Below are 140577 nucleotides of genomic sequence, written 5' to 3'. Positions count from 1 at the left end.
TCTCCCACTGGGCTGGGTTTTTCCCTTCCCATGCTAATTAGTCCCTACTTCTAGGAGGTTTAGGTACCTTTCTTCCCTGGCAGGGATTTCTTAACACAGCTACCGAGGCTTTGGGAGTCTTCTTTGTCTTCTACTTTCTGAGGGAAACACACCCTCTGATCCATAAATGCCACAATCCAGATGCCCAACTTCACCAAGACATCCTTTTCACCTAAAAACACTCACTCTCAACTCTTAGATCTTTTAAAGTTTTACCCCCGCAAAATTCCCCTGCTTTTCCACCGCTGAATTCCTCCGTCCTGATTCCAAGAATTTCTTGAATACCACGGGGCTTTTCTCAAGATTTACCCCCACAACCTTCCCTACGTGCCCACTGCTCACCACCTCATTTTTCCCTCAATGTCTTCGTTCTCCACCCCAGAGAGTTTGTCAAGTGTTGCCTCCAAGATGTTCCCCCTCTGTCCACTACTGAGTTCCCCATTTTGCCTTCAAAATATTCCTTCTGTCCCCTCCAGACTGCATCCACTTTTACCCCCAACATTTTACTTCCTCTACAATATTGATTAAACCTTTTCCACCCCAAAAATGTGCATTCCCTCCCTTAAACAGCACCTCAGCTTTTCCCTCAAAAATGCCCCAGAGAGAAACTCCGATTCAGCCCCCAAACTCCCATTTTCCTACACAAACAGTTCTTGTGGCCCCTCTCAATTCCCCCAGGCTTTCAGCTAAAGGAATAACTGGAAGCCTATTCCCTCATCTCTGCCCTCCTTTTGCTTTCCTGGAAAACCTTGCCATCCCACACTTTCTCCAAGAGATCTGCTGCCAGTACTGCAAGGTCTGCTCTGTCAGAGAGCCTGGGGGGTTTACAGCACTTGTTCCTCGCCATCTTCACCCTTTCATCAGGTTTCCCCTGGAACGGTGTTGTGGGAGAAGCTTGGAATTACCAGAAATGGATCAGGTTCACATTTTTTCCCCACCAGTTTTCATCTGGTTTGAAATTCCTGGAATGACCCTCAAATGTGCCCTAGAACAGTGCTGTGAAAGGATCAGTCAGAAGAACAGCCTGAAAGCAGAAAACCACCTCCAGCAGCAGCCGGAATGATCCCATTTCTGTTCTTACCTGCTCCTGCCAGAGCTCCCAACGGCCCTTCCCATTCCAAAACAAGAGCCATGCAAGACATTCCTGCTGTCCGTGAGGGTGAGGTGCCAGTTCTGGATGTTCTTTGCTGTGGAATCGGACAACAAACAGAGCGTAAAGGATCTTGGTGGCTCTTCCAAGCCAAACCACCCCGTGATTCCTTGCGTGGATCAGCACCTGTCCCAACTCCATTCCAGAAACCTCCTCCCACTAACCCAGAACTTTCCTTTTTCCGCTCAACATCAGGGATTTGCTGCCGAGTGCCCCGGGCAGGGGACGCCTCAGCCTTCCCTGGGACGCCTCAGCATTCCAGCATTTTTATTCCAGGCATTAAAAGGATGCTCATTTCTCTTCCAGCATTGTTTTCATCCCAGACCCCCCTCGTCAGCTGTTTAATCCTCTGGCACTGGATTTGGACAAAAGAAGGGACGCACCTGGACTGCGGGAAATCACGGAGAGAAACCCCTCCAAAACCTGACAGAGAAAAACAACGGGAGATGCAGGAAGACATATCCCTCATTTGCACATCTGGAATGCTTTTCTAAAGACTTCTCCGCATCTGGATGCTCTTTGCTCTTGGCTTTCTTTACAGGAATGCATTTGCTGCTAAACACATCTCAGGCCCTTGTTTGATCAGGATAAGGCGGGATGGAGATGAAGACTCACACAGGGAATAGCCAGGGAGATTCCCAGATCTCTGAACTCCTTCACAAGGCAGGAGATCCATTTGGCCCAGGAACCGAACCCTCCCGAGGAATTGTCGGATGCCATCTCCACATTTCACAGCTGATCCTTGTGCTCAAAGGATCCCCCTTTCTTCCCTCCAGCCAATTCCAAGCCTCGCTGCCCCCAGCCGGGAACAGTCCCCAGGCCGATCCCTGCAGTCTTCCCTGCCAGGATCCTGCTCAGGAATCCATGGGCTACGAATGTAACAATTAATTCTTCCCACCCCTGCCCAGTTCTAATTCCAAAGGATTTGGTGGCTGCCTTACCCGGCTGGAGCCTGCTTCCAACTCTGTTCTTGCTGCTTCTGCTGCTTTCCATTTCCCAGGAATTCCACCAACGGAGCGACAGCATTTTCCACCTCCTCCTCCAGGATTCCCTCTGTCGCGTTCGGGTGCTGGAAGGATATCAAAACCAGGGCCTCACTATCAGGAATTATATCCCCGGATTTGTTCCTTTCCAAATGTCACCTCTTCCCAACAAAGCACTGGCCATCCAAGGAATTCTAGAGAGCCATGTGCTGACCACTGCTTACTCCTCTGGAATGTCAGAGCTTGGAAAAAAAGGGCAGTTGAGGCTTTTCCTGGTGCTGCCCATCAAGTGTATTTTACCTAAGAGCCCCTGCCCATGCCTTTGCCTGTATCCACCAAAAATCCACCCGTTCATTCCCCAGCTGCTGCCTCCCTCTTTTCCTGGATCCAACAGAATTTTAACAGGTGAATATTCCCCTCTGGAAGAGCACCTTTCATTCCAAACCTAGGAACAAACAAACGAATCACTTTCCTTCGACCTTCCTTATTAGGATTCCACTGAGAGCAGTGGATGGAAAATGATCCTCTCCTGGTCCCTGCTGGATTCCAGGAGCAGGGATCCTTTCCCTCTTTCCCCCCACCCCCTGCGGTGCCCTCCTCCCCTTCCCGCCCCACCCCGCACCCTTTTCAGCCTTTCTTCCACAGCTTTTGCCTCCGGACCTCAGATCCTTTTGGTCTCCAGGAGCTCCCAGCAGCCCCACAGCCTTTCCTCTCCCATCCTGATCCTTTCTCCAGGAATGGAGCTCTGCATTGCAATTCCCTTCTCTTTTCTCCGACAATTCCCACCAACCCAGACCTAAAGCTGACACAAGGAACGCTCGGTGCCCACAAATCCAAATCCAGACCTGGCCATCCCTAAACCAGCAACTCCCGGACAATTTGCGTTCATTCCAACCTAACACTGAGGACCCACCTAATCCTTCAAAATTCCCAAGAAATATCCCGTTGCCTTCAGCTCCCAGGGGATTCTGCTTCGTGCTCACACGGATTTGGGACTTCCCTGAAAAACCCGTGCAGGGCACGCTGGAATCCCCGATCCCGTGAATCCGGGGAGTGTGAAAAGCTCGGTCCAGCCTGGGCCCCCAGAAATTTTTGCCAAATATCCCCCAAGTCCTCGGGAAAACAGAACTCTCTGGTACTGCATTTTTGGCGTTGTAAAGCCTGGAATTACTTTATTCCTAGTGCTGGGCTCTGGATATGGCCGAGAAAATCCCGGCCTCCGCACAGACCCAGATTCCAAACTTTTTGAAACGTTTTAGCAAACCGAGAAATTCCCCTTCCCTGCTTCTTCTTAAGGGCATCCTTCTCTTCCCTTACCCGGCCTGCTCTCTCCCACTGGGCTGGGTTTTTCCCTTCCCATGCTAATTAGTCCCTACTTCTAGGAGGTTTAGGTACCTTTCTTCCCTGGCAGGGATTTCTTAACACAGCTACCGAGGCTTTGGGAGTCTTCTTTGTCTTCTACTTTCTGAGGGAAACACACCCTCTGATCCATAAATGCCACAATCCAGATGCCCAACTTCAACAAGACATCCTTTTCACCTAAAAACACTCACTCTCAACTCTTAGATCTTTTAAAGTTTTACCCCCGCAAAATTCCCCTGCTTTTCCACCGCTGAATTCCTCCGTCCTGATTCCAAGAATTTCTTGAATACCACGGGGCTTTTCTCAAGATTTACCCCCACAACCTTCCCTACGTGCCCACTGCTCACCACCTCATTTTTCCCTCAATGTCTTCGTTCTCCACCCCAGAGAGTTTGTCAAGTGTTGCCTCCAAAATGTTCCCCCTCTGTCCACTACTGAGTTCCCCATTTTGCCTTCAAAATATTCATTCTGTCCCCTCCAGATTGCATCCACTTTTACCCCCAACATTTTACTTCCTCTACAATATTGATTAAACCTTTTCCACCCCAAAAATGTGCATTCCCTCCCTTAAACAGCACCTCAGCTTTTCCCTCAAAAATTCCCCAGAGAGAAACTCCGATTCAGCCCCCAAACTCCCATTTTCCTACACAAACAGTTCTTGTGGCCCCTCTCAATTCCCCCAGGCTTTCAGCTAAAGGAATAACTGGAAGCCTATTCCCTCATCTCTGCCCTCCTTTTGCTTTCCCGGAAAACCTTGCCATCCCACACTTTCTCCAAGAGATCTGCTGGGAGTACGGCAAGGTCTGCTCTGTCTGAGTGCCAGGGGGGTTTACAGCACTTGCTCCTCTGCATCTTCACCCTTTCATCAGGTTTCCCCTGGAACGGTGTTGTGGGAGAAGCTTGGAATTACCAGAAATGGATCAGGTTCACATTTTTTCCCCACCAGTTTTCATCTGGTTTGAAATTCCTGGAATGACCCTCAAATGTGCCCTAGAACAGTGCTGTGAAAGGATCAGTCAGAAGAACAGCCTGAAAGCAGAAAACCACCTCCAGCAGCAGCCGGAATGATCCCATTTCTGTTCTTACCTGCTCCTGCCAGAGCTCCCAACGGCCCTTCCCATTCCAAGAGCTATGCAAGACATTCCTGCTGTCCGTGAGGGTGAGGTGCCAGTTCTGGATGTTCTTTGCTGCGGAATCGGACAACAAACAGAGCGTAAATGATCTTGGTGGCTCTTCCAAGCCAAACCACCCCGTGATTCCTTGCGTGGATCAGCACCTGTCCCAACTCCATTCCAGAAACCTCCTCCCACTAACCCAGAACTTTCCTTTTTCCGCTCAACATCAGGGATTTGCTGCCGAGTGCCCCGGGCAGGGGACGCCTCAGCCTTCCCTGGGACGCCTCAGCATTCCAGCATTTTTATTCCAGGCATTAAAAGGATGCTCATTTCTCTTCCAGCATTGTTTTCATCCCAGACCCCCCTCGTCAGCTGTTTAATCCTCTGGCACTGGATTTGGACAGAAGAAGGGACGCACCTGGACTGCGGGAAATCACGGAGAGAAACCCCTCCAAAACCTGACAGAGAAAAACAACGGGAGATGCAGGAAGACATATCCCTCATTTGCACGTCTGGAATGCTTTTCTAAAGACTTCTCCGCATCTGGATGCTCTTTGCTCTTGGCTTTCTTTACAGGAATGCATTTGCTGCTGAACACATCTCAGGCCCTTGTTTGATCAGGATAAGGCGGGATGGAGATGAAGACTCACACAGGGAATAGCCAGGGAGATTCCCAGATCTCTGAACTCCTTCACAAGGCAGGAGATCCATTTGGCCCAGGAACCGAACCCTCCCGAGGAATTGTCGGATGCCATCTCCACATTTCACAGCTGATCCTTGTGCTCAAAGGATCCCCCTTTCTTCCCTCCAGCCAATTCCAAGCCTCGCTGCCCCCAGCCGGGAACAGTCCCCAGGCCGATCCCTGCAGTCTTCCCTGCCAGGATCCTGCTCAGGAATCCATGGGCTACGAATGTAACAATTAATTCTTCCCACCCCTGCCCAGTTCTAATTCCAAAGGATTTGGTGGCTGCCTTACCCGGCTGGAGCCTGCTTCCAACTCTGTTCTTGCTGCTTCTGCTGCTTTCCATTTCCCAGGAATTCCACCAACGGAGCGACAGCATTTTCCACCTCCTCCTCCAGGATTCCCTCTGTCGCGTTCGGGTGCTGGAAGGATATCAAAACCAGGGCCTCACTATCAGGAATTATATCCCCGGATTTGTTCCTTTCCAAATGTCACCTCTTCCCAACAAAGCACTGGCCATCCAAGGAATTCTAGAGAGCCATGTGCTGACCGCTGCTTACTCCTCTGGAATGTCAGAGCTTGGAAAAAAAGGGCAGTTGAGGCTTTTCCTGGTGCTGCCCATCAAGTGTATTTTACCTAAGAGCCCCTGCCCATGCCTTTGCCTGTATCCACCAAAAATCCACCCGTTCATTCCCCAGCTGCTGCCTCCCTCTTTTCCTGGATCCAACAGAATTTTAACAGGTGAATATTCCCCTCTGGAAGAGCACCTTTCATTCCAAACCTAGGAACAAACAAATGAATCACTTTCCTTCGACCTTCCTTATTAGGATTCCACTGAGAGCAGTGGATGGAAAATGATCCTCTCCTGGTCCCTGCTGGATTCCAGGAGCAGGGATCCTTTCCCTCTTTCCCCCCACCCCCTGCGGTGCCCTCCTCCCCTTCCCGCCCCACCCCGCACCCTTTTCAGCCTTTCTTCCACAGCTTTTGCCTCCGGACCTCAGATCCTTTTGGTCTCCAGGAGCTCCCAGCAGCCCCACAGCCTTTCCTCTCCCATCCTGATCCTTTCTCCAGGAATGGAGCTCTGCATTGCAATTCCCTTCTCTTTTCTCCGACAATTCCCACCAACCCAGACCTAAAGCTGACACAAGGAACGCTCGGTGCCCACAAATCCAAATCCAGACCTGGCCATCCCTAAACCAGCAACTCCCGGACAATTTGCGTTCATTCCAACCTAACACTGAGGACCCACCTAATCCTTCAAAATTCCCAAGAAATATCCCGTTGCCTTCAGCTCCCAGGGGATTCTGCTTCGTGCTCACACGGATTTGGGACTTCCCTGAAAAACCCGTGCAGGGCACGCTGGAATCCCCGATCCCGTGAATCCGGGGAGTGTGAAAAGCTCGGTCCAGCCTGGGCCCCCAGAAATTTTTGCCAAATATCCCCCAAGTCCTCGGGACAACAGAACTCTCTGGTACTGCATTTTTGGCGTTGTAAAGCCTGGAATTACTTTATTCCTAGTGCTGGGCTCTGGATATGGCCGAGAAAATCCCGGCCTCCGCACAGACCCAGATTCCAAACTTTTTGAAACGTTTTAGCAAACCGAGAAATTCCCCTTCCCTGCTTCTTCTTAAGGGCATCCTTCTCTTCCCTTACCCGGCCTGCTCTCTCCCACTGGGCTGGGTTTTTCCCTTCCCATGCTAATTAGTCCCTACTTCTAGGAGGTTTAGGTACCTTTCTTCCCTGGCAGGGATTTCTTAACACAGCTACCGAGGCTTTGGGAGTCTTCTTTGTCTTCTACTTTCTGAGGGAAACACACCCTCTGATCCATAAATGCCACAATCCAGATGCCCAACTTCACCAAGACATCCTTTTCACCTAAAAACACTCACTCTCAACTCTTAGATCTTTTAAAGTTTTACCCCCGCAAAATTCCCCTGCTTTTCCACCGCTGAATTCCTCCGTCCTGATTCCAAGAATTTCTTGAATACCACGGGGCTTTTCTCAAGATTTACCCCCACAACCTTCCCTACGTGCCCACTGCTCACCACCTCATTTTTCCCTCAATGTCTTCGTTCTCCACCCCAGAGAGTTTGTCAAGTGTTGCCTCCAAGATGTTCCCCCTCTGTCCACTACTGAGTTCCCCATTTTGCCTTCAAAATATTCCTTCTGTCCCCTCCAGACTGCATCCACTTTTACCCCCAACATTTTACTTCCTCTACAATATTGATTAAACCTTTTCCACCCCAAAAATGTGCATTCCCTCCCTTAAACAGCACCTCAGCTTTTCCCTCAAAAATGCCCCAGAGAGAAACTCCGATTCAGCCCCCAAACTCCCATTTTCCTACACAAACAGTTCTTGTGGCCCCTCTCAATTCCCCCAGGCTTTCAGCTAAAGGAATAACTGGAAGCCTATTCCCTCATCTCTGCCCTCCTTTTGCTTTCCTGGAAAACCTTGCCATCCCACACTTTCTCCAAGAGATCTGCTGCCAGTACTGCAAGGTCTGCTCTGTCAGAGAGCCTGGGGGGTTTACAGCACTTGTTCCTCGCCATCTTCACCCTTTCATCAGGTTTCCCCTGGAACGGTGTTGTGGGAGAAGCTTGGAATTACCAGAAATGGATCAGGTTCACATTTTTTCCCCACCAGTTTTCATCTGGTTTGAAATTCCTGGAATGACCCTCAAATGTGCCCTAGAACAGTGCTGTGAAAGGATCAGTCAGAAGAACAGCCTGAAAGCAGAAAACCACCTCCAGCAGCAGCCGGAATGATCCCATTTCTGTTCTTACCTGCTCCTGCCAGAGCTCCCAACGGCCCTTCCCATTCCAAAACAAGAGCCATGCAAGACATTCCTGCTGTCCGTGAGGGTGAGGTGCCAGTTCTGGATGTTCTTTGCTGTGGAATCGGACAACAAACAGAGCGTAAAGGATCTTGGTGGCTCTTCCAAGCCAAACCACCCCGTGATTCCTTGCGTGGATCAGCACCTGTCCCAACTCCATTCCAGAAACCTCCTCCCACTAACCCAGAACTTTCCTTTTTCCGCTCAACATCAGGGATTTGCTGCCGAGTGCCCCGGGCAGGGGACGCCTCAGCCTTCCCTGGGACGCCTCAGCATTCCAGCATTTTTATTCCAGGCATTAAAAGGATGCTCATTTCTCTTCCAGCATTGTTTTCATCCCAGACCCCCCTCGTCAGCTGTTTAATCCTCTGGCACTGGATTTGGACAGAAGAAGGGACGCACCTGGACTGCGGGAAATCACGGAGAGAAACCCCTCCAAAACCTGACAGAGAAAAACAACGGGAGATGCAGGAAGACATATCCCTCATTTGCACGTCTGGAATGCTTTTCTAAAGACTTCTCCGCATCTGGATGCTCTTTGCTCTTGGCTTTCTTTACAGGAATGCATTTGCTGCTAAACACATCTCAGGCCCTTGTTTGATCAGGATAAGGCGGGATGGAGATGAAGACTCACACAGGGAATAGCCAGGGAGATTCCCAGATCTCTGAACTCCTTCACAAGGCAGGAGATCCATTTGGCCCAGGAACCGAACCCTCCCGAGGAATTGTCGGATGCCATCTCCACATTTCACAGCTGATCCTTGTGCTCAAAGGATCCCCCTTTCTTCCCTCCAGCCAATTCCAAGCCTCGCTGCCCCCAGCCGGGAACAGTCCCCAGGCCGATCCCTGCAGTCTTCCCTGCCAGGATCCTGCTCAGGAATCCATGGGCTACGAATGTAACAATTAATTCTTCCCACCCCTGCCCAGTTCTAATTCCAAAGGATTTGGTGGCTGCCTTACCCGGCTGGAGCCTGCTTCCAACTCTGTTCTTGCTGCTTCTGCTGCTTTCCATTTCCCAGGAATTCCACCAACGGAGCGACAGCATTTTCCACCTCCTCCTCCAGGATTCCCTCTGTCGCGTTCGGGTGCTGGAAGGATATCAAAACCAGGGCCTCACTATCAGGAATTATATCCCCGGATTTGTTCCTTTCCAAATGTCACCTCTTCCCAACAAAGCACTGGCCATCCAAGGAATTCTAGAGAGCCATGTGCTGACCGCTGCTTACTCCTCTGGAATGTCAGAGCTTGGAAAAAAAGGGCAGTTGAGGCTTTTCCTGGTGCTGCCCATCAAGTGTATTTTACCTAAGAGCCCCTGCCCATGCCTTTGCCTGTATCCACCAAAAATCCACCCGTTCATTCCCCAGCTGCTGCCTCCCTCTTTTCCTGGATCCAACAGAATTTTAACAGGTGAATATTCCCCTCTGGAAGAGCACCTTTCATTCCAAACCTAGGAACAAACAAATGAATCACTTTCCTTCGACCTTCCTTATTAGGATTCCACTGAGAGCAGTGGATGGAAAATGATCCTCTCCTGGTCCCTGCTGGATTCCAGGAGCAGGGATCCTTTCCCTCTTTCCCCCCACCCCCTGCGGTGCCCTCCTCCCCTTCCCGCCCCACCCCGCACCCTTTTCAGCCTTTCTTCCACAGCTTTTGCCTCCGGACCTCAGATCCTTTTGGTCTCCAGGAGCTCCCAGCAGCCCCACAGCCTTTCCTCTCCCATCCTGATCCTTTCTCCAGGAATGGAGCTCTGCATTGCAATTCCCTTCTCTTTTCTCCGACAATTCCCACCAACCCAGACCTAAAGCTGACACAAGGAACGCTCGGTGCCCACAAATCCAAATCCAGACCTGGCCATCCCTAAACCAGCAACTCCCGGACAATTTGCGTTCATTCCAACCTAACACTGAGGACCCACCTAATCCTTCAAAATTCCCAAGAAATATCCCGTTGCCTTCAGCTCCCAGGGGATTCTGCTTCGTGCTCACACGGATTTGGGACTTCCCTGAAAAACCCGTGCAGGGCACGCTGGAATCCCCGATCCCGTGAATCCGGGGAGTGTGAAAAGCTCGGTCCAGCCTGGGCCCCCAGAAATTTTTGCCAAATATCCCCCAAGTCCTCGGGACAACAGAACTCTCTGGTACTGCATTTTTGGCGTTGTAAAGCCTGGAATTACTTTATTCCTAGTGCTGGGCTCTGGATATGGCCGAGAAAATCCCGGCCTCCGCACAGACCCAGATTCCAAACTTTTTGAAACGTTTTAGCAAACCGAGAAATTCCCCTTCCCTGCTTCTTCTTAAGGGCATCCTTCTCTTCCCTTACCCGGCCTGCTCTCTCCCACTGGGCTGGGTTTTTCCCTTCCCATGCTAATTAGTCCCTACTTCTAGGAGGTTTAGGTACCTTTCTTCCCTGGCAGGGATTTCTTAACACAGCTACCGAGGCTTTGGGAGTCTTCTTTGTCTTCTACTTTCTGGAAACACACCCTCTGATCCATAAATGCCACAATCCAGATGCCCAACTTCACCAAGACATCCTTTTCACCTAAAAACACTCACTCTCAACTCTTAGATCTTTTAAAGTTTTACCCCCGCAAAATTCCCCTGCTTTTCCACCGCTGAATTCCTCCGTCCTGATTCCAAGAATTTCTTGAATACCACGGGGCTTTTCTCAAGATTTACCCCCACAACCTTCCCTACGTGCCCACTGCTCACCACCTCATTTTTCCCTCAATGTCTTCGTTCTCCACCCCAGAGAGTTTGTCAAGTGTTGCCTCCAAAATGTTCCCCCTCTGTCCACTACTGAGTTCCCCATTTTGCCTTCAAAATATTCCTTCTGTCCCCTCCAGACTGCATCCACTTTTACCCCCAACATTTTACTTCCTCTACAATATTGATTAAACCTTTTCCACCCCAAAAATGTGCATTCCCTCCCTTAAACAGCACCTCAGCTTTTCCCTCAAAAATGCCCCAGAGAGAAACTCCGATTCAGCCCCCAAACTCCCATTTTCCTACACAAACAGTTCTTGTGGCCCCTCTCAATTCCCCCAGGCTTTCAGCTAAAGGAATAACTGGAAGCCTATTCCCTCATCTCTGCCCTCCTTTTGCTTTCCTGGAAAACCTTGCCATCCCACACTTTCTCCAAGAGATCTGCTGGGAGTACGGCAAGGTCTGCTCTGTCTGAGTGCCAGGGGGGTTTACAGCACTTGCTCCTCTGCATCTTCACCCTTTCATCAGCTTTCCCCTGGAACGGTGTTGTGGGAGAAGCTTGGAATTACCAGAAATGGATCAGGTTCACATTTTTTCCCCACCAGTTTTCATCTGGTTTGAAATTCCTGGAATTACCCTCAAATGTGCCCTAGAACAGTGCTGTGAAAGGATCAGTCAGAAGAACAGCCTGAAAGCAGAAAACCACCTCCAGCAGCAGCCGGAATGATCCCATTTCTGTTCTTACCTGCTCCTGCCAGAGCTCCCAACGGCCCTTCCCATTCCAAGAGCTATGCAAGACATTCCTGCTGTCCGTGAGGGTGAGGTGCCAGTTCTGGATGTTCTTTGCTGCGGAATCGGACAACAAACAGAGCGTAAATGATCTTGGTGGCTCTTCCAAGCCAAACCACCCCGTGATTCCTTGCGTGGATCAGCACCTGTCCCAACTCCATTCCAGAAACCTCCTCCCACTAACCCAGAACTTTCCTTTTTCCGCTCAACATCAGGGATTTGCTGCCGAGTGCCCCGGGCAGGGGACGCCTCAGCCTTCCCTGGGACGCCTCAGCCTTCCCTGGGACGCCTCAGCATTCCCTGGGACGCCTCAGCATTCCCTGGGATACCTCAGCATTCCCTGGGGTGCCTCAGCATTCCCCGGGCTGCTGTTCCACGCCGATCCCGTGTCCAGCGCCGTTCCGGGCTGCAGTGCCGGGCTCTCCCCACAAGGCGGCAGCACCGGGAGCGAGCAGCCCCGGCCGGTCCCGCTGTCTCGGGGCAGCTGCGCCTTTAACCCGCCCGGAGCCGGCGGGGCCGTGAACACAGCGGGCAAAAACCCCACCGATCCCCTTTATTTCACCTCCACGGGCACAGGATCGCAGCATTCCCTGGGCTGGAAGGGACCCACAGGGAGCATCGAGTCCACATCCTGGCCCTGCACCCCAAGAATCCCACCCTGTGCCCGAGAGCCTTGTCCAGACCCAAACTCTGCCCCCAAGATCCTGAAAACACAGTGGGACTGGGAGAAGGATGACAATGGAAGATTTTTTATATAGATCTCCTTGTACGATCGTTATATAATATCATTAGATCGCCCAGGAACCCATCCCTGTACCTGGACAGCCAGAAGTGCACAAAATCCCAGCCCCTCCCAAGATGCAGCTCCTCACACCAAACCTTGGGAGAATCCCTGGTGCTTCCAACACTGCTGCAATCCCACCTGGAGCTGAGCTTACAGGGTGCTCTGCCTAATCCACATCCAAGCCTGGATAGCCCAAAGCCTGCAAGAAAAGAGGAGGCAAAGTGAAAAGGAGAGAGGGGGAAAAAACCAGAGTTTTAGGTTTTTCCCGTGTTTGCAACAGGATTGAAGGGCAGGATGGAGAGGTTTCGTGGAAAAGAAGTACCAAAGGCTGCTTCATTCCCAGCAATTAGCGCTGCTCAGGTTGAATCCAAGAGGACCAATCCACCAGGTTTAAACAGGAGCGGCCGACAGGATGGGTTATGACACAGATCTGTGAAGCTGGAGCCTTCTTCCTTCTCCCGGGCTCTCCCAGAAATTCTCCGTGTCCGGACGCGCTCCCGCTCTCCCTGCTGGGGAGGACGGACTTGGATAGCCCGGGTGACTGGTGAGCCTAAAACAATAAGTGATGCAGTGATCCAAGTGTTTTTCACAAGGAAATGACATATTCTCTGGACCTGGGATAACCCATATCCCATGGCCTTCTCCAGGAAGAGTCCCAGCTGGATATGGTCTCCCAGACAGGATTCCATAGGGGCTCACCTTTTGCTTGGAGCTCGGCTGAATTCCTCAGCAATGCCAGGGAATGTGGACATTGGAGGCTTTGAGCAGATTGGGCTCATTTGCCTTTTTAGGTTTTGTTACCATCTCTCAGACTTCCCACTGGATTGTGGTCTCCAAGGAACATGTAAATCCCATTGGATTCCTGCTCTTTGGATATTTTTTGTACCATTCCTGTACAAAACGAGGCCCCCTGTTCAGATGCTTTTCCCCACCGTTCCCCAGCAGTTTTATCTGCCAGTCCATTCCCTGCGCTGGTTGGGCTCTTCCCAGATCTCTGAGCTCCTTCACAAGGCAGGAGATCCATTTGGCCCAGGAACCGAACCCTCCCGAGGAATTGTCTGATGCCATCTCCACATTTCACAGCTGATCCTTGTGCTCAAAGGATCCCCCTTTCTTCCCTCCAGCCAATTCCAAGCCTCGCTGCCCCCAGCTGGGAACAGTCCCCAGGCTGATCCCTGCAGTTTTCCCTGCCGGGATCCTGCTCAGGAATCCATGGGCTACAAATTGAAGAATTAATTCTTCCCACCCCTGCCCAGTTCTAATTCCAAAGGATTTGGTGTCTGCCTTACCCGGCTGGAGCCTGCTTCCAACTCTGTTCTTGCTGCTTCTGCTGCTTTCCATTTCCCAGGAATTCCACCAACGGAGCGACAGCGTTTTCCACCTCCTCCTCCAGGATTTCCTCTGTTGCGTTCGGGTGCTGGAAGGATATCAAAACCAGGGCCTCACTATCAGGAATTATATCCCCGGATTTGTTCCTTTCCAAATGTCACCTCTTCCCAACAAAGCACTGGCCATCCAAGGAATATAGAGAGCCATGTGCTGACCACTGCTTACTCCTCTGGAATGTCAGAGCTTGGAAAAGTGGGCAGCTGGATCTTTTCCTGGGGGTGCTGCCCATGAAGTGTATTTTACCTAAGAGCCCCTGCCCATGCCTTTGTCTGTATCCACCAAAAATCCACCCGTTCATTCCCCAGCTGGTCCTCCCTCTTTTCCTGGATCCAACAGAATTTTAACAGGTGAATATTCCCCTCTGGAAGAGCACCTTTCATTCCAAACCTAAGAACAAACAAATAATTCCCTTGGACCTTCCTTATTAGAATTCCACTGAGAACGGTGGATGCAAAATGATCCTCTCCTGGCCCCTGCTGGATTCCTGGAGCAGGGATTCTTTCCCTCTTCCCCCCCCCCACCCCCCCTGCCCCCCCGCGGTGACCACCCTGCCCTGCCCCCTTTTCAGGCTTTGTTCCACAGCTCGTCTCCAACTCTTGCATCCTTTCCCTCACTCCAGGAGCTCCCAGCAGTTCCACACCCTCTTTTCTCCCATCCTGATCCTTTCTCCAAGAACAGAGCTCTGCATTGCAATTCCCTTCGCTTTTCTCCGACAATTCCCACCAATCCAGACCTAAAGCTGACACAAGGAACACTCGGTGCCCACAAATGCAAATCCAGACCTGGCCATGCCTAAACCAGCAAGTCTGAACACACAATCCTGCACCATCTGCATTAATTCAAACCTAACAATTAGGACACACTGAAGACTTCAACATTCCCAAGAAACACTCTGTTGCCTTCAACTCCCTGGGGTTTTTGCTTTGAACTCATACGGATTAGGGGATCAAGGGATTTCCCTGAAAAAAACCTGTGTGGTGCATGCTGGAATCCCCGATCCCGTGAATCCAGGGAGTGTTAAAAGCTTAAGTCCAACCTGGCCCACCATAAATTTTTGCCAACTATCCCCCAAATGATCAGGTTAACAGAACCCTGCTCTGGTGCTGCGTTTTTAGTATTGGAAAGCCAGGAATTACTTTATTCCCAGAGCGAGGCTCTGGATATGGGCTTGGGGAGAACAAGACCTTACCAACTTACAGAGCCAGGGGATGACGTTTGGGAACAATCCTGGGCTGCCTGGCAGCAGTTCATTGTACCTCTTGTCACCCACGAACACCTTCACCCACTCCTCCAGGAGCCCGGGCCAGCGGCTCTGCTTCTCTTGGAGCAGGAGGCATTCCCCTGCCCACGGCAGGGACCTGCAAACCATTCCGGAGTCAGCTCCGAGCCAGGGACGGGGCAACACCCCGTCCCACGGCTCCAGCGGCTCGGGCCCTCGGTAATTCCGGATCTGAGCCTCGTAATCCCTGCAGGGAAGAGGCCGGCTCAGGCCGGGATCGGGGAGGGTGGGAAGCGCCAGGGGTGGGCGGAGGCTCTGCCACCCCCACGGCCGCGGCATCCGCACAGCTCCGGGGGACGGGGCCCGCCCCGATGCCGCTCCCCGTCCCGTTATGCCGTTCCCCCGCTCCCCATCCCGTTCTCCCGCTCCTCGCTCACCGCCCGGGCCCGTCCATGCCCGCCTGTCCCCCGCCGACCGCGCCTGCCCACTCAAACTGGCCACGGCAGCCGCGCCACGCCTCCCCATTGGCCAGCCCTCGGCCCGCCCCGCCTTCCTATTGGCCGCTGGCCCCGTCAATCACGCGGGAAACCCCGCCGCCCGCAGGCACCGCTCCCACGGCGGCCGCTACACGGCGGCCCGGGCGCATTCCCAGGGGAAAAGGAGAGTTGTTATCAACACTCGAACCTCCCAAGCGTTGTTATTGCTCAGAGAGCTGCGCCGGCACTGAGCTACTCCCATGCGCCTGCACGGCTTTGGGGAGGGGCAAGACCACGTCCCACTCCTGCCTGGAGAAATTTCAACGCCCTAAAAAGTCATTTCCCTTCTCTCTCTCTGACCCAGGGCCAAAGCAGCTGTGCAGAACAACCCGGGGGATTTATGGGAGGGTGATTCTCTCAGGAAAGACCCCAGACCCTGAGGAAACAAACCCACCCCAAATTTCCAGCTGAAAACACGCTGCTTCCTGAACGGCAGCGCACAAAACTCTCTATAGCCAGACAGGAGACGACAGACCGGAAAAAGCCAAAAGATGTGCTCTGCTTGCATACACTCTCTGACTGGTAATTCCAAAGGAAATTCCCCACAGATCGTAAGCAGTCGCCTACAATTTGTCCTCTGCATTCATGACTGCCTTGGCTTTCTGTAGAAGTGTGTCAAACATCCACGCAGGCGTCAGGGCCTGGGCTGGCTCGTTTATGGCTCTTCCTGACAGGCCCAGGCCAAACCCAAGCACCCCCCTCACTGCTCCAGCCCCACTTTCAGGGAAATATTGACACGGCTTAGAAATACTCTCCTTCCCTGCAACTCACTCCCTCCCTGCGCATCCCCGGAGAGGATTTACTCCGTCCTTTGTTCCCGACAGCACCTCTCCAGCGCAAATCCCACTTCACACAGACACTGACTAAGCAGACCTAAGGCAGTGGTTCCAATCCCCAGCTGCAATCCCCAACTCCCTGTCTCCTGCACAGCTCGTCCAAGCACTCCCAGCAATCTCACCTCAGCCCAGACACTCTCTGTCCGCAGAGGGAAACACAACCCGATGGCACGCAGCTCTGGCACCACATTCCCTCTTCCCTTCTCCCTTTTTCCAGCACACCAGGCTGCTGGAAACGGCATTCCCTAGGCAGTTCATCCCAACACAGAGAAGAGGAGCCTGTGACTTATCCAAACCATGGGCAGGACAAGGGGGGCCCTAGCTGGCTTTGGCTGCTCTAATAGCAAAGCTCTTGGGACGACTTCAGTGGTTTTTCCTGTCTTGAAAGAGTGCAGAAAAGCAAAGTTAATCCCACTGTGGACTCCAAGACTCCTGCATTTCCTATTTCTCCTATGATTGCTCACCATGAAATTTTATCCATGGAAAAAAAGCATGAAGAATAACACCATATCAAATAAAAAGTGCCCTTTTCCAGCATTTTTATACCAGGCATTAAAAAGATGCCCATTTCTCTTCCAGCATTGCTTCCCTCATTTTAGCAGAACCGTTTTCATCCCAGACCCCACTCATCAGCTGTTCAATCCTCTGGCACTGGATTTGGACAAAAGAAGGGACGCACCTGGATCGCAGGAAATCACAGAGAGAAACCCCTCCAAAACCTGACAGAGAAAAACAACAGGAGATGCAGGAAGACACATCCCTCATTTGCACATCCGGAGTGCTTTTCTAAAGACTTCTCTGCATCTGGATGCTCTTTGCACTTGGCAGCAAACTGCTTCCACTGCTTCCCACTCCAGCAAGGGGAACATCCCTGGAATTTCATGTCCAGTGTCTCTGCCTAAAGCAGCCCCACGGCAACACGAAGCTTCCCTCGGGCATTTCGTTTCTTTATCCCAAATATTCTCCCCACTCAGCCACAATCTAGAAAGAACAAAAGGGAAAAGAAGGAAGACCAATTAATTCTGACATAAGGAGTCTTGACTATCCTGACACACTGCCAGGTGAAAAAACATCCCTGCCACTCTAACAAATCCCCCTGATACTGTCTCCATTCTGTATCAATTATTTAAATGTTGTATTAAGGAGCGTAAGGACACAATGCTTGGAATTCTCAAAACGGCTCCGCCTGGCTACTCCAAGCACTTTCCCACCCGGGGAGCTGAGCTGTCCCACATTTAAACGCCACGTTTGATCCAAATCCCATAGAAATCTGATATTGTTTGGCTCCTGAGCTTTCCCAAAAGCTGTCCAGTCAAGCCTGGAAACCCTCACTGAAGCTTTGCCATGTCACATCGGAATTTACCCTTGGGAAAACCCCACTCTGAGCACTTGGGTTTCAAGAGGTTGCACCCAATGTTACAGACACAGAATTCCTGTGGGGTTTGGCATTTCCTGCACCTCCAAACACGTGAAAAGAATGAAGTGCAGAGTCCCGAGGCTCCATTATTGCCATTCTCCTCACATCCCTTTCCTCAGCTGCACATGGCTTTGTGCCTCCTCTGAAGGGCTGGAAAGGAATTTGGGAACCCCCCTCAGCTTCTTTGGTTTTCAGCTTTTTCTCTGAGCCGGCCCAAAAGGCAAACAGGAAAAAAAAACCCCAAAAGCGCACAAAATCCCAGCCCCTCCCAAGATGCAGCTCCTCACACCAAACCTTGGGAGAATCCCTGGTGCTTCCAACACCGCTGCAATCCCACCTGGAGCTGAGCTTACAGGGTGCTCTGCCTAATCCACATCCAAGCCTGGATAGCCCAAAGCCTGCAAGAAAAGAGGAGGCAAAGTGAAGGGGAGAGGGGGGGAAAAACGGAATTTTAGGTTTTTCCCGTGTTTACAACAGGATTGAAGGGCAGGATGGAGAGGTTTTGTGGAAAAGAAGTACCAAAGGCTGCTTCATTCCCAGCAATTAGCGCTGCTCAGGTTGAATCCAAGAGGCCCAATCCACCAGGTTTAAACAGGAGCGGCCGACAGGATGGGTTATGACACAGATCTGTGAAGCTGGAGCCTTCTTCCTTCTCCCGGGCTCTCCCAGAAATTCTCCATGTCCGGACGCGCTCCCGCTCTCCCCGCTGGGGAGGACGGACTTGGATAGCCCGGGTGACTGGTGAGCCTAAAACAATAAGTGATGCAGTGATCCAAGTGTTTTTCCCCAGGAAATGACATATTCTCTGGACCTGGGATAACCCATATCCCATGGCCTTCTCCAGGAAGAGTCCCAGCTGGATATGGTCTCCCAGAAAGGATTCCATAGGGGCTCACCTTTTGCTTGGAGCTCGGCTGAATTCCTCAGCAATGCCAGGGAATGTGGCCATTGGAGGCTTTGAGCAGATTAGGCTCATTTGCCTTTTTAGGTTTTGTTACCATCTCTCAGACTTCCCACTGGATTGTGGCCTCCAAGGAACATGTAAATCCCATTGGATTCCTGCTCTTTGGATATTTTTGTACCATTCCTGTACAAAACGAGGCCCCCTGTTCGGATGCTTTTCCCCACCGTTCCCCAGCAGTTTTATCTGCCAGTGCATTCCCTGTGTTGGTTGGGCTCTTCCCAGATCTCTGAGCTCCTTCACAAGGCAGGAGATCCATTTGGCCCAGGAACCGAACCCTCCCGAGGAATTGTCTGATGCCATCTCCACATTTCACAGCTGATCCTTGTGCTCAAAGGATCCCTCTTTCTTCCCTTCAGCCAATTCCAAGCCTCGCTGCCCCCAGCCGGGAACAGTCCTCAGGCCGATCCCTGCAGTCTTCCCTGCCAGGATCCTGCTCAGGAATCCATGGGAATGTAAGAATTAATTCTTCCCACCCCTGCCCAGTTCTAATTCCAAAGGATTTGGTGGCTGCCTTACCCGGCTGGAGCCTGCTTCCAACTCTGCTCTTGCTGCTTCTGCTGCTTTCCATTTCCCAGGAATTCCACCAACGGAGCGACAGCGTTTTCCACCTCCTCCTCCAGCATTCCCTCTGTTGCGTTCGGGTGCTGGAAGGATATCAAAACCAGGGCCTCACTATCAGGAATTATATCCCCGGATTTGTTCCTTTCCAAATGTCACCTCTTCCCAATAAAGCACTGGCCATCCAAGGAATTCTAGAGAGCGATGTGCTGACCACTGCTTACTCCTCTGGAATGTCAGAGCTTGGAAAAAAAGGGCAGTTGAGGCTTTTCCTGGTGCTGCCCATCAAGTGTATTTTACCTAAGTGCCCCTGCCCATGCCTTTGCCTGTATCCACCAAAAATCCACCCGTTCATTCCCCAGCTGCTGCCTCCCTCTTTTCCTGGATCCAACAGAATTTTAACAGGTGAATATTCCCCTCTGGAAGAGCACCTTTCATCCCAAACCTAAGAACAAACAAATCATTCCCTTGGACCTTCCTTATTAGAATTCCACTGAGAACGGTGGATGCAAAATGATCCTCTCCTGGCCCCCGCTGGATTCCCGGAGCAGGGATCCTTTCCCTCTTTCCCCCCACCCCCTGCGGTGCCCTCCTCCCCCTCCTGCCCCACCCCGCACCCTTTTCAGCCTTTGTTCCACAGCTTTTGCCTCCGGACCTCAGATCCTTTTGGTCTCCAGGAGCTCCCAGCAGCCCCACAGCCTTTCTTCTCCCATCCTGATCCTTTCTCCAGGAATGGAGCTCTGCATTGCAATTCCCTTCTCTTTTCTCCGACAATTCCCACCAACCCAGACCTAAAGCTGACACAAGGAACGCTCGGTGCCCACAAATCCAAATCCAGACCTGGCCATCCCTAAACCAGCAACTCCCGGACAATTTGCGTTCATTCCAACCTAACACTGAGGACCCACCTAATCCTTCAAAATTCCCAAGAAATATCCCGTTGCCTTCAGCTCCCAGGGGATTCTGCTTCGTGCTCACACGGATTTGGGACTTCCCTGAAAAACCCGTGCAGGGCACGCTGGAATCCCCGATCCCGTGAATCCGGGGAGTGTGAAAAGCTCGGTCCAGCCTGGGCCCCCAGAAATTTTTGCCAAATATCCCCCAAGTCCTCGGGACAACAGAACTCTCTGGTATGGCATTTTTGGCGTTGTAAAGCCTGGAATTACTTTATTCCTAGTGCTGGGCTCTGCATACAGCCGAGAAAATCCCGGCCTCCGCACAGACCCAGATTCCAAACTTTTTGATACATTTGAGCAAACCGAGAAATTCCCCTTCCCTGCTTCTTCTTAAGGGCATCCTTCTCTTCCCTTACCCGGCCTGCTCTCTCCCACTGGGCTGGGTTTTTCCCTTCCCATGCTAATTAGTCCCTACTTCTAGGAGCTTTAGGTACCTTTCTTCCCTGGCAGGGATTTCTTAACACAGCTACCGAGGCTTTGGGAGTCTTCTTTATCTTCTACTTTCTGGAAACACACCCTCTGATCCATAAATGCCACAATCCAGATGCCCAACTTCACCAAGACATCCTTTTCACCTAAAAACACTCACTCTCAACTCTTAGATCTTTTAAAGTTTTACCCCCGCAAAATTCCCCTGCTTTTCCACCGCTGAATTCCTCCGTCCTGATTCCAAGAATTTCTTGAATACCACGGGGCTTTTCTCAAGATTTACCCCCACAACCTTCCCTACGTGCCCACTGCTCACCACCTCATTTTTCCCTCAATGTCTTCGTTCTCCACCCCAGAGAGTTTGTCAAGTGTTGCCTCCAAGATGTTCCCCCTCTGTCCACTACTGAGTTCCCCATTTTGCCTTCAAAATATTCCTTCTGTCCCCTCCAGATTGCATCCACTTTTACCCCCAACATTTTACTTCCTCTACAATATTGATTAAACCTTTTCCACCCCAAAAATGTGCATTCCCTCCCTTAAACAGCACCTCAGCTTTTCCCTCAAAAATGCCCCAGAGAGAAACTCGGATTCAGCCCCCAAACTCCCATTTTCCTACACAAACAGTTCTTGTGGCCCCTCTCAATTCCCCCAGGCTTTCAGCTAAAGGAATAACTGGAAGCCTATTCCCTCATCTCTGCCCTCCTTTTGCTTTCCTGGAAAACCTTGCCATCCCACACTTTCTCCAAGAGATCTGCTGCCAGTACTGCAAGGTCTGCTCTGTCAGAGTGCCAGGGGGGTTTACAGCACTTGCTCCTCTGCATCTTCACCCTTTCATCAGCTTTCCCCTGGAACGGTGTTGTGCGAGAAGCTTGGAATTACCAGAAATGGATCGGGTTCACATTTTTTCCCCACCAGTTTTCATCTGGTTTGAAATTCCTGGAATGACCCTCAAATGTGCCCTAGAACAGTGCTGTGAAAGGATCAGTCAGAAGAACAGCCTGAAAGCAGAAAACCACCTCCAGCAGCAGCCGGAATGATCCCATTTCTGTTCTTACCTGGTCCTGCCAGAGCTCCCAACGGCCCTTCCCATTCCAAAACAAGAGCCATGCAAGACATTCCTGCTGTCCGTGAGGGTGAGGTGCCAGTTCTGGATGTTCTTTGCTGTGGAATCGGACAACAAACAGAGCGTAAATGATCTTGGTAGCTCTTCCAAGCCAAACCACCCCGTGATTCCTTGCGTGGATCAGCACCTGTCCCAACTCCATTCCAGAAACCTCCTCCCACTAACCCAGAACTTTCCTTTTTCCGCTCAACATCAGGGATTTGCTGCCGAGTGCCCCGGGCAGGGGACGCCTCAGCATTCCCTGGGACGCCTCAGCCTTCCCTGGGACACCTCAGCCTTCCCTGGGACGCCTCAGCATTCCCTGGGACGCCTCAGCATTCCCTGGGGGTGCCTCAGCATTCCCTGGGGGTGCCTCAGCATTCCCTGGGCTGCTGTTCCACGCCGATCCCGTGTCCAGCGCCGTTCCGGGCTGCAGTGCCGGGCTCTCCCCACAAGGCGGCAGCACCGGGAGCGAGCAGCCCCGGCCGGTCCCGCTGTCTCGGGGCAGCTGCGCCTTTAACCCGCCCGGAGCCGGCGGGGCCGTGAACACAGCGGGCAAAAACCCCACCGATCCCCTTTCTTTCACCCCCAGAGGCACAGGATCGCAGCATTCCCTGGGCTGGAAGGGACCCGCAGGGAGCATCGAGTCCACATCCTCGTCCTGCACCCCAAGAATCCCACCCTGTGCCCGAGAGCCTTGTCCAGACCCAAACTCTGCCCCCAGGATCCTGAAAACACAGCGGGGCTGGGAGAAGGGTAACAAGGGAGGATTTTTTACATAGTTCTCCTCGTACGATCGTTATATAATCTTATTAGATAGTCCAGCAACCCATCCCTGGGCCGGGACCCCCACCCCTGTCCCGGGACACCCATCCTTGGGCCGGAATACCGATCCCCCGCGGCCCCCACCGTCCGCTCGGGACTGTCCCCGTTCCCCGCTCACCTCCGAGCCCGCAGCACCCGCCCCGGTGCCCCCGGCCCGGCAGCGCTGCTCCCCGGACTCCCCGCCATTGCCGCGTCGGGCGAAGAAGGGCGGAAATTACCGGGACCACACCAATGTGGCGATGCGACCTTCTCAAGATGGCGGCGGTGGAGGACCCCGCTCCGTCTATTCGGCTGCCTGAATGCTCCCGCCTACCCCAGGCGCCGCTGACCCCACAGTCGGTGTCCGCATAGCGGGAAACGCCTCAGAAAATTGCGTGCAAGCGCTGGGCTGGCGTTGGTGTCGGCGTCGCGTTCAGGCAGCCGAATAGACGCAGCTAGAGGGGGCCTTCCCTGCCACCATCTTGAGAAGGTCAGAAAATAGCGTAAACGACCGCCATCTTTAGTGTGGCGATGACCTAATTTCCGGTTTTGCCGCCATCTTGGGTGCTGGCAGAAGCCACTTCCGGTCGAGCCGCCATCTTTAGTGTGGTACGCACAAGGCCCCCCCCCCCCCCTCACAAGAGCTTCTGTCTATTCAGCTGCCTGAATCCAGCCCGGACTCCGACGCCGGCCCCGCGCTTTCCGCGCGATTTTCCGCCGTGGTCCCCGGTGCGAGGACACGGGTGGTGGGGTCACCGTCGCCGGAGGCGGGCGACGGTCCCGCGACCGGCGGCAGGCATCGGCAGGGACACCTCTCTTAGGGGCCTATTGCGTCCGCCATCTTGAGTGTGGCGGAAGTGTCATCCACCCTCTGCAAGGTCCTGGCAGGTTCGAATAAAAACGCCACTTACGCCGTCCCGAAAGCGCCAAACTGCGCCTTCCTTTCCGAGCCGCCCCCTTGAGAGCGGCACGCGGGCGGCTCTATTCCGACCGTGCTCGCCCGGTGCTCCCCGCCCCGGCTCGCGCTGCGACCGCGCCTCTGCTGCCCGGCAAAACCGGCCCCGCCGGGCCTCCCCCCGCGCTGTCATTCGTCGCGGTCACCGCCCCGCACGGCGCCCGCTCCTTTGCAGCGCTCTGGCCCCGCTCATGCACGCCCGTGTCCCTTGGCGCTCCGAACCGTCCTTCGCCCCTCCCCTCCGCTGCCAGACGCGGCCCCGCTCGCTCCTTGCCACGCTCGGCAGCCACCGAGGCCGCCGCCCTCTCGGCTCCCCCGGCCCCGGGCGGCAGCAGCGCCGGGGCGCCGTGCCGGGGCCGGCAGTGCCGCGCTCTCGCCACCAGGCGGCAGCAGCGCCGCCCAGCTCAGCCCGGGGCAGGGCCGCGCTGCGGGGCACGGACAGAGCAGAGGCAAAAGCCGGCTCAGGGCGCTCTGCAGCTCCTGCAGCCCGAGCCTCTCGGCTCCTGGCGCCAGGCACTCGCTTCTTCCCTTCCTACAGAAAAACGCCGGCTCGTTATTCTCAAAACTTGCTCATCTCTAGTCCCAGCTTCTTATATTCCTATATGCAACAGAGTAGAGAGAGGGCTGGCTTATTTCAAAATGAATCTACATCTAAATTTGTCTATAGATGTAAAAACAAAGAACTTGACAGGTTTGGGGATTCCACACTGTCATACACACATCCCTCCCGGTGGATTTTCTGGCAGTTTTGGGCCCCTCTGGGGGAGGGCACCCAGCAATGGCCCCCCTCATTCCCCACTCACCTGCTCCTCCACTGCATCGTGGCTCTCCCAGGGACATTGGGGTGCCCCAAGTGACATTCAGAGCCCCCGAGTCTCCACCCCCGCCCCCAGCCTTTTTTCCTCACCTCCAAAGAATGCACAAAATGAGACAAACTGCCCTGGACAGCAGAACGGCACTTTAATAAAGCCATTTCCATGCATACATCCCCCAAAAAGGGGCTTGGCTGGAAACACAGGGAAGGTGCAGCAGAGGGATGGGGAAAGAGAGGGATGGGCAGCAGGACAGGGGGCTCTCAAGAGAAGGGCACCATGAGGGAGAGGGACCGAGCAGCCGATGCAGACAGGGACAGGCAAAAGGACAGTGAGAGGGACAAAGAAATACAGTCACACTGCAGCACAAAGGAAAAAGGAGAGCAAGAAAGAAGGAAAGAGAAAGATGCGGGCGGCGAGGGAGACAGAGACAGAACAGGGAGAGGGATTGAGCAGAATTTATTCAATAAAGGTCAGTATGGATTTCTTAAAAGAACACCAGGACATCCCTATCACGGAACTCTGCTGTCTGCTTCAACTTCACAGCTGTAAGGGAACATTTCTCCCCCCTCTCCTCTCTGCGGTGTTTATTAAATAAAGAGTGAGTATTTATTTCTTAAAAGAAAAACAAGAGAGAGGAGGCAGTGAAAGGCAATGGCATGGGGAGCACACAGGACAAGAAAGCAACACAAAAGACACACTGGACAGAGAGAAGAAAAGAGCTGCAAAGTTGGATGCAAGAGTGAAAGAAAATCGGGAACAAACGCCAGGACTTTCATTAGAGAGTGTGGCTGACGAAAGTGCCAGTAAAGCACCGGCTCGAACAGAACCTGCTGCTGGCACGGCTCGGCCTGGCACTCACTAATTAACATCTGTCTCTCGGCAGGGCCATGAATCCCCTGCTGGAACAGGAGGGGAAAGCCGAGGGGATAATGCGCACCGGGGTTGGTGCCGCTCAGCCCTAATCCCAGCCCGTGGCGCCAGTGAACGCACCCCGATCTCCGAACCTTCTCTCAGGGAAATCTCATCTTTACCCCTTCTCTTCCCCTCCCGGTATCTCCGTGTGCCCGGAACAAACACGAGGAGAGGTTTCTCTGTTGCAGGTTCTTTGGAAATCCTACACTGACTTTGAGAATGAGCAAGAGTAGAAGACAACCAGGAAACTTTGCTGCCAACCAACATCAAACCCCTCGCACCGGAGAAGAACGAACAGCTCGTTTTTACGCGTCCAAATTCCTTCAATTTTCAGCATTGTCTGTTTCCCGGCCGGCACTGTGGGAACTGCTGCGCACGGCACCACGAGTAAAACGCTCTCGTGTTCAGAAGGCACAATTGCAGAGAACAGACAGCAAAGCCGTCTCAAGGCAATTTGGGCACACAAAACCCCCCTTTTTGCACCCTGAGCTTTCTGTTAAGCCACACCTGAAATTCCAAGTTTCTCCGTACTCTGCCCCAGTGCTTCTCTCTTCCGTCAGCGCCGTAGGCAGGACTGATTCCATACTCACAAACCCCCCTTGCCACGATCGGCGCTCTCTGCCCACCAAGGACACGGCACCGGGCAGGGACATTTCTCCCACTCCCCAGCAGAGACCTCCTCCCGCCACATCCAGGGAACTGCAGCCACTCAGGGAACACCAACTTTCTCCTGGGCTGGGAAGAGGAACCTGCAGCAATTAAGGCTGCACAGTCTGCAGCAGCGAGAGCTCAGCACATGTCCAGAGAGCCAATTCCAGCACCTAAATTTAAAAAAGAAGAAAAAGTTGATGACTTTTTTTTAAAGTTACTGTAAGTTCTTAAAACCAAACCAGCCTTTGCTCTTGACTTTGGCTCACTGATGCACACACACACACAAGAGGCCAACGGTCACACAGGGCCTGCTTGCAGAATTCCTGATCCAAACCCTCGCCTTTCCTGCCCAGCACTGAGGGAAATCTGACAGAGGATTCATAAAGAGCCCTCGCTGAGAGCAGTCATCGCCCCAGGCCTTCAGGCTTGGCAAGATTCTGTAGTGAACGGACCCAAATTCAATTCCCAAGTCTCAATCTCTGACAAGTCCTGTTGGAAAGACAGCGGACAGTCCATCAGAACACGGAATTAAAAGGCTGCACAAGGAATAACAGAAGCTTTCCCAGGAATAGCCCAAGTTCCTTTTCTCCCTCACCGGTCCGGGGCCGTGAGACCGAACCTTGGGCCCCAGGAGACAGGAGAGGTGTTATCAACACTCGAACCTCCAAAGCGTTGTTATTGCTCAGAGAGCTGCGCCGGCACTGAGCTACTCCCATGCGCCTGCAGGGCTTTGGGGAGGGGCAAGACCACGTCCCACTCCTGCCTGGAGAAATTTCAACGCCCTAAAAAGTCATTTCCCTTCTCTCTCTCTGACCCAGGGCCAAAGCAGCTGTGTAGAACAACCCGGGGGATTTATGGGAGGGTGACTCTCTCAGGAAAGACCCCAGACCCTGAGGAAACAAACCCACCCCAAATTTCCAGCTGAAAACACGCTGCTTCCTGAACGGCAGCGCACAAAACTCTCTATAGCCAGACAGGAGACGACAAACCGGAAAAAGCCAAAAGATGTGCTCTGCTTGCATGCACTCTCTGACTGGTAATTCCAAAGGAAATTCCCCACAGATCGTAAGCAGTCGCCTACAATTTGTCCTCTGCATTCATGACTGCCTTGGCTTTCTGTAGAAGTGTGTCAAACATCCATGCAGGTGTCAGGGCCTGGGCTGGCTCGTTTATGGCTCTTCCTGACAGGCCCAGGCCAAACCCAAGCACCCCCCTCACTGCTCCAGCCCCGCTTTCAGGGAAATACTGACACGGCTTAGAAATACTCTCCTTCCCTGCAACTCACTCCCTCCCTGCGCATCCCCGGAGAGGATTTACTCCGCTCTTTGTTCCCGACAGCACCTCTCCAGCGCAAATCCCACTTCACACAGACATAGACCTAAGGCAATGGTTCCAGCAGCAGCTGCAAGCCCCAACTCCCTGTCTCCTGCACAGCTCATCCAAGCACTCCCAGCAATCTCACCTCGGCCCAGAGACTCTCTGTCTGCAGAGGGAAACACAACCCGATGGCACGCAGCTCTGGCACCACATTCCCTCTTCCCTTCTCCCTTTTTCCAGCACACCAGGCTGCTGGAAACAGCATTCCCTAGGCAGTTCATCCCAACACAGAGAAGAGGAGCCTGTGACTTACCCACACCATGGGCAGGACAAGGGGGGCCCTAGCTGGCAGGGACAGGTTCTTCTAGCACAGAGGTTTCTGAGCCCTAAAAGGAGCCTTACTTTGGCTTCCCTGACTTATTCAGCAGCCTTTTAGAAACACGTGGCAGGGAGGGAAGCTGCTTTTCCTGCCACCATTCAGCTGCCAAAACCAGTAACCCTTCCACAGTGCTGCTGCAGCCTTGCCTGGCCCTGGGGCCATAGAGCAGGAGCCTTGTGGGCATGAACCTGCCCTTGATGCATCCCCTGAGCAAAACCCACTAGTGAAAGGTGGTGAGAGCAACCAGCAGGGGTGGTAAGCAAATCGGTGAGCCCTTAGGAGAGGCCTGTGCCATCAGAAATGTAGAATGGTGTCTTTCAGTCGAAAGGGTCATACAGTGTTCATCTAATCCAGTTGCCTCACCAAACACGCTGACATACAAAATAATAAGCAGAAACCTTATTTCTGGTATTTCCTCACTTCTAAGTCTCAGAACTTGCAACTAAACCTACTCAATCTGTAAATTTGCGTATGTCATTGATTAGATCATTTGTAATCTTTCTCACTGCTGAAGGGTTAACACGGTGTCCTTATATCCTGATGCTTATAAATAATTAAAGACACAGCAGAATTCTTCACTAAAATCTACCATAGTCTTTTCCAGAACTGATTTCTAATCCTTTCCAAGACAGCTGCACAAGTTAATATTAAAAAAAAAGTGCTGAACCATATTTCACAACTTGCCAGCTGCCTGCCAGGGCAGAGGGGTGCATGGTTCTGGCAGGGAGGGCACAGCCTCAGCACCAGCCTGCTTGGAGAACCTCCTCTGCTCAGTGCCAGTGCCTCAAGCAGCAGTGCCTCAGGAAGGAGCATTCCCAGCCCATCCAAAAGGACATAGGCATTTACTGGTCTGGCCACGGGGAGGGGGTGAGTGCTGCAAGGGGGAGGCTCTTGCACAAGTCTGGAGTGGGCAAAGAAGGCACAACTGAGAAGGAATGGCCACCTCAGCCCCTCTCCTTCATTACAGCTCTGCACCTTCCCCTACCTGTAGGTCATAGGGAGAGGTGACAATGGGCACTGAGGGAATCAGTTGGCTGAGCAAGCTGGCGGGCAGAAGGTCCAAGAAGCTGACTTGTAAAAAAAACCAAAACCTAGAAAGGTTAATCGTGATTAACCACATATCAGAAATGCCTTCCTCTCTAATGGTAAAGCCACTGACACACTTTTTCTCCTCTTGCTTTGTCATTTATCTCGTAAATCAACCCATCTGCTTTCAAACCAAACGTGCCAAGTAAATATGAAGATTATTAGGAAGCCTTTTTATTTCCCTAGAGCCAATTAAACAGCTGGAGGTTACATTTTTTTAATATTGCCAAGCTGTTACCAGGCGTAACAAAAGGCAGTTGGCTGCACACACAGCCCCGCAAGGTTTCACCGGGCTGATGCAGCAAAATCAAGGAACTTGTGCCTTGCAACCAGCTGCAAATGCCGGAGACGCACCGCTGATTTTATGGCAGCTGTCACACCAGAAGAGCTGATCCTCCCAGACAGTGGAAGTACACAATTAGGTCACATTAAACATCGAGAAAATGCCACAGCAGTTCCCCATGCCAACTACAAGTGAGTGACACTGGAAAACAGTTCCTAGCTGGCAAGAACCATCCCAGCATCAGTGCATAATTTCTGCTAAAAGTTTACAGATGAAGTCTGAGGGTGCAGAAGCGTGAGCAATCACCCAAACAGAGGGATTCATAACGCTTTCCCACAAGGCAGAGAAGTGAGACAGGCAAGCACCAAAGACTGGTTTATCCCCCCTGGGAAGCCACCGCTACCTCCTGTTCACAGAAACAGAGGGGCTGGCTACAGCATTCCTTCAGGAGGGTTTCCTTTAGGGCCAGAATAACAAGATGAAGCAGTGATGCTCACAGCAGAAGCTTCAGACTTGTGAAGGCTTTTTTTCCACGTACAACACCAAGCTCCTAGCCTTACCACAGGAGCAAAAGTATTTGCAGTGTCCTTACCATTGCACCCACACACTACAAAGTACGTCCTTGGCCAGAGGTGGACTAGCGAGAAAAGCACAGCCCACTCTGCTTACAGAAAGCCTTTTTGCATCCTGTCAGCACCACCTACATTCAGCTTAGTCCAGTCTTGCAAACCTGAAATCAAAGGTAGTTATGAAAGGTAGCTGTTGTCACAGGTAACAGACATTCTGTTGCACAATATTTGGTGCTCGCCACAAATTGCACTGAAACAACTTCTATGCCATTGCCACAACAGTGGTAATTATTTAAAACATGAATAAAAGGGCTCTGTACAGGAGGGCAATGCTGCATGGGGAGAGAACACACCACACCATGTAAACTTCAACACTGTGAGAAGTGTCAGTCTATGTCTTTTTACTCCCATATACTCCCATGTATCTTGAAACTACTTGTGGAGTCTACTGATTACAAAAGCATGGTAATTTTGCCTGTGATCAAAGACATAGCAATGATGCAGCAGCAAGCAGTGCACCTCAGGGAAATGTTACACAGTTTTTGGGATGGTAAGTGGGCAGCACAGCTTTCTCAGCACATGAATTAACACCTCAATTCTTTAAAAGTTTCCATTTTACCAGTTTCTTCACCAGGCTTTTTCAGTAGAAGCACTAGTTGTCACGATCAGCAGTCCTGCTGCAGTATCTCCTCTGCACGCATCCTCACAGAGCATCCCCATGCTTCGCTCCCAAACACAAGAGCAAGGCTATTCTTTACACTTTTAGGTCAGCCCTTTAGCACAGGCCAGGAGCAGCATCTCCTCCCAAAAGCAGCTGTCAGAAAGGCACAGGCAGATATGCATGCAGGAAGTAACCTCCTGAGGTACTGCTGCTGCACTGCCCATGACCAGGGGCTGAGAGCAAAGCCATGCACCAGCACATGCTAAGAAGCAAGCTGAGGGCTTACAGGAAACAACCAACCTCCAAGATATTTTGAATTGTGAAACAATTTAAGCTACAGCCCAGAACAAAGACATCAAAGTTATGACACCCTCCTAAATCAGATTTAGTCTGGTCTGTCATGGCACAAGATTACAATGTCACACTTTCACAGAATGGTTAAAGATTGGAAAGGGACCACTGGAGGTCACCTAGCTCCCAGACATGCAAGGGTCCCCCAAAGCAGGTTGTTGAGGATTGTGTCCAGATACCTTCTGAAAACCTCCAAAGAGGGAGACTCCACAACTTCTCTAGGCAATCTGTTCCAGTGCTTGGTCATCCACACAGTAAAGTTCTTGCTCATGTACATCAGTTTCTGCCCGCTGCCTTTTGTACTATTGTTGGGCAAAACCCAACCAGAGCCTGGCTCCATCCTCTTGGCACTCTCCCTTCAGATACTGATAGACTTTGATGAGGTTCCCCTCTCTGGCGTCTCTTCTTGAGGCTGACCGGGGACAGCACCCTCAGCCTTTCCTCATACATGAGATTCACCTTAATCATCTTTGTTACTCTAAGCTGGACCCTCTCCAGAGGCTCCATGTCTCGCCTGTCCTGAGGAGCCCAGAACTGCACACAGCACTCCAGATGTGGCCTCCCCAGGGCCAAGCGAAGGTGTGGGGTCCGTCCCTCCCGGGGAGGCTCCGGCGGCCTGCGTGAGGGCCGGGCAGGAGCGGGGCGCGCCGGCTGCTCCCTCGCGGGGCCGCGCTGGGCTCGCAGCGCTGCGGCTGCCGGGCCCTCGCTCCCGGCAGGGCCCGGCCTGGGCCCCACCGCCCGTGCGGGAGCACCGGCCGCCAGACCCGCCTCCCGGGACACAGCCCCGCTCCCGCCCGACCCCTGCCCCGCTTACAACACCTCGAGCCATAAGTGACAGCTGGGCTTCGCAGGACCGAGCGCGATGGAAAAAGGGAATCCAGCCGAAATACACGTGGCCTCACACTCCCAAGCTGTAGGGTGGTCTGATGAGAGCAAGAGCTCATCAAGACAGGCCCAGCCTAACCTGGGGGAGACCTGGGACGGAGGAGCTTGAATGTCCCATACCTGGGAAAGCAACAAAAAGCCTTAACCAAAAATTATTTAATTCGTTTATATTCAGCATTAAGTTCTCCTCCCTACCTCCCCATGCCCTCCCCACGACCCCAGCCAGCCTGGGTTTTGTAGAGTAATTTTAGGGCTCCGTGTTTCTGACCAGATCTCATCTACTGTGACATGTGAAAGAGCCCAGTGAGTGGAAGGCTCCAGCCCACAGATAGCCAAGAAAATCTAAGATTTCCTTGCTGCTCATGCAGTTTTCTCAGACTGTTTGTCAAAAGTTATTGGTGGCTATTTTTTAAATGAAAGGAGTAGAGAGAAAATAGCTTTGCAGCATATTGGGCTAGCAGATTGTTCAGACTCTGTACAGGGACAATAAAGCTTTTAGGATCCTTTGATTGACATATATAATGAATGTAGCTGTCAAACTTTTGTGCAGCAATTTTATTTTGTATTGGCAAGCTATTTCACTGGCCAGGGTTTTGCATAAAAGGAATAATTCACATTGTTGTGGTGCTGCTATTTACAGAGCCTAGAGGACAGTGGCATCACTACAATATAAATATTAATATTCAAATTTCTTTTGAAATACATAATTCTGTATGCAACCTATCCTACGTGCACATCTTCACACAGGGAGAAAGGCATTGGTCTGCAGAGAGAAGGGGGCCTGGAGCCGCTGGGGGTTGTTGTTCATTCACTGATTCATTCTGTAGCCTTTGAAAAGCCACTTAGTTACTCTGCACTTTAATGTTTCTCTCTGTGGAGCAGAGAACAAAGCCTCAACACAAACTGCCATCACTGTTACCAGTCAGAGTGGCAGAGGTCACAGAGCCAGCATGGGGTCAAGGGGCTGCTCTGAGCAGCCCTTGTGTGCACAAAGCCCAGGACAGCTGTGCTCTTCTCAAACAGCTGCTTTCTCCTGCCGAAGCAGCGGCAGGATCAGCTTGGGCTACCTAAGACAGCAGTTGCTGCTTGCCCACTACCTTTCTTTGATTATGAACAATAACTTGCCAAGAAATCACTAGCCTCAGAGAAAACAGGCAGAAAGCAAACGAGAGGGCAAAGCAAAACATAAAGGAGAGAGGGGGAAAAAAAAATCCATATAAACAAGGATGACTCTCACACTCTATTTGCTATGCAGTCAAGCCCACAAGTGGGTTGTGTATCTGAAGGTGGAAATACAAAGACATGTCCTGTTCCCTGGGGAAAGGTAAGCAACTTCTCAAATTATCTTTAGAGGCTGTTATTAGCCTTGCACTAGCACTGACATACCCTGTGCCCAAAGCCACAGCATGCACACACTGTATCCATAAAAAGAGATATTCACAGCTCTGCAGCTCATAGAAGTGCTGTGCCCGTGCTCTGGTACCAGTATCATTTAAAACAAAACAAAAAAAAAAGTTTGAGTAGCAAGTGAGCGCATGGAAAGGACTTGAACGGCAAGAATTTGGAAAGAGCATGGGAATCCAGCTTGGGGTGCTGAGGTCAATGGGCACACAATTTTTTAAGAGTGTACCAGGTTTGTTTGTTCAGTCATTCCTATATTCATTTTCAATTCCAGAGACAGGAGCTTCATGTCTAGCCCCAAAATAACAGCATTGTCTGAGACAAAGCCAACTTGGTAAGGGGTACCAGAGCTTTTCCCAGCCCATTTATGTAATAAAGCATTATATACAACTGTTGGAAAACATACCAGTTTAAAAATTTTTTATATATGACTTTGGCCAGGTTTGCTCATCTTTGCCTCAGGGAAAGGGAACTGAAGCTTCTTTCCAGGGCATTGTTTCTCTAGGTGAGGCCTGATGGGTTTAGCATTTCAAAAGACTAGGAGTAGCCCCAATAAGATAAAGCCATTGAGGGAACATCACCAGAACAGATGTCAGCGGCCATCTAAGAACATCTACCCCTGAAGATCTAATTAACATCAGAAGCGAAGAAACACAGATCTAATAGGAGACCAGATACTAGGAACTACACAACTTGAGACCAATGAACACTGACCCAATTCGTTTCTATGAGTTTTGACTGTAAAAAAGATCTGAAAATTCTAGTAAAGGTCATGTGTCATGGAATGATTCTCTCGGCACACCCGGGCTATGTGTGGATGAGATGATTTCTGTGCTACATCCTGGCCAGAGAATAAAGTAGTGCCTTGACTCTCTAACATTAAAAATGTTGCTGGAGGCTTTTTTGTTTTTCCTGCAGTTTCGGTGACACAACCAGGAAGCAGAACAGGAGCTTTATGGCCCTGTTACTTGGGTCCTAAAATACAGAGAAAGAAGACAGGGCAGAGAGCAAAGAAGAAAAACAGAGCTTTGTCCTCATTCACATCATAGCCCTGTAAGGCTTTGACCAAAAGATATAACTGTATAGTGAAACATCTATGGGGGACTCTCTTGTCTGGCACAGAGGGGTTCTGCAGATAGACTTCCAGGGCAGGGAAAGAGTACCAAGTCGGCAACACAAATTACTTCAGGCCAAACTCCAATACATAACTATAGATTCCATAGATACATCCAGCCTTAAGCCCAGAAGCAATACAGGTGGGGAGAACGGAGCCTGGGTGATTTAAACTACGTGTTTAAGCAGTTCAAGGTAACTGGAAGTAGCGCTGGTGCCTCTGGGTTTCTCTGTTCGTTATTTAAGGTGAACATAAAAACACAGAGTGCAGGAGCCCAAGGATGTTCCTCACTGGCTTCAAGCTGGCAGTTTCCTAAAAGCAGCGCTTGTTGCTTTCCTTGGTTTGCCGACCAGCAGTGCCACCTCCCCTCCCTGCTGCCATGGAGCTCAGCCTTCCCCAGTGTTAACAAAATGGCACGTTACTCTACTTGGCCAGATTTTAGCTCTGAGAATTTCATTCTGAACAGTTCAGCATCTGCTTTAGCCAAAACAGTTCCACTATTTCCAGGAATATTATTAAAGGAAAAATAGACTGCTTGGCACATGTTACATAAATTCAGGCAACCTTTTATATGAGGATCTCTAGCTTCAGAAGGGAAATTTTGAAATCTGGCAGAGAGGTGACCTTTGTGGTAGAAATGTGTCTATCCCTATTAAAACCTACCTAACTTTGGCCAGATTATAGAGCAGGGAAATACTGCAGTTAAGGGCGCAGTAAAGAGTTCTGAGAATTGCACTTACTTGCTGTTTCTGCTGTGGGCAAGAGGTCCCTTATCTCCTGCAGAGCTGCAGCTTGTGCTCCCCCACTACCTTGGCCAGTTATGGCTGCACAGGTCCTCCATGGCTGGATGACGAAATTACAGAGCCAAGGGTGAGCAGAGAGACCAGCATTCCATCTGACGTCTACATACATTCCCGTAATTTTCTGATACAGGACAGCCCCATCTGTCACACAGCCCAGGTTCAACGGCAGCATCGCGAGTGCTGCGCAGGCACGAGGGCACTGCAGAAAACAAACTGTGACCAAAAAAGTCAGGGCAATTACAATACATAGATGCACAGCTGGAAGAATTAATGTCAAGCAGACAATGGCATTACAGACGTCCCCTAACAATGAGGGCTTGAATCTGCTGTCTCAGTAAAACTCTCTAAATTAGGTTTGTGTGCAGCATACGGAGAGTTTCTGAAAGAAATATAAATATAGGCCATCATTCTGCAAAGCTTCACAAACCCAAACCCTTGCATTCAGGTGCCATCTCACTGACTTGGCTGCAAAATCAAGGCCATTCACGTTAAAAGCACAGACAAGAACATCTGCTCAAACTGAACTTGTAGAAAAAAGCCCCAGTCCTAGGTAAGGCAGAACACACGTGTTTTAATTTTTAAAGTCACTATGACACAGAGACTTGTTAAGAAATGCACGTGCTTTTAGATGTATAGGGCTGCTGGAAGGAAAGGCTGAAGTTTTTTTACAAATGCCTGTAGCTCATAGGTTAAGACTACCATCAGACCGATATCCTTCAACACTCCAACTTCAATACCAAAATTGTAAGAACCTCCTGCATTCCATTCCCTAGTACGGTAACAAGACAAAGTCCTCACCCACCCTGGATCGTCCAAACAATAGAATACAAGGTTGAAACGAGCCTTGTGGTTTGAGGGGCACCTTCTGCCCAAAAAGCCCAACTGTGCATCCAGATAAAAATGAACACCACAAATAGAGAGTACAAAAACCACGGAACACCGCTTCCAGCAGGCGCCCTCGTCGGTATTTAAAGGCGTGGCTCAGGCAATAGCAACAAAGCCCCGAGGCAAAAAGCCTGGGAGGTCGGGGTTGGGTTTTTTTCCATTCAAGCCACACGTGTTCCCCAGCGCCCATTACCGGGACTCGCTCCGGGCTGGCGCCGTTCCACGGTGCGAGGGGACCGGAGAAGCCACGCGACCCACGGCACCGGCGGCACTCGGTGCCCGGGGGCGGCCCCGCGCCGGGAGAGCCCCGCCCGCCCCCGGCACCTGGACAGCTCATCCTCTGCACCTGACACACTGGGGCACCGGGCTTTCCTTCCTATGGATAACAGGGGAGAACGAGGGGGGGAAAGGATGATGGACAGATGAGGGGGAGAGGGGGAAGAGAGGGGAGTCGGGTTGGGGAGCAGGGAGAAAGGAGGGCTGGGGGGATCGGGGATGCACAGGGGAGCTGGGAGAGAGGGTGGGAGGCACTGGGGAGAGGGTAGGAGGGAGGCTGGGAGAGAAAGGGAGAGTGTGGGGGAGAGAGAAAGAAACTGGGGGGGTCTCTGCTTTCCTACCCCCCCGCAGATCCATCACCTTCATCAGCAGCTTGGGCCAGAAGCGGGGAATGTTGTGTTTGCGGTAGTTGATGTAGTGCTCAAAGGCCAGCAGATACATCTCCTGGCACTTCTCAATCTTCTCGACACAGATCAGCCCCGTCAGGTCTGCGGGAATCAGGGAATCATCAGGGGATTGTGGAATCATGGAATGGTTTGGGTGGGAAGGGACCTTAAAGCTCACTCAGTTCCACCCCCCTGCCATGGCGGGGACACCTTCCACTATTCCAGGGTGCTCCAAGCCCTGTCCAACCTGGCCTTGGACACTTCCAGGGATGGAGCAGCCACAACTTCTCTGGGCAGCCTGTGCCAGGGCCTCAGCACCCTCGCAGGGAGGAATTTCTTCCCAATACCCCATCACAATCTCCCCTTTTCAGTTTAAACCTCTCCTTGTCCTGGCACTCATTGCCCATGGAAGAGTCCCTCTCCCAATCCCACACCTGCAGGGATTCTCCCTCCCACAGGGCTGAGTGTCCCATGCACCCCCTGGGTGTTGGGGTGCCCACCCCACAGACCCACGTCAGCCTGGCAGGGGGCCCCAGGGCACCAAGGGGACCTGTGCTCCTGGGTACCAGGGATTGGGGTGCCCACCTCACGCTCCTGGGACCCCTCCCAGCCTGGCACAGCTGCCTGAAGCTCTGGGAATTGGGGTGCCCACTCCAAACCCCCCCAAAATCCAGGGGGGGCACGGTTTCCCACCCAACACACCCTGAAGATGTTGTGAGGCTCTGGCATCAGGGTGCCCACCCAACACACCCCCAAGACAGTCAGGACTCTGGGCATTAGGGTGCACACCCAGTGCACTTCCACGTGCTGGGGGTTGTGGGCAAGGGGGTGCCAACACAACAATCCCCGTGCACAGCCTCTGGGCATGGGGTGCCCTCCCAATTCCCCCTGAAGCTGCTGGGGATCTCTGGCATCAGGGCGCCCACCCAACACCTCCCCAGGACAGTGAGAACTCTGGGCATTGGGGTGCCCACCCAACACCCAACCCTGATTCCTCTGGCATGGGGTACCCACCCCATTCCCCCACTACTGGTGTGCACGCACACCTGAGGACATGAGCAGCACAGCCTGGAGCAGGGCCACCTCGGTGTCATCCAGGTTGAAGGCAGAGAGGGACTTGCCACGGTGGCATTGGGGAACGTGGTGTGGCCGTGTCACCCCTGGGACCCCCACAGCAGATGGGTCATTGGGGGGGTGTGGTGTGACTGTGTCCCCCGTAATGGACAGTGGGGTTTGGGGGTGCAGTGTGACCGTGTCCCACTCTGGGACCCCCACGGTGGACAGTGGCAGGGGGTGCAGTGTGACCCTGTCCCCCCTCCCTGAGACACCCCGGGGGGTGTGATGTGACCCTGCCCCCCCTCTGGGGCCTCCATGTCACCGGGGAACACTCGTGGCAGGGCCAGTGCAGCAGCCAGAAGAGGAAGCTGCGTGACAGGGCCAGTGACAGGGCCAATGGCAGGGCCGGGGCCACCCGCGGGCACAGCTGTCCCCTTCGGTCACTGCTCACCCCTGAACCCTTTAGGGGTGACCAGCTCAAGGACGCTGGGCAATGTCCCAACCCCCCTCGACTGCCCAAGGACACCGGTGACATCCCAAACCCTGGCACTGCCACCATGTGTGTGCTGAGTGTGTGAGTGCTCAGCAGATCCTGGCTAGGGCTGGGGGCCAGGGTGGGGGACCGAGATGGTGACAGAGTCCCTCCACTGCATCCCCTCACCAGGAATTTCCGCTTCTGCTTCCAGTGGCTGCCCTGGGCATTGGTGCTGCGGTGGGCTTCTGTCACAAGGCGGATCAGCTCCCACTCCTCGGCGCTGGGGCGATGCTGCAGGGACTTGATCATCTCCTCCTTCTGCTGCCACTCCCGGTTCTCCTCGATCAGCTTCCGCTTGGCTACCCGCTTCGAGTCATCCAGCACCACTGCCGGACCCCCAGCATCAGCCAGGATCCCCCCACATCAGCCAGGACCCCCCATCCATGCATCCCACAGCTGCAGCATAGCACCCCATGGTGACCCCCCCCAGCCTCCTCCTGTGGCTGCTCTGGGCATCCCAAATTGCCCCATAGCACCAGGACCCCAACCCACCTCCCAAAAGCCCCCCACTATCATCTGGGATGCCCCCCAGTCAGCTAGGACCCCCCATTCATGCATTCTACCCCACTGCTGCATCACATACCAGCCCGGTCCTGCAGCTGCTCCGGGTACCCCAATGTGCCCCAGGGTGTCGGGACCCCAACCTGCCCCCCAGCCGAGCCCCCCCACGCCCCCCAACTCACGGTCCATGGCCATGCCCACGGAGATGCACTTCTTGAAGCAGCAGAGCTGGCACTAGTTGCGGGTGATCTTGTCGATGACACAGGAGTAGGTGGGGTGCAGGTTCTTCTGGATGGTCCGACGGAAAAATCCCTGGGGAGGGCATGGGGGAGTGACCCAGTGAGCACTGCTGAGCCCCCCTAGCCCCCTGCCCCAAGTCACCTTGCAGCCCTCACAGGCGATGCAGCGGTAGTGGTAGCTGGCGGCCTTGTCCCCGCACACCACGCACTGTTCATCTTTGTCCAGGTAACTAGGGATGTACCCTGCGGGGACCCCCAGGTCAGGGACCCCCAGGGCACCCCAGAGCAGGGACCCCCGCAGCGGGGACTCATGGGGTGCTCCATGACAGGGATTCCCATGACAGGGACCCTCAGGGCACCCCAAGTCAAGGACCCCTGGAACACCCTGTAGCAGGGACCTTCCCACACACCCCACATCAGGGATCCTCCAGGAATCCTGAGTCAGGGACCCCCTTGCATGCCTCACATCAGGGACACCCCACACACCCCATGCCAGGGACCCCCAGTAAGCCCTCCCCTCCCTGTGCCTCAGTTTCCCCTCTGTCTGCACCCACTGTCTGCCCCACCACTACCCCTGCCCTGGCACGGGAAGGGTTAACACTGGGGGTGGGGGGGGGGTGCCTGAGCCCCCCACGCCAATAAAGCCCCCATTATCCCATTATCTGGCCGGGAACCGGCAGCGGGGGGGGTCCCTGTCCCCCTGGCACACAGAGACCCACTGTCCCTGTCATTGTCCGTGGTCCCCCCGCCTGGCAGGCCAGGAACCAGCCCCCCACCAGAGTCCCCCCAGCCTCCCCACCACCGACTGTTCAGGGAAACTGAGGCACAGATTGCCCATGATGCATGGGGCGGTCCCCAGCACCCTGGGCCCCTCATGTCCCTCCCGGGAGCCCACCCTTGTGTTTTGGGGGGGCTGGAATTGGGGATCCCCGAAGGGTGAGAGGGATGGGAAAGGGACCGGATGCCTGGGTCCCCCCTGCATGGAGCACCTGTAACTCAGGGGAGTGTCCCCAGCACCCCAGGACCGCCGCACCCACCCGGGATCCCACAAACCCAGGCGTGGGCACCCCTCGAGCCCACTCTGGCGCTCTGCAGGTGCCGGATGCGGGGGTCCCTGGGTGCTCCCTCCCTCCGGGAGCGGGGCGGGTGCAGGGGATGGGCGGGAGCCGGACGCTTGGGTTCCCCCCTGGCCCCCCATCGGGTCCCGCCGGCGCCGGCTGCTCCCCGCCGGGAATGGGGCAGGGCGGGGGGCAGTGCCCGCAGGGCCCCCCTTATCGCCCACCCCAGGGCGCTGCCGCCCCAATGGCGGCACCCCGACCCACGAGGCGCCGAGGGGGATGTGGGGGACTGGGACCCCAGCAGACCCTGCAGGGATGTGGGGTGCAGGGGGGGACATGGGAGTGGGGTATCCATGGGACTCTGGGGTGCCTGGGGGACATGGGGACCTTGGGGTGTCTGCCAGGGACATGGGGTGTCCACGGGACCCTGGCGTTCCTGGGGTGCTCACAGGGGATAAGGGGTGTCCGTGGGACTCCAGGGGACCCGGTCGAGACATGAGGCGTCCGTGGGACCCTGGGGTACCTGCATGGACACAGGAATCTTGGGGTGACCATGGGGGACAAGGGATGTCCATTGACTTTGGGGGACCCAGGTCATACATGGGGTGGCCAGGGGACCCTGGCAAGGACTTGGGGCCCCCAGGGTGCCTGCCAGGGACATGGGGTGTCCGTGGCACCCTGACTTGCCTGAAGAGACTTGGGGACCCCAAGATGTCCACAAGGAACACGAAGGGTATCCAGGGGTCCCTGGTAAGGACTCGAGGCCCCTACAGTGCTCACACGGAGTGCCTGCAGAACCCGGCGAGCACATGAGGTACTCGGGGGACCCGGGGGTGCCCAGCAGGGCCATGGGGTGCCCGGGGGGGTTCGGGGGGTGCCGTGGGTCCCCGTACCTGACATGCTGCTCTTCACCAAACATTGGCTGCTCTTTCTTTTGCGCTTCCCATCCAGCCACCTACGGGAGGGGGGTGACAGGCTGAGAGGGTGCCCATGGATTCCCGCTGCACCCCCCCAAACTTCCAACAGCTCCCCCAAAACCCCCCTCGAACCCCCTTCTCTGCTGGGAAATGGGCAGCCCCCACCCGGGGGTCCCAGTGCAGCGATGTCACAGGTGGGGTCCAGCCCGGGAGTGCGGGATGGGGGGGGTAGGAGAGGGCCCTGGGGACCCCCCCCACCCAGAACACCCCTGTCGGGACCCCCCCCTCCGGGACACGACACCGCCCTGGGGGGGCTGGGACCGAGCGGGGGAAGGGAAGGGAAGGGAAGGGAAGGGAAGGGAAGGGAAGGGAAGGGAAGGGAAGGGAAGGGAAGGGAAGGGAAGGGAAGGGAAGGGAAGGAAAAGGGTGGGGGAGGGGCTCCTTCCCAGTCAAAGACAAAATGTCCTTTTGGCTGAGCGGAGAAGTGACGTCATCGGGGCTCAGCCAATGGCGGGCGGCGGGGGTCCGCGCGCGCCCGTCCCCGCGGGGGGGGCCCGGGGCCGCGGGGATCGGCACCTGCGGGGGGGGAGCCCCGGGGACCCCGCATCCCCCGGGGCCGCTCCAGCCCAAGGGGACCCCGGGCCGCCACCCCCCACCGGGGGCCCGAAATAGTCCCGGGGGGGGGTGGAGGGTGAGGGGAGGGGGCGGCTGGGAGAGGCACGAGTGGGGGGACACCATGGCGGGGCACGAGTGGGGGCATGTGGGCGTGGGGACACAGGGACACCAGGGGATGGACCTAGCCGGTGACATGTGGGGGGCAGGGGGACACGCAGGACATGGGCACGTGTGGGGATACCCAGAACGTGACATAGGGACACTTGCGGACATGTGGGGTACAGCGGGGCTGGGGGACACCTGGGGTACGGGGATGTACAGGACATGGGGACACCCAGGTTCGGAACATGAGTGGGGACACATGGGGTGGACGGGGATATGGGCACAGGGACAAAAAGGGCACCCAGGACACAGGGACACACGAGGCATGGACATATACACAACCACACAGGGACACATGGGGACACAGGGGGTACCCAGGGCACGGACACATACGTGACCACGCAGGGATGCATGAAGGCACACTGGGCACGACGACGCAAGAGACACAGTGGGCACTGGGACATGGAGACACTTGGGGACACACACGGCATTCGGACACAGAGGGCACAGCCAGGTATGGGCCACACAGGGATGTGCTGGGACACGCCAGGCGTGGTGCCACACGTGTCCGCCGCATGTCCCCGTGCTGGGGTGGGAGCTCACCGGGTGTCCTCTGGCTCCAACAGCGGGTCCAGGGTGCTGGGCTTCTGTTCCATTCACTGCAATTCCATCAAGGAGCGCTCAGCACCGACCGAGGGGGCTCCGGCGCCACGCGGGGGGCCACGGCTGGGGGGCCACGCCGCGCACCCCATGGTGCCCCTCAGTGCTCAGCACCGCGCAGCATCCCGGGCTGGATCCTGCGGGACAGGGGGGTCAGCCCAGACCAGCCGTGGGGGACACAGAGGGGACACCCAGGGAGGGGTGTGAAGCCATAAGGGACCCCCAGGAGCTGTGGCCACCGGGGAGGACTGGGTGTGAGCATGCAAGAAGGGAGGGAAGGAGGAGTATAAGGGCAGGAGAAAGAGGGGGAGCGGGGGCCTCACCTGGGCCACGCCCGGGGAGGCCGGCCCGGCCGCAACCTCCCCAGGCTCTAAGGGAGCAAATGGCGGCAGGGGGCGAATTCCGGGGCTTCAAACACCTCGGCCCCACGCACCTGAGCCGGGCCCGGGACCGCCCCAGAGCCCCGGCCCCGCCCGGCCCCGGGGCCCACCCTGCCCGGCACGGGGGCGGCTCCATCGCTCGGGGCCCCGCCCCTCTCTCCCGGGCCGGGCCCGCCCCGCGCACCGGGGCCGCTCCCGGGACCGGGGCTCCGGGTCCTGCCGGCGGCCACTGCGGGTCCCGGGCGGCGCCGCCTCTTCCCCGGCGGGATTGGGGCTGGCATCGGGACCGGGAGGAGCCGCTCCGGGACGGGCGCTGGGGCCGAGCCCGGCGCTGCCGCTCCTGCTCCGGCCGGCTCTCCGCGGGGAGCCGGGGCTGTGCCAGCGCCCGGGCAGCCCCGGGATCCCGAGCCGGGCCCGACGCGCCGGGCCGGGCTCCGCTCAGCCCTGAGCCCCTCCCGGAGCCCGCCTTGGGCCCCACGACGCGGCCCCGGGCTCTGCCGCCAGCCCCGGACGCGGCGCTGAGTCGCTGCTCCCGAGCTCTGCGTGAGGCCGGGGAGCCCGGCTTCGGGCTGTGCCTAAGGCAGGACTCGGAGCTCAGAGACACAGACTCGCCCTAGCCCGAAAAGCCCGCTTTGAGCATCAAAACACAGCCCTTGTGCTTTAATTCAGGTCCAGCAAAATGCAGCACTTCAGTTTCTCTTTGTGAGCCCAAACACACAGGACTGGCTCTCTTCCTCAAGCCCTGAAAACAGGATTTAGTCACTGTTTCGGAGTCCCAGCACTGGCCGTACCAACCTGCTCTCAGGACTCTGTAGATAGAGAAATGCTGCTAGGAAGGATTTTCTTGCTATTTTCTAAGTCTGTGAGAGACTGCACAAAATCCCAGCCCCTCCCAAGCTGCAGCTCCTCACACCAAACCTCGGGGGAATCCCTGGTGCTTCCAACACTGCTGCAACCCCACCTGGAGCTGAGCTTCCAAGGTGTCTAATCCACATGCAAGCCTGGATAGTCCAAAACCTGCAGGAAAAGAGGAGGCAAAATGAAAAGGAAAGGGGGGGAAAAAACCCAGAGTTTTGGGTTTTCCCCGCGTTTGCAACAGGATTGAAGGGCAGGATAGAGAGGTAAAGAAGTACCAAAGGCTGCAGTATTTCAGGTGATTCAGAAGGGAGAACCCATTAGTTACAATAGCATTAGTAAAGGCAAACATCTCCTATTCCCTCATTTTAAGGGGTTCAGTTGAAGCAAACTCCCCTTTTTCAGCATTTTAAGGGTTTAAATCCACACTTCTACCCATGCCCTGGCATCAAATCTCTCACAAGGGAGCGAGCCCAGTACATATATAACCTAATGCTGCCCAAGAGTCCATTACTTTTCTTGTTCTTATTCATGACACTTATGGCCCTAACTAGAAGCCCCAGCAGGAGCTACACCATTTATACTACTACTATTCTTCTCTTGCCTACTTAGTTGCCTACAGCATACTACCCAGGAATGACTAATGAACAATTACACATGTTAACAAGGAATTACCCAACTCACCTGCCTATGCTGCTGAGACAAGAAGCTTCTTCTCTTACCTGTTATCTACTCTTTTGGCAGGTGTGGCTGTAGTAAAAAAAGAAGGCACCTACAGAGCCCCTTACTCCCCTGGAATTTAAGTCAGAGCAGCCAAACAGCTACAACTCCTCCCAGTGCTTTTATCCCTGATGGTAAAATTGCCTCCTCCCTTTTCCCGGGCATTGTGGGAACGAGAGGCGGGCCTGGCCAGGGGTATATTAACCCCAGTCCTGGGTAAAAGAGGCCTATTTCCTCTGTGGGGTTAGTTGGGGTAAGGGTGTCTTCTTCTTTCTGTGAAGGGGGTCTTTTGGGTTTTCTCAGCTTTTTTTCAGCAGGTACTTTTGGTATCTGAAGTAATAGAGGCTTTGAAGACTCTGTGAAGAAGATAGCATTAAGTGCATGGTTCATGGCAACTTCCTGAAATTCCAGATTGTGTCAGGTATGATACTTCAGTTTTTTCAGCAGATTCATTTTGCTGCAAGAGGAAGCTACCCTGGGTCCAAGATGACATTGGAGATGGAGGCTTCTGATAGGTAAGCTAAGGACTGTAAGTATGAGTGGGAGTGGGAGCAGGGTCCCAGTTAGTAGCTGACTTGTTGGGATTTGGCTTGTATGCCACTCCACGGGTGCATTGATTTTGGTTTTCTTTGTCATAGCTGACTAAGATGCCAACCTGGTGATCACAGTGCCTTTGGAGAGGGCTGAGGTGGACTCCTTTTGCATCCAGTGTGGATTCACATTGTTGGTCACCTAAAAGCTAAGTTGGGGGCCAGGACCTAGAGATGGGATGATAGCAGGGTAGTGGGTTGGAAATTCCTGGGAGAGATGTAAAAATTAGTGTAGGGGAAAGGGATGCTCTCCAAGGGGCTTGTTAGGTAAGCTAAAGGGAGTAGCCCTACTTTTGATTGCAACTGTAGGGTGTGCAGCGCAGAGCAGTTCCAGTGTGTGTTGTCTCGTCCCGTGTGTGTTTTGTGTTTCTGGCATCCCTCGGATCAGATCTCTGTGCCTTTTATCCTTAAGGGGCTTATCATAAGCATTGGCCATCATCTCTAGGTTCTTGAACTTTCGTGCTTCTTGGTAGGATGCCAATGTCACTTGTTCTTTTACCAGTGGGCTTGGCCGCATCTTGGAATCACATCTTGGAAGCATTGAGTCAGATGTCTTTTGAGGCCTTGTTCCCGGCTGTACTGCCATCCATCCTTTCCAGCCGTGAGCTGTAATGTCCTGGGGCTTGTAAGATTGTCAGGAGATGGGAGCATTCTAAATGTGGCATTGTCTCTCACAGCCATCTTGATCACTGTGACTGACAGTTCTTAGAAGAGGTCACTGTTACAGTCTTTTCTTCTGCTCCTTAGAGCCTCCTTCATCCACCATTGCCACACCCTCGGTTGTCTCTTTTGGCGTCGTCTCTTCTTCTTGCCATCGTTCTTCTTGCCGAGAGCTTTTTTTATCATCCTTGTGTCCTACTGTTTGTAGTATAATGTGTTGAGTTTGTGTCTCGCCTGGAATTGCTCTGCCCTGTAGAGTAGTCCTGAGGGGGGGTAGGTGGAGAAGAAAGGAGACTTTAGAGGGAACCTTTTGCTTTGCTTAGCCACCTGAGCCATGCCTCGGACAGAGTGACTGTGGCCAGTCTGTGTGGTGTTCAGTGGAGATGTGGGAGTGGTGCAGTGGTGTCTTGCAGTTTTATAGTAGTTTGTCCTAAGGCCCACTGTTGTGGGATCCTAGGCAGTTTGCTTTGAGGAATGAGAACTTGGGAAAGGCTAAGCTTTCCCTGTCTGTCTGGGTAACTTTGACAAATAATTCTTTTGCAGATGGATAGGATGTAAACCTGATATGAACAGAGGAGGCCAGAGGAGCACAGCAACGAGGTGGGTCGGTGCCTGAAGTCCAAGCTATGGCCTGACTTTGGGCTCTACGTTTACCTCACTGTTGGGACTTTCATTTTGAAGAGGTGAAGTGCTTGAAGCAGCAGGGTATTGGCACCGGGGGGACCATGAGCTGGATGAGTATTGATTCCAGCACAGAACTGGATGTTACTGGAGTTGTTGTATTAGTGATGAAACTATAAGTAGCCTTTGATTTTTTGTGTTTTACAGGTGGTCTGCAGCATTCAAATTGCTACTCCAACATGAGAGACACCCTTCCAGACAGAGGTCACAGTCGAGCACTTTCAGGTGGAACCTGCCTCGGCAATGCAGCACTTTTGGACACTACATCGGTATGTGCCTTTCCATTTTGTTTTGCCCCTTCTCCCTTGGGAAGGTTGGTCATCATTCAGCTTTTCAGGGGTGGTGTTTCATGGTGGTTATGTTGCAGGGCTGTTCTTTGTCCTTATTTTTAGGAAGTAAACCTGGATATCAGCAGTCAAGGTCAAGTGAGTGAGGTAAGCAGTGACCAGTGGACACAACCAGTTATTGCTTGGGTGCCAAATTCTGGGGCAGCTCAAAGCATGCATTGTCTAAGCATCCATTTGTGTGTTTTAGGTGGCCCACTCGTATTATGCCTACAGGGGCTGAACCCCCTCATGGACCAGCTGATGGAGCCAGTTTATCACCCTTGAGCTGCCCCTGTGAGCCTTCCAGAACTATTACAGGACTCTGCGATGAAGCCTGTACCTTTTCTGTTTGAAGGTGCCATCTGGGCAGCCTTTGGCAATGGTTGAGGAGTTGCAGCGACTCGGGGAGGGAGGGAGGAGCGAGGGTCCACTCAAGTTTCAGCAATGCCCCATCACCTTGTCTCCTTTTAACCCAGGTATACCCTGCGCCGGCAGCCTTGGAGTGCGGCCACGGTGTATGAGCCGAGGACCGGGGCGTTCTCAGGAGACGGTGAGTAGTGGAATTGTTGGGTTTTGGCTGATGTGCTGCTGAGTTCAGGCACTGATGTTTGGTTTTCTTTCTTGTAGTAGACTAAGAGAGAACAGCTCACTGAGGGCAGGAACTCCCCAGAGGACGAGGCGGCCTTCTTTTGCACCTGATGAGGATTTGCATCCCTGGATATCCGAGAGCTAAGTCGAGGGCTACACCTCAGGGAGGGGGATGAGAGTGGTGTGCTGGGTCAGGACTTGGTGGGAGGGATTTTTGAATTAGCTTTGGAGATGGGGATGTCCACGAGAGGGCCCCTTAGGCCGTGTAAAGGGAAAGTCTCACTTTTGATCACAATGCTGAGGTGTACAGGGCAGAGCAGTCCCGGTGCGTGTTGTGTCACTTGTCTATTGTGTGTTCTGTGTCTTTTGGGCATCGTGTCACATGTCTTCTGCCTTACCCCTTTGAGGGGCTTATCAGAAATGCTGGGCATCATCCTTAGCGTCTCCTTTGCATTCCTTGGCCCGACGCTGGTACTCTTGAACCTTTGACTTGCAAGCTTGGACATGCATCGGAATCGCATCTCTCTTTAGCAATATCGAGTCAGACACCTTTTACAGTCTTGTTCTGAGCTGTATTGACAGCTGTGCACCACAACGATCCATTATAACAGATTAGGACTTGTGAGAATGCGAGGATAGGTGGAGGATTCCAACCGTATGGTTCTCGGGCATCCATCTTTGCGGTTCTTGGCATAAGTCCTTCTGTTAGGGTCTTTTTCTGCCGGAGTTCTTTGAGCCTCATCGGCCTCATCTAGGTCATCTCATTGGTAATTCTTCTTGCTGAGAGTTTCCTCTCCTTGTTGCATCCCCTTGTTTGTCATCTCCTGTGTCACAGGTGTCTGTGTGTTTGGGCCGGGGCTGCTTTGCCCTGCTACATGGTCTGGGTGTAGGTGTAATAGGATAAGTCCTAGGGACTTGACATTTGTAATGTAGGGATTAGTTGGACTCAAGATGGTATTTCTAGATTGACACAAGATGTCTGGAGCTGGTAAGTTCTCATGCAGTACTTTGACTTTTGTCGTAACCCTCTTTCAGCTGCAGAGGGATTGAACCTGTGACAGAGTGCCCCATACCAGGTGAGGTGGTTCCCACAGGAAGGTCAGTCACCGTTTGTCTTTGCAGGGCAAGTGTAAATGGTGACCGTGTTACAGCTTTGTTCTTCATCTTTATTTGTAGGAAGTAATGCTGAATAGCAGTGGTCAAGGTCGATGGAGCGAGGTGAGCGGTGACTGGTGGACAGAATGAGTTGTTACTGCTTGGGTATCAGTTTCTGGTGCAGCTCTAAGCATCCGTTTTTGTTTGTGCATTTTAGGTGGTCCACTGGGAAGGTGTCCTGGCCCTGGGGATGCTGGAGGCCAGGTGCGTGCAAGCTTAAGGTATGGGTGTGGGTGTGGTGTACTTCAGTTGGAGCGGGGAGGCTGTGGTTTCAGTCTCTCAGCATGTTTTTCTGCTTTGCTTCTCTGCAGGTGCTGCTGCTGCTGCCCTAGGCATGCCAAGGGACAGAGGCGAGCAGGTGAGTTGGCATTTAGGTGGGGCGACTGATAGGTGAGAGGTACGTGGCAGCATGTGAAGCGTGTCCCTTTTTGCTTTGCAGGCATCGTCCGGGCCACCTCCGGAGTCGGATGAAGATTTGAGGTGAGCCTGGGCCAGCGGTGCAGAGGGAGCCCGCGCATTATTCTTCTGGAGGGCGATAGTCACAGTTTGTTTTGTTGTCTTAGGTACCACAAGTAGGTGCAGAGCCTAAGTTTGGAAACGGCCGGTAAGCGATGAGCCTCGGCAGTTATGAGGGAGAGGGGCGTTGTGCAAGGGGTCACTTCTGGGACGTGTCATCACAGTCTGAATTTTGTCATTGTTCTGTCTTTTGCAGCCGCCGAAGTGGACTGTGGGCCATGTATTGACGTCCACGGTGCTGAAGCAATGTTTTCTGTCGAGGATGGATTTCGTCTGCTGGTCTTCAGAGAGCTAAGTGTGGGGACTGTTGGTTGGGAGAAGGCAAACACCTTTGGAATCACAGGAGGCAATTTGAAGTTAGCTGAGAGGAGAGGGCTGTATTGGGCCGGGCCCCTTGGAGGTTAAGGGAGTTTTTCTTCAGCATCACTCGAGCCTTTGCCGGGCCGGGCAGTTCCAACCCATCTCCATGTTCTCGTGAGCTTCGCATCACTGGATTTTGAGTCTTGATGTCATTGTCCGTCTTTTCACCCGAGGAGCCTGCCTTCGGGTCTGGCATGATTGCCATGGTCTAAATTTTGCCTACTCTTCAGTGTAGCCACACTCTTGAGCATAACACGTGGGCATCTTGCATCTTGGCCATTTGTCGGTCGGTCATGTTTTGTGATGTCACTTCAGCCTTTGGCGGCAGAATCCTTCTCTAGGGAACCCTTTGTATCACCTGGCAGTCGTTGCCTCCTTCTCTAGGCCTGCTGCACTTCTTGAGCATCCTCTTACCAGCTTTGGCACTAACTTCTCATAGGGAGTTTACATTTCACTGTCACATACTACTGCCGTAGAGCCTTCTTTCCTTCGGCATCGTGGGCCTCTGGCTCATCTTGCACTAGGAATCTTGGGCCCATCAGGTGAAACTGCTGGGCAGTTTCAATTTGTGTCTATGTGATGTGGTTTGTGTCCGTTGTCTTCAGTGTCACAGGGCTTTGTGATGTCTCAGTTCTTTACAGGCATCGTTCTGGGCCATATCGGCAGCGGGAGTACTTGCATACTTTTCTGGATTGGGCTTATTCTGGCATCTTTATGGTTTTGCTTTTTGAGACCAGAAGTACACAAGATGTTCCTATCCGTCTTCCTTCTCAGTTTTGGTAGTATCTTTTTTCATGTGCCATTCCCTTGGACTTCTATATGCAGTGTACTAGACCCTCCTCACTGCAGTAGTTCCATAGCTTCCGTCGTCTCAAAGCATCCTGGTCTCAAGAATTTATCTTCTGAAGCGTTCTCTCAAGTCTTCGTGTCATCTTTGCTTATATTTGATGCACTGTGTGTCCATGTGCCACTTATGCTTGGAGCTGCCCTGCCCTGGCACATTCAGTCGTGGCTCATTTGAACAGTTTTAAAACTCTCCTCTCTTGTCTGTGGGCTTTTGGGTAGAAAGCTTATGGGCCTGGTGTGGGGATAACTCCTAGCTGTCAGCTACTTGTAGACTGCCTCATGCTGTCTTGCAGGTCCCCGAGGCAGATTTTGATCCCTATGGTCACTGATGTTACCAATTTTCCCAGGGTCTACTGTTCCACATCAAGGAGAAGCAGACGGAAGATGCTTTAACATCTTCTTTGGGGGGGGTGTTTCTAGTAAGGGCTGCAGTCAGAGTGTAAGCTGAAGAAGGGGTGTCTGAGAGTGTGTCTGTCTGTGTGTGTGTTGACTGGCTCTAACCTTATGTGTGTGGTGTTTTTTGCCTTTCAGGTTCTTCAGTTCATTTTAAAATTTTGAATACAAAAAGCCCAGCCGGTCCTGCCCATGCTGTGGGGTTAGTCAGAGGGACACAGGGTTCCTCTTCTCCTCTCTGCTGGGATGAACTGCCTAGGGAATACCATTTCTGACAGCCCAGTCCTACTTGTGTCTTTTGGAAAAGGGCAGAGGTGAAGAGGTAACTGCCAGAGTTCCTTGGGGATGATGGAGTTGTGGTGTTTGGCTGTGCCCGGAGGGGCAGGTTGGGCATTATTTGTGTGTCTGAGGACTGGTTTGGGTGTTGGGGAGCCCAGGGAGCTGAGCTCTCAGTGCATTCCCAGCTCTCCCAGGGGTGGGAGCTGGTGCAGGGCTGGGTGACAGCCTCTGGTTGGGCTCGGGGCAGGCACTGGCCCCGGCACAGACACGGGGTGGTTTGGGGACGCTTGGGGAGCAATGGGAGGAAAATGAGGGATGGTGCTGGGCAGAGCGATCAGCCTGTGCTCGTGTCAGTGCAGCTGTGCAGGGCACTGGGATCTGGGTAAAACTCCAGCTCTCCTGGTGTTCAGGGATGCAAGGTCTGAGGGACTGGATTTACCTGGGGCTTTCCAGGAACAAGGGGAAATGTGGTGCCAGAGCTGTGCCCCATCAGGTTGTGTTTCCCTTTGGGGACAGGGAGTCTCTGGGCTGAGGTGAGATTGCTGTGTGAGTGGCAGGGAACAGGGAGCTCAGAATTGCAGGCACTGATGGAATAATTGTCTTAGGTCTATTTGGTTTGTGTTTGTGAAAACTGGGATTTGGGCTGGAGAGGTGCTCTTGGGAACAATGGATAGAGTACATTTGCTCTATGGATGTGTAAGGAAGGACAGGGAAGGGGAGTATTTATAAATTGTTATCAGTATTTCATGCAAATTTGGGGTGGAGCGTTGATGTAGGTGGGTGGGTTTGGCTTGGGCCTGTCAGGACTAACCACAAAGAATCCAACCAAGCCCCTGACCCCTCAAGGCATCTGTGAAACACTTCCACAGAAACCCAAGTCAGAAATCCAGTGATAATGGAGGTAAAATTATAGGTAATTGCCTATGATCGGTGGGGAATTTCCTTTGGAATTATCAACCAAGGCAGAGCATATCTTTCAGCTCTTTTCCTGGTGTGCAGTTTCCTCTCTGGTTTAACTGAGTTTGTGTGCTCCTGTTAACAAGCAGTGTGTTTTCACCCTGAAATTTGGGGTGATAGTCTTTCTCTAGTGTTTTTCCCACAACTGACTCATCCTTTCCATGAATAGTCCATGTTGTTCTACACAGCTGCTTTGGCCCTGGGTCAGAGAGAGAGAAGGGAAATGACTTTTTAGGGCATTGAAATTTCTCCAGGCAGGAGTGGGACGGTCTTGCCCCTCCCCAAAGCCGTGCAGGCGCATGGGAGTAGCTCAGTGCCGGCGCAGCTCTCTGAGCAGTAACAACGCTTGGGAGGTTCGAGTGTTGATAACAACTCTCTTGTCTCTTGGTAGCAGTCCTAGGTGGAGGAGAGGAAAAAAGGAACTTGTGTTATTCATGGAAAACCTTCTGCTGTTTCTTGTGCAGACTTTTAGATCTTTGTATGATTTACTATCCAGTGTCTGTAGGTCGAGAATGACTTATTTGAGGTAAAAATTGAGATAATCAGTAATGGATAGGTATGGAAAATGTTTGAAGTAAACTTGAGGTGACCTGTAGTGGAGAGCATGAAGATTTTGAAGTAAACTATAGCAATCAGTTGTGCACAGGTAGGGAAACTTCTGGGGGTAAAATACAAGGTCATCTCTAGGTGAGGGAATGAACACTTTTTGAGGTAAACTGAGTGAATCAGTTGTGGGAGTATTAGTAAATTCTGGGGCTGAAACTTGATGTAACCTCCATGGTAGAAAATAAATAAGTGTTTTGAGGTAAAAAGGAAGTCATCAGTGTTGGAGAGGCAGGGAGATTTTGAGAGTAAATTTGAGTCTGTAGTGCAGAGAATGAACATACTGAAGTTAAAGGGAGGTAGTAACTTGTAGACAGGGAAAAAATTTGGGGGTAAAGTCTGAGGTTAATGTCTAGGGGAGACAACATTTTTGAGCTAAACTGAGGCAGTCACTAGGTGACAGGTTGGAAAAGTTTTGGGCGTAGAAATTAAAATGACCTGTTGGGCAGAGAATGGACATACGGAGGTGAAAATCAGGTAATAAGTAGTGGACAAGTAGCAATAATTTTGGAGGTGAAATCTGGGGGGATGTGTGGCAGGGAGAGCGTACATCGTGAGGTAAAGTGAGACAGTACTGGAAAGATAGTGAAATATTTCATAGTAAAACTTGATGAAATCTCCAGGGCAGAAAGAGAATATTTATAGGTCAAAAAGAGTAAATAGTTAGCGGGCAGGTAGGGAAAATACTGGGGGTAAAATCGGAGGTTATCTCTAGGGGAGAGAATGAACATACTGAGGTAAAAATCAGGCAATGAAGAGTGAATGTTAGGGAAAGTTTGGGGGGTAAAACTGGAGATAATCTCCAGAGGTAGTGAATGAATACTTTCTTGTAAAAAAGAAGAAATCAGAAGTGGACAGACAGGGACAGCTCGGAAGGAAAATCTGAAGCAATCCCCAGGGAAGAGAATGAACATCATGAGGTAAACTGAGGCAGTCATTTGCAGAGACACAGTGAAAATTTTGGGGATAGACACTGAGACATTCTTGAGGATATAGAAAATTACTTTTTGGGGTAAAAATGAGGTGATGGGTAGGGCAAAGCTTGTGGGAAAAACTTGAAATAATCTGTAGGGCAGAGCATGAGCATTTTGATGGAAAAATGAGATATTTATTCTCTACTTCCCTTTGGGCTAACTTAATCTCCACCCTTCCATGAGCAATTCCTTGGCTTCTCCTGGAGAAAACCCCATGGCAGAGGCAGTCTGCAAAGGAGCCCAGAGCTGTGCTTGGAGCAGAGAGTGCTGAGAGCTGCGGGTGCCTCTGCTGCCCCAGGCTGGCAATATCCCCATGGAACAGACTGGGCAAATGGGATTAGAGGGAGCACAGTCCCTTCAGGGAAGGGGTTTTCTCCTGTGCACATCAGGCACGGGGCAGGAAGGGAACTTTGGAAATCGGCTGCTTTCCCCCAGAAAGCATCACTCGCATCAAGAGCAAAGGTTGGTTTGGGTGTGAGCACTTGAAATAACTTGGAAAGAGAAGCAATCACCTTTTGCTGCTTCTTTCTTTCTTTCTTTCAGATGCTGGGATTGCCTCTGTGGACATGTGCTGAGCTCTCCCCGCAGGGAACTGTCAGCCCTGAATGCCTGTGCAATAACTGCAGCTGCCCAGGTAGGCACAGGAAACTATTCCACACATTAAATTGCCATGACCTGAGGCACTCCTGGAGAGAGTGTAGAGAGTTACAGCACTGATCCTGCTCCTTGCTTTCCCAGTAGTGCATGAACATGATTTCATCCTGATCCTGATCATTCCAAGGACAATAACCACTGAGGTGCCACTGACGATGCCACTTTTCTGACGGGCCTGGCCCAGAACTGTAGCCCGGCAGCATTCTGGGGGGGCAGTTCAGTTCCCCCTCCATTCCTAGACTCTGGGCCGTTCTAGGAGACATCTGATCCCTTTCCTAGGCTGCCACCACAGCCTAAGCTCCCACCCCCACTGGGCCGTGACGGCATCGGCGCACCCAAAGCCACCCGACGGCTCCGGCCCTGCCCATCAGGCCCGGCCAGGGGAGCTGAAATAAAGCCTGGAAATCTCAAGGGTAAACTGGCAGCACAACCACAACCCTCCCTCACTTGAGAGTAAAGAGGTGTCCCTGTATTTACACACATCCAGGAACAATACTCCTCTAGAGGAATCTTGGATTTACTTTTTTATCAGTTGAACTGGCACAGCTGCCACCTGATGCCATTAAATTCTCCATCCCCACAATCCCTGGTTACCCTTGGCTGTGGGGTTTTGCTGTCCCACAGTTAGGAGGGAGCTCTGGCCAGCCTGATTGCCCAAGAGCATTTGAAATCCTAATCCTCACTTCTTTGACTAATGAATCTCTTAAAAGCCACTCTGCATTGTGCAGAAAAGCGCCTTGGTCCCACTGGGAGCTGCACATCTATAACAGCTGTTCTCGGTTATTCCAAGTGAGTAAAATAATTATTAAGGAAAAGAGGAAACAGTTAAACCAAACAACTTTTGCCTGATGTTTTCATCAGGAATGAGTTGGGAGCTAAGCAGCAAGGCCCTCAGACAGGCACAGTGTCTGATATAAACTATATCTGTGCACACATAAAAAATGTTATATATAAATAGATATCTATGTGCCCTAATATATGACATATTTACATTACGGAGTTATGTAAGTCATAAATATCTGCCCTATCTATAACCACAATTTTTTTATCACAAACTACCTCTAATTTACCCCCCCACACCTGATTCTAGGAATGTAACATTTTTAGGGATCCTAAAATCAAACAGATGCAGGAAAATAAACCATGATTTTATCCCCTTAATTCCAAGATGTTTTCCTGGATGTGTACTGCTGGGTCTGTTTTTCTGTAAGATCTTGTGGCTTATCCCTGAAGTGCACTTGACATTGTCAGGATCATGAAATCCATTTGGAATTTTACTGTCTCTGCAGTATCCAGTGAGGTGAGTTTTTCCAAAATTATTTCTCTCGGACCGAGCACATCTCCTCAAGTTCCTTCTCACTTTTTGCATCGTTGAAATGCAAAATGGGAAAAGATAAATGTGCAGCTCAACTGAAACAAGTAAAAAGCATCATTTCCCTTCTTTCTTGTTTTGTTCTTAGAGCCTGTTGGAGTGCTGGCCTGGATTTGGGAGGAGCCAAGTAGCCTGGAGCAGTGAGGTTTTTCCTGTCAGAAATCCATGCTGGGGATGTTTTCCCTGGCTGTCCCAAGGGGAAGGAACAGCTCTGGAGTTTTTGCAGCCACAGGCTGGGGATGCATCCCCTGAAAACCAGTTCAGGATCGTTCATCTGACTCTGTCCCTGACCTGTGGCTTCCAGGGAGCCTTCTGGTCTTCTGGATATTCCCAGGAGAGGATATTCCACCACCTGACTTTTAAGCCAGGAATTGCAAACCCAGTAAGTCAGTCACATTCTATGGGAGCTGCCCCAATGGTGGGATGGCAGAGGGCACAGCCCACGCTGCTGTTTGGGACATTCCCAGCTGGAACGGGAGCCAGCTGGGCATTTTGGAGCGCTGAGGCCACAAGGGCAGCCTTGAGTGGCATTCCCAGGCAATGCTGAGGCATCCCATGCCTGTGGCACGTGGCAACACATGCCTGATGTGGAGCAGAGAGAGGAAGGGAGAAATTCTGAGTTGATGGGAGGAATGGAATTGGGCTTTCCAGAATGGAATTGGTATAGGTGCTGATGGTATCATGGAATCATGGGGTGGCTTGGAAGGGACACAAAGACCCTCTGGGCTCTGTTTTCCCATCCCATGGCAAAGAACACATCCAAAACTGCCTCCTCACCCTCATGGAATGGCAATGGGTGTTGGGAGCTCTGGCAGGAGCACCTGGAGACCAGGTAAGAATAGCAGTGGGATTGTTTTGGCTGCTGCTGGATGTGGTTTTCTCTTTTCAGGATGTTCCTCTGATCGATGTTTTCACAGTAGCTTGCTAGGCCTCATTTGAGGATAATTCCAAGAATTTGGAAGTAGTTGGAAAAGAGTGAGGACAAAAGGTGAACCTGATCCATTTCTAGTAATTCTGAACTTCTCTTGCAGCACCATTCTGGGGGAAAGCTGGTTAAAGGATAAAGATGCAGAGGAACAAGTGTTGTCAACCCCCCTGCCTCCCTGACAGAGCAAAGCTTTCTGCAATCCCAGTAAATCTCTTGGAGAAACTGTGGGATCACAAGGTTTCCTAGGAAAGGAAAACTAAGGACAGAGATGAGGAAAGAGGCTTCCAATTAATAATGATTTGATGGAGGTAGGAATGATTCTTGTATGTTTGATGCACCCCTTTTTATTCCTGGGATAATTTTAAATGATTTCTTTAAAAACTCATTTTGATTTGGGAATTCAAATTAGAGAGGAAGCGATGCAAAATAAATGCAGGGAGAGATCACAGAATCATCCTGGAATGGCAGAATAGTTTGGGTGGGAAGGGACCTTAAGGATCACCTCATTCCATCCACAGGGTGCTCCAAGCCCCAGCCAGCCTGGCCTCAAACACTTCCAGGGATGGGGCAGCCACGATTTCCCTGGGTTTCCGAGCACAAGAGGAAATTTCCAGCAGGAAGTGAGGGGTTTCCTTTGCTCTGCCTGGCCCTAGCAGGGCTTTGGGAGGCAGAGGGTGTGGGAACAGGAGCTTTGTCCACTGCCTTGGGGGAGTCTCTGATGTCCCAAAACCCAGCCGAGCAAGTGGTTGTGGTTTAACATCCCGTTCAAAGGAGATGCCAGGCCAGGAACGGGAATGGACTGCAGAGCAGGGATGGTGCCCAGCAGAGGGGTGACCGTCCAGGGGGTCCCAGCAGTCCATCCCTGCTGGCCAGGTTTGGGATGAGCAGGTTGGTGACTGTCCCTGTGCTTGCTCTGCAGGATGAGGAAGCCAGGCCTGCTGAGGAGGAAGATGAGGAGGTGTGGGAGGATGGAGACAGCGGCCACCAAAGGCTGCGGAAGGCACAGATCCAGGTAGGAGACGTTGCCTCCCGAGGAGAGGGACTTGTCTGTCCCATTGGAATTTGGGGCATGAGGCCAGTGGAACAAAGGGTTTGATTCCATTTTCTTACTTGGGTTTTCACGTGCCTTAAGAGAGCTTTGTGAAAATGTCATTATCCCTGATTGAATCTCTGAAAAACAGGGATTGAAGCTTTCAGAAGGGGCCCAACCCTGCCTGCACGTATCCAAGTGCAGCTCCAGCTCTTGCTTCCCTCTGGCAGAGGCAGCTTTAGGTGCAATATCCTGATGTTTCTGGGAGTGGGTTTTGGAATAAACCTACACACGGGCTGTCCATGGGTTGCTGCTATGGATTCTGTGAAAGGTGATCAGGAAAAGCAAGTTCAGAGTTACTCAGCAGATCCTCTGATTCCTGCCCATCTCATGGAGCTGGTCAGGGTGAAACTACTACTCCCATGCTTTTTATTTTCTCCTCTTAGTGCTGGTTTTTCCCCAGGTAAGTCAGTGTTGGAGCAGCCTTGTGGGTTTATCTGTAATGAGCAGTGGTTGTGTCTGCACACAGAGATAGCAGATCACAGCTGTAGTGTGCAAACATTGGTGCTTTGTGCCTTAGTGCACACCCACATTTGTCAGCTGGCAGGGCTGATACGATGAGAAAACCTCGTACTCTTCAATAACCTGAGCACAGGCACTTCCTGAGTTGTTACATTTAACCAAAGCTCTGATAAAAAATACTACATTAATTTTTCTAATGGAGACCAGATTCCGCATGATCATAATTTACGTTTTGGGATACTCTTTGATTGACTCTGGTGGGAAGGGAGGTGAATCAGTATCGTGTACTTTAGGGAAAGATCTAGGGGAGAATTGAATTGTACTTCCTTGGAATTCACATCACCCCCCCTTACTCGGAGATGTTGATCTTGAGAACAACAAGCAGAGAACAGCCCAGGAAGGGCCGAACGTGAAAAAACCTCTTTGCTGTGTTCATCATTCTGTCTTAATCTTGGATTGTTTCCACCCTTCTCCTCCACCTGGAAGTCACAAGCATCCTGCAGTGGCAGGTACTCTGGGTTCTTCTGCCAGGAGTAGTCCAAGAACAGCTTTTGCTGGGAACAGCTCTGACCTTGCTGAAATCACTTCTGAAACCTCCCCTGACTCTTGCAGTGCCAGAATTTCATGGTGGCAGAGGTGAGGCAGGGACTGAGCCTGGTTCATTGTCCCCAGAGCTCGGGTAGTTTAGGACAGTCAGGCCAGTAAAGCCCCTGCTCAGGGCTGGGAACGAGATCCTGGCCAGCTTTCCCCTCTCTGCAGTCCTGCTGGGCTATGTCATGCCCTGGGGCCACTCTGCCATTGCTCAAATGGCCAAAATCCACTCATCCAGGAGGGGAAAAGGGAGGGAGGGCACAGGAATTCAGCTTAGGTGGTGAGGCCTGGAAAGTTTCAAGGCAACTAATTGATCTTTGGATTATTCCAGCAGAGCAGAGAACACGGTGCCATGGGCTCTGGCAGGGCTGTGCTCAGCTCTTTGTTCTCTCCCAGGTCCAAAAGTGTGACCAGTTCCAGCAGCAGCAGCGACAGCTCAGCCAGCGACTCCTCCTCTGGCAGCCAGGACTCCTCTACCTCCTCCGAGGACAGTGACAGTGAGGACAGCTCCTCCCCCTCCTCCAGCAGCTCTTCCTCCGACTTCGACTCGCATCCGAGCTCCTCCAGCAGCAGCAGCAGCGACAGCAGCTCTGAGGATGAGCCCCCAAAGAAGAAGAAATAGCTGGGGAGCTGCAGGACTGGTGTGGAGTGGGGGAGAAGCCCCTCCCAGGGGCTGGAGCACACGGCTGCCAAACATTCAATGGTCAACATTTCTACTGCTCACACTTTCCAAGTGTTTTGCCTAGTTGTTCCTAGGACATGGAAGGTATTAAATGGCTTCCTGAGACTTACTGAGAGAGTATTTTTGTGCTGTATCCTTTTATGGAAGATTTTACTTTTTTAGTTCCAAGAAAAATTCTAAAAAAATCTATCATCAGATTCGTTTCTATGAGCTGAAGTCCAGTAACCTGGATGTTTGCATGCTGGAAAGCAAAAGCTTTTTATTGCCGGTTATGCTGCGCATCGTGTGCTGTTCCTCTGTTAATGACACCTTCACCTCCATTGAGAAAATCCTCTCCAACTGGTAAAAGCAGAAGTTTTTCAGCGCTGCTGTGGAGCTGTGGCATTGTTGAAGCTGAATGCACAACGTGTCCCACACAGAGCCTCCCATCTCATTAGCTGGTGGCAAATGGATTCTGTGCTGCTGAGCTTGTGTTCCAATGGCTTTTCCTGATGCTTCCAGGTCCAGTCCTAAGTGCACCATGCAGTTGAGCTGTGTTGGTTTGTTCCTGATCAACGGAGTGCTTGTCCTGCCCGCAGGCTCTGGGCTTTTCACTGCCCTGTGGCCTTGGCTCGTGTATTGCAAGTGTCTGCTGAGACACAGAGTGTTGGTGTTGGGAAGCAGCAGCTCAGTGACTTGGGGCTGCTGCTGCTTTAGGAGTTTCATCTTTGTGCCTTTTTTTTGTCAGTTCGGTGTGCCCCAGTGAGCCAAGGGCTGCCGTGGGTGTTCTGCAGAGCTCCAGCACAATATTGCCACGCAGCAAAAGCAGAGAAATAATAACAGCCACAACTGGGCACTGCTCTCACTGGATGCTCAGTAAAAAAGAGACTCCTTGAAATAAAGGGCTCAAAGCAAAGTGTTTCCCTTTGGCTGTGTGAAATGCAGGATTTCCGAGTGGCAGTCTGCAGAAATTCAGTCATTCTTTCTTTGTGGGAACTGCCCTGGAGAAGGAAGTGAGTGCAAAAGCCCCACAAGCCCTACAAACGCAGATGCAGACAGGCTCCAGCGCAGGGATTGCTGGATGCAGAGTGGGAATTCTTTGTTCTTCTGGTGCATTGAAGCAGTTGCCATTAGGATTTTATTTGGTGATGCAGTCTCCTGAATTTCTTCTTGTCGGAGTGCCCTTTGTGGGGAGGAGGCATCACTTGTGGAAGAATTCTCAAGTATCTTAGTTTAGGTAAAATACAGCAAGTAAAGTATTTTTTTTATAATTTTTATGGAAAAAGTAGTGCGTAGACTTCCTTTGGAATAAACTTAAACTTACTTAAATGTTTGGAAATCCCTATGTTCTGTGTGTGTGTGTGTCTGTGAGCACTCCTGTGTTTTACAGAACACACTGCAGAGTGTAAATAAAACTACCAGAAAGGTGTTTAAGTCTTGTGGACTGAATGTAGCATTTAATGGGAAAGTGAATAAATTATTAACCAGCAGTTGCTAAGTGGATGCTTCCTGCAAATATCCGAAATCTTTGTGGTGGTGTGTGCAGGTTGCAGCTGGCGTTGCCCTGGCATTGCCTCCCAGCGGGGCAGGATTGCGCCCCAGGAAGTTCTCCAGGCGGAAGTCCCTGGGTCTCCGGATTATTTTTTTTAAAAAGTTTAGTTTGTCTTGGCTTTTTCTTTTTTTTTCCTGCCCTTTCTGGTTCCTTTGTCTCTCCATGTTCTTATTTTACAGAGGATCCCCTCCCCAGCCCGGCCAGAGCCGCAGCCGCCTTCACGTGCTGCTGCCTCAGGCGCTGCTCCCGTGCTGGCTCAGGAATGTGATCAAAGCCCGGCTCAGCAGGAATTGTTGCGGGCCTGCTCTGTTTAATCGCTGCCGCTGCGAGCAAAGCTGCCCCTGCTCCTTGAGGGGAGCGCTCGCTGCAGCCCGGGAGGAAAAGAGCCGAGGAGAAGCTGCGCCCTTTGCAGGAGAAGCGCTGGGAGCAGAGGGGAGAGCGGGCAAAGGGAGCGAGAGCAGCGGGGCGGGCGGGGCGGCGTCAGCGGTGATCCCTCCGCGGTTGGGGCCGCATCACAAATAGTCCCTCGGGCGGATCACTCCGCGGTTGGGGACGCATCACCGGTGATTCCTCCGCGGGCAGGATCGCATCACAAATAGTCCCTCCGGCGGATCCCTCCGCGGTGCGCATGCGCACTGATCAGCGGGGAAGCCCCTTGTCGTGTGGTCATTAAGGGAGCCATGGAAACAGTGCTGAGCATGCGCGGTGTTGTGGGAAGGGAAGCGCACGAGCAGCGCTGTACCTGGTTACGTCATGTGGTGTTGAAGGGCGGGGCGGAGCCGGGCAGCGCTGCGCATGCGCACTGGCTTTACCCTCCCGCTCCTGCTGCTCCGTGGGTACCGTCCGGCGGTGCCCGGGAGCGGCTTGGAAGCGCCAGGTTCGGTTCCCGGCTGCGGCAGCGGCGGGCGAGGGTTGTGGTGACAATGGAGGAGGGCGGCTGTTGCTGTGGCTGCAGCGAGGTGGAAAGTGAGCGGAGAACGGCGACGCGGCGTGTGCCGGGAAAAGACCCGACGGGGGGCGGCCCCGGAGCAGAGCCGGGCGGGAGCGGGCGGCGGGGGCTGCGCGGGGTGAAGGCGGTCCCGGCGCGGGCACGGAGCCGGGGAGGAGCTGCGGGGCTGGGGCCGGGGCTTGCGGGCGGCACGGCGGGACCTCCCTGCAGAGCCTTTCCTGGGAAACAAAAGCGGGAGTTTGTCCCAGCTCGGCCCCGTGGCAAAGGGGCAGCGCAACCGAGGGGAGCAGCGCCTGAGCAGTGCGGCAGTTTAGGGGCGCAGGGAAGAGGCGGCTGGTGCTGGAGCGAGAACTTGCAGGTTTCGTACACTTAAATGAACGTGGAAAGCAGGGAGAGAGGTGGTATAAAAGCACTGGGTACTCGGGCAGGTGAGACAGGACTCAGGGGAGGGAGTCGCTTTCCTGAGCTCCTGAAGTTCCACTTGCCTCTCTCACGAGCACTCGTGAGAAGTTTCCCATTTGGAGTTGGGCTCCAAAAGGAAGGAACTTGAAACTGCTTCTTCTGATAAATCCGTAAGTATGGGAGGCCCTACCAAGCCCACGGGTGTAAGCAGCCAATAACTCCCACGAGTATTTTAACCACTAAAAATAGCAACTTTTATTTCTTCTGCACACAGAGGACTTGGCTGTCCTGTGCAGGGTTCACTGATGCTGTAAATTGCAATCCAGGGCATCTTCAGGCTCCTGGTGCTTGGGACTGTGGCGTTTGGTGTGCAGAAAACATCCCAGGCTGTCCAGCTTGGGTGTGGCTGTGCATTTGCACAGTTCCTCAGAGTGGGAAAAGGCCAAGAGAGCGATGGGAAGGTCTTTCTTCCAGGCCTGGGCATTCTCAAGACACCTCAAGGATGGTTTTTAAATGTTTGTTGTCTTTTGTTTCCTAGCCCAGGAGCTGGAGAACGGGTGGAGACAGTGGCAAGCGGGAGTCCCATGTTTACATCTGCCCTTGGATTCCAGTTTCTCCCAGTGGGTCTGTGCTGCCCGAAGTACAAAGGAAGGAGCTGTTGGAGTACCTGTTTGTTCACCTGTTGAGCTTGGAAGAGATGCCGAGTGTGAAATTCCAGGAGTGCTGGCTCCTTGCGAGCTGTTGGTTGCTCAGGAGATGGGGTCGGGGAAAGGGGGGGAGAGTCCGAGCACAGCACAGTGGTAGGAGCTGGGTTTGCATCTCAATCTAAGGCATCTCAAAGCCTGATAACCTGGAAAGAAGACTTTGCTGTGTTAATGCATAATTACATTTTTGTGCCATTTTTTGAAATTAGGGCTGGGATCAACCTGGGGAGGAGGTTGTCTGGCACAATTCCCTGTGCACTGCTTTGCCATGAGGAACGGATGCCTGACCTCTTTGCAGAGAGCTGCTGCTGATGTAGATTTCTCTGTTTCTATAGTGAGTTTATCCCAGTACTTGGCTGCTATAAAGAAGTCTCCTCTTGCTGCAATTTCCCCCTATTACATTTAAGATCAGCTCCAGCTGAGTTAGAATTTAATCCCGACCTTTTCCCCCTTTTTTTTTTTTCCAAGAGGCCTCAGCTATCTCGCTATTTCTTTCCTCTCTCACCCTCCAGGTCCTGTTTTTCAGACTTTTCCTTATAAAACCCTTGATAACCCATTCCCCACTTAAGGCTTTGTTGTAGCCTTGTTTTGCTACCTTCTGGGTGCTGTGGATGAAGGTCTGGCTTTGAGGAGCACGCCCTGCTCCCTTTGCTCAAGGGATTGCAGTTATTCCAATCTCCTGCTGCTGAGGGCTTCCTTAGGCTCTTGCTGAAATGAAAAATGTCCAGGAAGCTTTTCCTTTTTTGAGATTAGACTGGTTGAGATATGACCATGATGGTTAAAAACCCACAGTGCAAAGGAAGGTTTCCCCCTTCTTCCCCCCTACCCCCCACCTGCTCCATGCTCGGTCCTCTCCCTGCACACACAGTTCATTCCTTTGTAATCACAACTGCTAAGGAAACCTTTCTAATCTTGTCAATTGGCAATGCAACTGCTTTTAAATTCTGTTTTAAAATAGGTTTTGAAGTCAGGCTCTGCCCTTGCTATTGATTTGAATTCTTGACTGAGTAAGTTACTGGTGCTTAAGAAGCCCTTTGTTGCTTTAAAGCCTTTCTCCAAGGGTCAGAGAATAACACTGACAGGGAGTGAAGGAGCACTGCCCAGTAGTTGCTTAGAAAGGGAGTGTGTTAAACCAGGTTTCTTTAAAAGCAGTTTTGAGTAAGTGAAATTCAGGCACTTGAATTACTTTGGGAAATGGTCCATTTAGGATAGGTCCACACTGACAGAAGCTGTTTCTCTGAGGTCAGTCCATGCTTTGATCAGTGCAGGGCCTTCCCCTCAAGAAGTGCATGAGCCAAGCCCAGTAAGGTAGAGGAAAAGACACAAGTTCAGCTTAGAAAGCTGCACAGGTGAAATCCCATGGATGTGCCTGGAGCATGGCCCTCCCCAGCAGCTTTTCTTACAGTTAAATTCTTAAAAAAGCTAGAAGCTGATGCTCAGTACTTTGGGATCTGGCTCAAAACTGCAGAGAGGATAAACTCCCTTACTGGAACTCAGGCAGTGGAGTGCCCACAAGCCAGCAGCCAGATTGCTTCTTGTTCAGCTTCATTTCAACGTCGTTTTTTTGTTGTTTTGGTTGGTTGGCTGGTTTTAAAGTATTCTTAGAGATGCTACAAGTGGAAGAAGAGAACAGAAATAGAGTGGAGCGCCACTGGCACATTAACTGATATTTTACTGTTCCTCTTTTTCTTTTAAAAATATATGTAGATAACATGAACTTTTAAACTCTGTGATTTGGGAGAAACACTCTTTTTTCTCCCTCTCTTTGGAAGAGATATGCAAGTCCTGAGCCGTTGGGCCAATGCTTGCTGCATTTTGTTTACGTTTTTACAATCAAACAAGGGGCTGATAAGATTGACAAGGAAGATACAACTCAGGAGCTCACTAGGCAGCAGCCTCCAGACTCTTTGGGTGATGCAGTAGGGTATGAAGACTGTTCTCCAGTGCGAGATTAATCCATAATAACATGCTCACTGACATAAAAGTCACTTCTTATAAGCCACTTCTTATTCCCTGAAGTGCAGGAGCTGAGGTGTTTGACAAAGCCTTGGCAGAATGATGAAGTAGATCCCTGTCAGATTTCCCCTTCTTGTGCTAGTGAGAGCAATCCATCTTCTTTAAGGGTTTTGTTCCTTTGGGATTGTGTGTAGTTTAGAGGGAGAACAGTACCCAGAAGCATTAATTATTTAATCTGCACTGCTTTTTTCCTCAACGTGTGAGGCCTGAGTATTGTGCTGGGAAGCGGGGCCAATAAAATTTCTGGGAGTCAGACTTGGAGCTTGAAAGTTTTAGAATTAACGCTGGAGACTCAGCTCCCTCTATGGTCAGAAGAGGGGGAGACACCTTCCTTCAGGATGTCTCTCCAGGTAATGCTTTTGCAAAGTTTTCTCTCGTAACGGCTCAAGTCCTGCCTCTTCCTGAAATTGTGGTGTAGATCCCACTGGAGGCAGTAAATCTCTCAAATGTATGAGCTTGGGCCTACACACCTGCTAAGGTGTGACTAGAGGTGTGAGAACTTTTGCAAATGAATTTGGAATCATGAGAATCACAGAACCATTGAGGTTGGAAAAGCCCTCTAAGGTCATCGAGTCCAATGTGTGCCCAATCCCTACCTTGTCACCCAGCCCAGAGCACTGAGTGCCATGTCCAGGTGTTCCTCGGACACCTCCAGGAATGGGGGGACTCCAAACCTGCCTGGGCAGCCCCTGCCAAGGCCTGACCACCCTTTCCAGGAAGAAAGTCCTCTTGATGCCCAACCCTGGTGCGGCTTGAGGCCATTTCCTCTTATCCTGTTACTGGTTGCCTGGGAGAAGCAGCCAGTCCTCACCTGGCTACACCCTCCTGTCAGGGAGTTGTAGAGAGCAAGGTCTTCTCTGGGCCTGCTCTTCTTAGGACTGGTATGGAATCACTATTTTGCATTAAAGGACAATAAGCAGATGTTTTGAAAAAATAATTTGAAATGTTTTTGCATTGTCCTGGAAATCTGCCAAGAATTGGAGTTGCTTACCAGGTTAGGTGTTCTTGCCTGCAACTTCCCAGGGCCTGCTGGAGGTGGGATGAGGCTATTGCAGAGGAATTACAAGTACATGGTTTCTCACTCAGGAGACTCTGGGTTTACTATAGCTATGGAACTGGTTTTCCAGACTAGAGGAACCCCTTGAAGGACTGCAGCGGGAGGCAGAGATGGGATTTGGGGTTTGCATCCCCACCTCCTGAGCACACATGGGGTTAAAGGCCCCTTGGCAGAGCTGTAAGGTGTAATGTGGGCAGCAGCTCCTCCTCTCTTTGGGGGCCTAAATTGAAACGCTCAGGAGCCAAATCACCTCTGAGCTGCTCTCTTGTGAGCAGGAGAGGAAGGGACACCTCCAAAGGCCACATAGCTCACTCATAGTCTGAAAAATCCTACTGCTGAATCTGGAACCCCCCCAGGGACGCCTGGGACCCCCCGGGCCCCTCTGTGATCCTCGACAATGCACCCCTCCATCATCAGACCATGCAGTGTCCCCCAGTGTTTTGCCAGTGGGAGCACTGGAAGAGATACTGGGAACGCTGGGAGGGAACTGGGAGGAAACTTCCCACCACTCTCCAACGTGCAGCAGCCCCAAGTGCGACCAGTGAGGAGGAGGAAGTGCTCCCAGTGCCTCGCCCCCCCCTCCCCCCCAAAAAAGGGGGGCGGGGGGGGTTACGAGAAGAAAAAGGATTTTAATTGAGGGGAAAACACTCCATTTCTTTAATTGTGCTTGAACTTAGGAGGATCCCACTTCATCTACTGTTTGGAGGGTCTCAATTGACACAACGTTTTCATGATTTTGTATCTCAGTTGGCTGGGAATCACTGTTTTGCATTATTTTCCTGTCTAATTGGAAGAAGAAAGCCTTTATGGTGCTGTTTGATGGATTTGAATTGAGGGAAACCGCCCCATTTTCATAATCTTAAGGTTAAAACTGAGGGCAAAACACCACCGTCCCTGGTTTTAAAGGGAAGCCCTTTATGTGCCATTATAAGAGTTCCATCGAGGGGGACCCTCATTTGAAGGGACCTTCATAGAGGAAAAACGTGTCCAAAAGCCCCCAAAATGGTGTTTCTTGAGGGAAAGTGAAGAGGAAGCTGCATTTCCCCTCATTTTAGGAGGCTAATTTGAGCAAAAGTCCCCCTTGATTCACTTTTTCTTTGGGTTTAAATTTAGGGGAGACCCTCATGCATCAATTACGGGTCTAAATTGAGAGGGAAGCTCCGTTTTCCCCTTGATTCAAGGCTTTGAAATGGTGACTAAAGGGAGTTTTCCCTTAATTGATTAAGAAATTGAAAAAGAAGCCCGGCATGGACCGGCGGGTCTGGACACATCCCCATTGAGGGGGGGCAGAGCCGCTGCTCGGGGGATCCTTTATCCCCCTCGTACAGCTGCGAGCTGCCGAGGAAAAAGTCCTCGTTCCTAGGCTTAAAGCCCTGCAGGTTTACCTCTCATTCTCTTGCTCTGATTTGTTTGACAATAAATTCAATTTATTCCCCCCAGTCGTGTCTCTTATTCCAGTGACCGGTGAGTGATCTCTCTGTGCCCTTCTCCCGATCCTCGGGCCTTTCCTGATGTGTTCTGTTCCCTGCCCAGGGTGAGGAGGAGAGGGACAGAGCGGTTTTGCTGGCACCTGGCCAGGCCCAGCCCACCCCAATAATCCCTGCGATCATTCACGCCACCATTACCCAGATGCAATTTGGCTGTCTGAAGTGCAGACGCCGACAGACACGGAGCACCGCCGGACGCCTGCTGGCGCTGCGCTGTGTCCTGCTCTGGCTGCAGCCCGCCTGGCGAGACCCCCAGCAGCAGCGGCCCGGGGGCGGCGGGTCGGGCAGCAGCCAATCGGAAGCGTCGCAGCGTGCGGCAGCCAATAGGAGCCCTGGCTACTCCGGCAGCCAATGGAAAGCGCCGTTCCCTGAGGGACCAGGCCCAGCTCGAAGCCCCTCACAGCGGCTTCGTTTTTTGGGACGTTTGTGGAAAGTTCGGAGTTCATTTCTTTTTTCTTTAGCGCACCTTTTCCAGGACAGGAGGGATTCCGGCGCCGCTTCGTGCCGGTAGGGAGCGGGAGAACGCGGCGGCGGGCGGCGGGTGGCGAGGGCCGTCGGCGAGACGGGGCTTGGGCCGCCTGCGGTGTGCGATCTCCCGAGAGCAGCGGGGAGCGGCGGCGGGCGGGGCGCTGTGGGAGCCGGCGCATGTCCCCGAATGAGCCGCCCGGCGCAACGCGCGAGGTGCCAATGAAATAAAATAGAACACGGTAAAGTGAAAAGCATCTTCTGCCAAATAATATATCAACAGACCATCTATCTAAGTGGCACAAGAACATAGTTTCATTGTGCTCTGGATGAATGTCATCTTTGTTATTGCAGAACTAAGTTAAGAATATTAAGTCTAATGATGCAATTTTATTTTTAGTCTATTTGATTTTATAAGTTACTAATCTGAGTCATGTATGCTTATAGTTTTCTCTCTTATTAACAAAGACAATTCAATATCCAGTTCATGATTATAGTATAGTTTTGAACCACTCAATAGTAATTTTTCTTTTGGAATATGTGTGATAATTTCAAGGTGAGACATCTACATAATGCATTGGACACGTATTTGTATATTTGCAGTTAAAGTAACATGCTTTAAATTTGTGTGCATGTATATAAAGTACATATACTTAAGGAAGAGATCATAAAGAGATAAGGTACCTTTCAATCAATTTGAATTGTAGGCGGGGTAATTTTTGTTTCTTCTTGTAGGTGATTAGTTTTAAATCTTTTAAAGCAGTATGTTTGTCTGACAGGCCACTCATGCTATTTTATTGATGTCTAGAAGGGACATCTTTTGCTGGCTTCTGACTCCATAGACAAAATAAAACCTCGAGATCATCTCAAACAAGGATAGATGAGGAAAAGAAAGAAAAACTCTAGCATCAGTGATAGTAAATTAGATATTGAGGCTACGTGGCCTAGGCAACTTACTCATTAAGTTTATAATGAATTTATAAGCTTATGATGACTGGGTTGCTCTAGATTTTCAGCTGTCACAATTTGCAGCATTGCTGTTAGGTTCACTAAAACTGAGCCGTAACTCTTTATTTGAATGTAAAATTCTGAATTTCAAAATGACCTCGGAAACCTAGTGTTGGAAACAGGTTTTAAATTATCCTCCAATTCCATAAAGGTTTTTATTTTACAGAACTAACCAAGAGTTACACGAATACAGTTTATAAAGCGTGTGTTTGCAGATGGGTCACAGTCCTTTCAGCTCTGGACTTCATGATGCCAGGAGAAGTCGGAAACTACACAGTATTTGTGAATGCAAGACTTTGCATTTAGATAGGTTTGAGCTGAACGATCTGAAAAAGCTCCCATAAGCACAGAACTCCTTACTGTCTGTGTGTTTGAGAAGGCTGAAGAGCTCTGTTTATTGCCACAAAGGGCCTGGAATAAATTATGTTTAGTAAATTGGCCCCAGGTTTTCTTGTTTCAGACAGTAGCTTCAGAGCAATCTGTTTTATAGGCTCCACTAAATCTGACCAATTGCAGGGAGGTGACACCTCATTTCAGAGACGTGGCATCCCACATGTGCCAGTCAGGTCCAGCCCCTCTCTCTGTCAGGATGGCCGGGCACCAGCAGTTCAGCTTTCTGTCTTTTGGCATTTAACCTACGGCCTGTTCCCAATTTATGGGCCCCGCAGGGAGGTCCTAGCAGGATGGAGCCAGGCTGCTCAGCCCCTCCTCAGCCTTGTGCCTCCCACCCCTACATGGGGCAAATAAAAGCTTCTTTATTCCATTGGAAATGCCCCTGTTTCAGCGAGGTGTATGCCTGGCTTCCTTCCCTGGTCGGTCTTGCAGGTGATAATGAACACAGTGCGGTGCTATTTCCTAGCTGAAGCCAAGGTGGGAAACCAGCTTTAGCCTCAGCATTTTTCATTTCAGACTCTTTTTCCTCAGTTATTTTGGATCTGTTCATGGTGAGGAGGTTTTACAATGTGTTGGTCCTTAGCTGAAGTATCGAAGAACTGAACAAACCAGTAATTTTTCCTTCTCTGACCAAATTCTTCTTACTTTTGAGGGGAGGAAGGAATGGGGGAGTCAAATTTGCGTTTAGGTTTTATGTTTTATTTCTGCCCGTGGAACTGTTTGCTACTGAGCTGCGTGACCGTGGGTCTTTTCAGCACAGGACACTGATTGACATTGCATGTGTTACAGAGAGGAAGGGCATTTCCTGACGATTAATGGCAAGTTAGTTGGCCTGAAGTTCATTAACCTGAGCTAGACTGTTGGAAGGACTCTGTGTGGAATTGTATTAGAGGATCATCATAAACTAAAAATATATGTGACAATCTGGCCAGATTGCAATGAATCTAAAGACAGGACAGGGTTGGCTCGAGCTCACAGAGCAGCTGCCTCGAGTGTAAACTAACTGCCTTGTGAAAGCAAATGGTTTTTCACAGACATTATTCAAATAAAAGGGGAAAAGGAAAAAAAAACCCAACCAAAAAAAAAGGAAGGTTCCCATTAGCAAAAAAAGCCTACATGAAAAAGTGAGGTTGTGAGCTATGGCCGAAGGCCCGAGTTTGGTACTGATTCTCAATCAATTCAGCAAATGACAGTGCATTGACACAACTGGTTTTTTAGTCAAATTTAGTCCTGATTCTTCACAGTAATTTGCCTCAAGAAAATGAGCCCCATATCCTTTGGTGAGTTCCCTGTTGGCTGAGGCCCAGACCTTCAGGCCATGACTTCTCAACATACTTGCAGTGAGACTGGCTCCCTCTTAATTGCTTCTTTTTGAAGTATGGTTTGTCACTATCATCCTGCTGAAGATGAACAGGGCTGATGTCTCATTTTCACATATTCTTCCCCCTCCTCCCCTCTCCTTCTTTTCCCCTTTTTCACCTCTGAATAAATTTCTTAAAGGCGATTTAACCCTGGGATAGTCTTATCCACTTCCGTCCTTCGTGGTCCACCCTCAAATAGATGTGTTGGCACAGAAGAAGTTAAGGGTGTTCTCTTAGGATCTGATACTGTAATAAAGGGAAGAGAAAGATGAAACAGGCATTTCATGTTTGTCTGTTTTCTCTCCATGTCATTTCATGAACGTGTACTCACGCTTGGCCAAGAGTAGTGCATTCAGACACTGAATATGAGTGTTGAAGAGGGGACTGAGAAGAAAGAAGCTTAGTGTTCTGCAATAGGAATTATGCTTTGGGGATTTTACGGATTGTTTCCCTCTTTTTCACCATCATGCTTTTCTTGCACACTTCCTTGTCTTTTGCTACTGAGCGAAAGTCTGGAGGCTCAGAAAGCCCATCTGAGCAAGATTTCCTGTGTCAGAGAGAACTGAAGGGATTCTGTTTCCATCCTTTCATGCCAGGAAGGATGAACTGCCTGTATCAGGAGGTGCTGAATTGGTTCTGGGTGCTGCTGTAGCTCACAGAATTGCAAGACCTAGTGCTGCAGGAGTTCAAATAACAGACCAGTGGAAAGGCTCAGGGGCCACAAGCTGTGCTGCATCTCTCATGGACTTGCGAGGAACCTCTCCTTTGGTGTCTGTGCAAGTGCTGGCTGCTGTGGGCACTAGGATTGCTCTTTTAATCAGGCAGCTCCAGTACCTTTCAGAAAAGAATTTTCATGGCACATCATGAGCCATTAATCTCTCGACTAACCATAACATTTCCTTACTCCTTGGTTTTCCAGCATTACTCAAACACTGACATTTGTCATTTCACCAGCCATCTCCCTTGACCTCTAGCATCAGGCACTTGCAGGGGGAAGGATCTGGTCTCACAAATATTTTCATACTCTGATCTCTGTGATTTATTAACCGTGAAGTTTTGCCTTCAGAACTCAAGATGCCGTTTCAAATAATTTCACGTGCAAAAGTCGAGTTATTGGGCAAAAGGGATCCTTGATAGCTGGGTACAAAGGACAGCAGGACTGCTGTTGCTGTTTTCTTTTCAACTCCTGTGCTGGCTGTGTGACCTTGAGGAAATAGGTTCATTGCAGCTTTATGGTTCCGTTTTTGCATAGGGAAAATAAGGGCAGTGATAATTGCTTTCGTTTGTAAAACACTTTAAGATTTATGGACTACGAATGATTCTTACTAAGTGAAAAGTGTTGCAAAGCTGGCTTAGTTGCACACTGTGCTAACAAAATCCCATATCAGCCTATTGACCCCAGCCTGAAACACTCATTAAAGTTTATAGGACATTTTGGTGGATGAGTTGAGGCAGTTATTCTGCTGGAAATATCATACTGAAAGCACTTTTAAATCCATCATCCGCTTTGACTTTTTTCTCTATTAAAACTAAACACAACTGCTTGCTCTGTCCAGTTTTCTTAGTTTATTTATGAAAAGTTTTTGATGGATATGGATATGTACTCACTGTTAACTCAGCTTGTACCCCCATGGCATCTGAGACATTACAGTTCATTCTAGTCATAGCATAAACACACAATAGCTGTTGTACTGAGACAAAAAGAGCTATAAAACATATAAGATATCCAATGGACTGGTATTAACTATCAAGTTGCATGGTCACTTTTGAATGTCAGATGTTCTTTTTATGGATACTGCATTAATTTAATTTGTGCTTAAACTTTAGCTAGGCTAGACACTGGTGTCTGAAAAGTTTACATATTTTTCCAATGTCAAAATGTGTAAATTTAGTATTAAGGAAACAAAACATATTTACTTGTACTAGAGGAAAAATACTTTTGTAGCAAAGAAATTAACTGAGGTGCTCCTTAAAGATAGGTCTGGCTTGCTTACAGAATTGTTACTTATGCAGTAAAGCAGATCTGCAGATGTTTTCTTTTTTTCTTCCAGATAAAACTTGGATTGTTTGAAAAGTGGGGAGATACTTCACCATAGTACAAAAGAAGATACAGAAGAGGAGAGCAGAATGAGAGCTTTGCAAGTGCCACGTGCCTGCAGCCCGCTGTCTTTAGTGATGCTGTTCCTTCCAGTCACTGGAATGTCAAAACAAAATATCCCAAGACTGAAGCTTTCCTATAAAGGTAAACTTTTCAGAAGTTTTTCTGATTCTGCCACTTCCGTTTTGATGTGATACTGCCAGCAGTTCTTTTGTATTACTAACCAGGAAATACACAATAGAAGCCTTAAAGATGGATGAATTCTGCCTCGGGGCAGTATTAAAATCTGGGCTTTTTGTTGTGTCGGGGCACATGTTTCTGAAGTATAACTGTCTTTTAAAAGTATTATTTCTGTTTGCTCCAAGAGGATGTTAACAGACTCTACATAAATTAGAGGGGAGTGGTACTTGAAACACTCTGAGGTGCATTGGAGACATTCCTATGTGGCTGGTAGGGATGATGTGAGACATGGAGGACGTTCACACCTTCCTACAGCATCAGAGGAAGTTGAGAGAGCTGACTCAAGTGTTTCAAGGGGACTGACATTTATTTTTGTAATAATTCTTTTTCTATCACTAAGTGGGTATGTTAAACTCTTCATAGGTGGTTTTCTTTCTCCTTGCCTCTTTGGATCACAAAAGCGTGTTTCTCTGCAGAATTTCTTAGTCTTGTGTGTAGTTCTTGTTAAGAATGGTACCGAGGGATTTCAACACAGACATATTTATGTATTAATGGACAAGTTTTTAAAGAAGGTAGATTTCTTTTTGCTTTGAATGTACAGCACACCTGCACAGGCACAGAGGTGTGTCACTGATACTTTCTTCTTTAATGAAAACAAGTGCTCTCCCATTAGTTATGTTTCAGCTGTGTCAGCACCTTGCCCTTATGGGAGCTATTTCTGCTCTGTTTTTCAAACTTATGTCTTCCTATGCATTGCAGAGTTACACTCAGGATGGTGTGATGGGACAGGCTGTAAAGCCTTCATTGGGGCTTATGATATGTTTATCATGAGTTTAACACCCAGAGAAATTTATTGAGTAAGCAGAATGACTTGCTATTTATTTACAAGCTTCTCTTTTGCTAGATTTGCGTGCCACTGGGCATGCTATTCCACTGTGTATATAAATGTGTTTGGATGTGTTTGTGTGAGAGAGACAGAGGAAGCAAGATCAAGGGATCTTGACAACATTTTTATTACTTTGGGAAACAGTTGCACTCACTGAAGCCAATGAATAGAGAAACTGAAAGACCTGACGTGAGTTACGAAAGTTAGCAGTAAAACCCTCCTAACATACAGCCGGCCTTCTCACAGCCAGGCCTTTTGAGATAATTCCCAAAAGCAGCATGTACCACATGGCGACGGCATTTATTGTGGATTTGACACTCACGATTAGTGAATTCCTCTCAACTTCAAAAGCAGATAGCCTTTGGCAAAATCCTGATGGATGCCTTTGGCAGGTAAAGAGGGGGAGAAAGAAAAATTATTGAGGTCAACACAGGGGAAAAAAAATGGCTGAAATCTTAGTTTAAAATAGTGGCAGAGACCTGCTGGGAACAGTTGGGGAAATGCCTGAGCTCGTTTAAAAAGATGATGAGCAGATGATTGATATTTAGGCCCTGACCCAAACTTTTATTAGCAACTTTATAAACCTTTCAGTTTGGCTTGAGGGATACCGTTTCCTGTCCAAACTTATTCACCTATATCCCCGTAGGGGGGGAAAATCAACAACAGATGCAGATGCAAAATAGCACATAAATCTTAATTTTGAGAGCTGTGATGGAACTGAAAAGTCGGAAGAAAGAGAATTACCAGAATTTATTGTGCTTTGTCTTACTTTCTTGGGGGGTTGGAAGGTGTATATTTTTCCACATGGAACAAGAAAAAATTTAATGCTGTTTTTTCACACTTATGTACTGTAAATGATTCCAGTATGGCTTATCATAATCAAACTGTATATTGTGTGTTGACAACAGGATATCACATATACTGAGTATTTAATATAGTTGTGAGAATTAAGTCTACCTTCCTCCCCCCAAATCTTTCAGACAAAACAATTCCAAGGTTTCTGAGAATAAGATGTAGGAGAAATGAACTGTTTTGCCAGTTGTCATAAAATTGTTAGTCATGTCACTGACAAGTCCTGGCATCTCTGTTCTTTGGAATTAATACTTGAACTATCATGAAGAGGAGAATACAGGGCTCTTCTCCTTCTTTATGGAAAACAGATGAGAACTGGCCACGTCAGGCAGTTCCAAAAACCTGGTCACACGTGTCTTTGAAGGGAAGGTTTCGTCTCCTTTCATGTGCAATGAGTTTATGGCATAGCTCCATCTTCCCAGAAGAGCTGAGCATTTGCTGGGGCAGGAGAGCTGGAAGTAAGCAGGACTTTGCAGTTACTGAATTTTCCAGTTGCATCAATCAGTGGTGGATGGAGGAAGAGGGAGAGGGTAGGGTGGTTAAAGATGTGTCTATAACTGCAGGAGTGCTTCAATAAACCACAGCATGTCAAAGCTCCTTTGTGTTCAAACAGCAATTAAAATTTTAGACCTTCTCTGAATGGCAGCTATAGGTTTCCTTCTTCTCAAGGTCGTCATCTTAACGAATGGGAATCTGTGCAGGAAATGTTAAGATATTCCAGTGAGTGATGTCGGGATCAATGTAAAGTCGTACAATGGATTTCCTTTATTGTTTGTCCCAGTCTAAAGATGTGTTCTAAAAAAACTGTGCATGTATAAAACTAAAACTACACACAAATCAATTAAAATACGTTGTAGTACAGAATCAAAGTCATATATTCTCCACCTGTGTTAATCAAATCCACTATGATCTTTAATCACGTATCTCATCTTTTCACATTTTCCCATATCCATTAGTTGAAAAATACTCTTATTCACTCAGACTTAAGTTAGATACTTGTTCATGTCATTACTATCCCAGAAATTGTCACTCCTCTTGTGATGTTTTTAGGGTGCTCTCAGTGCATATACCTTACTTAATCTGTGTATCTTAGATACTTCTACAAGATTGAGGTGCTTTTATTACTGTAGTTTTAATATTAGGAGAAGGTAACAAACTGTCTTCTAATAGAAGATTAGGATCTTTAGAAAACCAGGGGATGATTTTGAGTAATATTCCATATTTTAACTCTCTTTGCCTAGTACTCTTTCAGTCTTAAGACCGACAGTGTGTATTTATCACTCATTTTCATGTAGATGGAGATAACCTGTGACCTTCATCCAAACTGCAGAACTCCACAACCACAGCTTCCCTAAGCAGCACATCCTTGTTGTCTGCTGCCTCATTTAACATCCTCATTCCAACCTCTAGAGCAGATGCAGAAGGTTTTCATACACCAGTCTAATTCATTCATGTCATTTTCAGGACAGCATCAGTTCTGTTACTAAAGAATGGAAGGCTCTGTGTCCTAATTCTCGTATGTTTAATTCATACAGTGTAGACAGTCTTGTTTCTGTTTTATCTTCTGAGTAATAATTTTTCCTAATTCATTGGGAGGTCCTTCCATAAATATCGTGTCTTTTTAGATTTTACTTCATAGGGAGAAGTAAAGAATAGCCAGACCCAGAAGGTTGATTGCCTTCTGAGAAAAAGAAGAAAAAAAATCAAATTTTTCTCAATTTGTGGCTATCCTAAAATTTTCCTGCAGAAAGAGAGAAATTGCAAATTTAACCCTATTGATTTGATTTACTTGGCTGCTTTCCATGGACATTTCAGTAAGTGTAGTCTGTGTTCTCAGTGAATGCATTTATATTACCAAAGCGTGCACCCTAGTTTCTTGGCTGGGGGGCATGCACCAGGCCAGATTTGGGCATTGTCACCAGTGATATCCACAAACATGTATCATTCCCGTGTGGGAATGTGGCCATTCCCCAGAGCAAACCATGCTTACTTTGACAGCCGTGACTTGGTCAGAGGACCAGGAATCCTGCACTGTGACACAGTACAGAGGAATAAGCACGACTGAAGGCAAGGTTTGGCTTTTAAAGCAGGATTTACTTAGCACTGTTCAAAACGACTATGGTAGTAATTTAAATCTAATAAACAAAAGCATTATTCTCAGCTGGTTTGTTTTTCTCCATATAGAATGAATTAAGGTGCAGTCTCACTCTCACTGAAGTCATGGCAAGAGTTTTTCCACTGAAGTAAATTGAAGCGAGATCAAATTCACACTCCTCACTTTTTTCATCTTACCTAAGTAAACTAAAGACAGGCAGTTCTTTCTCCTCTGCTGAAGGATGACCGTGCTAAACCATCAGCTCCACGTGGCAATTAGCCATGTTTAAGGATTGTTTAGTTTCCCGCAGTGTTTTGCACACAGGATTTTCTTCCCCCTAAGAGTGATCCATTCTTAAAACATGGTGAAAAAGCAAACAGAGAACATTTTGGTGCCAGGAATTCTTTTGAAAATTTGACTGGGTGAGTACATTTCCTTAATGTTCAAAAATTATCCTTTGAACATGCTATTTAACAGTGTCAAGCATTCTGTTCTCCATATTGCTTTTGCTTTAAACCTGTTTCATTTTATAACTGATGAGATGCTTAACTGTTGCATCACAGCAGTTAGTTTGTTCAGTTTCAGTACAGCTGGCTTATTTCCATGTCATGCATCATTTAATTATACATCTAAAACGTAGTTAAAACTGTACAGCTCACTTAAGCTGTCTGTGACACTGCAGTAATCCCAGTACCCTGACGGGGTGTTGCACAGCTATGACTGGTTGGAATGTGGTAAACTGGTGATGTGTAAGAGAGCCTAGAAATGAGCTTGCATTTTGCAGCTGTGCTTGCTCTACTAGAAGAGGAAGTAAAACCAGAAAAAAACTGCTCTTGTGGCAATATCAGCGTCTGTAAATCTGAATGCTTAATGAAAATCAAGGAAAATGTGCTGAGTGAGGAAGTGGTGCTTTTCCCTTGTTTGTCGTTTAATTAATTTTTGGTGGTCTGTTATTTGTCAGAAAAATCTATCTCAGATTCCTCTATGGAAAAACATGAAGTGTTTATGTGAGAGTGAAGATCCTAGTATTGGATGATTGTCTAGATATGCAAAAGACTTTGCCTGTTTTGTCTCAAAAATGCTTTCTGGAGGCAGTGATCATTGAGACTTAAAATGTACCCTAGCTTGAAGATGGATGGGCGCTGCTGTCCATGTGTATATGCCGTCGACTGAGTATAAACTTGAAGGCATTTATTACATCTTAGTAATGGGAAAAGCAGCAAATTTCTTGCAGACATTTTTTTTCCTTTTTTAAGCTAGTGAACTTGAAGGTCAGATTCAACTCTATGTTGCATTTTCTGTCATATAATTATCATATATATCATGTCCTGAAGAGCAGCCTCCAGTCAGTGACATCAACAGCTTACATAGCAGTTGAACTAAGAATAACCTTGGAGAACTGACCCATGTCAAGCTCTTATGAGTGTAAACTGTTGATGTCACTGACTGGAGGCTGTTTTTTCATGATCACAGAAGGGCCTCAATTGGATAAAAGAAGAATTGTATTCAAAAAATACAAAACTATTCTGCTGAATGTTCACTTTACTGTATCTCAGAAGATGAGAGGAAACAAAACTGAAAGAGTAATACTTAACAAAGGATTTTTGCTCTCTTATAAAAAGAAGGACGGGACAACATCAAAAACAGCTTCCCTAGAAGAATGCAGGGAAGAGACATGATAAGTGGCATCAGCTTGGAAGAGGGATCAAAACTCTTTCTTTGATTACTTTTACTAATGACATCTGTTTAAGCAAATCCAATTCAGAGCAGTTTCAGAAATCCCAAACTTGTTCTCTTTCTGAGCACTATTTGGAGGGCACGATCTGCCTGACGTCAGTGTCTGTCTAGCAGTGGACATCTGTGGTCACTATGCAGGTGCTCGATTCACATCCTGTTTCTTTTTCCTCCCTCCCCATTTCTGCAGTTCCATTTCTAGGTGAGTTCCCCAAAGAAGAGCTGAGGAATATAGGGGATGACTCTTCCGTACTCACAGTCCTTTGGAGATAAATACACAGAGATAGCAGAAAGAGTCAGAATTTCCTTTATTTAACCAGCGCAACATCAAACAAGTCAGAGAGATTGGTTAACTCTGTTTAAGGCAGACAATTTTGAAGATGGTGGGAGTGACAGATGTACATCTTTGCTACAAATTTGAAAAAGGAGACATTCTACTTTCTGAACAAAATCCTGGCTATCCCAGAATTTTGCACTGTGTTGAACCATAGAGTTTTAAGAGCTGAGAGGTTGCTGAAGACACCAAAATTTTGTAATTAACTTACTGAGCCTCTTAAAGGAGGGTGTTAGATCTTCCTGTGCATCATTCAAGCAGCCTGGATTTCTTTCAGAAAGATTTCTCACTAAATCTGTAACAAAACATTAGCCTATATGACATACTGCCCCAAAAGTAATCAATATAAATATTATTAATAAAAAATGTCCCCCTCCAAGATTAAATAAAAGCTTACACCTATATACCAAGAGCATCCATGGATCATGTCACCCATATTTATATTTGACAAGGGTTTGTGTGGGAGGGCACTTGTGCCTGCTTTGTACAGGGAAGCTCTGGGGTTCCCAGGTTCACGACTGATGGGTCTGCACTTTGTGTCTCTTGAGGCTTTGGGTGCCCAGGGCCATGATGAGTTCCCGGGCTGGGGATGGTGGGTGGGGCTGGCCTGTGATGCGCTCTGGGGCCTGTGACAGCACAGGGGCCGTGTCACAATGGGGGCAGCTATTAAAGGCCCCATGGGTTGCCGCTGCCCCAGTAGAGCCTGGGCAAGCGGTGAGTGCACACAGGCGGTGGGGAGGCAGGGCTGGGGGAGGGCTGGGGCAGAAGCGCCGGCACCCGGGGCGTGTGTTCTGTCCCTGCATCCAGGGCCCAGCCCCTGGTTGGGAGTGCCTTGCTCAGGCTCGGTGCTTGCTGGGGCAGCGGTGCAGGCCTTGCCTCCTGCCAGCTGCCGGGGGCCCTCTCCTTCCTGCTGCCACGTCCCTGTGGCTCCTGCCCCCCACTGGCTGCCTCCATGCTGGCCCTACTGAACCCCTTCTGTGTGTCCTCTTGCAGACCATGGCTTTATTGTCATTGCTCTTCGTGCTCGTGCAAAGCCTGATCCAGTACCCCCAGCCAGCTGGGGATGGGCTGGATGAGGCCACGCACCGGCGAATGCAGGAGCGTGAGGAGCTGCTTGACCGCGAGATGGCTCGGCTGCTGCAGGAGCTGGAGCAAGGGCCCCTGGAGCAGCAGGACGAGGGCTGGGGAGCCCTGCTCTTTGGTGCCCTGCAGCAGTGGCCATTCTGGGCTCTTGCTGGACTCCTGCTCCTCTTGGGCCTGTGGTTTAGCTGCAGGAGGAGTCCTGAAGCCAGCGAAACCAACAGCAGCGGCAAGGACCAGAGCTCCTGCAAGACCTTGGGAGAGGAGAAGGAAAAAGAAAAGGAAGAAGACAGTTTGGATTCCAAGGGAGATGGAGAAACCATAGATGTGACTGTGGAGGCAGATGACAGCGGCAGTGGAAATGAAGGAGAAGGCAGTCCTGTGGCTGCAAATGAAGGAGACGATGATGATGCCAATGAACGAGATGAAGATGTGAAGTTGAAGAAAGACAGTGATGTTAAAAGTGACGATGGCCATGATGCAAAGAAAGATGAAGGCTGGAGTGATGGGAATATGCCAGGATACAATACTGCCGAAGGAAATGAACAAGAACCTGGCAATGTTACTGGAGGTGTGGAAGACCTAGATGAAGTAAATGAAGGAGAAAACAAGGATGTGAAGGTGGAGCCAGACAAGGATGCTGGAAAGGAAGACGGAGATGGAAATGAAGAAAAAACCGATGATGCGTATATGAAGGCAGGCAACAGTGATGATGTAAATAAAGGAGTATACGAGGTAGATGGAAAGGAAGAAAAAGCAGATGTGAAGGTGCAGGGAAGCAGTGATGCCAGTGAACAACAAAGCAGTGATTGGATTGGGCAGGAAGACACCAGTGATGGTGGGAAGGCAATAGACCACAGTGGGTTTGCTGCAACTGAGGAAAAAACCACTCACCTTGGAAATGAAGAGACCAGTGCTGCAAACAGAGATGAGAAACAGGGTGATGCAAATGCGAATGGAGAGAAGAATGAAGATGCAAAAGAAGGAGAACAAGGTCATGTGGCTACCAGTGAAAAAGAAGGCTATGCTGGCAAGGGCAAAGGCAGCCGTGGTGGAATTGAAGAAGACGCCCGTGACGCTGGGAATAAGCGAGGGATCCTATTAGTGGATCGCATACAGTGTCCCGTCGAGGACGTGGAGAAAGGTCGCTCAGTGGCAGCTGAGCTGATGGAGAGCTTCACGCGTGTCTTTATTGACAGCGTGAGCAATAGTTTCTATCCGGTGCCTCAAGAAGCCATCGGGGTGGGCAGTGCCTTTGAGGGTTGGAGTCCCCGTGAGCAGGATGGGGTGTACCGCGTGCTGGTCCCACTGAATCCCCCACCGGGACACGCCTTCCACCTGGAGCTGAACAGTGCAGGGCAGATGGCAGCAAGGACCTTCTGCGTCCGTGTGGAGCTGGTGTGCACGTGCGAGAGGGAGCAGCTGGGCGAGAAGCTGTTGTGCTTCCTGCACCACTCGCAGGAGGAGCTGCGGCGGAAGCAGAAGCCCAGCCTCCTAGAGACACTCTGCACCGGCTCCTACCTGGACGTGGAGAAAACCTCCCACTGGTTCTACCAGCTGGTGAGATGCTCATGGCTGCATTTGCCTCAGTCGTACTCATGGCACTTGGTGTTTCAGCCCTGCAGCCGGTCCTGCCAATTCTGGCTGAGCAAAGGCAAGAAGAGCCTGGTGGTGGAGATGTTGTTTGGGGTGCGCCACGGGGACTCCGACATCTTTGCGGTCAGCCAGCCCACAGAGGCCCAGACAGGCAGCTCCAGCATCTTTGTGAGCAGCCAGCCCGCCGAGGCCGACTCCATCGCAAGCACAGCGTGGCCTGAGACGTACGCTGTGGCAGAGGCAAAATTCTTCCAGCACGTCGCCAGGCAGGTGCCGTGTGAGAGCTTGCACCTGAAATGCCTGCAGCTCTTCACCTGCATCCTGAGGGGCACAGGTTTTTCCAGCTCGACCTGGAAGACTGTGGTCATGCACGTGCTGACCACCGTACCGCTGTCCCAGTGGCGCAGGAGGGAATTTGCACGGCGGCTGTGGGACATCATGGCATACCTGCGCCGCTGCCTGCAGTTGAAACGCCTGGAGCACTTTGTCCTAGGCAACCAGAGGCTTCCTGCAGAGATCAGCTTGCCGCCGGCAATGCGAGCGGTCGAGCCGCTCAACCTCTTTGAGCACCTGGCCCAAGATCCGGCCGCCCACGCAGAGGCGATGCGAGCTTACGGTCAGCTGCGATTTCGCCTCTGGATGCTGCTCTCCGGCCACTGAGAGGAATTCCCTGCACAGAGCTGTGCTGGGGGGGCTCACACCCGATGGCAGCCACGTGAGCACTGCATAATTCTTCCTTTTTTCACTGGCAATCCTGAAGCTGCTTTCCTGCTCCCGTGGATGGAAGATGCTGCGGCACACGGATTCACTGTGCAGACACACATCTCTGCATTGCCCTGCCCTTCACCTTCCAGTTTACCACGGTGCTGTTGTGATGTTCCTACGTCTACGAGGCAGAAACTGGCTCCACCTGCACATCCTTACAGAAGACTACGGACTGAGAGAGGTTGCTTGGCACACCTCAAAGACATGAAACTGGCTTGTTAGGGACTTGATGTAGTTGTTCAGTGACCTGTAGCTCACTTTACCATAGGAGAATAGGTAGTCCAAATTTTTATAATAGGAATTCTTTATTAGCATTGCTTCCAGAGGTCCTTTATTATTATCAGTGTACAACTATTTTGCAAAGTTGGTCTTAGTTTAGGAAATTGAGCTACCCTACTATAGTAGATTGTCTCCTTTTCAGTAATATCTGGATAGCTATGTTTGGAAAATTAATAAAAGGAGAGAAGTGTCTCAAATTGCCTGAAACGTGACATTCTTTATATTTAAGCCTCTGTATCTTAGAGAACGTCGTTCCTATATACCTGCCTGAAATAATGCCATTTTGCAAACAGAGATGTTGGATATGTTGCGTGTGCTCTCTCTTGGAGCAAACCCATAGAGATGCTTGAAGGTTGATGTGAAAATGCCCTGAAATGCCTGAAATTCTACAGCAGAGTACTCCTGAATTTTTTAGGAATCTTTGGAAAAGTGTTCTTTTCACAGTCACTTTTATGACTGTAATACCCTCCTGGGGAACAATTCCATCCTGAAAGATGAACAGAGAAGTCCCTAACTGCAAAAACATGTGGTTTAGTACACAGCTCTTTTTTGGGCTTCTCATAACCAAGGTTTTAACACAAAACTGTGAACACAGAAAGTCATGTTTTCTCTATTCCCAGTTGTCTGTATCCTTTTGGAGAGGCCCTGCTGTTCTATGAATATTACGTTTTTCACCAGGCCTAATAGTATTGTATATCAATGAGAGCCACTTCACATGCACGGCTTTGTCCATGGTGACATGCAGCTAAACAAAATGTAATTTACTTCTTGCACTACATTGTAGAGATTGGTAGTAGTCCGGAAGTATTTATTCTCTTTGCCTTCATACCAATACATCTGGGGTCAACTGGTCAACTTTAAACTCAGCATACCTTAGGAATTGGATAAATTGCTGCAGTCATGCGAGAAATACTTTTCTTTATCCCAGAAATTTGCTTGAGTTTCTACAATGCCCATGTAAACCTTCACTTGTATTCTCCAACATGAGAAAGGACTTGCTCCTCCCTAAAGGCAAGTGATGCAACCTTTGTTCTTTCCTGTATATGAAAGTTATACAGCCTTTAGTTTCAGAGTCCTTCAAAGTTGTCTGTAACTGTTTTGAAAGTGGCTGAGATGTTCCCTTTCTGCTAATTTAGGCATGGCTTGTCACTAAAAAAAATCTGTACCTAGTCACAAAGGGCATTCTGATTCTGAACCAAGTGGTTCTACATTGCTGCATTGTGACAGCATGCTGGAGTTGAGGAATGGCAACATGGTCACCACACATGTGACTTGATGCTAACAAGTGTAAATATGTTTTATAAATGCAAATACATATGATCAGAACAGAATGAGATTTTTACTTTTGAAGTCTCTTTGCTGTGGCTCTGCTGCTGGAGATTTTATAAGTAAGCAATGATCATGCTGTTTTGAGCCAAGTCCACCGAGATACTGTGTGAAATGAATAAAACCCAGTCACTATTCCAGCTTCTATCAGTCAGCAGTGAAATATTAACCCAGAAGGGGAGTTAGCTGGATACTTAGTTAATCACCGGGCTGGAAAAAAGTATTTAATTTTGAGGAAAACAGCAACTAGAGACCATAAACTGAGTGCTGAACACGTACTCATGAAAGACCATCCCTGTAACTTTGTTACTGTACCTTGTGAGAATGCTGGTTCTGTGTTAGCCAGGCTACAGAGATGCAGTGATTCAAATCAACAGCTTGCTCTAAGCTTGAGAATCATTGGGAAATGTGCTTTTCACAGTAAATTTTTCCAGTGCAATATCCTTGGTGATAGTAAATATGTCTCGCTGTGAAGGGAAATTTCAATGCGTAAGATTAAAATGCGTTGTTTTATAGACTGAGAACAATTATTAATCTAGCTGAAATTTAATCAACTCTCTGTTAATATTTACTGGTAAAGTTTTATTAGATCATATTACAGTTATAATCTTATCAGTGGCCATGCTCAGAGTCTTATTTCCAAGCTGTTTTCAATAGTAGGTACCAAACGTGATTCTTCACCACTTTGCAGCTTGTGTTGTCATTTGCACCAGTAAGAAAGGAGTGTGCAGTGTTGTCATTTCAATCTGGAATATTCTACAGATGTTTTCCTTACGATGCAGTGAAATAAATGATTGTACAAGGCATCAGGCAGGGTTCATTCCCACTTGGGCATTTCAGTCATGAGGCAGCATTTTCCCTCACTGTTGTAGCTGTTCTAGGTGGGTTTTTTTTTACTGAGAAATTCTAGAACTGTTAAACAACAGATGACAAATGTCCATTTGGGATGGTCTCTTCAGAGATCATTCCTTTCAAATAAGGAAACTGGAAGTAGACAGCAGTCTCAGTCATCGTCCTTCATGTATGTGGAGAAGAATCAAATCCACATTATTTTTGCAATTGACACTCTTGCAGAGGCCCATGCTTTGCATGGCTTTAAGTGTTGAAAGTGCTTTAGAGCATTTGCACAAGCATGTAATTTATCCTTAGATCAAATTCCTGTGACTGCAGATGAGAAGGAATTTTTCCTCATATTCTGTATGCTAGTTACTTGTGTTCTGCAGGTGAGGACTGAGGTTTTTATAGTACCATGTTAACCATAAGCTGCTTCCAAAGTGGTCTTGCTGGCAATTAATAAACATCTTTTAAAGTGTTACTGGTTTAGAAAACAAATCCTGACATCTTTGCCTTCACGAAAGGTATGTGGGAAAGGACAGTGCTGGTGTATAGTAATGTAATGCTCAGCATCAGATAAAATTTTTCAGTGTGAAGCAAGATTTTTTCCCAAAGTACTGCCAAATAAATCTCACCTAGGGGAATAGGAGCTGCAATGCATGACAATTTGTTTTCAGATTGTACCATAACAACATCCTGCACTGAGCCAGACAAAAGTACACAAACTTAAGTAGAAGTGACTGAGCCAAAAAATAATTGTCATAATTATATACCAGGTAGTCAGATTAATAATGATAAAATATTTTTCTCCCATGGTTCTGTTCATTAGCCAGGACTAGAACTTAATCTTTTCTTGCCTGTCACTTGGTTTGTGTAAGACCTTGGAGAAAAATGTTTGGGTGGGGGTTTTTTTCCCTTTATTTAATTCAGGACTTTTTTCTCCAAAACACTGGCCCGAATTTTCATCATGATCAGGATATGCCAATAACTTGTGCGGTAAGTCTGGGTTTTCTAGCAGGAATGCTACATTGTCCATCCAGTGCCAGGAAGGTGGAAATACCCTTAATTTTATCTTCCCGTTAAATACAGGATTTGCCTTTCTGTCTGAAGATTTCCAAATAGTTTAGCTTGGAGAGTTGGCTTGTGGAAGAACTGATTCACATGTTTATTTTCTTTTCCCCAAAGTAATGACTACCCAACAAGACTTAAATATTCTTGTGCTCTTTTCTATATGTTGTTTGTGTCCTCGTCCAGAATTACGTCCACAGAGTATTCATTAGGCAAAATGCTACAGAATTTTTATTTTACAGCTTTTTTAGCTTTTTTGCAACAGTATAGGTTCTTTCATTAGTTTCATAGAGCATTTTTTTTTTTTCTTAATTACCTACAGTCCTACATGCAGTTCTGGGGCACCCAGTTCAAGAAAGACATGGACCTTGGAAGGAAGAGCCCTGAAAATGATCAGAGGGCTGTAACACCTTCCATATGAAGACAGGCTGAGAGGTTTGGGGTTGTTCAGCCTGGAGAAAAGAAAGCTCTGAGGAGACCTTATTGCAACTTTTCAATATATAAAAGGGGCTTGTGAAAAAGATGTAAAAAAGGAAAAAAGGACTTTTTAACCAAAGCCTTTAGGGACAGGACAAGGGGCAATAGTTTTGAACTAAAAGAGAGTGGATAGAAACTGGATAGAAGAAAGACATTTTTTATGATGAGAATGGTGAGAAACTGGTACAGGTTGCCCGGAGAAGTTGCAGATGCCCCATCCCTGGAAGCGTTCAAGGCTGTGTTAGGTGGGACTTTGAGCGAGCTGGTCCAGTGAAAGATGTTCCTCCTCATAGTGAGGGAGTTGAACTGGATGATCTTCAAATGTTCCTACCCACTGTTTCCTGCTCCTAATTATTCTTGGCTGGCATTGACCTTCTTCGCTGCTTTATATCTGGAGCACCAAATACGGTGAGGTATTGATCCTTGATCATGTGTATCCATGAGTATGGTGATATAAACAGAATTCGTTTTCTTGGGATGAAGGAAAGATATAGCACACATCTTGCAAAGATATGTCTTTCTTGGTTTCTAATTTCTGTTGAATTTCTCATTCCTTTATGCCATACAGATAATTTGTTAAGAAAATTTTATATAGAAAAATATTTTGTGCAAGTAAATATCGCCCAATTTGGAAGTAAGAAAAACCCCAGAGAACCCGAAGTTAACAGGAATTGTATTATAACTCTGGAAAGACATGCTCCAAGACTGCACTCATTTCCCTGGTACACTCCATGCTGGTTGCATGTATTTATAATAAAGACACTGATGAGTCATATATAAACATTTTGATTATAAAGATTTTCTTCGTTTTCCCACAGACTTGCTGCTTTCAAACAGCTGCATCCCATTCCTGGGCTCAACAGAGGGGCTTGATTTTCGAACCTTGCTGCCAGATGAGAAGAGGGGCCGGCTACTAGTCGGGGCGAAGGACCACATCTTCCTGCTCAACTTGGTTGATGTAAACAAAAATGTAAAAAAGGTCAGTGCCTTTTCCACGGAGTTTATCTCCTAAGTTAAATTTTGTTAAATTCTTTTTGTTTGGTTGGTTTTGTGTTTTTCTTTCTTTCTTTCTTCTCTGGGTAACTGCAGATTCGTTGTGCAATGAAATTTACCAAGATTTGATCATCTCACCTGCCGTAGTTATACAGATTATCTTTAATCAATTGAGTTTCTTGTGCTGATTGATGTCCTTTGTGACTGATGACCTGCAAGAGATCAGCTGTGTGGAAGAGCCCTGCAGTGCATGAAAATAGCATCAAAATATCAGCAGACAGGAAAAATGCAGCTCAGAGTGTTCACTTCTCAATTCCTCTGGTCATGGTTACCCTCCTCATTTCAAAGCATTTGGAAGGAAATAACTGAAGACAGCTCTTTCATTGCTTCCTGGCATCCCTGGGATTACTTTACTCTAATACTGAACAGAGCAGAGGCAATTTGGATGGTTTAAATCATAGTAAAATATAAGTGGCAATTTTAACATTTTGGTTAATATCTAGAATGACTAGTTTTAGGAAAAGCTTCCACTGGGATCTGCTGTAGTCCCTTGCCTGTGCCCGGTGACAGTGTGTTAACTTGAGATAATAAGATGACAATTTAGCCTTCGATATTTCTAGCAGACATGGTGAACTGGAGCTTTTGTAAGCACAGTTGATTGCTATGAGTGGAAACCAGATGCTTGCAACAGGAACACATGAAAACTGGTTTCCTGCTTGTCCCAGATAGGAAGAAAATCTGAATTCTCAGCTGTGTTTGGTATTTTCTTTAGGCACCAGAGGGTGGTTTTAAATTACTACGTACTGCTGCCAGCTCTGAAGAGGTAACTGACCCTGAATTAATGTGATTGCAGGCAGGAGCTGAACAGGTGGAACAAGAGACTATTTTGCCCTCACGTTTGAGAGCAACGCTTGCTGTCATTGTATAGAAGAGATACAGTACCAGTCTGAATATCTTGTTCCTTATCTGGACTTCAGCAATGCTGCACATGGCAGTTTCTGTAAAACTCAGATTCTGGGTATTTCAGGAAATTTCTTCCTGGCATGCTTTATCAAGCACTTACCTTGCTTCTGTCATCTCAGTAATTGATTCAAAATCCACTACCCCTCCCAGGATATTGCATTAATAACAGCACTATTCACAACTGCAAATTTTCAGACCACAAATTGATTTTTGGTGTAGGCTTTCTGTAGAAGACAAATTTTGTTTGTGTGAAAAGCAGACTTCTGTTTCTGTGGGCTTCTGCTTGCCTCCTGAGAGATGCTGAGTGCTGTCACCTCCCATTATGTTCAGTGGGGCTTTCTGAGCCCAGACCTTTCTGGAGGTGGCAGCACTCTGTGTGAGCCACCCCTCAGTCCAAGCTGGTGACATTTTCCCTTTGGCCAAACCAGCGCTGTTCATTACGGACCTTGTGCTTTCCAAGAAGAGCAGAACACAGATGGAGCCAGGAGCACTAATGTGCAGTCAGACAGTGCCATTTGGTATAAATGTGGTAGAGAAAAGACTCACTTTGTATTGGAAAGAAAATTTGGATTTCCTAAGATGAATAGAGAATGCATGCTTACGTATCTGTGGTAACCAGAAAGGAGGGAATAAAATTCCTAACCACTTGCGTATCTGGACTAAATATGTGTGCAGGTTCAAATACTTCTTTTAGTAGTAAAATAATAGTTTAACTATTCAGATAATATTTAACTTTTCACAAAAAAGCACTGAGGCAAAATATATTTAAATGGGTAGAACTGACTGAGAAGCCTTGCAGAACGTCCTGGTGTGCTGATTTCCCAGGTCTCCATGGGCATTCAACAACTTTATAAATGTATCTTCTTGCTTAAATGCCCAGGTAACACAAGGCAATGTCACATGAGTGTTTCTCTTTAATTGCACTGTGCTTGGCTGGTTGAATCTTGCAGTGGAGGGAAGGGATGAGATGAAGGAAGTTGCGTGAGGAGCTGTGTATAAAATCTCAGCCCCTGAGGAGGAAGCTAAAGGATACTCTACAGTAGCAGTGAAGTGTCAGAAAGTAGCACTTGCCGGTGCTGTGTTTAGACTGAGCGTGGTCTGGGTTGGCACTGGGCCAGGCGGCTCACTTCCAGGCCTTCCCAGTGTGGGGAAACCACACATGTTGGGACTACAAGGGTCTGAAGTGTGTCCTTTGTACTCCTCTGGAGTACGAGTCATCTGGAAAAAATGATCTGCTTACATACAGCTACTAAAACGAGTAGAAATTGATTAGAATATTAAGTTTCTGCCGATAAATGATGTGTTCATTAATGACTTTGTGGAAGGAGTGTTAAAAGCACGCTGATGGGGCGAGAGAGGTATAACAGCTTTGAGACTGCAGTGCAAGATTGTGCATAGTTTGGGGTTTCCGTTCTTTAAAACAAAGCTGAACATGAACTTCTTACTTTGATAAAGCTCTCAATTTCAGATATTTGTTTTGTTAGGAGCTATTGATACCTCCAAAAGCTAAGTCAGGATCCCCAACAATTTATTCTCATGTGTAGATATAATTACTTGGCAAGATTATATTTTAGAGTCTAATGCTCTATATTAAGACATTTCTGGCAAAGAAGGATCCAAAGCATTGTATCCTGCTCCCTTCTCTAATGTATACATATATATAATTTAATAACTTCCTTTTTAAAACCTATTAATTTACCTAAAGTAGTTAATTTGACTTCCATATATTAAGTTATAGCTTTATTTCCTGGTGTATTTTTCCTGATGAAATAAATCAGTAGTTCTGCTGGAGTCAGAATTTCTTAAATCATTGTAGTTTTTATGAAATGTATTGTGTAATAGGTTGAAAATTTCCTTAGCTGGCAGCTTGAAAAAAAATCTGTCTGGTTTCCAGTGCTTGTAAACCTCATTATAAAACAACAGCAAGTACCACAGTGTAATGAGCAAGTCCTCCAGAATGACAGATGAATGCAGAAAGCGAAAGTGATTATAGTCAATAAATATATAAAATATAGCAATGGATAATCTTCTTTCTGTAACAGGGATGTATTTTCTCTGAAGTTTTCCTGTACAGAAGCCATTAGCTCCTGTTGCAGGAATGGCATTATGAAGTGTCCCTGACAAATTCTGCAAGCTATTTGCAAACTGGAAAAATTGTGATTTCTTCCTGTGAGTAAAATAAAGATGGTCAGCAAAGGAAAGTAGTTCTACTGAAGGCCTCTGTGCCATTACCACCAGAAGTGCAGTGTAAAACGGAGAGATGCTTAATAGCATGAGAGGCTGGAAAGCTGGCAAAGAAATTCTATAGGAGCACCAACCTCTGGGATCCTGCTGGAAACATGACGTCAGTACATCGAAGTTTCTTGTGAGTTTGCAAAAGCCTTTTCTATTTTACTCCTTGCGCTAAATAAATACGAAATACAAAATGTTGTCAGCTGGGTAAACAGTGGGTAAATAGCTGCAAAGCAATGGTGCCCCTTTCTGTGGCTGTGCTAACAGTGCCCGCGGGGTTACACGTCAGCGCGATCATCACGGTGTGATCTGCAGCGCGACCCGCCCAGCTCCGCAGGAATAGGAATGCTGTCAAGGCCTGACAAGCTTTTGAAAAGCTGCCAACCTGCAGGAGCTGTCGGTGCTAGAAGACACAGCCCCATGTGGGCCAAATAGATAAACATGTCAGATCCCCAACAGCAGCTTTGGAACAAGTTGTTTTCATCTGTCCCAGCGTGCACTGGCTCAGGGTCCCAAATCATCATCTGTTGTAAGCGGCCCTTTGGGATACTTCATGCAACTTCTTTAGGAATGTTGTTGCTGTGGAACAGATCCTTGTTACGCCGATGTTTCAGATTTGATTTTTGTTCAAATCTACAATCTATTATTTATATTTATTTATTAGCAGTTTATACCCATTTCCTCTGGCTGTTGATAATTCTGGTCTTCAGAGCCCTTTGATTATTCCTGCATAATTTAACTTCTTTTGTTTTAGTGATGCTTCCCAACCTTGTGTCATCTGCAGGGGTTGTTGGAGAGTTCTGGGTTTTTACCAAAGCTACTGAAGGGTGCATGAAATAGGATGAGTTCTGACACTGTTTCTTGGGGAACTGCACGAGTAACTTTGTACCTCAAGTTCTTTACTTATCAGACCATTTTTTTTTCTTGTACTAATGCCTGTTTTTGGCAGCTGAGCTAATCAGTTTCCGTGTGACAATGTAGTGAATACTTAAATGGAGCCCTGATGAAGAGCAGCTCTACCACCTTAATGTAATTCAGCTAGGTTATTTAAGAAAAGTACAATATTAGAGTGGGATAGTGGCTGTTTACCAAGTTCTGTTGTCTTCTCTGCCACACTCCGTTTTCATTGGAAACTTGTATTATTTCTTCCCTAACTAAAAACTTGTTCTGAAACCTTAAAAACAGATGAAAAAAGACCAGTGGGCTTCTAAATTGTTTAGATAGCTTGTGATCTTCCTCTTTTGTATTGTGACAATAGATAGCATTTTCCACTCATTTTGTAAAGTTCTGCACCATCCTAGATTTAGTAGCCTAATTAGAAGTGATTCTTGAAAAAGCTGTACTTTCACACATTTTTTTGTAATCAGATTTCACTGTTTTATCTTTGAGCACCCCTTCTCCTGAAGATCTATAATCTTTAGTGTTAGGCTAGGAACAAAATCTGATAGAGAAAGATGCATACATGAAAATGAGTAAAATACCAGTATTATTAATTCATGACAGATGGCAGCTGAAATTTGGCTCTTAGTGGTGGATCCAGATATTATTTTTATATATATATACATACATACATACATACATATATATATATATATATATATATATATACATATAGCATTCACATACCAATTTATTTATATATAAATAATGTATTAAAAAAAATTACTTCATTTTTCATTCCTTTCTTATAGTAAAATGCATATTTGGAGGAAGGGAAAATGTTACTTTTAGAAATTCACTGCTCCTGATCTGGAAAAGACCTCTGTGGTTTAAAATGTTTTGTTTTAATCAGAAATCAATTTCCAGCTACCCTTTAAAGTGATACCTTATCTGTCCTACACTTATGTACTGCTTAATTTTGTACTCCTGGGAGGTTTTCTTTCTCTCTGATAGAAAAGAGTTTATTAACTTCCATTTATTAGGAGAATTTAATTTCTTTCCCATTCCTAAATTTAAGAAAATATTTGAAGAATGATTTAAAAGTAATGGTGAGGTTGTTTTTTTTCTTTTAATTGGGCAATAGAAGAGAAAATCTAGAAATCATGACAGTAGCTGACCTTTGGAATTTTGATATGGTTATTTTAAAAGGAAAATAAACCGAAGATTAAGAAAAGAAAAGAATCCTGTTTAAGTATACAGTTCACATATTCCAACTAGTTGCATTCTTGCCTTAAATTCAGTAACTCCACTTAGCTATTCTAAGATTTCTCCAGACATTTCAGATACATACAACTATAAAGTATATTAAGTATATAATTTGTACTGATTGTAACACAAAATTATTGTAACTTTACAAGTCAATGTTGTTGTCACCTTTAATATATAAGGCCTGGCTATCTGGGGGTTTTTTTCCATTCCTTGAGGTTTTTACTTATTGAGAAATTTGGGAATAAAAGAGAATTTGTTAATAAGATGTTACCATTGTGAATAAAGCATATAAATAGAAAAAAAAAAAAAAAAAAAAAAGACCAACTTCAAAGCTTCAAACCATTTACAAGCTAAATGATTTTAAATCTGAAAGAAACTACAGGAGCCTCCAGTCTTACTTTTTTGGCATATTGTGAAACTAAGTAACACATTGGAATAAAATATAACGGTACAATTTAATTTCACCCCCTACAGAAAAGTCAGTACACATGTATAATGTTGCTTGTGCCAGTGTTTGAGGGAACCAGGCTTGTGGCACTGTTACACAGCATGTCCTGTAATAAAAAATGAAGTTCATGCTTTTTTGCTCAGCACATCAGCTCATTATTTTATGCAATTTTTATGATGCAACTCATCAAATGATGCAATTTTCTTGATCTATTACGATTTAGAACTGACAGTTTCTGGGAATCTCTCATTTCTCATATGGTAAGCTAATAAACATCACTTTTACTCCCCCATATATAATTGCAAATTGATTTTCAAGTTAGATCACTTAGCTTCACTTTTCATTGTCTAATGTGGCCTTATATAATGCTAAATACTGAGGCTGTTGAGTAACTAGAGAGTAAAACAATTGATTTTTTAAATAATAATTGTCTGTGGTCAATTATCATAGAAGGGGGGATGTGTGTATTTCAGCCTTGTAGGACAAACACTGATTCCCATGAACGAATCTGTAGAAGATTTGAGGGTAACTCAAGTCCATTAACACTTCTGAAGCCTTGAAGCAGATGTCTCTGTTTTTAACTCCTCCAGTTCTTCTGTGTAGTTGGCAAGGACAGGTGGGCATTTTCAAAAGCCTACAAAGGGACATCTTGTCTACCTCATTGGATAACTAAACTTTGGCCAAAAATCTCCCAAACCCCTTGAAGACCTCGAGGCTTTCCTGTAAGTGATTCAGGGATCTTGGGCATAGAGTTTATGTACAAGAAAACTGAGGATCAGATCTCAGACAAATCTCCGTGGCCAAATGTATTTGGAGATCCATGATCTTACGTTCCTCTATCTGTTCCTTTTCATCCGCTTTTCTTCACGGGTCGCTTTTCATCAGCTTTTCTTCTTAAACTTCTCTGTGTTGCAGTGGAGACCAGACTGGACCTACCTTCAGCCCTTCATGATGTTTCCAGTACTTTCCTCTGTGCTTCCTGGCACTGTGCTCTGTGCCATCCACACATCCCTGGGATGGCTGATTGCATTTCCATACCTGGGTGCTTTGACCAGATCTTTCCGAGAAAATGCTCTGGGAAAGCAAATTTGTGCTCCAGTGCTGCAATGCTGTTACACTGTCTTATCTCTGACTCCATGTAAATATTGTTGCAGAGGGTTAAGGTTTAAGTAACTTAAACGACATTGTCTCTGCTAAGAGGTTTTTTATCAGGAAGGTAACGGAGTTCACTTGAGAGGAAATTAATTTCCTTGCAGAAATCCAATACATCCATTTTCACTGGGAAGGAAAGAGAAAGAAGTAAAATCCAGACTGTTTCCAGATTGAGAGAAACAGTGACTGTAGGTTTTGGAAAGTGATAAAGGTACTTGAGGGAGGCCACTTGCTTTTTGCTTTCCTTACCTGTGTGGGACTGAGCCTGGGTATGTCAAGCCACTTCCAGTAAGGTGCCAACAGCTGGGTGAAGGGGAATATGACAGCAGTCAACTCCTCTTGCATGCCACTGAGTTGTGCGTCCTTCCTTGATGTTGTTTTTATTTCTAGTGCATATTATAATAATTCTTCATTCCTATACATTTGCTATTTAAGATTTTGTAAAGCATGACTGGAGACTACTATAAAGCATTTGTGACTACTAATGACCTGCTGACTGGTGCCTGGGACTTCAGGCAATTTACTAATCAATATTTGCTTAAAAAGTAGTGTGATTTGTGGTGTTTTTATTACTAGTCATGAGAAATAACAATTGCTTTTTCTTGTCAAAATTAGAAGTACAAAATATCCATATTTAACACAGTGATTCGAGAAGAATCTGTATTTAGCTTCTATTTGAAATTTAATAGAATCAGATGTACTCAATCATATCCAGTTTTGACTGCTTAATTGAAATCAGTGAGGCAGAACCTGCACTGTTGTTCACTGACATTTCTTCACCATCACAATTTGGATTACAGTAACTGATAGTATGTTGTCATCTGGATTTATCTACATCAAAACCTATTTTGTAGAATTCTGCAGGGCAGATTAAAAAAGAAAGAGAAACAGTATCAATATATACTGGCAATTATCTAAGGTCCACAGTTCTTCTCTAAACTTCTGTGTCATTTTCTCAGTAAACTCAGTTAATGTTGATGTTTTTAAACCATGCACTGTTGATTCCTGCCAAATGTACTTTTTGTTCTACAAATTTCCCTTCAGCTGTCCTTAGTTTTTTGAACCTAATTATTTTCATTTGAAAATTGGCAGAAAGAGCTAAGTGGTTTTTTTATAACAGTTCTGCCAAGTCCACTGGACCAAATTCTTACAAATGTAATTTGCCTGGCTTTGCAATCAGTTTAGTTTCCAGATGATTTGGCTCATCATAACTTTGAGAGAAACACATAATGGTGACAAGGTGCCCCGGCCAGATTAACTGAATGCTTTTTAAAAGTACATGTAGCCAATGAAGAAATAAACAAGAATCAGGGGGGTTGATTTAAAGCCTCTTAACTTTTTGTAATGGGATCTTGTACTTGAAGTCATGTTCATTTCAATTTACATGCAAGGTCCTTCAACATGCATAAATCTGTTTTAACTGTTTATTCCTGGAATAATCTACAGTCACAGGACAGTGTATAATCTTCATCATCTTTGTCTTGTTTTAACTCTATTACAGATTTACTGGCCTGCAGCAAAAGAAAAGGTAGAATTATGCAAATTAGCTGGGAAAGATGCCCATGTAAGTATGATGTATGTTTTTTATTATGGCTGAGGATTATGCATATCTATGTATTTTTTATTAAATGCAAAAAATGCTTTAGTAAGCTCTTGTTACACTTCTTCTGAACTAATGTCCTAAGTGTTTTTTCTTAATTGAAAAACAAAGTTACATTTCTGTTGGTTTCTAAATATTAATACTTGAAAAAATTCAATCTTGCAGGCATCAATCATGATATGTTGTTCTTTTGTGTAATAAATGCAGCTGAGAGATGAATGGCGTTTCCTCAAAAATGTATACCAGGCAGTATTTCCCTGGAATCCTCTTTTCTCACATTAAAATGCTTCTTTTTTTCTTGGGTGTATCCTGAATGTAACTTCATTATAATTCATTAAAGAAACAGTAGTAGAGCAGTGTACAAATCAACTTAATTTGCAGACAGCTGCAGTTGGGGTTTAAAAAAAAATCTCAGACTCAATGGCTTTTGCCAGAAACCACAAATCTTCTTTAGGAAGTATATTTAAGGTACATACGTGTACACAATACAACTTTTATATGTTTTGTGCAGCACAGATTACGTCATGTGTCTAGAGCCCACTCTAAATGTAAACATTTCCTGGCTGTAAAATAAAATTTCTTCCTTTTCTCTCCAAAAAAAATCTCCAGCATGTCGGTTACCAAGGTATCTTCCAGCTCAAAATGCTCTCAGCTCTCTGCCTGAAGAGTTTAGCTTTTTATTCTAACTTGTTACTACCCTTACCTTTACAGCAGTCAGAACCTAAACAATGCTGAGCATTGGAAATATTCTGATAGTGGTGCATGTGGAAGATTTGTGCTGGTCTATTTCTACACTAAGAGAAAAAGGAGAAGGTCCTGAGAGGGAAATAGTTGTTTCGGACTCTCACTTAGATGCAGGGTGATGGCTTGGACATATGAACAAATCCTGTGTGTTCCCTCTGAAGTATCTGTTATGTGTTTTTGTGTTCATTTCGTTCTGGGCAAGGCTAAATCAAGGCTTTTCCCCCAGCCCCATGTATCATCCTTGCAAGCATGCCTGTGCTACTTACCAACAACAACAACATGGAGCAAGCCCAGCTAGAGCCAGGATGTCCCACTGGACTCAGAAATGACCAAATAAAAGTCACCAGTAAGATGTGGTTGGTGCAGAGACAAAGCATGCCCTTGGAAGTGTGTTGAAGCCTTTCAGCCCACCACAGTCGCTTTAATCATGTGATCTTTGGTATTAAAGCATGTGCAGTACCCTGAGCTGGGAGCAAAGGCAGGAAGACTGGTAGCCAGACAAACCCAGTGGCTCTGCGACCTCTGCCCAATTGTTGACGGGTGGTGTTTGCTACAACACTGGCTGAACAGATTCCCTCCAAACCGTGGTGTGAGCAGACAGTTTCTCGTGGCTGTAAGCATACAGCAGAATTAGGTTTGCAAGTCTGATTGATGAACTGCCTGGTAGATAGCCACTGTCAAGTTATAGTCCTAACAGGTTTGAACTACTTGTAAACAGTTTCTGCTACAGTAGTTCTGAGTTTAAATACACCAATGCTATGGCTGTAACTTATATAAGCTTATATGGCTGTAACTTATATTCTATGTATAATGTGAAAGAGAAGAATAAACATGAAAAGTAACCTTTATCTTTCTTTTCCCAACAGACAGAGTGTGCCAATTTTATCCGAGTTCTTCAGCCGTACAACTGGACCCATGTTTATGTCTGTGGCACAGGAGCGTTTCACCCTCTCTGTGGATACATTGAGCTTGGAACTCACAAAGAGGTAATTTAACTTTCTCACTAGTCTGACATGTCAAGGAATAGCCCTCATCTTGTGTAGCATTCATCATAGATTGGAAAATACTATGTGAGTGTGTAAAAAATGACCTGACAGCAGCTTGCATAAATAACAGGGTAAGTGGTGGATTCTGTGGGTCAGACGGGAACTCTTGTTCTCACATTTGCTATGTGCATATCGCTTTTGAACAAAGCACTTTTCCTCAGGCTTAATACACAAAGTTCTTCAGAATGACACTTCCATGTGATTAACTAAGTGAAGAGAACATCTGACCCAGATGTCTTCCTTTCTAGTAAGTCATTTCTGCACATACTTTCCTTGCGCACACACATTCAGAGTTCAAGATGAAACTTGTGGTTCTGTCTTTAATGTACATATACCGCAGAGGGTTTCCTGTGCCTTGTGCGTGAGAGTAATAAACACTTTGAAAAGGTTCTCTAAGCCTGAGTCCAGAGACAGCATCTCAGGACTTTGCAGTGTGTTGCAGTCTGGTCACCAAGCAGGTCTTGGATGTCCTCCATCACTAGTGGCATATTCCTGAGCTGAAGTTAGCAGCTGACTGGTCTTCATTTACTGGTGACAAAGAAATCACTATCCTAAGTGGTAAATGTTTGAGACCTAACCCCCACAACAGAAGAATTTTAGTGTTGTGTCAAGCAGCCACTTAGTACACAAGTCTCTTTTTAACTCCTATATGTATCACACCTTGGCTGTATTTATCCCACTGATACTGTTCTCAGACAATGTTGAGATGTGTGTGACCTGTCCCTCTGCTTGCCTGTGGTGCAGGCTTCCTATGCTGCTATAGAAATAGCTTTCTCTTTTCTTCAGGGCTTGGTGAAATTCTATAGGAATATAGGAAATGAGGTTTAAAGTTAATAAATGCAATAACCTGAAACAGAATAATAGAATTATAGAATGGTTTGGGTTGAAAGGGCCCTTAAAAATTATCTCGTTTCAACCTCCCTACCATGGACAGGGATGCCTTCCACTAGACCAGGTTACTCAAAGCCCCATCTAGCCTGGCCTTGAACACTTCCAGGGATGGGGCATCCACAGCTTCTTTGGGCAATCTGTGCCGGGGCCTCACCACCTTCAAAGGAAACAATTTTCTTCCTGCTATCTTATCTAAACCTACCATATTTCATTAAAAGCCAGTCCCCCTTGTTCTATCACTGACACATGGAATCGAGGGAAGGTCCTCATGGAAAAAAAAGTGATTAAGCTTGCCCAGACTGAGACCCATAATTATGTACCCCCCAATCTGTGTGTTGGATGACCAACCCAGAGGGGCTGCCTATGCAACAGAAAACTGAAGCTATGAGAGATCTACTTGGTGGTGTTCTTTCCCTAATAAACCATTAATGCTCCTGGTATTGTCTGGTATATCCTGTATAATTTGGCTTACAATGAAATAATTTGTTGGCTTCTTTGCTTTGCTACTTTAGATATTCCGGTTGAAGCAACTGAAATTTTAGATCCCTTGTATCATGCTGGTTTCTTAGCTGAATGATCAAATACACAGCTGAATGGAACAGAACAGCTCTCAGCAAGAGTGTAAGTAAGGCTCTGGTTTACCTCTGGCTCATTAGCAAGATTCCTTATTCACTCTACCATTGCCCTACTTCATTTCAACTACTTCATTTGTGAAGGTTGTTTTCACCAGACCTTATGAAATTATGGATTTGGTCTGACTGTTCAGTCCGGCAGCCAGTCTAGACAAGGGGTCTGTCTCAGTTAGACAGGACCAATTACCTTAGAAAGGAAATGGAAGAAGAATCCTGGCATCGTGTTTCCTAATCCCCTCACTGTCTCCCAGTCCTGCCTCTCCCACATTCCTCCTGCTTGCTCAGCTGCAGTGGTAGGTTGGGCAGTGTTCAGCACTGCTCCTGCCTCTTCTGACAGAGGAGCTCTTCTACAGCCTCCTACTGAGTTATCAGCCTTGAATGGCATCAGGCATATTTTCCCTTTCCTTCTTGGAGCCCCAAACACCCTTCAGCCACCATCCTTCCACCACCTCTCCATATAAATGTGACAAGGCTGGAGGGTGCTGAGGATAGGCCCAGTGATGTGAATTTGACAGGCAGTTGAAAATGTCTCCTTGTAGGAACTGAAGCCAGGAGTCCTACAGGATAAGTCAAAGCACTTTTAGTGCAGATCCATTCTCTTAGTATTTTTTCATTCTTCCGTCCCTCCCCTTTTTAATTTGTTTTTTTTTTTTTCAATTTAAATCTCTGGGTTATAAGAACAGATAATGAATGTCTGGTAATTAGCAACCTCTCCAGGAAGCTGTGGGATGCTTGGGAGAGCCAGGCCCTGAGATAGCCTCACGGAGGCTGTGAAACCAGGCAGTGCTCTGCTGACCTTTGAAAGCTGCTCGTGGATCTGCACAGTGCTCTCCTGGCCAATGCCAGAGCTGTGAAAACAGAGAGGAAAACAGTGTGGATCAGGTGACTCAAAACCACAGCAGACACTGCTTTTGAAGCAGCACAAATCCCCAACAGAATCACACAATTAAAGGGGATTAAAGTCCTTGTCTTGTTATTGCTCGAGTCGCTGCCAAAACTTCTCTTGGCTGGTGAAGAAGAGGCTTGGCCCGGTTGGTGCTGTTAGCCACAGCTCTCCAAGGGATGCTCTTTTCTTTGAAAGCTTTGCCCGAAGTGAAAGCAGGAGGTTAATTCTGTGTGAATGCTTGGTAGTGTCCATTAGTTTGTCGGGGTGAAGCCTGAAATACTTGATGTTGATCTGTAACTCCCTTGGTCCCCTGAGTATTGCTGGGCTTGCAGACAGCCTCTTCGCATGTGATAAGGCAAGGGTTCCCTGAGCAGCTCAGGGTTGCACATCCTAGAACTAAGGACAATTGGACACCAGCGTAGCATTGTAAGAAAAAAAAAAAAAAAATCAGTTTAGTTCTGTCCTTGCTCTGCTCACTGTAGGAGCCTGAGAATTTGGTTTGCTGGATATTCCACAGGTTTGGGAAGGTAACGAGTTTTTTGCTGGTTGAATTCTGCTTTGTATGAGCTAGGACGGCTGGAGGAAATTGAATTTATGTTCACGGATTGGAATTGATTTTTCTTTTCTCTTAAGGAGCTGAATTATTCAATATCCTGGGCTTTTGTCTTCTGAGCCTAGAGAGTTTAGGAGGCACCTCAATAACATAGAAAGGTTTGGTCATTTATAATCTGATGTCCATTAAGGATGAATTGAATTAATGTGTTGTGAAGTCTAATCCTATGTGGCCATCTTTGGACATACTTGCTTGTCATTTGTACTCTCCAGGCGTCTTGCAAGTCAGAGGTATGGAAACAAATAATTAAAATCACTTCACCTATTTTTAATCGTTTAAACCATGGAGGTGTTTTGATTTTTTTTTTAAACTAGCTTCTAAAGTTTTTTCTCTACAATAGACATTAAATCCACATTGAATGGGTTTTTGAGTACTAGAGGGATTTTAAGTATCACAGTAGATAGGAAAGCATGGTGAATGAAAATATGTTAAAAGCCATTCTCTAGGCAATCTCCCTTCTCTTAATGGCAGGACAATTCTGAAGATCAAGTCTCTATACCTGCAGAGAGTTCACTTTACTCCTCTGAGCTATCAATTTGCCTTCAGCAGGACTCACAGTGGATTTCAGCTTAAGTGTGCTTTCAGGAAACCACTGAAAGGGGCAAGTAAAAGAGCCCTTGTTGGCAATTCTGAACTATAAGAAAGCTTCAAATGGATGCTTACAGGAATCGACTTGTTGATTACCCACTGAAAACATAGGGAATAATTTTTAAATAATTTATTTTCTTTATCTTCCTCTATGCCCTTGTTCTGTGGCCCAGGAATTAATCACACGGTATTTGGAAACGACAAGGAAAAATCTATTCTGATATCTCTTGTATCGTTAGCCTTGTTAAAAATAATAAGAGAGAGCATATGCTCTTTCATTTTAAAAGAGTCTGAACTGTGTCTGCTGTGAACATTATTCAGCAGTCCCTGGAGAAATTTCTGAGTCAGCCAGAATCCCTTCAGGGTCTCCTGTTGCAACACAGTCTATCAGCACTTTCCCAAATAGAAGCCAATGCCTTTTAAGTACAATCCAGCTTTTCACTGGAGTAGAAATGAACAATGCATCTCCTTTTTTTGGAAAATAATTGTATTTTTTTAAGATTTGTGTTTCCCTATAGAGTGACCAGGATACAGTAAAACACTGAATGAAAATATACAGATGTAAAACAGACACAGACTGTAAACATCAATGCTGCGATGACAGCTGCACGATCTAACACATCTTTACTTTGTACATTAGCAGAACAGGCTGTCTAAGTGAGTTTTTCTCTGTAGCCACACCAGGATAATGAATTTGTGTTTATTCTCAGGAAATGGTATTCCGTTTGGATACCCAGAACCTGGAGTCTGGCAGGTTGAAATGCCGTTCGATCCCCAGCAGCCGTTTGCTTCAGTGCTGGCAGGTAAGGAGCCACCAGAGCCGGGTGCTTCCCTCGGACCTGCGATGGCTCAGGATGCGAGCCCGGGGGCTCAGCAGATGTCACCGCTGGAGCTCCTCTGGCGCTGGTCGTGTTTCCAGTGCTGGTCTGTGCTCTCAGAGCTGGGGAAGCCTTCAGGCTGCAGACAGCACAGAGCTGGAAGGGCAGCAGTGCAAACAGAAGCATTAGAATGCCTGTAAAGCCTCTGTCAGCTGGGCAGGAAGGCAGTTTCATCCTCACCCAGTCATTGCTCCTTTAAGAGGACAACAAAAAAACCTGCAGGGACAGGGAGTGATTGAAGCCCTTTTGGGCCTCTTTCTGCAATTATCAATATGTTCTGCCCTTTGAAGTCTGCTGACATGCACTATTTCCATAACTACGTTTCTGAGGTTTCTATTTACTCGAGTAGCCACTTCTGAAGCTGGGAGCCGAGGAACAGGACAGTGCGCTCTGCCTGCTGCGTGCATCGCAGCACTGTGTGGTCTGACATTTGGGGCCGAGGAATGTCAGCTTGAGTGATTTAAAACCACTCTAAGAGCTACTTTTGTCATGGTTTGGTTCATAGCTTTGGACAATTCTCATTTAACTTGTCTGTCAAGCATATGAATACAAGATGAGAGTGAAGCACCATGACGTTTTCATTTACAGCCAGAGAGCAGTGATGACAATGCTTTGAAGTATCGGTCACTCTGTGTTATAAAAAGAATATGACTAATGTTCAGTCTTTATTCTCAGATAATAAGATAGATGATTTGTGATTCTGACCCTACAGATGGGGCAGGACTTCCTTTATTAAAAACAATAGATTAAAGCCTGTGCTTATTCTTCTCAGAGACCCCTAGTACTCTTTAATGACTGTGAAGTCTATTTTTAAAATGGGAATCCAGAAACTTTAACTTTTTTTTTTTTTTAATGCAAGCAGTAGAACTCTGTGATTTATTGCAGCATTTCCTAATTTCAGTAGCATTCTAGTGCTTTGACTGTTCTATTAAATCTTGTGAAATGAAGAAGCTGCTCTCCTTTAGCTACCTAAGACATGAACTTTGCTACGTAACAATTTTTTGCTCTAGATAAAATTAAGGGTCAGGGTATTCTAGTATCCCTTTTTTGATTGTGCCTGGTGTCAAGTGCTTCACAATAATGTACAAGGAGCACTGTAAAGAGTTACAGGCCTGACCAGAGAATGTGTTTCTGCTCTATCTTTGGATGCTAACCTTATTCCCAAATGAACGAGGAGAAGCAGTACAGTTCATGCATAAGATGCTGCCCTGGAGCTCAGGTGAGATCATTTCCCATCTCTGCCACTGATGAGCAGAGTAACCTTGGTGTGTCACTTCTCTCTGTCTACCGCCAAATGGCAGTAAAGATTACTTGTATCCTTCAGAGAACACTTTTTATTCAGTTATACATTTATGAGCTAAGTAATATCTAACTGTATTTTCACTCATATATGTAAGTTAATGCAGCTGAGTAATTTTCATTCTTTGTAGAAATAGGTCATCTGAGTACTACATGACATATCACTTCAAGTAAATCCCACAGATAAATTGGAAAAACTAGTCCTTTTGACTGAAGAATCACCTGCTGATCATCCATCCTCTATTACAAATTACCACTCACCAAAACTGTTCAGGACGTAGCAGGAACTTGGAATGAGAGATACCAAACACTGAGAGAAGTGCTGAAAGTGCCTTGTCAGCAGAGCCTAAGCAAGGATGGAGAATTTCTGTTGGCCCTTCAGATGCATCGATCACCGAGTGCCTGTCAGTTGGCAAACACCAATTACCCTGCCCATTCCTCATTATGACAAATACCTTTCAGAACGCACTATTGCCCAATAATCTGTCTTGTTGTACAGTGATAGTTTGTAATTAAACTTCTTGTTCCCTGGAGGGCCCTAGTTTGGGCTTCCTAAGAGAGAAAGTGCCATGTGATAGATGTATCGCTTTTTTTCACTTCAGACGAATGGAACAAATGTCCAGATTTGCCTGAATGACTGCCAAAATGCAATCTTTAAAAATTCAAAACAAAACAAAAAAACTAGCAGTTTGTTTATTTGAAGGAATTCTGCCAGTATTTGGAAGCAACATAGATGCAAGAACAAATGGTTATTTAATTATTTTAAAGCACTAGTATTGTATTTATTGGCCTATTGTTTGTCCTAAATTCAGCTGTTTCCATGATGTTTAGTCTTCTTAATACAAAACGTAAATTCACAGTTAATATCCTGAGGATTTTTAAAACCCTGGGCTAGGGACGGGCACAGGGACAACGTAAGGGGGGGCTGGGCTACCGCTGGGCCCGCAGGGGCTGGAGGGGGCGGCGGGAACACCGGGGCTACCGGCGGAGCCGCCCCGCTGGGACAAGCGGTGGAGCCGCGGGCGGTGCCTGAGGGCCGGGACAGGCGGGACCTCGGGCTCAGGAGCGGCGCTGCAGCTGCGAGCGGCGCCACAGGAGCCTGGGCTTGGGGGGGGCAGGCGGCAATGGAGGGGGCGATGCTTCCAGGGGTCCCAGCCCTTCTCTTTCTTGTTTCCCCTTTGCTCCTTTCCTTGGGTCTCTGACAGCTTTAAAATTCTTATCCCTTAGACCCTATGTTTCCCACCCAGCATGAAGCGTACTTGCTTTCTTCTGCGTTAACGAGTTCTTTGGAATTTATAAATACTCGTATTAGCGGTGATGGCGCCCGCCCGCGGAGTGATCCGCCAGGAGGGACTATTTGTGATGCGGTCCTGCCCGCGGAGGGATCAGCGCTGGTGCCGCTCCAACCGCGCGGCCGTGATAAACGAGCTTCACTCTTTGTAGAATTTGAAGGAAAGTTGAAGAAAAGGGACAGTTTAATAAAAGTTTAATAAAATCAGGAGACAGCAGCAAAAACGCCGCTACGGCCGGGTGCTTCGCAGAGAGACAAAGGCGCACCTTTACAGCCAAAAGAGCCTCTTTAACACCGAGCTCCCTCTGCCGGCTCCCAATCCCAGCCCGCGCTCCCGGGCAGGGTTTCTTTCGGACCAGGGCTGCGTTTCCATCCTCCGCTCTGGGAGTCACCAGGTGCGTTAGGAACGAGCCGATCCCGCTCTCTGAGACACAAGGGCTCGCTCCAGGAGACTGTTCCTGTTCCTCTGTTCCAGCCGCTCTGCTCTCCCCAAAGCACCATTTCCTCGGAGCTCCTCTGAAACTGCATTTCAATGGACCGAGGGCTCCAGAAGCTGCAGACTCGTGCAATGGGGGTTTTTTGGGAAGCGACCTTAAGCTCTTGCAGTTCCACCTCTGTCATGAGAATTTCAGGGCTCTAAGACTCACAGAACGATTTGGGCTTGGAAGGACCTTAAAGCTCATCCAGTGCCACCGCTGCCACGGGCAGGGACACTTCCCACTGTCCCAGGCTGCTCCAACCCCAATGTCCAGCCTGGCCCTGAGCACTGCCAGGGATCCAGGGGCAGCCACAGCTGCTCTGGGCGAACTCTGCCGGGGTCTCCCCCACCTCCCAGCCAGGAATTCCCAATTCCCAATCTCCCATCCATCGCTGCCCTCTGGCACTGGGAAGCCATTCCCTGTGTCCTGTCCCTCCGTCCCTTGGAAATCCTTTCTCTATCTTTTCCTGCGGCCCCTTCAGGCACTGGGCGGCCCCCGCTGGGTCACCCCGAAGCTGCTCCTCTGCCGGCCTGTCCCGGGGTGTCCGGTCTGTCCCGGAGTGTCCCGGTGTTTCCCGGTCTGTCCCGCTGTTCCCCGTGTCGCTCCGCGCGCGCTGCGCCACGTGACTCTCCCACCGCCCCGCGGGGAGGGGGGGCCTGACCCGCGCCACGCCCCCTGCGCGCGCGCTCCGCCGGGGTCACGTGGTTCCCCGCGCGTCACGTGATCGGGGCGGCGGCGGCGGCGGCGCGGGAGCCGCCGGGAAGCGCCAGGCGGGACCGGGCCGGGATCGGGCCCAGCGCAGCCGCGGCCCTGCCCGAGCCCTGCGAGCCGCCAGCCCGCCATGGACCGCCGGGACCTTTCCGGATCGGCCGCCCGCTTGGCAGCCGCCCCCCCCTCCCTCCGCCGGGCCCGCCCCGCGCCCCCCCCGGCGCTCCGTGACTCGCCGGCGGCTCCGCGGCTCCTCCGTCGTTCGCCGGTGGCGGCAGCCAAGAGATGGTGCGGGCCCAGCGGAGCGACCAGCGCAGGTGAGCGCGGCCGGGCCTGGCCTCCCGCCGGCACCGGGGCAGCGCCGGGGCCGCGCCGTCCCCGCCCCGGGCACTCCCGGCACATCCCGGCACCCCCTGGGCGGCACCGGCGGGCCCGAGGGCGGCATCGGCCGCTCCAGGCGCAGCTCCCGCCGGGACCCGCGGCTTTCCCCGCGCTCGCGCCCCGCGGTGGGGGACACCCCGGGAGGGCGGGGGTCCCTCCCCGGGCAGCGCAACCCGGGGCATTCCCTGGAACGGGGACTCGGGGCGGGCTCGGGGCCGGCGGGGCCGCTGCGCTGCCCTCCCCGCTGATGGGTTGAATGGTGTTCCGCTCATTGGCTTTGTCAGGGCTTTGTTCCTTCCCCTTTGCTCTCCCGGTTTGCGGCCGGAGCCGCTCCGGGATGGAGCGGGCCAGCACCGGCACGGGCTGCGGGGCTCTGGGGGCGGCCGGCGGCTCTGGGCGGCTCCGCGGGGCTGCCGTGCTCGGGGAATTGGCTTCCGCCGGCTGCTGCCGAAGGTCAGCGAGGGAAGAGTCGCGGGTCCGGACACAATCCCGTCCGGACGGAGTAGGTGGCTCTTACGTAAAGCCTCATCCTTGGGGGGGTTGTGTTGGACTTTGTAAAAGAGCAGTCGCTTAACGTTCCTGGGCTCTGGGCTGACTTTTTTCCTTTTTTGCCATTTTTCAATGAACAAACCAAAGCGAGAAAGTGTTGAGAGGTGTAAGCCGGGTATCGGTGCATTCAGTGCTGTGCCTGTGATTCTCTTCTGGAGATGAGCAAGTGGTTCACTGGATTCTGGGGGAGAACTGAGTGCTTCTGCCCAAAGCTCGCTCACAGCCTGGGCAGATGCTGTACAGTGGAAAGGGAAAAGGGGCAGGTGTGGGACCCACTGTCCCCCCGGCTCATCTCTTGCCTTATGACGGCCTTGTTTGGTCATTTTCTCAGGAGTGCCGGTGCTTTGAAGCATTCCCACGTTCCCAGTGCTGGCAGCCAGGCACCCACCTGCCCCTGTGGGACTGCCCAGGCCCTTCCTCAGTGCCACTCTTTGGAATGAGCTGGTTCTGCTGGGGCCTGTGTGTTTATTTGTCACCTGGGCTCCCTCCCAGCTACTGAACTCCTCTCAGGTGTATTCCTAGTTGCTGACATTCCTTTAAAACTACCGAATTCTTCTCTCAGGTCCCTGGCAAACGGGGCTTTGCAGCCTGGGGGAGTTATTGCAAAACGGGGTCTAGTGAAGTGCTCTGCAGGAGTGGTTGTGCACCTGAGTGGTCATTTAATTGTCTCCTCTAATGAGGGAAACGTGATTAAATGATGCCTTTTCCTGGCCTTAAAATCAAGAGTCATACACGGTTCAAAGGGGAAAAGGGATTTTACCTTGGTATTTATTTTAAGGATCCTTAGGTGCACACGTCCAGGTCATATGCATCGAGATGCACCCCGCCGAGTCTCTGTGTCCCCCCCTCTCCCCCAACATTAGGTGTAACATTATAGGTGTTACTAATTAGCATATCTATCAAAGATTCCCCAATGAGAGGCTCAAGTGAGCCCCCCTCCCCAAGGAACCTTCCCCTGGATGGTTCTATCTTGGTTTACAGAATGTGTTCTGGAGAGGACCGTGGGGTCTGGGGCACACTGATCCCTAGCTACGAAGCTTCTAAAATGTTGAGTCTCTCAGCTTGACAAACAAGTCCAAGAATGTAGGCAAAAAGCACTAGGAATACAGAATTTGTAAAAAGGTACAACAGGGGTATAAAAGAAAAGGCAAAAATCCTCATGGCACCACTAGCAATCTTGTGCCCGTTGCTGGGCAGTTTCAGCTCGTGTCTGTGCTATGTCATGGGTGTCTGTGTTCTGTAGTTTGTGTCCATCCTCTCCTGTGTCACAGGCCTTTGTTACATCTCGGTGCTTTATGGGCCTCGCTCTGGGCCGTAGGGGCAGCGGGGGTCTCTGCTCGCGTGCTTTCCCAGATCGGGCTCATTCCGGCATCTTTACAGTTTTGCTTTTGGAGACCAGGAGAAGTACACAAGATGTTCTCCTCCATCTTCCTTCTCACTTTTGGTAGTATCTTTTCTTTCATGGGCCATGGACTTCTCTATGAAGTGTATTAGACCCTCCTCACTGTGGTAGTTCCATAGGTTCCATTGCCTCAAAGCATATCGGGTCTAGAATTTATCTTCTGGAGAGTTATCTCAAGTCCTCGTGTCATCTTTGCTTCTATTTGGTGTGCTTACACTTGGAGCTGCCCTGCCCTGGCACGTAGAGTCGTGGCTGGGTTGAACAGTTGTAAAACTTTGTGGTTCATCTCTTGGCTGTGGGGTTTTGTGTAGAAAACTTATGGGCCTGGTGTATGGGGATAACTCCGAGCTGTCAGCTACTTGTAGACTGTCTCATGTTGTCTTGCAGGTCCCCGAGGCCGATTCTGATCCCTGCAGTCACCGATGCTACCGCTTTTCCCAGAATCTACCCTTCCACGTCAGGGAGCAGCAGTTGGAAGATGTGTTGAAGCGTCTTCATCGGTGGAGTGTTGTGAGTAAGGGCTGCAGTCAGTGTGTAAGCTGAAGAAGGGTGTCTGTCTGTGAGAGTGTGTGTCTGTCTGTGTCTGCGTGTGTCAGTCTGTGAGAGCGTGTGTGACTGGTTCTAACCTTGTGTGTGGGATTTTTGCCTTTCAGTTTTTTCAACTGATTTTTAACTTTATAATAAGAAAACAGCCAGCTGTGAGGTTTTTTTTCCCCCATCTGGGTTTTGTTTTTCCTTGGTCCCGTCCTGTCTGCGAGGTGATGTTCATCGCCAAGGTTTGGGTGCAGCCAAACAAACAGCCTCCCTAACAGGGTGGAGAGTACCCAGTGGAGGTTAGGAATACAGGGAAAAGGTGCACCAGCCCTCATACCACCCCTGACAGCACCATTTTCCCCCCACCAGCAGCACAGTGCAGCAACCCTGGAACCCTCACTGCAGCAGAGCTCAGTAACCCTGGTGCTGGGATAACCCTGGAACCCTCAGAGGAGGACAAGCCCCACACCAAAAAGTTAGGGATGACAGCTGCAGGCTGGAGAGTGACAGGTACGGGTTGAGGGCTGGGGCGTGTAGAGCAGGAGTGAGGGGTTCCAGGCAGCAATAGCAGTGAGGGGTATAAAGTAGAGGGGGTTAAAGGTTAGGGGATAAAGGGACAAAAGTCAGGGCATAGGTTGGGGGGTCAGGGAATCAAAGGTGAAAGTCCAGGGGTCGAAGGTCAAGGTGGTCAATGTCAAAGCACAGAGGTCACATGTAGAAGGTTGGGGCAAAGGTCACAGGGCTCAGGGGGGTCAAAGGTCCTGGGGTCAGGTGTCATGGGTCAAAAGGCAAGGGTCAAAGGGCTCAGGTTGGGGGGGGTCAAAGGGCAGGGCTCAAGGTGTAAAGGTGGATGGTCAGGGGTCAGGGATCAAAGGTCAGGTTGTCAAGGAATGGGTCGAGGGGTCAAAGGTCAGGGGGGGTAAAAGGTCAAGGCTCAGGCTCAGGATTAGAGGTTTCAGCATGATTTTCCATGGTGGTTCCCAGTGTGGGGACACGGGGTGTGGGGTCAGTGGCGCCGGGGGCGGGCAGGAGCCCCATGGGCAGTGGCCGGCAGCGGCGGGGACGTCTCCGTCCGGGTCGCGCCCCTCCACTCCCAGCAGAAGCCCCCCTGCGCTGTGCGGTGCCCGGCCGCACTCCTTGCCCTCCCTGCCGCTGCCTTCCCGCACTCCCACCGCACCCCCTGCTCCCCTCCAGCCCAGGGAAATGCAGGAAAACACAAAATCATCGAGGTGGAACAGTCACCGGAGCTGCCCGAGCCATCCCCCCGCCTGAAGGCGGCAGCTGCCCAGAGCCGGGAGCACCCAGCAGGATGCAGCTCCTCTTTCCCAGGAGCTGGAGGCAGGGTTTCCCAGGCAGGGGGAGCAGGGAGAATTTCAGCTCCCAGCAGCTCTCTGTGAGTGCTGGATGGACTCTGGGCTGAGCCAGGTGGGAGGTGTGGGTGGTGTTCATGTCCTCAGGAGCTGCTCGAATCCACCTTAAACTCCTGGAGTGGTCTGTGCTGGGAAGAACCTTACAGACCATCCTGTTCAGCCCCTTGCCATGGTCAGGGACACCTTCCTGGGGTGTCTGTGCCAGAGTGATGGAATGGGCAGGACTTTTTCCCTGAGCCCAATCCCGGGCAATACTGGGGTTCCCATGGGAAGAAGCCTGTGAGCTGCATTTCCGGAGCTGGGAGCCTCCATGCCTGGGAGTGTTTCCAGTACCGCTCTTTGGTTTTTTCCATAACTGGGCATGATGTTTCTCCCCAGAGCAAGGTGGTTTTCCCTGGATTGTTGGGGTTACACACTGGCTGTTTGACAGCTCTGTTGTCTCTTTGTCCTGAATGGAAGAGCGAGGAACGGGAGATGCTCCCAACTGTCACAGGGATGTGGGAACAGCCCAGTTCCAGTGAGGAATGTGACGCCCAGCTTGTGGCGTGTGCCCTGAGATGGTCTTTCCTGTTGTTTTGTCCTTAGAGCCTGTTGGAGTGCTGGCCTGGATTTGGGAGGAGCCAAGTAGCCTGGAGCAGTGAGGTTTTTCCTGTCAGAAATCCATGCTGGGGATGTTTTCCCTGGCTGTCCCAAGGGGAAGGAACAGCTCTGGAGTTTTTGCAGCCACAGGCTGGGGATGCATCCCCTGAAAACCAGTTCAGGATCGTTCATCTGACTCTGTCCCTGACCTGTGGCTTCCAGGGAGCCTTCTGGTCTTCTGGATATTCCCAGGAGAGGATATTCCACCACCTGACTTTTAAGCCAGGAATTGCAAACCCAGTAAGTCAGTCACATTCTATGGGAGCTGCCCCAATGGTGGGATGGCAGAGGGCACAGCCCACGCTGCTGTTTGGGACATTCCCAGCTGGAACGGGAGCCAGCTGGGCATTTTGGAGCGCTGAGGCCACAAGGGCAGCCTTGAGTGGCATTCCCAGGCAATGCTGAGGCATCCCATGCCTGTGGCACGTGGCAACACATGCCTGATGTGGAGCAGAGAGAGGAAGGGAGAAATTCTGAGTTGATGGGAGGAATGGAATTGGGCTTTCCAGAATGGAATTGGTATAGGTGCTGATGGAATCATGGGGTGGCTTGGAAGGGACACAAAGACCCTCTGGGCTCTGTTTTCCCATCCCATGGCAAAGAACACATCCAAAACTGCCTCCTCACCCTCATGGAATGGCAATGGGTGTTGGGAGCTCTGGCAGGAGCACCTGGAGACCAGGTAAGAATAGCAATGGGATTGTTTTGGCTGCTGCTGGATGTGGTTTTCTCTTTGCAGGATGTTCCTCTGACCGATGTTTTCACAGTAGCTTGCTAGGCCTCATTTGAGGATAATTCCAAGAATTTGGAAGTAGTTGGAAAAGAGTGAGGAAAAAAGGTGAACCTGATCCGTTTCTAGTAATTCTGAACTTCTCTTGCAGCACCATTCTGAAGGAAAGCTGGTTAAAGGATAAAGATGCAGAGGAACAAGTGTTGTCAACCCCCCTGCCTCCCTGACAGAGCAAAGCTTTCTGCAATCCCAGTAAATCTCTTGGAGAAACTGTGGGATCACAAGGTTTCCTAGGAAAGGAAAACTAAGGACGGAGATGAGGAAAGAGGCTTCCAATTAATAATGATTTGATGGAGGTAGGAATGATTCTTGTATGTTTGATGCACCCCTTTTTATTCCTGGGATAATTTTAAATGATTTCTTTGAAAACTCATTTTGATTTGGGAATTCAAATTAGAGAGGAAGCGATGCAAAATAAATGCAGGGAGAGATCACAGAATCATCCTGGAATGGCAGAATAGTTTGGGTGGGAAGGGACCTTAAGGATCACCTCATTCCATCCACAGGGTGCTCCAAGCCCCGGCCAGCCTGGCCTCGAACACTTCCAGGGATGGGGCAGCCACGATTTCCCTGGGTTTATGGGCACAAGAGGAAATTTCCAGCAGGAAGTGAGGGATTTCCTTTGCTCTGCCTGGCCCTAGCAGGGCTTTGGGAGGCAGAGGGTGTGGGAACAGGAGCTTTGTCCACTGCCTTGGGGGAGTCTCTGCTGTCCCAAAACCCAGCCGAGCAAGTGGTTGTGGTTTAACATCCCGTTCAAAGGAGATGCCAGGCCAGGAACGGGAATGGACTGCAGAGCAGGGATGGTGCCCAGCAGAGGGGTGACCGTCCAGGGGGTCCCAGCAGTCCATCCCTGCTGGCCAGGTTTGGGATGAGCAGGTTGGTGACTGTCCCTGTGCTTGCTCTGCAGGATGAGGAAGCCAGGCCTGCTGAGGAGGAAGATGAGGAGGTGTGGGAGGATGGAGACAGCGGCCACCAAAGGCTGCGGAAGGCACAGATCCAGGTAGGAGACGTTGCCTTCCGAGGAGAGGGACTTGTCTGTCCCGTTGGAATTTGGGGCGTGAGGCCAGTGGAACAAAGGGTTTGATTCCATTTTCTTACTCGGGTTTTCACGTGCCTTAAGAGAGCTTTGTGAAAATGTCATTATCCCTGATTGAATCTCTGGAAAACAGGGATTGAAGCTTTCAGAAGGGGCCCAACCCTGCCTGCACGTATCCAAGTGCAGCCCCCACTCCCTGTTTTTGTGTACAGCTGGGATGAGACCTCAGCTGCTGCTACTTGCCCACTCACAAGTTGTGTAGCTCAGAGCCTCAGCCATGAAGGGCCAGGCTGTGTTTAAAACAGCCCAAGGTACCAGAGAGCTGAAGTAATTTCCTAGCAGGTAACTTGACTTGGAAGCTGCATTCTAAAATTTGTCCACATTTAATTTATGTCCCACGTGGAGACACCTAAAGAAGCAGAGGTGGGGTGTTCCTAAGAAAAGAACATCTAAATTCTTTGGTGGTAGAGGGCTTAAAATTAAAGTCTGAGTGGAGGTGCCTTTAGGACACTTCCATTCCAGTATCTGAATGGAATTTACATGAAGTATCCAAATCCTGACAAGCTTGTATGAACTCCAAAGCCTCTGCAAGTGTTTTACAGCCAGGGAAGGAGATAAGAGTCTGGAGTCTCTTCCCAAAACCTGGCTGCTGGTTTGTTTGGCCAGGCATAGGAATAATTGTGTATTCCCTGGGGCTGTCCTTATGGGGAGAGGTTTACTTATGTGCCCTGGGTTTATTCAGTGCCTCTTCAAAGTGATGGAAACTGATTTCATTGAAATGCCAGGGGTGCCAAATGTTTTCCCCAGCCCGAGCTCGGAGCCAGCCCAGTGGGAAGTGGTTTAATGGCCATTTTCCCACTCCCTCGGGGCAGCAGCACTGGAGCACTCGCACCCAACCGTGCCCGAGGTGCCGAGTACTGGCAGGAGGCAAAGCCGGGGACGGGGCAGTAGGAGCTTGCAGTGCTCCTGGAATCGCAGAGCTGGAGCTGTGGGTTAGAACTCCCAGGAGCTGCTGCCTCACTCAAACCTCGTTTCAAGCTCCGCATCCCTCCTGCTCCCTTGGAATGATTGTTGCTTCTGTTGTTGCTCTTTCCCGATACATGATGATTATTATTGTAAATTCCCACTCCATTTCTTCCATAGCCCTTTGCTTCCCAGAGGTGGTGCTTTAGGCAAGCCCCTCCAGCCTGGGAAGGTGCTTTTGGCTCCGCACTCATTCCCAGTCCCCATGAGCAGCTGGACCTGTGCTGCCCCAGCAGGTGCCTTTCCTTCCTTCCTTCCCTGCTGCACTTTGGCTTTTCAAGGGCTCTCTGGGGGGCTGAGGGAGAAGTTCTTTGTCATTCCAGGGCAGCATAAGCCCTGATCCCACTAAAAGCAGGAGGAATCATTTCATCCTTGTTTTTGGATACACCTTTAGTGTTTTCTCTCTTTTGCTGACACTGTGTGGTGAAGCAGCAGCTCCCTGGAATAATTTTTATTTGTAAAACAGTGAATTCCCTGCTGGAATCCCAGTCACAGCCCCCCAGATCAATGTGCAGTTTAAGGCCTTACACCCTGACCAGGACAAGTTCCTGTCCTTAGACATGGAAAACAGGGGAGAACTCAGACTGGATTGGAGCCAGCATCCAGAATGGGGAAAGTGAGGCAGCGTGCTTGGAGAAGGCTGGGGCTGGTACAGGGGGTGTTCCCCGTTGGATGACACCCGTGTGGAGCTGATCCTTCTCTTCCTTTGTCCAAAGTCCGATGGCAAAGGAGTGAAGAACCCACAAGTGGGGCCTGGAAGGAAAACAGTTCTGTTAAAATTAGGCAAAGAATGCACTAAGTAAAAATGGACATCCTTTTTATGTGTGAAAGAAAGTAGGGGAAAAATGTTGAAAAAGAGTTCTTTTATTTGGTGCCACCTCTCATTTTTTTATGGATAAAACCCTCTAGTAAGCAATCAGAACAGGAGTGGGAAAGCCAGGAGCCTTTGACTTCCACAGTGAACTTAATTTCCATGCTTAATTTTAACAATTTCCTCTCTCTCAGGGCAGGAAAACCCACTTAACTTGTCCCATCTTTGCCAAAAGCTTTGGTGTTTGAGCAGCCAAACCCAAGGAGCTCTGGCCCCACCAGCCTGTACTGGAGGGCCCCTGGTCCTGCCCGTGGTGTGGGATGAATCCCCAGTTGTCCCCAGAGGGGGCTGCCCTGGTCCCTGCAGTGCCCAGCACCTGAGACAGAGAGAGCCCTGTCCAAAGGGGCCTTTGGCACCTTGTCAGGAATGTGGCAGCAGCCCCAGGAGCAGGCTGGAGGTGAGAACTGGGGCTGTGTTTGAGCCTGAGCAGGTCAGCTCAGTGTTTACCTGTGGGGGGAGCTTGGCCCCACACTCTGAGTTGAAGCGGGATCAGGGTGACAGATGCTGCATTTTGGGCACCCTGAGAGTTTCTCTCCCCCCTGGAGCTTTCCTGCAGGGATGGGGCAGGGCAGGGAGCAGAATTAACCCTGCACCTTCCGTGGCCACTGCTGGCCTTTGTCTCTCTGTTGTGCCATCAGCCTGTGGGAATTTGCTGCTGCCGCTGCCACCCCACCTGGGGGCTGCGTGCTCCTGGCAGCCCTTCCCAGCCCCACACCCGAGCTCCAGCGGTGCCTCCGGGCTGTGTTGGGAGCGTTTGCTGGGAATGGGCCTCATCCCTGGAGTATCCTTTCCTTCCAGAGTGGATGGACAGAGCTGCTGGGCTTGTCAGCTTCAGAGTTTGATTGCAAAAGTCACTGCAGGGAAGAATGACAAGGAGGTTTGTCAGAGTGGTGCTGTCAGACCCCACCTGCCAGTCTGTGCTTTGGGTTGGAGGTTGTTGTGTATTGGCCCTGCAGGCAAGGAATGTCCCCTTCCCACCTCAGCCCAGCAGCTCCCAAGGGCTCTTCCTGGAGTACTTATTCTTTGCTTCCCTTTGGGCTAACTTAATCTCCACCCTTCCATGAGCAATTCCTTGGCTTCTCCTGGAGAAAACCCCACGGCAGAGGCAGTCTGCAAAGGAGCCCAGAGCTGTGCTTGGAGCAGAGAGTGCTGAGAGCTGCAGGTGCCTCTGCTGCCCCAGGCTGGCAATATCCCCATGGAACAGACTGGGCAAATGGGATTAGAGGGAGCACAAGTCCCTTCAGGGAAGGGGTTTTCTCCTGTGCACATCAGGCACAGGGCAGGAAGGGAACTTTGGAAATCAGCTGATTTCCCCCAGAAAGCATCACTCACATCAGCATGGATGACATGACCTGTGCCCACCGCTCACCATGCACCCAGCCAGAATCAAGAGCAAAGGTTGGTTTGGGTGTGAGCACTTGAAATAACTTGGAAAGAGAAGCAATCACCTTTTGCTGCTTCTTTCTTTCTTTCAGATGCTGGGATTGCCTCCGGGCACGTGTGCTGAGCTCTCCCTGCAGGGAACCGTCAGGCCTTAACAGCTGTGAGGTTGTGTTCTTCTCAGTGGGGAACTGGAAATAATTATTAATTAATTAATTGCAGAAATGTCTTCTGAACCTTTCCCCTTTCCTGGTAGATCTTCTCTCTCTGCCTCTGAATTTACAGCTGTTCCCTGGTGTCATTGGCCCTGCCTGAATTCCTTGCAGCTCCTCACTGGGAAAACCTGGGGTGACTGAGAGGGGACACAAGAATTGTTTGTGTAGGAAAATGGGAGGGGATGTCGAGGGGAGCGAGGTGGCATTTTTGAGGGAAAAGCTGAGGTGATGTTTAGGAGAGAGAATGCACATTTTTGGGGCAGAAAAGAGTTAATATTGTAGAGGAAGGAAAATTTGGGGGGTAAAACTTGATGTAACCTGTAGGGGACAGAATGAATATTTTGGCATAGGCATAGAGGAGTAGACAAATAAGGAAAATTTTGGAGGCAAAGCGTGACAAAATCTCAAGAGCAGAGAATGATCACTTGGAGGGAAAAATGAGGTGATGAGTACTGAGCATGTGGGGAAAATCTGAGCTAATCTCTAGGGGAGAGCATGAACACACTGAGGTAACATGAGGGAATCAGTTGTGGGCAAGTAGGGAAACTTGTGTAAAAAGAACATTAAATAAGCTGTAGAAAGAACATGTTGAGGTAAAAATGAGGTCATCAGTAGTAGACAGATGGAAAACTTTGGTGGTAAATCTTGATAGAAGCTATGTGGTAGAAAGTAAATAAATATTGAAGGAAGAAGAGGGAATCAGTAGTGGACAGGTAGGGGAATTTTGGGGGGGTAAAACTTGAAATAATCTAGAGGTTGAGAATGAATATTTTGAGGTAAAAATGAGGTAATAAGTTGTGGACAGTTAAGGAAAATTTTGGGGGTCAAACTTGAGGTAATCTCTAGGGAGAGTATGACACACTGACATAAACTGAGGCAGTCACTGGGGCTAGGCAAGGAAATTTGGGGTGTAAAACGTGGGAAGATCTGTAGGGCAGAGAATGAACATATTGAGGAAGCAATGAGGTGACCAGTAGTCAAGAGGAGGTAGAATTTGGGGGGCAAACCCTGAGGTAATTATGGAGGAACAGTAAGTGTTTTTGAGAAAAAATCGGACCTAATTTGTAGGGGACAGAATGAACATTTTGGGGATAAGACAGACAGAACTTGCGTGGTTTTGGTTTTACAATCTGGTCAGTATACAGGGGACAAAATAGACATTTTGGTCATAAAATCCTAGTTAATCTGTAGAAGAAAGAACTCCTATTTTGAGGTAAAAAGGAGGTGATCAGAATTGGGCAGGTAGGGAAAATTGAGGGGGTAAAATGTGAGGTCATCTCTAGGAGAGAGCAGGAGCATCCTGAGGTAAACTGAGGGAATTGCTGTGGACAGGTGGGTAAATCTGGGGGGTAAAACTTGAGGGAATCTCCATGGTAGAAAAGGAGTATTTTGAAGTAAAAATGAAGTACTCCGTGGTGGAGAGGTACAGAAAATGTCGGGGGTAGAATCTGAGGTGATCTGTAGCAGAGAGAATGCACTTGATGGGGTAAACTGAGGTTTTATGGCCAGGTAGGGAAGTTCTGAGGGGTAAAAATTGAAAGTGTCTGTAGGGTAAAGAATGAGAATATTGAGGTGGAAATGAGGAAAGAGGTAGTGGACAGGTGGGGAAAGTTTTGGGGGCAAATCTTGTGGTAATCTCCAGAGCAGAGAAAGAATGCTTCCTTGTAAAAAATGAGGAACTCAGAAGGAGACAGATGGGGACATTTTGGGGGTAAAGTCTCAGATCATCTGAAGGTGAGGGAAGGACTATTTGGAGGTGAACTCAGGACTCACTGTGTCCTCCTTCCTTGGCAGCAGCTGGCAGGGAAGGGAGAAGAGGCCTCGGGCTGGAGAGGGGCAGGAGAAAGGCACTGTGGGCAAAGGGACCTCCCTGGCATCCCCAGGGCACCTGTGGGGAACAGAGTGGACACTTTGGGAGCAAAGGGAGGTGAGTGGATTGTCCCTTTGGGGGATGCTGGGATTTAAATCATTCTATCCATTTGCCTGCTGACATTGCCCAGCCCAGGGGCTTTGGCTGCCAGGGCAGCACAAAGGTTGTTCCCTGTGTGGTGCCCAGATTTGGGGTTAGGCTTTGCTAGTTCACATGAATTCTACCCAAAGCCCTGAATTGCCACTGGAATAGCCTCCTAGTGCCTCCTGGAGCATGGATATTCCCATGCAGAGCTGCCTATTTAACAGCAGGTGTCAGGAAGTAGCAGAGCTTCCAGGGAAGCTCAGCAGGGTCAGGGCAAGGACAGCTTCATGTTCCATAGAATTTGCTGTTTGTAACCCTCATCCCCCAGCCCCCCCACCATGTCCCTGGGGCACCTGACAGAGTTCCCTGGAATTCAGCTGCCTGCACCCCCCGAGCTCGGGCTCCAGGTGATATTTGGAAGCAGGAGAAGGCGCTGGCCGGACACGCTCCCAGCCCGTGCTGAGGCAGCCCCTGTGCCCATGGGAGGAGTTCTCTCCCTGCAGGAGCTATTTCATTGCAGAGCCTCTGGAAGTTCTTTTCCCTCAGGAAAGGGATGCACATCCCTGCCTTCAGGGCACCTGCAGTGTGAGCCACCTGTGAAAGCTTTCCATCAGTTGTGCAGTTCCAGCTGGTTCCCCAAAAACTGCCAACTCAATCCAAAGAGATTTCTCTGCCTCTGACCTTTCATTTGAAGGCATCTCTGAGGGCATTGCTTGGCATTTCATTGCTGTGGGGGAAGCTTGCCTTGGCTTTAACGCTGCTGAGGGATGATGTCCTCAGGCTGGAAGGGAAGGCATTTTGGGTGGCTGGGACATAGCTGGCAGGTGTGTGGGAGGTCGGCAGCGGGAATTGCTGTCTGAGCCCCTCTGCAAACAGCCCGTGCCAACATTCCCCGGTGCCAGCTGTTCCTTGGGGTATTTTTGGGGCGTCAGTGGGGTCTGTCGGGGCCGAAGCATCTCCGGGTGCCTGTTCAGAGCAGCCCCTGGCCGAGGGGCCGCCCTTTATCCATGTCCATCCCAGCGCTGCCCAGGCAGCCCAGTGCCCGTTCCCGGGATGTGTGTTTGGCATGCTGTGTGCCACAGGCAGGACACTGCAGGCACAGCTCCTCTCTGCAAATCCAAAGCACAAGAGCTGCTGGTTCCCTTCCTGGGGCTGCTGGCCTTCTCCCTCCCCCCCGTTCCCTGCCAGCTGGGACACACAGAAGGAGCACCAAGGAACACTCCTGGCAATGAGCAGGAGTCACTGAGAGCTCTGTGCAGCTCTGGGCCACAAAAGCTGCCTCAGCCGCCACTGTGATTTTGGCCTGTGAACACTCACCTGCGGGAAATGCCCCTCTGCAGGCAGGAGCAGCTCTGACACTCTCCAGAACTTTGGCCATGGAGCAAGTGAACCCTCAGGACTTGCCTTGCTTCTTTCTCCCTGGAAAGGGACGTGGAATGAGCACCTTGACAGCTGTTGGGGAAATCCTGGAAAGGGCAGGAAATCAGGGCTATGGGAAGAGTTTTGTGCTGTCCCCCAAGTGATCACCTGTGGTGTTCCATGATCAGGTGCTGGCCATGGAGCTCTGCCCTGTAGCCATGGCAGGGGCTGGGGTGTAAAGCAGCATTAGCATAAAAGAAGGAGCTGTATTTGCAAAGGAATTACCTTGCTGGCACTTGGCATTGCCATGCCAGGCAGGACATTGGCAGGAGCTGAGATTGGCTTGGTTGGAGCAGGGTGCTGAGAATGGCCAGGTGTGGGTTCAAGGCCCAGATGAGGCATTCACATAAGGGTTCGACTTGGTGCTCCTTGTGTATCCATTCCCACTCAGGAGATGCTGTGCTCTGGAAATAAAGAAGAAACAGTTTCCACTGGACTTTCAAAGCCAGAGGTTTTTGCACTGGAGAGTGCAAGGCGCAGAGAAAGTGGGGGGGGGGGGGGGGGGGGGGGGAAGGAGAGCATCAGGTACCGGCTGAGCAGCCCGAGCCCCGGCCCCAGAGCGGGCGCAGTCAGAGCAGGAGCGGCAGCAGCGGACTCGGCGCCAGCGCCCGGCCCGGGGGAGCGGCTCCTCCCGGCCGCGGCGCTGCAGCCGCGCTCGCTGGGCGGGAGGCCCCCGGGGGAGCGGCCCCGGGGCGGGGGGAGGCGGGCGCTGCTCTGCGCAGGGGGTGCGGCGGCCTCGGCAGCGCCGGGGCTGGGGGAGCTGCGCGTCCCCGCGGGGGCTGCGGGCGGGCCCGGGCCGGGAGCGCCGCCGCTCCGGTTCCGCCCCACGGGGCGGGCGGCGCTGCGGGAGCGGCGGCCTCTGGGGGTGCCGGGGCCAGCACGGGCGGTCCCCGTGCCCCGCCCGCTTCCAGGCGCGATCCAGCGCCTGCTCCGGGGAAGCGCCGCCCGCCCGGCACGGCCCCGGCTCCCCGCGGTCGCGGCGGGACCGTAGCCGGAGCTCCGGCGGGACCGCAGCCCCGCGCTGGCCGCAGCCGGAGCGGCAGCGCCGGGCTCGGCCCCAGCGCCAATCCCGGAGCGGCTTTTAACCAGCCGCGGCGATCCCGATCCCTAATGCCATCCCCAATCCCACCTCAGTTCTCCGAGCCCGGGAGCCACACCCCGCCCGCCGAGGGACAAGCGGCTCGGCCCGGGACCCCCAGCAGACACCGACAGGACTCGGACCCGAATCCCCGGACCCCGTTCCCGGTCCCACCTCAGCGCCTCGGGCTCGGCGCAGCGCCGGGAGCAGGCCCCGGGGCCGGGCTCCGCACAGCGCTCCGAACGACGGTCCCGCCGCAGCCCGGGACGAGCAGAATGAGCATCCAGCGCACAAAGCGGAGCGGGCGCGGATCCGCCGGCATTTACGGGCGCGGGCGGGGCGGGGCGGGGCCGGCACAGGTGTGAAGGGCGGGGTCCGCACAGGTGCGCGGGGCCCCAGAGCGGCTGCGCGGGGCGGGGCCGAGGGGATTTAAGCCTCGGGAATCGGCCCCGCCGCCATTTGCGCGCTCGGTGCTCGGTGGGAGAGGTTGCGGCCGGACCGGGTTCTATATCTCTATATTTCTATATCTCTGTGTCTCTGTATTTCTTTTTCTTTATATTTGTGTTTGCTTCTCTTCTTCTAACCCTCTCTGTTCTTCCCCCTCTGCCTCCCCTCCCCCACCCCCTACACCCCCCCCCCCCCAACCCCCCCCCCCCTCTCCCCCCTAGCCCTCCCCTCCCTCCCCCCCGGCCCGGTCCCCCCCATCCCCCCTCCCTTTCCCCCTACACGCCTCAACCCTGCCCTACCCCTCCATCCCCCCCCCCTCCTCCACCGTTCCTCCCCCCCCCCCATCCCGCGTCCCCCCTGCCCTCTCACCCTGCTCCCCTTCCCCTCCCAATTTCCCCCACCTGCCCTCAATCCTCCCCCTCTGTCTCCCACCTTTCCTTCCACCTCCCCGTGTTCCTCTTCCCGCTTTCCCCCTCTGCACCTTGACCCCCCCCACCTGTGCTCCGTCCTCGTCCTCCCCCCCCTCCTTTCCTGTCCCCCCACCCCGCCTCTCCCTGCACACCCCGAACCCCCCACCTGCCCTCCTTCTTTGACCCCCTCTGCTCCCTTATTCCCGTCCTCTGTCCCGTCTTTCCCCCGCAGCCGCGGGGCTCGGGGCGCCGGAGAATAAAGCCCAGAGGGCCGGAGCCCGGCGCCCCTGCCCTCGCTGGAGCCCCACACGGGGCCGGACCCGCTCGGCGGGTCCCCTGTGCAAACAAGAACACCGCCGGGGCTCCGGCTTTCCACACATCACACTGGGGATCCCCTCCTCAGGAGGGGGTCCCGGGGGGGGGTGTGTTGGGGTAGGGTGGGCCCCCTCCACCGGAGGAGGGGGTCCCGGGGGGGCGGGTGGGTGGGTTTCAGGGAGGGTGGTGGGTTGGGGTGGGCCCCCTCCGGAGGAGGGGGTCCCGGGAGGGGTGGGTGGGTTTCGGGGAGGGTGGTGGGTTGGGGTGGGCCCCCTCCGGAGGAGGGGGTCCCGGGGGGGGTGGGTGGGTTTCGGGGAGGGTGGTGGGTTGGGGTGGGCCCCCTCCGGAGGAGGGGGTCCCGGGAGGGGGTCAGGGTGGGCCCCCTCCGGAGGAGGGGGTCCGGGGGAGGGGGGTGGGGCGGAGGGGGGACTTTCCCCCCCTCCAGTCCCCGCCCCCTCTCCCGGACCCCCTCCTCCGGACGGGGCTCCCCCCGGCCCCCTCCCCGGGACCCCCTCCTCCGGACCGGGGCCCCGGGGGGGAGGGAGGGGGGCGGGTGGGGTGGGGGGGGCCCGCCGGGAGGGGCTGTTGGTTTGGCCTGTGGTCTCTATGTCTGTTCATGCTGCAGAGTGACGTGACCCCCTCTGCTTCCCCCCCACCCCACCCGCCCCCCTCCCTCCCCCCCGGGGCCCCGTCCGGAGGAGGGGGTCCCGGGGAGGGGGCCTGGGGGAGCCCCGTCCGGAGGAGGGGGTCCGGGAGAGGGGGCGGGGACTGGAGGGGGGGAAAGTCCCCCCTCCGCCCCACCCCCCTCCCCCGGACCCCCTCCTCCGGAGGGGGGCCCACCCTGACCCCCTCCCGGGACCCCCTCCTCCGGAGGGGGCCCACCCCCCCCACCCCCCCCTCGGGACCCCCTCCTCCGGAGGGGGCCCACCCCAACCCACCACCCTCCCCGGAACCCACCCGCCCCCCCCCGGGACCCCCTCCTCCGGAGGGGGCCCACCCCAACCCACCACCCTCCCTGAAACCCACCCCCCCCTCCCGGGACCCCCTCCTGAGGAGGGGATCCCCAGTGTGTGTGTGGAAAGCCGGAGCCCCGGCGGTGTTCTTGTTTGCACAGAGGACCCGCCGAGCGGGTCCGGCCCCGTGTGGGGCTCCAGCGAGGGCAGGGGCGCCGGGCTCCGGCCCTCTGGGCTTTATTCTCCGGCGCCCCGAGCCCCGCGGCTGCGGGAGAAAGACGGGACAGAGGACGGGAATAAGGGAGCAGAGGGGGTCAAAGAAGGAGGGCAGGTGGGGGGTTCGGGGTGTGCAGGGAGAGGCGGGGTGGGGGGACAGGAAAGGAGGGGGGGGAGGACGAGGACGGAGCACAGGTGGGGGGGGGGGGTCAAGGTGCAGAGGGGGAAAGCGGGAACAGGAACACGGGGAGGTGGAAGGAATGAGATAGGGTAGGGAGAGGAGTCGGGGTGCGTTGGGGAGAACGAGGGGGGAAGGGAAAGGCCGGGTGAGGGCGAGGGATGATGGTCAGAGGAGGGGGAGAAGGGGAAGAGAGGGGAGTCGGGTTGGGGAGCGGGGTACGGAGAGGGGAGAAAGGAGGGCTGGGGGACAAAGGAGGGCTGGGGGGGTCAGGGATGCGCAGGGGAGCAGGGAGAGAGGGTGGGGGGCGCTGGGGAGAGGGCAGGAGGGGGGCTGGGAGGGAAAGGGAGGGTGTGGGGGAGAGAAAGAACTGGGGGGGTAGGAAAGAGGTGATAAGCGGGGGAAGAAGGAGGAGGATAGGGGCAGGAGAAAGAGGGGGAGGAAAGAGGGGGAGCCCGGCCCGGCGGCAGCCTCACCGACTTCTGAGCGCGCAAATGGCGGCGGGGGCGATTTCCGGGCCTTAAATCCCCTCGGCCCCGCCCCGCGCAGCCGCGCTGGGGCCCCGCGCACCTGTGCGGACCCCGCCCCGCGCACCTGAGCGGGATTAGGGGCCGCCCCTGAAGCCGCGCCCCCGGCCCCGCCCGGGACCGCCCCAGAGCCCCGGCCCCGCCCGGCCCCGGGGCCCGCCCTGCCCGGCACGGGGGCGGCTCCATCGCTCGGGGCCCCGCCTCTCTCTCCCGGGCCGGGCCCGCCCCGCGCACCGGGGCCGCTCCCGGGACCGGGGCTCCGGGTCCTGCCGGCGGCCGCTGCGGGTCCCGGGCGGCGCCGCCTCTTTCCCGGCGGGATTGGGGCTGGCATCGGGACCGGGAGGAGCCGCTCCGGGACGGGCGCTGGGGCCGAGCCCGGCGCTGCCGCTCCTGCTCCGGCCGGCTCTCCGCGGGGAGCCGGGGCTGTGCCAGCGCCCGGGCAGCCCCGGGATCCCGAGCCGGGCCCGACGCGCCGGGCCGGGCTCCGCTCAGCCCTGAGCCCCTCCCGGAGCCCGCCTTGGGCCCCACGACGCGGCCCCGGGCTCTGCCGCCAGCCCCGGACGCGGCGCTGAGTCGCTGCTCCCGAGCTCTGCGTGAGGCCGGGGAGCCCGGCTTCGGGCTGTGCCTAAGGCAGGACTCGGAGCTCAGAGACACAGACTCGCCCTGGCCCGAAGAGCCCGCTTTGAGCATCAAAACACGGCATTTAGGCTTTAATTCAGGTCCAGCAAAACGCAGCACTTCAGTTTCTCTTTGTGAGCCCAAACACACAGGACTCATTCTCTTCCTCAAGCCCTGAAAACAGGATTTAGTCACTGTTTCTGAGTCCCAGCTCTGGCCATACCAGCCTGCTCTCAGGACTCTTTAGATAGAGAAATGCTGTTAGCAAGGGTTCTCTTGCTATTTTCTAAGTCTGTGAGAGACTTCTCTCTCTCACAGAAGAGGTGGCAGGGAATGTAAACAACCAAACCACCACCTGCAACCTTGAAAAGTCTTGATAATGGTACAGTAGAAAAATATTTTGAGAGTGGATGTTTTAGGATTTTAGCCAATCACCCCCAAGGGGAGGCTGATCGTTTGTCCAATTAGACTATGAAGAAAAAAGTCTATAATAGAGTTTGTAAAATAATTAAAGAAATGAATCTTGCTGCACAATTCCTGCCTGCTGGATCTTCTCTCCTCCTCCTCCTCCCTGCGGCTGCGGGACACAGTGATATACCCTAGGGCCTCGGCCTGCGGTAATAGGACTCCACAATGCAGGATTTAGTCTCTGCTTTTAAGCTCTGCGCCTGCTTTTGAGCCCCCGAAACGCAGCACTGGGTCTCTTTTTGTGAGCCCAAAACCGCTCCTGTCCCTCGGGTTCGGAGCCCCCAGAAGTGCCCGGGGCCACAGCTGGACCCCAGCTGGGCACCAGCAGCTGCTCCCTCACCCCCCGTGGGATGGGGAAGAGACCAGAGACAAAATTCCAGCTCAGAACAGTTTAAGAATGGAAACCAAGACAAATACAACCATTTGAGATTAATGACAACACATAATAACAGTGAGAGCAACAAGAGCAGTGGTAACAATAATGAACAGGAGAGGGAGAAAAACCCCTCCACACCCCCCTCCCTTTAACATTATAAATCCAAAATTTAATCCAGAGCACCAGAATCTCCCACTGTGGGGGATTTCCATATTCCTGTTACTTTCTCTGTGTTCTGTCCTGGGGATTTGTGGACTGAGGGAGGCACTGGCTGCTCCTCTGGGCAAGGGGAAGGCCCCTGTGCTATTCCCATGAAGAGAACACCTGGAATTACTGCCCTGGGAGCCCAGTCCGGTCCTTCCAGTGACTGGGGGGCACCCAGAGGGTCTTTACATGAAATGAAAATGACATCCTGGTCCAGTGCATTGACAGCAGGATTGGACACTCCTGGCCAAGGTGACCAGTCCGTGGGAATCGCACCGGTGACCATCCAGGGGGGATTTTAAGTTGGATTCTTGCAGATTTCATCGTGCAGAAGCTCCAATTCTTTTTGGCACCTCTTGTTCAAATGTCTCCCCACTGGAAGAGGTCAATTAGTCTTTGTAATGACCTGACTGCCAGAGGCAGGGAAAAACAATCAGCGTTCCCTGAACGCCTCCATGACTTCCATGTCCACCTGCACCGAGTGGCCGATGGGCAGGAGCCTGCCCAGAACAGGCTCAGAGATGGGGCTTTCAACCCAAACCATTCCATCATTCCATGACCTCCCCCGGTATTATTTTTGCACTGTTCCCTCTCAAATTTAAATTCCTAAATTTAAATGGTTTATTAAAGCAAGAATTTTTTAATTATTCAGGAATAAAAAGGGAAGCATCACACATACAAGAATCATTCCTACACCCACCAAACCATTCTTAACTGGAAGCCTATTCCCTCATCTCTGCCCTCGTTTTGCTTTCCTGGAAAACCCTGTGATCCCACAGTTTCTCCAAGAGATCTGCTGGGAGTACTGCAAGGTCTGCTCTGTCAGAGTGCCAGGGGGGTTTACAGCACTTGCTCCTCTGCATCTTCACCCTTTCATCAGCTTTCCCCTGGAACGGTGTTGTGGGAGAAGCTTGGAATTACCAGAAATGGATCAGGTTCACATTTTTTCCCCACCAGTTTTCATCTGGTTTGAAATTCCTGGAATGACCCTCAATTGTGCCCTGGAACAGTGCTGTGAAAGGATCAATCAGAAGAACAGCCTGAAAGGAGAAAACCACCTCCAGCAGCAGCCGGAATGATCCCATTTCTGTTCTTACCTGGTCCTGCCAGAGCTCCCAACAGCCATTTCCATTCCAAAACAAGAGCTATGGAAGACATTCCTGCTGTCTGTGAGGGTGAGGTGGCAGTTTTGGACGTTCTTTGCTGTGGAATCAGACAACAAACAGCATAAATAATCTTGGTGGTCTCTTCCAAGCCAAACCACCCCGTGATTCCATGCGTGGATCAGCACCTGACCCAACTCCATTCCAGAAACCTCCTCCCACTAACCCAGAACTTTCCTTTTTCCGCTCAACATCAGGGATTTGCTGCCAAGTGCCCCGGGCAGGGGACGCCTCAGCCTTCCCTGGGGTGCCTCAGCATTCCCTGGGCTGCTGTTCCACGCCGATCCCGTGTCCAGCGCCGTTCCGGGCTGCAGTGCCGGGCTCTCCCCACAAGGCGGCAGCACCGGGAGCGAGCAGCCCCGGCCGGTCCCGCTGTCTCGGGGCAGCTGCGCCTTTAACCCGCCCGGAGCCGGCGGGGCCGTGAACACAGCGGGCAAAAACCCCACCGATCCCCTTTATTTCACCCCCAGAGGCACAGGATCGCAGCATTCCCTGGGCTGGAAGGGACCCGCAGGGAGCATCGAGTCCAAATCCTGGTCCTGCACCCCAAGAATCCCACCCTGTGCCCGAGAGCCTTGTCCAGACCCAAACTCTGCCCCTAGGATCCTGAAAACACAGCGGGGCTGGGAGAAGGGTAACAAGGGAGGATTTTTTATATAGATCTCCTTGTACGATCGTTATATAATATCATTAGATCGCCCAGGAACCCATCCCTGTACCTGGACAGCCAGAAGTGCACAAAATCCCAGCCCCTCCCAAGATGCAGCTCCTCACACCAAACCTTGGGAGAATCCCTGGTGCTTCCAACACCGCTGCAATCCCACCTGGAGCTGAGCTTACAGGGTGCTCTGCCTAATCCACATCCAAGCCTGGATAGCCCAAAGCCTGCAAGAAAAGAGGAGGCAAAGTGAAAAGGAGTGAGGGGGAAAAAACCAGAGTTTTAGGTTTTTCCTGTGTTTGCAACAGGATCGAAGGGCAGGATGGAGAGGTTTTGTGGAAAAGAAGTACCAAAGGCTGCTTCATTCCCAGCAATTAGCGCTGCTCAGGTTGAATCCAAGAGGCCCAATCCACCAGGTTTAAACAGGAGCGGCCGACAGGATGGGTTATGACACAGATCTGTGAAGCTGGAGCCTTCTTCCTTCTCCCGGGCTCTCCCAGAAATTCTCCATGTCCGGACGCGCTCCCGCTCTCCCCGCTGGGGAGGACGGACTTGGATAGCCCGGGTGACTGGTGAGCCTAAAACAATAAGTGATGCAGTGATCCAAGTGTTTTTCCCCAGGAAATTACATATTCTCTGGACCTGGGATAACCCATATCCCATGGCCTTCTCCAGGAAGAGTCCCAGCTGGATAGGGTCTCCCAGAAAGGATTCCATAGGGGCTCACCTTTTGCTTGGAGCTCGGCTGAATTCCTCAGCAATGCCAGGGAATGTTGCCATTGGAGGCTTTGGGCAGATTGGGCTCAATTGCCTTTTTAGGTTTTGTTACCGTCTCTCAGACTTCCCACTGGAATGTGGTCTCCAAGGAACATGTAAATCCCATTGGATTCCTGCTCTTTCGGACAATTTTTTGTACCATTCCTGTACAAAACGAGGCCCCCTGTTCGGATGCTTTTCCCCACTGTTCCCCAGCAGTTTTATCTGCCAGTGCATTCCCTGTGCTGGTTGGGCTCTTCCCAGATCTCTGAGCTCCTTCACAAGGCAGGAGATCCATTTGGCCCAGGAACCGAACCCTCCCGAGGAATTGTCTGATGCCATCTCCACATTTCACAGCTGATCCTTGTGCTCAAAGGATCCCCCTTTCTTCCCTCCAGCCAATTCCAAGCCTCGCTGCCCCCAGCCGGGAACAGTCCCCAGGCCGATCCTTGCAGTCTTCCCTGCCAGGATCCTGCTCAGGAATCCATGGGCTACGAATGTAAGAATTAATTCTTCCCACCCCTGCCCAGTTCTAATTCCAAAGGATTTGGTGGCTGCCTTACCCGGCTGGAGCCTGCTTCCAACTCTGTTCTTGCTGCTTCTGCTGCTTTCCATTTCCCAGGAATTCCACCAACGGAGCGACAGCGTTTTCCACCTCCTCCTCCAGCATTCCCTCTGTTGCGTTCGGGTGCTGGAAGGATATCAAAACCTGGGCCTCACTATCAGGAATTATATCCCCGGATTTGTTCCTTTCCAAATGTCACCTCTTCCCAACAAAGCACTGGCCATCCAAGGAATTCTAGAGAGCCATGTGCTGACCACTGCTTACTCCTCTGGAATGTCAGAGCTTGGAAAAAAAGGGCAGTTGAGGCTTTTCCTGGTGCTGCCCATGAAGTGTATTTTACCTAAGTGCCCCTGCCCATGCCTTTGCCTGTATCCGCCAAAAATCCACCCGTTCATTCCCCAGCTGCTGCCTCCCTCTTTTCCTGGATCCAACAGAATTTTAACAGGTGAATATTCCCCTCTGGAAGAGCACCTTTCATTCCAAACCTAAGAACAAACAAATGAATCACTTTCCTTCGACCTTCCTTATTAGGATTCCACTGAGAGCAGTGGATGGAAAATGATCCTCTCCTGGCCCCTGCTGGATTCCCGGAGCAGGGATCCTTTCCCTCTTTCCCCCCACCCCCCGCGGTGCCCTCCTCCCCCTCCCGCCCCACCCCGCACCCTTTTCAGCCTTTCTTCCACAGCTTTTGCCTCCGGACCTCAGATCCTTTTGGTCTCCAGGAGCTCCCAGCAGCTCCACAGCCTTTCCTCTCCCATCCTGATCCTTTCTCCAGGAATGGAGCTCTGCATTGCAATTCCCTTCTCTTTTCTCCGACAATTCCCACCAACCCAGACCTAAAGCTGACACAAGGAACGCTCGGTGCCCACAAATCCAAATCCAGACCTGGCCATCCCTAAACCAGCAACTCCCGGACAATTTGCGTTCATTCCAACCTAACACTGAGGACTCACCTAATCCTTCAAAATTCCCAAGAAATATCCCGTTGCCTTCAGCTCCCCGGGGATTCTGCTTCGTGCTCACACGGATTTGGGACTTCCCTGAAAAACCCGTGCAGGGCACGCTGGAATCCCCGATCCCGTGAATCCGGGGAGTGTGAAAAGCTCGGTCCAGCCTGGGCCCCCAGAAATTTTTGCCAAATATCCCCCAAGTCCTCGGGACAACAGAACTCTCTGGTACTGCATTTTTGGCGTTGTAAAGCCTGGAATTACTTTATTCCTAGTGCTGGGCTCTGGATGTGGCCGAGAAAATCCCGGCCTCCACACAGACCCAGATTCCAAACTTTTTGATACATTTGAGCAAACCGAGAAATTCCCCTTCCCTGCTTCTTCTTAAGGGCATCCTTCTCTTCCCTTACCCGGCCTGCTCTCTCCCACTGGGCTGGGTTTTCCCCTGCTTCCCATGCTAATTAGTCCCTACTTCTAGGAGCTTTAGGTACCTTTCTTCCCTGGCAGGGATTTCTTAACACAGCTACCGAGGCTTTGGGAGTCTTCTTTATCTTCTACTTTCTGGAAACACACCCTCTGATCCATAAATGCCACAATCCAGATGCCCAACTTCAACAAGACATCCTTTTCACCTAAAAACACTCACTCTCAACTCTTAGATCTTTTAAAGTTTTACCCCCGCAAAATTCCCCTGCTTTTCCACCGCTGAATTCCTCCGTCCTGATTCCAAGAATTTCTTGAATACCACGGGGCTTTTCTCAAGATTTACCCCCACAACCTTCCCTACGTGCCCACTGCTCACCACCTCATTTTTCCCTCAATGTCTTTGTTCTCCACCCCAGAGAGTTTGTCAAGTGTTGCCTCCAAAATGTTCCCCCTCTGTCCACTACCGAGTTCCCCATTTTGCCTTCAAAATATTCCTTCTGTCCCCTCCAGATTGCATCCACTTTTACCCCCAACATTTTACTTCCTCTACAATATTGATTAAACCTTTTCCACCCCAAAAATGTGCATTCCCTCCCTTAAACAGCACCTCAGCTTTTCCCTCAAAAATGCCCCAGAGAGAAACTCCGATTCAGCCCCCAAACTCCCATTTTCCTACACAAACAGTTCTTGTGGCCCCTCTCAATTCCCCCAGGCTTTCAGCTAAAGGAATAACTGGAAGCCTATTCCCTCATCTCTGCCCTCCTTTTGCTTTCCTGGAAAACCTTGCCATCCCACACTTTCTCCAAGAGATCTGCTGCGAGTACTGCAAGGTCTGCTCTGTCAGAGTGCCAGGGGGGTTTACAGCACTTGCTCCTCTGCATCTTCACCCTTTCATCAGCTTTCCCCTGGAACGGTGTTGTGGGAGAAGCTTGGAATTACCAGAAATGGATCAGGTTCACATTTTTTCCCCACCAGTTTTTATCTGGTTTGAAATTCCTGGAATTACCCTCAAATGTGCCCTAGAACAGTGCTGTGAAAGGATCAGTCAGAAGAACAGCCTGAAAGCAGAAAACCACCTCCAGCAGCAGCCGGAATGATCCCATTTCTGTTCTTACCTGCTCCTGCCAGAGCTCCCAACGGCCCTTCCCATTCCAAGAGCTATGCAAGACATTCCTGCTGTCCGTGAGGGTGAGGTGCCAGTTCTGGATGTACTTTGCTGTGGAATCGGACAACAAACAGAGCGTAAATGATCTTGGTGGCTCTTCCAAGCCAAACCACCCCGTGATTCCATGCGTGGATCAGCACCTGTCCCAACTCCATTCCAGAAACCTCCTCCCACTAACCCAGAACTTTCCTTTTTCCGCTCAACATCAGGGATTTGCTGCCGAGTGCCCCGGGCAGGGGACGCCTCAGCCTTCCCTGGGGTGCCTCTGCATTCCCTGGGACGCCTCAGCATTCCCTGGGCTGCTGTTCCACGCCGATCCCGTGTCCAGCGCCGTTCCGGGCTGCAGTGCCGGGCTCTCCCCACAAGGCGGCAGCACCGGGAGCGAGCAGCCCCGGCCGGTCCCGCTGTCTCGGGGCAGCTGCGCCTTTAACCCGCCCGGAGCCGGCGGGGCCGTGAACACAGCGGGCAAAAACCCCACCGATCCCCTTTATTTCACCTCCACGGGCACAGGATCGCAGCATTCCCTGGGCTGGAAGGGACCCACAGGGAGCATCGAGTCCACATCCTGGCCCTGCACCCCAAGAATCCCACCCTGTGCCTGAGAGCCTTGTCCAGACCCAAACTCTGCCTCTAGGATCCTGAAAACACAGTGGGGCTGGGAGAAGGATGACAATGGAAGATTTTTTATATAGATCTCCTTGTACGATCGTTATATAATATCATTAGATCGCCCAGGAACCCATCCCTGTACCTGGACAGCCAGAAGTGCACAAAATCCCAGCCCCTCCCAAGATGCAGCTCCTCACACCAAACCTTGGGAGAATCCCTGGTGCTTCCAACACTGCTGCAATCCCACCTGGAGCTGAGCTTACAGGGTGCTCTGCCTAATCCACATCCAAGCCTGGATAGCCCAAAGCCTGCAAGAAAAGAGGAGGCAAAGTGAAAAGGAGAGAGGGGGAAAAAAACAGAGTTTTAGGTTTTTCCCCTGTTTGCAACAGGATTGAAGGGCAGGATGGAGAGGTTTCGTGGAAAAGAAGTACCAAAGGCTGCTTCATTCCCAGCAATTAGCGCTGCTCAGGTTGAATCCAAGAGGACCAATCCACCAGGTTTAAACAGGAGCGGCCGACAGGATGGGTTATGACACAGATCTGTGAAGCTGGAGCCTTCTTTCTTCTCCCGGGCTCTCCCAGAAATTCTCCATGTCCGGATGCGCTCCCGCTCTCCCTGCTGGGGAGGACGGACTTGGATAGCCCGGGTGACTGGTGAGCCTAAAACAATAAGTGATGCAGTGATCCAAGTGTTTTTCACAAGGAAATGACATATTCTCTGGACCTGGGATAACCCATATCCCATGGCCTTCTCCAGGAAGAGTCCCAGCTGGATAGGGTCTCCCAGAAAGGATTCCATAGGGGCTCACTTTTTGCTTGGAGCTCGGCTGAATTCCTCAGCAATGCCAGGGAATGTTGCCATTGGAGGCTTTGGGCAGATTGGGCTCATTTGCCTTTTTAGGTTTTGTTACCGTGTCTCAGACTTCCCACTGGAATGTGGTCTCCAAGGAACATGTAAATCCCATTGGATTCCTGCTCTTTCGGACAATTTTTTGTACCATTCCTGTACAAAACGAGGCCCCCTGTTCGGATGCTTTTCCCCACTGTTCCCCAGCAGTTTTATCTGCCAGTCCATTCCCTGCGCTCGTTGGGCTCTTCCCAGATCTCTGAGCTCCTTCACAAGGCAGGAGATCCATTTGGCCCAGGAACCGAACCCTCCCGAGGAATTGTCTGATGCCATCTCCACATTTCACAGCTGATCCTTGTGCTCAAAGGATCCCCCTTTCTTCCCTCCAGCCAATTCCAAGCCTCGCTGCCCCCAGCCGGGAACAGTCCCCAGGCCGATCCCTGCAGTCTTCCCTGCCAGGATCCTGCTCAGGAATCCATGGGCTACGAATGTAACAATTAATTCTTCCCACCCCTGCCCAGTTCTAATTCCAAAGGATTTGGTGGCTGCCTTACCTGGCTGGAGCCTGCTTCCAACTCTGTTCTTGCTGCTTCTGCTGCTTTCCATTTCCCAGGAATTCCACCAACGGAGCGACAGCGTTTTCCACCTCCTCCTCCAGCATTCCCTCTGTTGCGTTCGGGTGCTGGAAGGCTATCAAAACCAGGGCCTCACTATCAGGAATTATATCCCCGGATTTGTTGCTTTCCAAATGTCACCTCTTCCCAACAAAGCACTGGCCATCCAAGGAATTATAGAGAGCCATGTGCTGACCACTGCTTACTCCTCTGGAATGTCAGAGCTTGGAAAAAAAGGGCAGTTGAGGCTTTTCCTGGTGCTGCCCATGAAGTGTATTTTACCTAAGAGCCCCTGCCCATGCCTTTGCCTGTATCCACCAAAAATCCACCCGTTCATTCCCCAGCTGCTGCCTCCCTCTTTTCCTGGATCCAACAGAATTTTAACAGGTGAATATTCCACTCTGGAAGAGCACCTTTCATTCCAAACCTAAGAACAAACAAATGAATCACTTTCCTTCGACCTTCCTTATTAGGATTCCACTGAGAGCAGTGGATGGAAAATGATCCTCTCCTGGTCCCTGCTGGATTCCAGGAGCAGGGATCCTTTCCCTCTTTCCCCCCACCCCCCGCAGTGCCCTCCTCCCCCTCCCGCCCCACCCCGCACCCTTTTCAGCCTTTCTTCCACAGCTTTTGCCTCCGGACCTCAGATCCTTTTGGTCTCCAGGAGCTCCCAGCAGCCCCACAGCCTTTCCTCTCCCATCCTGATCCTTTCTCCAGGAATGGAGCTCTGCATTGCAATTCCCTTCTCTTTTCTCCGACAATTCCCACCAACCCAGACCTAAAGCTGACACAAGGAACGCTCGGTGCCCACAAATCCAAATCCAGACCTGGCCATCCCTAAACCAGCAACTCCCGGACAATTTGCGTTCATTCCAACCTAACACTGAGGACCCACCTAATCCTTCAAAATTCCCAAGAAATATCCCGTTGCCTTCAGCTCCCAGGGGATTCTGCTTCGTGCTCACACGGATTTGGGACTTCCCTGAAAAACCCGTGCAGGGCACGCTGGAATCCCCGATCCCGTGAATCGGGGGAGTGTGAAAAGCTCGGTCCAGCCTGGGCCCCCAGAAATTTTTGCCAAATATCCCCCAAGTCCTCGGGACAACAGAACTCTCTGGTACTGCATTTTTGGCGTTGTAAAGCCTGGAATTACTTTATTCCTAGTGCTGGGCTCTGGATGTGGCCGAGAAAATCCCGGCCTCCACACAGACCCAGATTCCAAACTTTTTGATACATTTGAGCAAACCGAGAAATTCCCCTTCCCTGCTTCTTCTTAAGGGCATCCTTCTCTTCCCTTACCCGGCCTGCTCTCTCCCACTGGGCTGGGTTTTTCCCTTCCCATGCTAATTAGTCCCTACTTCTAGGAGCTTTAGGTACCTTTCTTCCCTGGCAGGGATTTCTTAACACAGCTACCGAGGCTTTGGGAGTCTTCTTTATCTTCTACTTTCTGGAAACACACCCTCTGATCCATAAATGCCACAATCCAGATGCCCAACTTCAACAAGACATCCTTTTCACCTAAAAACACTCACTCTCAACTCTTAGATCTTTTAAAGTTTTACCCCCGCAAAATTCCCCTGGTTTTCCACCGCTGAATTCCTCCGTCCTGATTCCAAGAATTTCTTGAATACCACGGGGCTTTTCTCAAGATTTACCCCCACAACCTTCCCTACGTGCCCACTGCTCACCACCTCATTTTTCCCTCAATGTCTTCGTTCTCCACCCCAGAGAGTTTGTCAAGTGTTGCCTCCAAAATGTTCCCCCTCTGTCCACTACTGAGTTCCCCATTTTGCCTTCAAAATATTCATTCTGTCCCCTCCAGATTGCATCCACTTTTACCCCCAACATTTTACTTCCTCTACAATATTGATTAAACCTTTTCCACCCCAAAAATGTGCATTCCCTCCCTTAAACAGCACCTCAGCTTTTCCCTCAAAAATGCCCCAGAGAGAAACTCCGATTCAGCCCCCAAACTCCCATTTTCCTACACAAACAGTTCTTGTGGCCCCTCTCAATTCCCCCAGGCTTTCAGCTAAAGGAATAACTGGAAGCCTATTCCCTCATCTCTGCCCTCCTTTTGCTTTCCCGGAAAACCTTGCCATCCCACACTTTCTCCAAGAGATCTGCTGGGAGTACGGCAAGGTCTGCTCTGTCAGAGTGCCAGGGGGGTTTACAGCACTTGCTCCTCTGCATCTTCACCCTTTCATCAGCTTTCCCCTGGAACGGTGTTGTGGGAGAAGCTTGGAATTACCAGAAATGGATCAGGTTCACATTTTTTCCCCACCAGTTTTCATCTGGTTTGAAATTCCTGGAATTACCCTCAAATGTGCCCTAGAACAGTGCTGTGAAAGGATCAGTCAGAAGAACAGCCTGAAAGCAGAAAACCACCTCCAGCAGCAGCCGGAATGATCCCATTTCTGTTCTTACCTGCTCCTGCCAGAGCTCCCAACGGCCCTTCCCATTCCAAGAGCTATGCAAGACATTCCTGCTGTCCGTGAGGGTGAGGTGCCAGTTCTGGATGTTCTTTGCTGCGGAATCGGACAACAAACAGAGCGTAAATGATCTTGGTGGCTCTTCCAAGCCAAACCACCCCGTGATTCCTTGCGTGGATCAGCACCTGTCCCAACTCCATTCCAGAAACCTCCTCCCACTAACCCAGAACTTTCCTTTTTCCGCTCAACATCAGGGATTTGCTGCCGAGTGCCCCGGGCAGGGGACGCCTCAGCCTTCCCTGGGACGCCTCAGCATTCCAGCATTTTTATTCCAGGCATTAAAAGGATGCTCATTTCTCTTCCAGCATTGTTTCCCTCATTTTAGGAGAACCCTTTTCATCCCAGACCCCCCTCGTCAGCTGTTCAATCCTCTGGCACTGGATTTGGACAGAAGAAGGGACGCACCTGGACTGCGGGAAATCACGGAGAGAAACCCCTCCAAAACCTGACAGAGAAAAACAACGGGAGATGCAGGAAGACATATCCCTCATTTGCACGTCTGGAATGCTTTTCTAAAGACTTCTCTGCATCTGGATGCTCTTTGCTCTTGGCTTTCTTTACAGGAATGCACTTGCTGCTAAACACATCTCAGGCCCTTATTTGATCAGGATAAGGCGGGATGGAGATGAAGACTCACACAGGGAATAGCCAGGGAGATTCCCAGATCTCTGAGCTCCTTCACAAGGCAGGAGATCCATTTGGCCCAGGAACCGAACCCTCCCGAGGAATTGTCTGATGCCATCTCCACATTTCACAGCTGATCCTTGTGCTCAAAGGATCCCCCTTTCTTCCCTTCAGCCAATTCCAAGCCTCGCTGCCCCCAGCCGGGAACAGTCCCCAGGCCGATCCCTGCAGTCTTCCCTGCCAGGATCCTGCTCAGGAATCCATGGGAATGTAAGAATTAATTCTTCCCACCCCTGCCCAGTTCTAATTCCAAAGGATTTGGTGGCTGCCTTACCCGGCTGGAGCCTGCTTCCAACTCTGCTCTTGCTGCTTCTGCTGCTTTCCATTTCCCAGGAATTCCACCAACGGAGTGACAGCGTTTTCCACCTCCTCCTCCAGCATTCCCTCTGTTGCGTTCGGGTGCTGGAAGGATATCAAAACCTGGGCCTCACTATCAGGAATTATATCCCCGGATTTGTTCCTTTCCAAATGTCACCTCTTCCCAACAAAGCACTGGCCATCCAAGGAATTCTAGAGAGCCATGTGCTGACCGCTGCTTACTCCTCTGGAATGTCAGAGCTTGGAAAAAAAGGGCAGTTGAGGCTTTTCCTGGTGCTGCCCATGAAGTGTATTTTACCTAAGTGCCCCTGCCCATGCCTTTGCCTGTATCCACCAAAAATCCACCCGTTCATTCCCCAGCTGCTGCCTCCCTCTTTTCCTGGATCCAACAGAATTTTAACAGGTGAATATTCCCCTCTGGAAGAGCACCTTTCATTCCAAACCTAAGAACAAACAAATGAATCACTTTCCTTCGACCTTCCTTATTAGGATTCCACTGAGAGCAGTGGATGGAAAATGATCCTCTCCTGGTCCCTGCTGGATTCCCGGAGCAGGGATCCTTTCCCTCTTTCCCCCCACCCCCCGCGGTGCCCTCCTCCCCCTCCCGCCCCACCCCGCACCCTTTTCAGCCTTTGTTCCACAGCTTTTGCCACTGGACCTCAGATCCTTTTGGTCTCCAGGAGCTCCCAGCAGCTCCACAGCCTTTCCTCTCCCATCCTGATCCTTTCTCCAGGAATGGAGCTCTGCATTGCAATTCCCTTCTCTTTTCTCCGACAATTCCCACCAACCCAGACCTAAAGCTGACACAAGGAACGCTCGGTGCCCACAAATCCAAATCCAGACCTGGCCATCCCTAAACCAGCAACTCCCGGACAATTTGCGTTCATTCCAACCTATCACTGAGGACTCACCTAATCCTTCAAAATTCCCAAGAAATATCCCGTTGCCTTCAGCTCCCAGGGGATTCTGCTTCGTGCTCACACGGATTTGGGACTTCCCTGAAAAACCCGTGCAGGGCACGCTGGAATCCCCGATCCCGTGAATCCGGGGAGTGTGAAAAGCTCGGTCCAGCCTGGGCCCCCAGAAATTTTTGCCAAATATCCCCCAAGTCCTCGGGACAACAGAACTCTCTGGTACTGCATTTTTGGCGTTGTAAAGCCTGGAATTACTTTACTCCTAGTGCTGGGCTCTGGATGTGGCCGAGAAAATCCCGGCCTCCGCACAGACCCAGATTCCAAACTTTTTGATACATTTGAGCAAACCGAGAAATTCCCCTTCCCTGCTTCTTCTTAAGGGCATCCTTCTCTTCCCTTACCCGGCCTGCTCTCTCCCACTGGGCTGGGTTTTTCCCTTCCCATGCTAATTAGTCCCTACTCCTAGGAGGTTTAGGTACCTTTCTTCCCTGGCAGGGATTTCTTAACACAGCTATCGAGGCTTTGGGAGTCTTCTTTATCTTCTACTTTCTGGAAACACACCCTCTGATCCATAAATGCCGCAATCCAGATGCCCAACTTCACCAAGACATCCTTTTCACCTAAAAACACTCACTCTCAACTCTTAGATCTTTTAAAGTTTTACCCCCGCAAAATTCCCCTGCTTTTCCACCGCTGAATTCCTCCGTCCTGATTCCAAGAATTTCTTGAATACCACGGGGCTTTTCTCAAGATTTACCCCCACAACCTTCCCTACGTGCCCACTGCTCACCACCTCATTTTTCCCTCAATGTCTTTGTTCTCCACCCCAGAGAGTCTGTCAAGTGTTGCCTCCAAAATGTTCCCCCTCTGTCCACTACCGAGTTCCCCATTTTGCCTTCAAAATATTCCTTCTGTCCCCTCCAGATTGCATCCACTTTTACCCCCAACATTTTACTTCCTCTACAATATTGATTAAACCTTTTCCACCCCAAAAATGTGCATTCCCTCCCTTAAACAGCACCTCAGCTTTTCCCTCAAAAATGCCCCAGAGAGAAACTCCGATTCAGCCCCCAAACTCCCATTTTCCTACACAAACAGTTCTTGTGGCCCCTCTCAATTCCCCCAGGCTTTCAGCTAAAGGAATAACTGGAAGCCTATTCCCTCATCTCTGCCCTCCTTTTGCTTTCCTGGAAAACCTTGCCATCCCACACTTTCTCCAAGAGATCTGCTGCGAGTACTGCAAGGTCTGCTCTGTCAGAGAGCCTGGGGGGTTTACAGCACTTGCTCCTCTGCATCTTCACCCTTTCATCAGCTTTCCCCTGGAACGGTGTTGTGCGAGAAGCTTGGAATTACCAGAAATGGATCGGGTTCACACTTTTTCCCCACCAGTTTTCATCTGGTTTGAAATTCCTGGAATTACCCTCAAACGTGCCCTAGAACAGTGCTGTGAAAGGATCAATCAGAAGAACAGCCTGAAAGCAGAAAACCACCTCCAGCAGCAGCCAGAATGATCCCATTTCTGTTCTTACCTGGTCCTGCCAGAGCTCCCAATGGCCCTTCCCATTCCAAAACAAGAACTATCGAAGACATTCCTGCTGTCCGTGAGGGTGAGGTGCCAGTTCTGGATGTTCTTTGCTGTGGAATCGGACAACAAACAGAGCGTAAATGATCTTGGTGGCTCTTCCAAGCCAAACCACCCCGTGATTCCTTGCGTGGATCAGCACCTGTCCCAACTCCATTCCAGAAACCTCCTCCCACTAACCCAGAACCTTCCTTTTTCCGCTCAACATCAGGGATTTGCTGCCGAGTGCCCCGGGCAGGGGACGCCTCAGCCCTCTCTGGGACACCTCAGCATTCCCTGGGACGCCTCAGCATTCCCTGGGACGCCTCAGCATTCCCTGGGGTGCTGTTCCACGCCGATCCCGTGTCCAGCGCCGTTCCGGGCTGCAGTGCCGGGCTCTCCCCACAAGGCGGCAGCACCGGGAGCGAGCAGCCCCGGCCGGTCCCGCTGTCTCGGGGCAGCTGCGCCTTTAACCCGCCCGGAGCCGGCGGGGCCGTGAACACAGCGGGCAAAACCCCCACCGATCCCCTTTCTTTCACCCCCAGAGGCACAGGATCGCAGCATTCCCTGGGCTGGAAGGGACCCGCAGGGAGCATCGAGTCCACATCCTCGTCCTGCACCCCAAGAATCCCACCCTGTGCCCGAGAGCCTTGTCCAGACCCAAACTCTGCCCCCAGGATCCTGAAAACACAGCGGGGCTGGGAGAAGGGTAACAAGGGAGGATTTTTTACATAGTTCTCCTTGTATGATCGTTATATAATCTTATTAGATAGTCCAGCAACCCATCCCTGGGCCGGGACCCCCACCCCTGTCCCGGGACACCCATCCCTGGGCCGGAATACCGATCCCCCGCGGCCCCCACCGTCCGCTCGGGACTGTCCCCGTTCCCCGCTCACCTCCGAGCCCGCAGCACCCGCCCCGGTGCCCCCGGCCCGGCAGCGCTGCTCCCCGGACTCCCCGCCATTGCCACGTCGGGCGAAGATGGGCGGAAATTACCGGTACCACACCAATGTGGCGATGCGACCTTCTCAAGATGGCGGCGGTGGAGGACCCCGCTCCGTCTATTCGGCTGCCTGAATGCTCCCGCCTACCCCAGGCGCCGCTGACCCCACAGTCGGTGTCCGCATAGCGGGAAACGCCTCAGAAAATTGCGTGCAAGCGCTGGGCTGGCGTTGGTGTCGGCGTCGCGTTCAGGCAGCCGAATAGACGCAGCTAGAGGGGGCCTTCCCTGCCACCATCTTGAGAAGGTCAGAAAACAGCGTAAACGACCGCCATCTTTAGTGTGGCGATGACCTAATTTCCGGTTTTGCCGCCATCTTGGGTGCTGGCAGAAGCCACTTCCGGTCGAGCCGCCATCTTTAGTGTGGTACTCACAAGGCCCCCGCCCCTCACAAGGGCTTCTGTCTATTCAGCTGCCTGAATCCAGCCCGGACTCCGACGCCGGCCCCGCGCTTTCCGCGCGATTTTCCGCCGTGGTCCCCGGTGCGAGGACACGGGTGGTGGGGTCACCGGCGCCGGAGGCGGGCGACGGTCCCGCGACCGGCGGCAGGCATCGGCAGGGATACCTCTCTTAGGGGCCTAGTGCGTCCGCCATCTTGAGTGTGGCGGAAGTGTCATCCACCCTCTGCAAGGTCCTGGCAGGTTCGAATAAAAACGCCACTTACGCCGTCCCGAAAGCGCCGAACTGCGCCTTCCTTTCCGAGCCGCCCCCTTGAGAGCGGCACGCGGGCGGCTCTATTCCCACCGTGCTCGCCCGGTGCTCCCCGCCCCGGCTCGCGCTGCGACCGCGCCTCTGCTGCCCGGCAAAACCGGCCCCGCCGGGCCGCCCCCCGCGCTGTCATTCGTCGCGGTCACCGCCCCGCACGGCGCCCGCTCCTTTGCAGCGCTCTGGCCCCGCTCATGCACGCCCGTGTCCCTTGGCGCTCCGAACCGTCCTTCGCCCCTCCCCTCCGCTGCCAGACGCGGCCCCGCTCGCTCCTTGCCCTTGCCACGCTCGGCAGCCACCGAGGCCGCCGCCCTCTCGGCTCCCCCGGCCCCGGGCGGCAGCAGCGCCGGGGCGCCGTGCCGGGGCCGGCAGTGCCGCGCTCTCGCCACCAGGCGGCAGCAGCGCCGCCCAGCTCAGCCCGGGGCCGGGCCGCGCTGCGGGGCACGGACAGAGCAGAGGCAAAAGCCGGCTCAGGGCGCTCTGCAGCTCCTGCAGCCCGAGCCTCTCGG

The 140577-nt window shown here is 50.5% G+C and overlaps 3 protein-coding genes, 6 long non-coding RNA genes and 1 pseudogene across 12 annotated transcripts; 7 read left to right on the top strand and 3 right to left on the bottom strand.

Annotated features, from left to right (window-relative positions):
- Positions 1 to 35319: 35319 nt before the first annotated feature.
- Positions 35320 to 42498, bottom strand: LOC138117257 (thyroid hormone receptor alpha-like; annotated as a pseudogene).
- Positions 42499 to 46099: 3601 nt separating this feature from the next.
- LOC138120149 (uncharacterized) lies at positions 46100 to 47881 on the top strand. The gene is made up of 4 exons (XR_011155759.1): positions 46100 to 46217; positions 46341 to 46382; positions 46483 to 46824; positions 46905 to 47881. It is a non-coding gene; the product is annotated as an uncharacterized lncRNA (long non-coding RNA).
- An 8595-nt stretch (positions 47882 to 56476) lies between these two features.
- Positions 56477 to 60722, top strand: LOC138120140 (zinc finger CCHC domain-containing protein 10-like). The gene is made up of 2 exons (XM_069032609.1): positions 56477 to 56911; positions 58439 to 60722. Exons 1-2 carry the CDS (start codon positions 56820 to 56822, stop codon positions 58662 to 58664), a joined length of 318 nt encoding a protein of 105 aa, XP_068888710.1. The 5' UTR covers positions 56477 to 56819; the 3' UTR covers positions 58665 to 60722.
- Positions 60723 to 61033: 311 nt separating this feature from the next.
- Positions 61034 to 64581, top strand: LOC138117252 (uncharacterized). The gene is made up of 2 exons (XR_011154592.1): positions 61034 to 61221; positions 62145 to 64581. It is a non-coding gene; the product is annotated as an uncharacterized lncRNA (long non-coding RNA).
- A 2431-nt stretch (positions 64582 to 67012) lies between these two features.
- On the top strand, positions 67013 to 82195 carry LOC138117535 (uncharacterized). Its single transcript, XM_069027938.1, has 3 exons — positions 67013 to 67377; positions 72149 to 72339; positions 79270 to 82195. The coding sequence occupies exon 3, from the start codon at positions 79273 to 79275 to the stop codon at positions 81610 to 81612; it is 2340 nt and encodes a 779-aa protein (XP_068884039.1). The 5' UTR covers positions 67013 to 67377; positions 72149 to 72339; positions 79270 to 79272; the 3' UTR covers positions 81613 to 82195.
- A 2920-nt stretch (positions 82196 to 85115) lies between these two features.
- LOC138117242 (uncharacterized) lies at positions 85116 to 103678 on the top strand. Of its 4 annotated transcripts, XR_011154589.1 has the most exons (6): positions 85116 to 86109; positions 86520 to 86680; positions 95139 to 95201; positions 96848 to 96967; positions 98431 to 98539; positions 101348 to 103678. It is a non-coding gene; the product is annotated as an uncharacterized lncRNA (long non-coding RNA). The 4 variants fall into 4 exon arrangements; XR_011154587.1 differs by lacking the exon at positions 85116 to 86109 and having other exon boundaries at positions 86314 to 86680; XR_011154590.1 differs by lacking the exons at positions 85116 to 86109; positions 86520 to 86680 and adding an exon at positions 87892 to 88537.
- A 453-nt stretch (positions 103679 to 104131) lies between these two features.
- On the top strand, positions 104132 to 111036 carry LOC138117532 (uncharacterized). Its single transcript, XM_069027922.1, has 4 exons — positions 104132 to 104253; positions 105234 to 105609; positions 108012 to 108134; positions 110114 to 111036. Exons 1-4 carry the CDS (start codon positions 104132 to 104134, stop codon positions 110570 to 110572), a joined length of 1080 nt encoding a protein of 359 aa, XP_068884023.1. The 3' UTR covers positions 110573 to 111036.
- Positions 111037 to 111632: 596 nt separating this feature from the next.
- On the top strand, positions 111633 to 119291 carry LOC138117236 (uncharacterized). The gene is made up of 2 exons (XR_011154583.1): positions 111633 to 111957; positions 115363 to 119291. It is a non-coding gene; the product is annotated as an uncharacterized lncRNA (long non-coding RNA).
- On the bottom strand, positions 114037 to 119329 carry LOC138117231 (uncharacterized). The gene is made up of 2 exons (XR_011154582.1): positions 117256 to 119329; positions 114037 to 115458 (listed from the first exon to the last, which is right to left on the bottom strand). It is a non-coding gene; the product is annotated as an uncharacterized lncRNA (long non-coding RNA).
- A 6360-nt stretch (positions 119330 to 125689) lies between these two features.
- LOC138120133 (uncharacterized) lies at positions 125690 to 126949 on the bottom strand. Its single transcript, XR_011155745.1, has 3 exons — positions 126817 to 126949; positions 126583 to 126693; positions 125690 to 125848 (listed from the first exon to the last, which is right to left on the bottom strand). It is a non-coding gene; the product is annotated as an uncharacterized lncRNA (long non-coding RNA).
- Positions 126950 to 140577: the final 13628 nt, after the last annotated feature.

The sequence above is a fragment of the Aphelocoma coerulescens genome, chromosome 1 (genome assembly GCF_041296385.1).
Source record: "Aphelocoma coerulescens isolate FSJ_1873_10779 chromosome 1, UR_Acoe_1.0, whole genome shotgun sequence".
In the NCBI taxonomy this organism is placed as follows: domain Eukaryota; kingdom Metazoa; phylum Chordata; class Aves; order Passeriformes; family Corvidae; genus Aphelocoma; species Aphelocoma coerulescens.
This window is presented reverse-complemented; position numbering and strand designations above follow the sequence as displayed.

Bases quoted from the DNA above. Each gene is read 5' to 3' on its own strand.
- LOC138117535 (XM_069027938.1), top strand. From the start codon at position 79,273: ATGGCTTTATTGTCATTGCTCTTCGTGCTCGTGCAAAGCCTGATCCAG.
- LOC138117532 (XM_069027922.1), top strand. From the start codon at position 104,132: ATGGCGCCCGCCCGCGGAGTGATCCGCCAGGAGGGACTATTTGTGATG. The intron at 105,610-108,011 runs GTGAGCGCGGCC...GTTGTCTTGCAG, and splicing joins CAGCGGAGCGACCAGCGCAG to GTCCCCGAGGCCGATTCTGA. The intron at 108,135-110,113 runs GTGAGTAAGGGC...TTTTGTCCTTAG, and splicing joins GTCTTCATCGGTGGAGTGTT to AGCCTGTTGGAGTGCTGGCC.
- LOC138120140 (XM_069032609.1), top strand. From the start codon at position 56,820: ATGAGGAAGCCAGGCCTGCTGAGGAGGAAGATGAGGAGGTGTGGGAGG. The intron at 56,912-58,438 runs GTAGGAGACGTT...GTTCTCTCCCAG, and splicing joins TGCGGAAGGCACAGATCCAG to GTCCAAAAGTGTGACCAGTT.